At 43.6% G+C, this 132,362-nt stretch overlaps 14 protein-coding genes across 14 annotated transcripts; 7 read left to right on the forward strand and 7 right to left on the reverse strand.

The window, feature by feature from the left end:
- Window positions 1–25,310: 25,310 nt before the first annotated feature.
- Window positions 25,311–31,633, reverse strand: LOC142370703 (modulator of macroautophagy TMEM150B-like). Its single transcript, XM_075453134.1, has 5 exons — window positions 31,569–31,633; window positions 31,449–31,524; window positions 31,119–31,278; window positions 29,679–29,824; window positions 25,311–25,475 (listed from the first exon to the last, which is right to left on the reverse strand). The coding sequence occupies exons 1-5, from the start codon at window positions 31,631–31,633 to the stop codon at window positions 25,311–25,313; spliced, it is 612 nt and encodes a 203-aa protein (XP_075309249.1).
- A 774-nt stretch (window positions 31,634–32,407) lies between these two features.
- Window positions 32,408–38,159, reverse strand: adsl (adenylosuccinate lyase). Its single transcript, XM_075453244.1, has 12 exons — window positions 37,845–38,159; window positions 35,081–35,284; window positions 34,922–34,966; window positions 34,599–34,678; window positions 34,314–34,485; window positions 34,192–34,238; window positions 33,934–34,024; window positions 33,755–33,824; window positions 33,482–33,629; window positions 33,026–33,206; window positions 32,749–32,925; window positions 32,408–32,585 (listed from the first exon to the last, which is right to left on the reverse strand). Exons 1-12 carry the CDS (start codon window positions 37,986–37,988, stop codon window positions 32,499–32,501), a joined length of 1,446 nt encoding a protein of 481 aa, XP_075309359.1. The 5' UTR covers window positions 37,989–38,159; the 3' UTR covers window positions 32,408–32,498.
- Window positions 38,160–38,564: 405 nt separating this feature from the next.
- LOC142370773 (GTPase IMAP family member 8) lies at window positions 38,565–46,631 on the forward strand. The gene is made up of 6 exons (XM_075453243.1): window positions 38,565–39,424; window positions 40,314–40,869; window positions 42,655–42,752; window positions 42,902–43,033; window positions 43,163–43,753; window positions 44,746–46,631. The coding sequence occupies exons 1-6, from the start codon at window positions 39,394–39,396 to the stop codon at window positions 44,817–44,819; spliced, it is 1,482 nt and encodes a 493-aa protein (XP_075309358.1). The 5' UTR covers window positions 38,565–39,393; the 3' UTR covers window positions 44,820–46,631.
- A 1,050-nt stretch (window positions 46,632–47,681) lies between these two features.
- Window positions 47,682–50,471, reverse strand: atf4b (activating transcription factor 4b). The gene is made up of 3 exons (XM_075454273.1): window positions 50,307–50,471; window positions 49,149–49,610; window positions 47,682–49,046 (listed from the first exon to the last, which is right to left on the reverse strand). The coding sequence occupies exons 2-3, from the start codon at window positions 49,507–49,509 to the stop codon at window positions 48,055–48,057; spliced, it is 1,353 nt and encodes a 450-aa protein (XP_075310388.1). The 5' UTR covers window positions 49,510–49,610; window positions 50,307–50,471; the 3' UTR covers window positions 47,682–48,054.
- Window positions 50,472–50,616: 145 nt separating this feature from the next.
- On the reverse strand, window positions 50,617–59,373 carry LOC142371065 (uncharacterized). The gene is made up of 12 exons (XM_075453655.1): window positions 59,254–59,373; window positions 58,925–59,118; window positions 54,404–54,502; window positions 54,078–54,227; window positions 53,858–53,992; window positions 53,323–53,442; window positions 53,002–53,118; window positions 52,821–52,895; window positions 52,266–52,370; window positions 52,101–52,140; window positions 51,829–51,886; window positions 50,617–51,589 (listed from the first exon to the last, which is right to left on the reverse strand). The coding sequence occupies exons 2-12, from the start codon at window positions 58,928–58,930 to the stop codon at window positions 50,845–50,847; spliced, it is 1,650 nt and encodes a 549-aa protein (XP_075309770.1). The 5' UTR covers window positions 58,931–59,118; window positions 59,254–59,373; the 3' UTR covers window positions 50,617–50,844.
- Window positions 59,374–64,816: 5,443 nt separating this feature from the next.
- Window positions 64,817–69,189, forward strand: napsa (napsin A aspartic peptidase). Its single transcript, XM_075454885.1, has 9 exons — window positions 64,817–65,029; window positions 65,330–65,483; window positions 66,025–66,148; window positions 66,352–66,470; window positions 66,603–66,802; window positions 66,963–67,085; window positions 67,368–67,512; window positions 67,610–67,708; window positions 68,525–69,189. The coding sequence occupies exons 1-9, from the start codon at window positions 64,962–64,964 to the stop codon at window positions 68,684–68,686; spliced, it is 1,194 nt and encodes a 397-aa protein (XP_075311000.1). The 5' UTR covers window positions 64,817–64,961; the 3' UTR covers window positions 68,687–69,189.
- Window positions 69,190–70,561: 1,372 nt separating this feature from the next.
- mief1 (mitochondrial elongation factor 1) lies at window positions 70,562–73,370 on the reverse strand. Its single transcript, XM_075454884.1, has 4 exons — window positions 73,221–73,370; window positions 72,897–73,077; window positions 72,251–72,522; window positions 70,562–72,159 (listed from the first exon to the last, which is right to left on the reverse strand). The coding sequence occupies exons 1-4, from the start codon at window positions 73,368–73,370 to the stop codon at window positions 71,320–71,322; spliced, it is 1,443 nt and encodes a 480-aa protein (XP_075310999.1). The 3' UTR covers window positions 70,562–71,319.
- A 202-nt stretch (window positions 73,371–73,572) lies between these two features.
- On the reverse strand, window positions 73,573–74,802 carry LOC142372095 (mitochondrial ribosome and complex I assembly factor AltMIEF1-like). The gene is made up of 2 exons (XM_075454886.1): window positions 74,717–74,802; window positions 73,573–73,815 (listed from the first exon to the last, which is right to left on the reverse strand). Exon 2 carries the CDS (start codon window positions 73,783–73,785, stop codon window positions 73,573–73,575), a length of 213 nt encoding a protein of 70 aa, XP_075311001.1. The 5' UTR covers window positions 73,786–73,815; window positions 74,717–74,802.
- A 2,498-nt stretch (window positions 74,803–77,300) lies between these two features.
- LOC142371834 (uncharacterized) lies at window positions 77,301–80,717 on the reverse strand. The gene has a single exon (XM_075454583.1). It carries the CDS (start codon window positions 80,715–80,717, stop codon window positions 77,301–77,303), a length of 3,417 nt encoding a protein of 1,138 aa, XP_075310698.1.
- Window positions 80,718–95,320: 14,603 nt separating this feature from the next.
- Window positions 95,321–97,418, forward strand: LOC142371465 (3-mercaptopyruvate sulfurtransferase-like). The gene is made up of 2 exons (XM_075454138.1): window positions 95,321–95,909; window positions 97,123–97,418. The coding sequence occupies exons 1-2, from the start codon at window positions 95,321–95,323 to the stop codon at window positions 97,416–97,418; spliced, it is 885 nt and encodes a 294-aa protein (XP_075310253.1).
- Window positions 97,419–104,961: 7,543 nt separating this feature from the next.
- On the forward strand, window positions 104,962–110,290 carry LOC142371778 (3-mercaptopyruvate sulfurtransferase-like). The gene is made up of 2 exons (XM_075454512.1): window positions 104,962–105,571; window positions 108,884–110,290. The coding sequence occupies exons 1-2, from the start codon at window positions 104,983–104,985 to the stop codon at window positions 109,180–109,182; spliced, it is 888 nt and encodes a 295-aa protein (XP_075310627.1). The 5' UTR covers window positions 104,962–104,982; the 3' UTR covers window positions 109,183–110,290.
- A 234-nt stretch (window positions 110,291–110,524) lies between these two features.
- Window positions 110,525–114,296, forward strand: LOC142371562 (SUMO-conjugating enzyme UBC9-like). The gene is made up of 7 exons (XM_075454253.1): window positions 110,525–110,835; window positions 111,115–111,200; window positions 111,373–111,456; window positions 111,558–111,630; window positions 112,133–112,242; window positions 112,400–112,479; window positions 112,907–114,296. Exons 2-7 carry the CDS (start codon window positions 111,135–111,137, stop codon window positions 112,968–112,970), a joined length of 477 nt encoding a protein of 158 aa, XP_075310368.1. The 5' UTR covers window positions 110,525–110,835; window positions 111,115–111,134; the 3' UTR covers window positions 112,971–114,296.
- Window positions 114,297–114,879: 583 nt separating this feature from the next.
- On the forward strand, window positions 114,880–117,233 carry cimip4 (ciliary microtubule inner protein 4). The gene is made up of 4 exons (XM_075454502.1): window positions 114,880–114,963; window positions 115,036–115,165; window positions 116,665–116,775; window positions 116,898–117,233. Exons 1-4 carry the CDS (start codon window positions 114,949–114,951, stop codon window positions 116,978–116,980), a joined length of 339 nt encoding a protein of 112 aa, XP_075310617.1. The 5' UTR covers window positions 114,880–114,948; the 3' UTR covers window positions 116,981–117,233.
- A 2,434-nt stretch (window positions 117,234–119,667) lies between these two features.
- On the forward strand, window positions 119,668–127,472 carry il2rb (interleukin 2 receptor, beta). Its single transcript, XM_075454381.1, has 10 exons — window positions 119,668–119,934; window positions 120,562–120,660; window positions 120,817–120,949; window positions 121,051–121,123; window positions 121,285–121,378; window positions 121,565–121,713; window positions 122,039–122,204; window positions 122,872–122,977; window positions 123,546–123,624; window positions 124,043–127,472. Exons 2-10 carry the CDS (start codon window positions 120,582–120,584, stop codon window positions 124,805–124,807), a joined length of 1,644 nt encoding a protein of 547 aa, XP_075310496.1. The 5' UTR covers window positions 119,668–119,934; window positions 120,562–120,581; the 3' UTR covers window positions 124,808–127,472.
- The last annotated feature ends 4,890 nt before the right edge of the window (window positions 127,473–132,362 follow it).

A 132,362-nucleotide genomic window follows, 5' to 3' on the forward strand; every position in this document is an offset into this window, starting at 1 on the left:
TTTGCACGTTTGACCAAGGCCACTGCCAGTATTGTGGCTTGGGATACCAGTGCAATGCAGCGCTTAGGAAACGGCGGTGATGACGTAAGGCGAAGCCATCAAGTGTTCACGAAGACTTCAGGCCTGACTCAGTTTGTTCACAGGACGATCGTTTTTTTGGGTCTGTTAAAGAGACTACAACGTGACTACGGGGAGTAAAACCAGGCCTCGATGCCAATTATTGACACTGTACTCTTATCCCCAGACGATGTGTTACTTCTGGGTGGAATGTTTTCTTTTTTCCCTCAAAGTATGCATCCTCTTATCTCGTGTCTGCGTTGCCAACTTTATGACAGCAAATTTGAGAACATATTTTGTGTTATGCTGAGACTGTTGCTCCCAAAACACGAGTGTGTGCTGTGTTTGGTTTCTAAGGAGAAAGGAAAGAGGAGGAGGAGAGGAGGAGAAGGATGAGGAGGATGAGGAGGGGGGGGGGGGGGGGGGGGGGGGGGGGTGGGCAGGTTCTTGACTAGAGGCAGGGATTTTCCCACCGCAACCTGCATTCATATCTTACTGTGGTGGACTTTTTTCACACACACACACACACACGCGCACACCTGCAACTGTAACATCTCACCACAATCCTGCTGAGAGAAAGCCATCCATCAGTCTCTACAGCTGCGACACTTTAATATGAAACAGTCATTGAAATGCGACTGTGGAAGCACCTGCACCCATAAAGTTTGACTGTGTGCGTGCAAGACTACACAAGACTTCAGTCTCGTTCACGTGTGTGCATAGAGTTTAACTGCAACCCCCAAATTTCTAAAAAGAAACAGGACACTGTGTTAAAGTGACCATAAAAACAGAATCTTGTCAAAATCAATATCTCATTTCCAGTAGAGCATAAAAAAAAATCTGATCAAATATCAAAAGTGAGACATTTTATTCTTTCATGAAAACTATTAGCAAAAAAGCAACAAAAAGGCTGGAATAGTCAGCTAAATAGCTGAACTGGTTACAGGTGAGTAGCATGATTGGTTATTTTTTTTAAAAAGAGCACCTTAGAGAAGCAGAGTCTCTCAGTGGTAATGATGGGCAGAGGTTCAGCAATCTGCAAAAAGCTCAACAAATTGTGAAGCAATTTCAGAATAATGTTAGTTTTTCAAATCTTCCATCATTTACAGCACATAGCAACATCAAATGATTCAGAGAGTCTGTAGACATCTTTGTGCGCAAGGGACGCAGATTCAAAATCAATTCAGGAGGCCCATGATCTTCAGGCCCTCAGACCACACTGCATTAAGAACAGGGATGATTCTGTCATGGAAATCCCTGTATGTGGACACGGTTAAGGGTGTCATCCACAAAAGCAGGTTTAAGCTCTAGCAAACAAATGAACACGATCCAGAGAAACCTCGTCTTCTCCGGGCCAAAGCTCATTCAAAGTGGAGGACTGTTCTGTGTTCATATAAATGGAAACTTGAAAAGAAATCATGGGAAATCATGGATGCCATGCCCTCGAGGCTGAAGAGGAGAAGGACCAAAACGGCTTTTTATCAGCACTCAGTTAAAAAAAAAACCTGCAGCTCTGATGGTGTTGGGATGCATTGGTGCCTATGTAACTAGCAACTTGCTCATTTGGAAAGGCACCATCAATGCTGAGAGGTACGTACAGGTTTTGGAGCAACAAATACTCCTATCCAGATGATGTCTTTTTCAATGAAGGCCTTGGATATTTCAGCAAGACAATGTTAAACTAAATACTGCATCCATTACAACAGCATGGCTTTAAGGTAGAAGTGTCCAGGTGCTGGACTAGCCTATATGAAGTCCAGACCTGATGAAACACAAAATATGACAAAGAATATCCAGGAATGTTGAGCTGCAATAATTCTCTGTCACTCAGCAACGGGTCTCCTCAGAAGAGCAGACGCTACACAGCAGTGAAAGTGCCCCCTGCCCCAAACGTTTTTGAGTTGTGTTGCTGCCATCAAATTCAAGTTGAGCAATTATTTTTCATAAAATACTAACATGGCGCACTTTCAACAGTGTGAAATATTCAATCATGAGGTTTGCAAATCAATGTTTTTTTGCGATTACGTCTAAGCAGACCCCACCTCCCCCAAATATTGTCTCTCTGTTGCACACACACACACACACACACACACACACACTCACACACACACACACATGCACGCACTGAGCCTGGCACCATATTAACCATGAGCGGAGGACAGAGGAGCCTCTATGTTAAACAATTGAGTGAGAAATGACAGCACTCGCTCAAATATTTAAGCGCTTTTCAGAGGATCCAGCGAGGGTCACAGCACCCTGAACTAATCTTCTATTGAACAATGATGGCATTTGATTTCATGAGCTTCTTTTTTTTTTTCCGTGGTGTCGGCTGAAAAGCCTCAGTGGTTAATTTGACGCAGCAGTCGTACAGTTGGCATCTTCCCTGCCACTCCTCTCTGGTCAACGTCGACGGATGAAAACATGAATCCGTGTTATTTCTGTTGCTCGGGACTCATTGGTGCATTAGTGTGTTTTTAAAGTGCGCTTTTGCCTGCTGTCACATGCATCAAAGTCTAAAGGGGAGACAACTGACCCTCGATTAGTCGTGGGGATAGTATCTCCCGAGCGCGTGTCTCTGGGATAATACGGGCTCATGTTGACCAAATAGATTAATGGCAAGTCACCTGTTGGCCCCCTTGAAACTCAGATATGACCGCTGGCCCCTGCTCTCAGGTTTCCCAGTCCCAGAAGCTCAAACAGGGTGCAGCAAAATAAATAAGATAAAACAGACTTGATGCTAAGACCGAATCATTTGAAGATGTACAACTCAAAGAAGTTCTCAGAGAAAGAGAAATCAAAACATAACAGAAATACTGTGGTTTAGATCTAAGACATTATTTTACAAATACATCTAACTAGGCAGTAATGCCTCCTGGGGAGCTTTTTTTTTCTCCCTTTTTTTGCTCTGGCTTGGTTGCAGGAATCAACTGAGAGCCGCTGAGCAACGGCAGTATCTCAGCAAAGATCTGTCAGCAGCAGCTAACGAATGGGTCTGAATGGGTAAGAGGGTGACTGACAGCGGAGAATTGTTGGAATGCACTCCACCGAAACAAAGACGCAAAGAGGAGAACTTATAGAAAAGGTAGGATTGGAAGGGAAAGAAGGATAGATATTTAAAGTGGCAAGATGAATTTAAATTAGAGTCACTGACGGAGTTACTTAATGAAAGGCGTAGACAGATAATAGGAGGGCATGTTTTAGAGAGCAGAAAGAGCTCAAACCTAAAAGTATGCTTCATCTTAAAGGGGGGGGGGGGGGGACAGAGTGAGTCATTCTCTCTCCTCTAAAGGTTCAGAGTGCTTCTGGATCAGAGCCAACATCACTCCCTCTGAAGTCTGAAACCCTGGTGTTTGCAAGTGAGGCTAATATACAGAGAAAGAGATGGACTCTTTCCAGTGACATCTTCAACTCTCATGTCAGTCTACATGTTTGTGCGCAACAAGTCAGGTTCAGAGCAGTTTTTTTTTACCTCACAAAACAGTACCAACATGTTCTAAGGAGTACAGTAATCATCATTTTTGATGAAAAACTGCTATCAATTGTCCTTCAGTCATGTTAACTTGCAAATCATTATGCATTAATGCACTGTATATATACTGTATCCATCCAGGTAGCGAATTTCAGTTCCAGGATAGCTGCTTGTGGTTGCAGGAATGTTCCCCGACAGTTAGTTTTTTTGTTGTCACGTACTGTTCGCCACAAAAGTCTTTCTGGCGTAGATATCTTGAAGGTTTTTTAGTTGTACTCCCCCGAACATTCTCCAAACATCTATAACATGGGAACCTTTGAAGAACGTTTCTGTTGGGTTGTATTAAGATTGTTGTATGAAAAGTGCAATGCAACTCTGAGACGACTTGGAGTTTTAAGTTCAAGCTCGGGCATTTAGCTAATGTTCTGCCACTACGTAACCATGTGCAAATGTTCTCTGAACATTAGTTTATGGTTCTTTTCAATCGAGCCATAGGACAACCACAGGCATTCTGTGCTTCTTCAGTTATGCACTTTCCACTCAGATACAGGAGCGCCCGAATGTAGTCTCGACATGAAATATCATATCAATACGATCATTTGTTGATATTCTAATTTCCTGTACTTGTTAAGTTCAGTCATTTCAAGAAAGAGTCAGATATTTAAAATGATTTCCGATCTCCTTTGGCTGGTTTATGGGCTTATACTACTTAATCAGGAATGATTCTTTTCTGATCTTTGCCTCGATGTGTTGTTTATTCTCTTTTCTACACAGGGACAAAGCAAATCCATTCACAGTGTCAACATTTCTTTTAGAAATGTGTTTTATTTCTGTTGGATGAGCGTTCTGCTGACGATGACATTGTGTAGACACCAACAGATCGAGGGAGGAAGGACCACACCACGCTTCGGCGTGTAAACACCGTGAGGAATGCCTGGTTTTGTTCAGCTCCAGGAGGCTGTGTACAGCAGCACGCCTCTGCCAGCCTCCCCTCCCTATCCTGGTTCACAGGAGACCGAGCTGAACCGACTAATGAAAACCATAAGTCTACAGCACTCATAACTCCTGTGTGATTAATATCACTGTACGCGTGCAATGAAATATGTTGTTGCTCACATTTTTTTCTCCTTTAAGTTCGACTTACTTTTTACATTTCTTCCCACTGTGGCAGCCACTGCTTTTAACCTCAAACCTTGTGGAACGCTGGAATGAACTGTATCAGTATATTTATCCTCCATCATATGTGTGCTGGATGGAGCATCGCTCCGTCGACAGCAATGATCATGTGATCAAATGTGTGCACTACTCACGACGTTTGCTCCAGCCCAGCTTGTACCTTGTGGCACATTAAAGGGATAGTTCGCCTCTTTTGACATGAAGCTGTATGACATCCCATATTAGCAATATCATTTATGAACATTGACTTACCCCCTGCTGCATCTTGTGAGCCGAGTTCCGGCCTCGTTTTGGCGTTGACGAAGGTAGTCCGGTGGGTAAGTCAATATTCATAAATGATATCGCTAATATGGGATGTCATACAGCTTCATGTCAAAAGAGGCGAACTATCCCTTTAAAGGTGGGGTCTGAGATCTTGGAAAAACGGTTCCTGCAAGCTATATTTTTTAAAATACACAACCTTGCCTCTCCCTTCAGCCCACCCCTCGAAACCACGCCTTCAAAACACATGAACGAGTCACGAGTCTGTGAACGCGCAGGGGGGAGGGGGGAGGGGGGCTGACGGTTGATTGGCGTGTCAGAATCCAATAGAAGTAACTCTCATCATTACTTCTATTGGTCAGACATTTCCTCTTGCTACACCCTCTACAATGGACTAAAAGATTTCGTTTTTTTTCCCAAACATTCTATTTTAGTGGGTGCAATGGGGTCGTGAGGAGGTTTTCAGACAATATGATAAAAAATGCTACAGAAAACATCACAGACCCCACCTTTAACACAAAGTCAGCAATATTGAAAAAAATCTCCCATGAACCTGATAGAGGGTGTTCATAACTTATTTCAACATAGCTACCGGTGAGATATTGTCTGATATGTAACAAATGTCTGATATGTAGATGTGTTAATTATAATTGTAGAGTTTTCTGCAGCGACTGCTTGTCGTCCTTTCAGTACAGTTTTGTAAGTGAACCTACATAGTTTTATTTACTGGGAGTTCTTTTTCGCATAAAAGTTTCTATTCGCTTGAGGAGACCAGTCTCCAGAAATTGCAAATATATATGAAGCTTACAATTACAACGACAAGGAACGCCTTTTTTTTTTTCCAGCTCAGGTTGCTACGGTATATTTACATTTTCATGATACATGAAAGTAACGCCTGAGAGAAAATGATTTGCTCTTTGTCTCCCCCTACAGCCGTGAGACATAACACCGAGATCACACCTAACAAACCTCCATGTGAGCCCTGCCCATGCACAGCCACACACACGTGAAATGTTTTGTTATGCTGGAGAGGCCACAAAGACGCCATCAAAAGCCTACGAAAATGCCAAGCGACCTTAAAGCATAACGGTGTGGTTTGGAAACCAAAGTCATGAACCGCTGTATCTCAGCCACCAGGCACTGGTGCAGTTTCAGGCCTGGGAATATGCGTAACAAAAGTCAATGTACTTCAAAATGAGTCAGAAACACATAGTTCCCAAACTTCTCTTGTTTTGCTCTGATGCTCTGGTGCTGATTTCTATAACAATTGTTTTACTGAATTTCATGTAGTGTGGCTAAGGACAAGGTATGCGTAGTTATGAGTACACAGCTGTGTTAACGTAACTATCTCATTTAAAGAGGTTAAATCATTCTTAAACAGCTTTATCCTTTCCTTCAGTGTGTCATAAATCCTTTTTTTGGTTCATGTAAAAAGCCTGCAGATACATCACTATGTAGCACATTTGCATAATACCACTGCTGTAGCAGCTGTTTCTGCCTTTCCCTCCCCGTGTTTGATCCTTATCTGACCCATCGGAGCAAATAAAACATTCAAGGATGCGTCGCAAATGAAATAAAAATGAGAATCTCAACCTGTGAATGGCCATTAAAAAGGGGCTCGAAAGCAGACAGTGGAAATGAGGTGAGACTGCCAAGCGTGTGAGGAAGCGAATGGCGGGGTTTCCGTCAGAAAAATGGCGGCCGAGATTCACCGCGCTACAGAAATAGAAAAGGAAATAAAAAGGAAGAAGGGGCTGGAACACAGGTGTATTTGCAACGGTCGATCTAAAAATGTATCCATGAACTCTCTGCGTTTTTATTGCACAGAGCATGCTGAGCCTCCTCCCAGTCATTCCTGTTTACAAGGTTGCTTCCTGATGATGTTGCGAGTGTGACGTGGTCCCTCATCTGCTATTCCTTTCAGAATTCAGAACCCTTGTATGTGTGCAGTGTGGGGGGGGGACTGCATGTATTACTCATAATGTGGGGACATTACTGTTCACACAGTCACATTGTGAGGACCTTCCTCCCTTTGAGAACAAAAGGCAAGTTTCTACAATGGAAATCCTTAAATTGGCTGAAGATAAAATTTAAAGTAATGGATGACATTAAAGTAGCCTAAAGTATGAAAGTTGGAAAAATGACTTTGGTTAGAGTAGTTAAGGTGATTTATCGACCTGCAAAGGGATGAAATATGACTGTGTTTGTGTGAGTTTCTATGTTCCAGATGCACACTTATTCATCATAATGTCTCACTGAATATTCCTATCACCAACACTTGGGCCGAAATGACTTCACTTTTCTACACCTCTGGGCCAAAGCTGTCCATTGTGTGGGATATTCGTGTTCACATCCTGACACGGCGGCAGGACAGGACATTGTTTCTGAAAGGACAAAATTGAAATAGTTCATTTTGCCGTCATTATAAAGGCCCACAGGGCCATGAGAGAACACAAAGGGGGAAACGGACTCATGCAGTGAATGCCGGCAAATTCAAAGTATACTTATGAAGGAAAAAGGGAAAATAGGAGTGATGTGAGAACAGCTGTAGAGGCCTCCAGTCGAATTAAGAATTAAATAACTGAGTCATGTGTCCTTCTCTGGTTTATTTGTCCAAATGCATCAAAATGTCAAATGACATATTGATCAGCTATGTGCGTGAAACTCCGTGTTACTGGTGGAAACCATACGTTCCCCAGTGCATAATCTCACCGCAACACATTTTTGATAAGTAGAACAACTCGGCATCATTGTGACATCACAGCTAACGGTTTTGCTAAAATTAGCCTTTCAAATGAAAATAATCAGTGAAAAAAAAAAAAATCTTATAACGAACGCACATTCAGTCTCTGTAATGAGAGCAACGAGCTGGTGCGGGGTCCTGAATCGAACGTTATGCAGCGCAAACATGCTCTTCCTGCACAAAATGGAGTACAGCATCAGAAAATGACCTGACAGGGAAACACAATTTCTGCTGCAAATGAAACAGATTGGTGCACCAGTATTCAACAATGTGAGCATCCTTCGGGCGGAATATTAGTCTACTTTTTTTGCAGATTCTGATGCGTACTTGTCAGAGGAGTCATGCGTTAAGACCTCTATCATTTCCGTTTTAGAAGACTGAACCTTGGGTGCAGTCTCAAATTCTCCTCTAATTTGAGGAAATGTCCTCAAATTGCAAAAGATGTTTGGTGCGTTGATGAAGATCATCCAGGTCATGGTAATCTGAAGTAGCTGGTGGGGAGTATCAGCTCTTAAGTAGGGCTGGGCAACGATTAAAATTGAATGAAAGTGCCATAACATTTGTTGTTCAAACACACTTTTAACATCAGCATCTTTATGTAGTTTTTATGTAGTTTTTATGTAGAAGCCTCGCTCCACTGTCTGTTTCCTTGAATGACTTGCTGCTATCAGTTGTGTGTTTTGCCTTTAAGCGATATTTTAGACTGGAACTACTACGGTGATAAGACAATTCAACTTGGCAGTGTTTACAGATGACTTTGGTTCTGTCGACTCCGCCGTCTGGAAGAACTTTAAAATGAAAATGGCCGAGTAAAAGTTCCGTACCCTTCTCCATGTTTGGTGGATCCGCCGATTACTTTCTTTTCCGGTTCCGAAGGCAGACAGCAACAGACTTTTACAAAATAAAAGCCTGTGAGCAACAGACTTTTAGAATAATAAAATTAATAATAAAATGGGTGGTCCGTGGCGTAGTGGGTTGAGCAGGCGCCCCATGTACAAGAGGCTATAGTCCTCGCTGCAGCTGGCCCCGGTTTGAGTCCCGCATCGGACGGCCCTGTCCTGCGTGTTGTTCCCCCTCTCTCTGCCCCCTGCTTCCTGTCTCTCTGAACTTTCCTATCCATTAAAGGCACAAAAGCCCCAAAAAATAATAATAAATTTTATTTTTTTTTAAAAACTTGCGTCAATGAGCGATAAAATATTTATCAACGTTAAATAATTAACGAGTTAAGGCAATAATAACGAGTTAACTCACCCAGCCCTACTTTTAAACAGAGAGTCTCATTACAGTCACATGTGCCACTGAACCCCCTGACCAATGTGCATGCCGATAGAGTCATTTTCACCTATGAATTGTCTACCAGAACTGAAGAACCCTTTTAGATGAGATGGGAATCGCCTTCAAGATCCATGAAGAAGTCCAGTTGCCTTTATTCAAGTTCTTATGATGTTTCGTGTGTTTATGTTCTAAGATTCAGGCATAGATCTAGTCAGCTATGAGGCCCCGGCAGCACAAGAACCTGTGCGTGGTAATACAGCTCTGCCCATGACAATGCGTACATTTCTAACCCTAACCATGAGTTTTGAACTTGAGTCAAAGCGGAAAAGCGAGGAATCACAGGTGGAAGGGGAAGCCATTTGTGAAATGACTTTGGAAAATGTTGAGCAGGACCAGTAGAAAATCTCTTGCATAAGAGTCACCAGATTAATGTCATCCACTACCGCCTTCCTCCTTTTATTCCATAAAATCAGTAGTGTGTAACATGTGTAAAACATTTCCCAGGTGACTGACGTCACCATGCAGCAATACATGGGTAGCTGTTAAATGTAGACATCATGACATAAGCTTCATCTCAGTATGGACAGGTGGAAAAAGGGAGAAAACATAGTCACGGTGCAATCTCTGAACCATTTTTCTGAAGCTGCAGTGTTTTTTCGCTATTATAAGTTCTGCCGTGAGACAGGGTTGTGTATTTCTACATACAGAGCCGTCACACTTCTCTGACCGTCTGAGATGTCTGCTTTTTTTACCGGTGCTTTTGTTTTGTTTCGTGGACTTGACCTCGTTCATTTGTTTCGCCTGTAACGGCCCTTTTAACAATTTTTCATTAAACATAATAGCTCTGGTTTGACTATTCAGGGTCAGAGGAAACTCTTTTCATCATTCCAGCTTCTGAAAAGCTTGCACATAGGCCCACTTGCCAGTCACCATCCCAGCACTGTGTCACAAGAAGAGATGTGGAGTGGTTCATGCTAAAAATCACAGTAGAATCACAATGAAGACGAAGAAATCGTGAAAGGGTAATGTTTTATACTATGCGCTTAGATGTATCCACCCATAACCATGTATTTCTTATGCCTAACCCTAACCAGCTGCAGCTGAAAGAAAGGTTGGATGGGGTTAAAGCTTGGTTTCTGGTTCTGGTGGGACTTTTTGTGCAATATCACGCTCGTGACAGTTTTGCATAGTGCAAAATGTAAATATGTTGCGATTTGGAATGGAAAAAGTTGGCATGTAAGGATTTTGGAGCCCAGCAAGTGCAGCGATTTTCAGTGCCAGAGCCTTTAACATGAAACTGCAACATTTTGTGCTTCGGAACAACGGGAGGGATCAGACATTCCTGCATTGAGCCATCACTTTCAGTACGAGAACAATATGTGATTCAGCTTGAGTGGAAAATAAAGAAAAAAAAAATGCTTAAATTCAAAGTCAGGAGGCAGCAGGTAATTAATGCATCCCACTCCACCTTGACTCATATGTAATTTAGTAGTGCTCCTCTTTAATGCTTTGCCATGCAGCTGCTCAGTGAAAGTTTTAAGTCTTTACAGCGCCATAAATCACACACGTCAAGCTCTCCACTCAGGGCTTTGGAAGAGTGTCCACTCCTGCATTAAAGTATAATAATGCACAAACTTCCACGTGTGTTTTTACGCGACTGTCAGCAGTGCACGGACACACATGTCCCTTGCATTCTACAGCAGACGCACACATTCTGGGCTTTGTCCCTCTGTATAGCGTCTCACAACGCAGTAGGAAGTTTGAGTCGTGTACCCTGTAATCAAAATGAACAATCAGGCAGGTCCAGACGGGACAGAAGTACAGCAGAGGGAACGCTCAACAAATACCAAACTGCATCTGAAAATGCTTCATATATCCAAGTACCTGCTTATTATGTTGTACGGGTGATTATTTATCTAATTTAGATGTGAAGATGGCATGACAGTGTTGGTGCTTTCTTTCTGCTATTTGTTTTAAGCTGGACGGTTGGGAGATTTTTAGGATGATTTTCTTTTTCGGATTAAATGTGTGCAATGAAAAAAGAAAAAAAAGAATGTAAAAAAATAAACAGGTGAGTGCTTAGCGTGCTTCAGATGCTAATGCGGCCGGTACAGGAGTAATGGCACAGGTAGGTCCATAGGAAAAAAAAGGGAGGATGAAGCTAGTTAAAAAGGGCCCTAATGGTTTGACAGGGGGAGGAGAGGAAATGAGAGGAGTGGTGTTAAATGAGAGGGTGAGAGTGAGGCGTTAGCTGTTAAAGAGCTAGAGAGAGTGGAAACGGGGAAATCCAGGCTTTACCTCCCAGAAGACAGGAGGGGTGGAGGGGGTGGAGGGGGTGGGGTGGGAGGTGGAAGGCTGGCATGCAAAGCGGAGCCGCAGCTGATTCTCAACCGGTGATGAGGGTCGCTGAGGACAAAACCGCTTGGCGTCTGCTGCAGCGTTGATTTCCATTCCCTCCTACTCTAGATACAATGAAAATTGTGTCTGAAAACAATGCCATCTGCAGAGACAGAGTGGGAAGAAACTGCAGAGTGGCCCAGTTCAGCTGCCTGGCAGCCAGGGAACTGTGTCAAGGATGTGATGTCTGGGCAGCAACAACAGACCGGACCCTCTGTATGCAATGCTGTTTCTGAGGAAGGGTCAGCTGGAGAGTACATTAGTTAACTTCATTATTCCATGTTGTTTTTCTTGCTTCCTGCAATTAAAGTTCAAGTTTAAGCCATTAAAGTGAGTAATTGGCCCGGATTTTGAGCTAGTTGTAATTCAAAGAACACAAGTTAGACGTATGACAGCTAAAAAAGAAGTGATTGGAAGTGCAAGTCTGTGTAATATAGGGACATACAGTTTGAGTCCAAACATCCTGGAAATCAAAGAAATTAATAGTCATGCATGTTTCAGGACAAATGAAAAGTTGTTCAATTAGGCCTGTGAAAAAAAAAAGTACAAAAATGAAGACGATGTAGATGTTGGACATCCATCATAACACAAGCTTTGTGACAAACAACATAGAGCTTGTTAAAACACTTCCACCTGCGTGACTGACTGTGTGGATTTAGCATGCACCATACCACCAAACCTTGATATGTTTTAGAGCTATGAACAAAATGAGCTTAGGTCCAGCCCATTAATCAAATAAAGGAGGGGAATGAAAACAAACGGGGCATGTGATTACTTCAAAAGTGCATCTGTGTTCTGTGGACACCATTTAAATGTGACATTAATCTTATCAGGAGGGGAATGGGACTGGTCTTTGTTGCTGCTGATTCAAGGTCCAGGCACAGAGGAGCTGGGAAGCGTGAGAGAGAGAACTCGAAGGTGTTCATAACGGCAGCTTTCTCTTTGTCAAGTCAAGGCAATAAATATATACGTGTGTGTGTGTGTGTGTGTGTGTGTGTGTTTGAGTCAACAAAATCAAGCAGAAGTTAGTGAAAAGCTCAGAAATATCAACAATGGCAGAAGCTCCTGGCTAACGACCTTTACTTTCACCACCAGCCCCTTCCACAAAAAAAAGGAAGGAGTGAAAAACAGCATAAATCTTTGCATTTTTTTTTCTTCACTTGAATCGGCTTTGGGGCAGTAAAGGATTGATATCTGATATAGAACTTGACTTGTAGTTAAAAAGCTTGTACCGTTATCATTTTGGATGCATCTTACGCCATCGCTGCAACTTTTCTAAGTCAGTCCTACGAGGCCCAACTTATTGCGTGAAAGCCCACGTTTAGGCGGTGCTTCACCAAAGAGTTTGATTAAAAGGGACGTCTGTTTTTTTTTTCGGCAAGGCGGAACCTAAATGTGAAATGGGCTCGATTTATCATGTTTGCGCAAAAATTTGCGCTAATTGTGTAATAGAAACTGTAGACGTGTAGAGCACTCGCGGCTATTCAGAGACAACACTCTCTGGCGAAATTGCTACATCTTCAATGTTAAATTGATGATAAAACAGTTATTCACAAAACACAAGATATGCCCAATACTGCATTTACTTTCATAACTACAACATGTTGTCCTGTAGCTTAATGAATTGATTTGTTCTGAAATCGCCGCCGTTCACTGAGGAAATCATGTTATGAAGCCGCCACTAACAGCCAGGCTTCCGAGCCGGGGACGCCCGGCTTCGAGGAGGGGGCGGGAGAGTCAAGTTTTTTTCTACAATTCTAGGTCATCATTGGCTAAATCGACAAAAACTCATCACTTCCAAAGCTGCTCGGCGTCTCTGGGGGTAGATTAGACGTGGGCGTGTCAATATGAGGGGCTGTGTCGTGATGATTGGGGTTAGTGTTTGTCCATCATGAGAGATGTTGTGGCAGCCGAATTTTTAAGCGGGGAGAAGCCCGCTGGAACTTCAGTCCCAAAGCGGATACGAAAGAGACTGGTTGTCTGTGAAAGTGCTGTCGGAGTTTCACTCATTTCCCATCGTTTCCATTTCCATCCTCACACACATACACTTTTGTAAATAATACACTGTAAATAAGAAACACATCCTTGTTGTTTAGAAGTTTTCTCAATCATATTCCTGTTGTGCATTTGTTTGTTCTGTTTGCTAGTAGTTTTGTCACAATGGCGTAATATGGTTACCTGACTCCCGCCCTCTGGTATTCGCATACCATCTGGGACGAGCCCACAACCGACATGATTTCAAATGGGGCTATTTTTTCTAAAACTCGTGCATGTGATTGGATGAAGAATCTGTCCGTCATCTTGACTGACACGCCACTTCAGCCACTCCCAATGACTCAACCCGTAACGTATCTCAGAGCTTACCTGACTCCCGCCCTTTGGAGCATGAATGGGCGGCCATAACGCGGCCATAACGCCGCCCATTCATCCAAAGTCCCACCCAGCGATTAATAAATGGCTCTGATTATTTTCTAATCGGAAGAAACAGCTATGACTCCTAGGCTCCTCAGATGGTTGTGTGAGGAAAGGGAACGACCCCGCGTGTAGTTGGTGAACGCAGCCAGATGACGTGAGTCAGGTTAGTAATATGGGCTTCCCCTGTTTTAAAAGTCAGCAGCCGCCACTGGTGTAGAGATAGGTGTGTTATTGCGAGTGGCATGCAGAGCATCAACAGTAAGATCAAAATGAAGGTGTGCTGGTCCTACAGATGATTGTTAGATCGCTATTTTCTTGTTATTATGGATCTTTTTTTTTTTTGGTTAAGCCTAAAGAAGATTTGAGAGGAAACAGACAATGCTGGTAATACCTGAATCCGACTGCCCAAGGGATGGTAAAAGGCCAGGTCTGATTTAAATTAATTGACTCATGACCCGCCACTGCCAGCAAAACAACTATTGGGCAGGCAGCAATAAAAATCTGTCAAATGGAAATAATTGTTTCTAAGACATACAGAAATTAGGAACCTGTAAAAACCAGCTTATAGGGACAAGCAGCACAAGCATGTTGTTGGTAGCTGACAACTGAGGGCTGCAGGCAAAGGACATTGCTGCAATCCCCACTTACCGACAGCTAAAGTTTCTCCTTTTTTTAAGTGAAGCAGATGAGTGTCAGTCTGTTTGTAGCATCCAAGTTGCCAGCAGAGGCTTTGCCTAAAACCACAGAAGAAGAACTTCGTGAAAGGTCATAGAGGGACTTAAACTAACAAATGCCAGTCAAATCAGTGTGTTCATATATTTGATTTACAGCTAAATTAAAGGCAAACTTCCACAGGGCAGGTGCCTTGTACATTAAAAGAAACAGAAGGCCTTTTGGATACGATGGGGCAGAGCGGCACCTTCAGCCCACTCTGACGCCAAATAAACCATTTTTGACAACATTAACAACAATAAAAAAAAGTGTAGAAGCTGCGTACCCAGTGCAAGTTTCTGGTAGAGCTTTTTCATTGGATTGTATTAGATTTCACAGTTGTGCCCGACAAAGTCAGACAACAAACCTTGAACTCAGCACCGTGCAAATACCTATGAAGTGAGACCAGTGAATGTAACATTATGGTGAGTGAAAAGTTTGACAAAATGAGCATATTTTCTTTAATATGTCTGAATGAATCATTCTGAAGACATTTTTCCAACTCTGGAACTTATCTGTAGCAACATCTGTTGCTACAGATAAGTTTGTTTGCCCAGGATCAAATAACAACAATATATGGTGGAATTATATTAAAACAGAAAGGTATTCAAGTACGGCTGCATCCATTTTGTTCTTTTTTTTTTTTTTTTGTTGGTCAATTTGACTTTTTTATGATTCAGTACTGATGATCACCCTTTATGTCTGTGAGTGAGATTTTACAGATTTCTAATCTCATAAATCCATTTTATCCTCAAACCTTTGATAAAACTCTCCGCCTCGAATGAAACTCTTACACGGCGCAGAGCCCTGACAAATGCAGTTTTCAGCTGGGTTTTGGTTTTTTTCTTCCCCCAACACAGCGTTTTCTTTCCGTCTCCTGGAAATCTATATTAGTTATGGACGCAGATCCAAATTGCCCTAATGCTGAGGATCAAATGAGAAGATTCAGAACTAACAACAACAATTTTAGAAGAATACAGGTTTAGGTTTTTCGCATGATCTTGGGAATTTAAAACAAGTTCTGACTTTGTTTTTTTTCCTTTCTTTTAAAGAAATCAGCAACATGACAACATGCTCACGGTAAGTGAATCTACTTGGTATGACCCGGTTCAAGATTTAGAAGACAAACATCACTCGTGCCCGTGCTGTCGTTAAGAAGTGAACGACCAGCAGCCAGTCAGTTTCATTTACCATGAGCAACTTGTCCAAAGTGTTTTCCAAATAACTCTTTTTGCTCACAGATTCCCCTCAATCACGGTGATGTTATATGGACGTTTAAACCGGATCCCCCCCCCAACCTTCTTCCTGCACTGCACATGGCTTAAATGGCAGCAGCTCACTAACTCTCCCGTTTAATTCCACTCCTCATCCTGCCTCTCCTCAGCCTCTTCTTCCTCTTCCCTCCTCTGGGTTTGTTTGTTCTCCCTCTGCTCCCAGGTGTTTTCCTGCACCGCTCCGCGTTCCGCTGAGCAGAGGGCCGCTTAAGCTCCTCTTCCGCTCTGACTCAGGTACACTCATGCCGGTGGCTTCCCCTCGCTGCAGCACAACACGTCGATGAACTGTGACCCACTGAGGTCAGCAGACACAGCCCCGGGATAACTACACATTATCAAATATGTACACAGCCACAAACACGCACACACAAACAGGCAAGATTCCTAGTACGTCATGCGCTCGTGCACACGTACCGCCTTATTCCAGCGTTCTCATTCTTTCTCCCTCATCCAACAATAACACAACAAACCTTGCTTCCTTTGCGTGGTGAAACAATAGAAGGATAGCTTTGATGGCCAGAGACAGTTTATTGTAGATATTCCCTTATCAGTCCACATCAGCCAAAGATCCTGGCAGTATCCCACTGTAAAGAGTGGTTTCATCCCCAACCAGGGCCAGGATGTCAAGATAAACAGACATGCATCTGTTCAAAGCAATGCCGCGATTCTGAGCGTGGCATTATGTCTACTGAGAGGAATATCCACATGTGAGTCCAACATATAAAGTCATTTTACGGGTCTCTTTCTGTGTTACATGCCAACTGGCCATTTGAACGATTTAATTTTTACAGTTTAAACGTTTTATGGACATGTAGTTTCACAGTTTTTTTTATGTGTTTTCACCTATTTTATTCATGTTTACAGGAAACACACCAGGTTATGTGCATGTATATCATATCAATGGCTAACCAATCCATTTTTATATCAACAAATTTAAGATGCGGTCAGCCAAATATTTCTTTTCAGGAGTACGTGATATCCAAGTGAAATTAGTCGCATTGGCCATAATCATAACTCCAAATTAAGTTTTGTTGTCTTAAGTTTCACTGGGAAAACTGTTTTTGTTTTTTTTAAACTTGCATCTGAAACATCCGTTGGCATCCTATAAGATTCCAATAATAGTAAAACATTGTAAAATTTTACAGTAAAGTGGAAGAACCTTAGAAATAGCAGGAGATTTTTCCAGCCCGCTTAGCTCGTACAACCCTTTTGCTGAGCTATAAGCTGGAGAGCAAATGTTGTGCTGGCACGATTCAAAACCAAAGGCTGACAAATATTATTTAAGCATTATTTGACAGCATGGTAACAGTAGGACTATGCTGCTACCCAGCTAGCTATGACAGTCACTTTTTTCTTATCTATTGTATGTAGGTGTGTTGTTAGGAATCAGTGAACACCCTGCAGCCAAACAAAGAGTCAAGTTTTCACCACGTCGAATACAAATGACAATGCTGCGTTCAATGCTTTGCTCTGCGGACAAAGTGTCCAAAAAAGAAAACATGACGACTTAAACTAAATTGCATTGATATTTAAGGGGCTATGGGGCTGCACAGTGGTGTGGTGGTCGGTCAGCACCGTCGCCTCACAGCAAAAAGGTTCCTGGTCAGAACCCCGGCTGGAGCCTTTCTGTGTGGAGTTTGCATGTTCTCCCCGTGTATGCGTGGGTTCTCTTCGGGTTCCTTTCACCGCCCCAAAAAACATGCATGTTCAGTTAATTGGTGTCTCTAAAACTGACCCTAGGAGCGAGTGTGAGCGTGGATGGTTGGTTTGTGGGACGCCCTGATCTAAAACATATACTTTCCACTGACAGATCCACAATTGACTCCGGCAGGAAGCTGTTCTTCTGTATTCACGCACCCATGGAGGCATCTGAGGCAACGTGGGGTTCGGGTGTCTTGCCCGGGGACACTCCGCATGTGGTCCAGGGAAGCAGGGAATTAAACCGCCAATCATCAGCTCTTCGTCCCAAGCTACTACCTGCATGCGTATATATATCTGGGTTTCAGAAACGTGGAAATGAAAATGCCTTTTTTCTGGAAACATGTCGGATTCTCTTATTTGTTTCCCTTGCTGTCTCATTCTCTCCATGAGCATACAAACTACCATTGACTCAATGAGCCACGGGTCTTAGTGGGGTCAGAGCTGTGTTGGGATACTCGTTGCTTCTGGCAACATTTCCTGCAACCCATCCTAACAGTATATCATCCTTTTGTCCCAAAACAACCCTCTGTACCCAATGACGCACTGTGTGTGTGTGTGTGTGTGTGTGTGTGTGTGTGTGTGTGTGTATCATTGCGGAGTTCTGGCTGACAGCTGTGTATGACTTTTTCAGAATGTGACAGTGTGTACAGTGTGGGAGAAAGGAGGCGATGAGTCATAGCACACATACCACCAGGACACAACAGCTCCCCCTGTTGCCAGGGTAGGGGAAGCCCCGGAGGTGTGGGTGTATTGTCTGGAAGAACAGTGCTGCCCGTGACATCATAGGCCTTCTTTCTCCTACACCAGTCCCTGGAGGAACGCAGAGAGGAGGGGGGGGTAACAGGTGGAAGCAGCAGGGTTTTTGCTTCAGCGGTTTTAGTTTTCTTCCTCTTTCCCAGGCTTCCAGTCTTCTTCTTCTTCTACACGGCTACCAGCAGTGAGGCAAAAGCAGAGCCCGTCACTCATTCCTGAGTTGTGCTAATACTTTGCAGCTATCGTCAGCTATTAACTACCATGAATGGGCCTCACTGTTAAAAAGTCTCTTTTCCTCTGTGGCATTTAGAGAGAGTACTGACTGAGTTGTGATGCCACAGAAATAAAATCCCCACTGTTCTATTACTTCTATGTGTGTGTGTGTGGTTGCATAAATCACTTTGTGAAGACATAAACCTGTTCAGAAAATCTCATTGGAGGTGTGCTTTTTAGAGGGAAAAAAAAACAATCAAGCCCACATAATGCGGATCCTTAAAGGGATAGTTCACCTCTTTTGACATGAAGCTGTATGACATCCCATATTAGCGATATCATTTATGAACATTGACTTACCCCCCCGCTGCGTCCTGTGAGCCGAGTTTCAGCCTCGTTTTGGCGTTGACAAAAGTAGTCCGGCTAGTTGGCTAGGGTCCCGAAAATAAAGCGTTTTGCTTCTGAAAACAATATGCGTTCAAAAGAGTAATACATTTACATCACAAAATCGTCCCTCTAGAAAAAGTCAGACCTCACATCGCTTGGCGCTATTTTTGCCTCCCTTCATATCAATGCGTACAGCCACCTAGCGATAGCAGCACCTGTTACGGTGTTTACTGCTCGGAAGCAGGGGACTCCTCGGTGGGCACTTCGGTCTGCACGGTTTACACAGCCCGTAGTGTTGCGAAGGGAGAGAGAAATAGCGCCAAGCGATTGTGAGGTCTGACTTTTTCTGGAGGGACGATTTTGTGATGCAAATGTATTACTCTTTTGAACGCATATTGTTTTGAGAAGTAAGACCCTTTATTTTCGGGACCCCAGCAAACTAGCCGGACTACCTTCGTCAACTCCAAAACGAGGCTGGAACTCGGCTCACAGGACGCAGCGGGGGGTAAGTCAATGTTCATAAATGAGATTGTTATGGGATGTCATACAGCTTCATGTCAAAAGAGGCGAACTATCCCTTTTACGTGAGGAGTTAGCTTACTGTTGCGGTAATATGAATGGATGGAACGATCTCCCGACTGATGTCAGGACAGCTGAGTCGATGCCCATCTTTCGCCACAGGCTGAAAACCCATCTCTTCCCACACTACCCAGATCCGCCCTCTTAGGACATCACCTGTTTCGTCCTAGCTCCTTACGCACTTATTTGTTTCCTAAATTGTCTTTGTTTTCTAAATTGTCTTCCCATTTGTCTAGGTACTTAACTTACTGCACTTACTCTAGCACTAGTTATGCTCTTAGCTGTTTGGTTTTTGGAAGGAAATGCAAATCTTGTGACCTGAAGTTCTTTTGCCTTCCGATGTGGAGCACACTTATTGTAAGTCGCTTTGGATAAAAGCGTCTGCAAAATGATCGTAATGTAATGTAATGTAATGGATGCTGCTGATCCAATATGTTGACATTATCTTGACAATATCATTAATTGAAAGGTCCCACCGCAGCATTTCAATCCGTTTGACATCTGGACTTTGACAGGACCACTGCGAGCCCTTGATTCTTTTCTTTTTCAGACATTCTGCTGTTGATTTGCTGTCGTGTTTTGGAGGTCATTGTCCTGTGGCTGCAAAACAAGCCCAAATCATCACCTCTTCGCCAATGCACTTGACAGTTGGTGTGAGGTGTTTGTGCTGATAGGCTGTGTTTGGTTCTCACCAAATGTGGCGCCGTGCGTTATGATCAGACATCTCCACTTTTGTCACGTCCATCCAAAGAAAATTGTTCCGGAAGCATTGCGGTTTGTCAGAAGTAACTAATCTAAAGCCGTGCTGCCATGTTTCTTTTAGAGAAAAAAAAAAAAAAGCTTTCTCAAGCAACCCTCCCAAACAAGGCATATTTGTTTAGTCCTTTTTCTAATTTTACTCTGATTGACTTTTAACATGCCGACTGAGGCCTGTAGAGTCTGCCATGTAGCTCTTGGGGATTTTACAGTTTCTCTGAACATTACACAGTCTGACCTTGAAGTGAACTTGCTGGGACGTCCTCTCCTGGGAAGCTTTACAACTGTCGTGAATGTTTTCCACTTGTGAACAATCTTTCTCTCTGTAGAATGATGGCCACCAAATAGTTTGGAAGTGGCCTTCTAACCCTTTCCAGTTCGAGGGGCAGCAACAGTTGCTTCTCTGAGATCATTGCTGATGTCTTTCCTCCTTGGCATTGTGCTAACACAGCGGGACGCTCCAGACCAGCAAACTGACGAAGCTTCCGCTTTTATCGAGGTGCTCACACCTGCTGATGATCAGTTAATCGAGCGCCTTTGATCAGCAGCACCTGGCTGCTGATGACCCTCGAGATTCCCATTCCCATCTTTTTTCAACTGCAAATGGGGGAAATCTACAAACCTGTTCGTTTGGGCTTGTGTGCGTCCAGTAAGTGTGAAATGGGACACATCACTTCAAGCCTCTGTACCTTTGTAGTAGGCTGGCTTAGGTCTCTAAAACAGACACACATACTGTATACATATACACCGGACGGGACGCGCGCATCGGCATCGACTCACACATGCACATGTGCACACACGCAGCAGGGAGAGGAAACTGCAACACAATGATAAGGTCTGGGAACACAATGGGCTCAGCAGTGCACAGACAGAAGCCAGGACCAGTTTAGCTCCGAAAGGTCAACAAGCCTCTCCAGGCTTTCATTCAGTTCCTCCAGTTATTATTGTTCGACATTATAATGATTACTCTGATGGCCTTTATTTTGCAAATGCGGGAGCCATCCGGAAATACCAGCGAAATATGAAAATGCAGGCCTGAGCAGAGAGAAGGGGAAAAAGGTTACTTATTATTGAAGGTGAACTTCTTTGACATAAAAGGTTCCCACAGAACGGGCCGGCCACGGACTGAACCGGAGGCTCATCAGAGGTGTCTGGTGAGGTGCCAATTTCATAGACGTCTGCTTGAGCCCACACGACAAGACGAAACGAGTCCTGTCATGATAGCGAAGGCGCTATTTGACGAAATAGCCCGAGTCTGCAGCGCACAGCGTGTGTCACTGAATGCGTTCGCTTCAAAACGATGAGACGGACTTGCAAACAAGCAGAGAACAAATGTCAGGTTCAAATTTACTTGCAAAGGCCGTGCACATTTAACGTACAGCAAAAATAAGCCAAAATCTAATGCTTGCTTTAATGCAAGTTGTTTCATCTTGTAGTGCTTTGTAAGTCAATATCAGAAGGAGAGACCAGTCAGCGGGTGGAGTAAACTATACTTTAGGGTCTTCTTTCTGATTTCTGTGCAACAAAACCCGCGCAATCAATTATTCAGTTTACAGACTTATGGTAGGAAGAATTACGGTAGAAATATATAAAAAAAAACACTTCTAAAAGCAAACTGCATGGAGCAGTCATAATTAAATTTGAATTAAAGCTTGTTCACTATTTTTGCACTCAACTAAAGGCCTTCAACCGTTCTCGTACCTCTCAGGTTGAAAGGGGCTTAGTCGATCACGCCATTTTGTGCATGTACACTGGGACAAGAACGGTGGTCCAGTTAAAAAGCCTGTTACTGTAGCTCTACTCAACTGTGCGTGTAACGGTGGAGGGCAAACAAATGTTCTCCACGCCACATGTTGTAACACGATTGATACATCCCCGTGTTGAGAAATTGGATGTGTTCTTTTCGTGCATTTCTGCAACATTTTTTATGCTAACATACATTTTGCCCATTGTGGTCTAACAGTTCTGTTCGTGGTGCATTAGGCTTTTTTAGCTGTTGATTTGTAAACGTCTGATTCCGAATTCTTTGATGAAGCAGGAAAAGTTATCAGAGCTGTTTGGGTTCTTGTTTTTTGGGGGGGGGTTTAGGCAATTTTTCTGATTATTTTTTTAGATTTTCTTGCAAATATCTAATTCTTCAAAACTAAGATGTCTTCTGCTTCAATTGGAATTCTAGCCTGAATGCCTTTTAGAGTCTTCTGAAAAAGTTTTGAATAAGTTCTGGATTGGATTGGATCATATTCTGGACTAGTTTTATGACAGCTCTTCTCCTGCCTATAGCATTCTAAACTGATTGATGTCAAAACAGCCTTGTGGGGTCAACGAGTGCATTTCTCTGCACATGAGGCTCAAACATCTAATAGAACCACAGCTATTTTTCACGAGGTGGGGGATTTTTTTCCCATTGCAGATGAACAACAAGAGGATCCCATTAGGTATTTATCAGCCCTGATAATGGCCATCATTGTGGTCTCACTTCACAGACAATGTGCCCACGACGGGCCTTCACACTGATGCCACATTAAGACATCAGTTCTGCCCACGAGTGGCGCCGACCTCAGAGGTCTGTCTGAGCGAATGTCTGACTGATCCTCCAAGTAGGAAAGGACCCGAAGCAGGTCACAGCCCACTGCAAAATGTCAGAGCCCTTACATAATCCCTGCATGTATTTTCTATCATAAAACACCATCTATACCCTCTCCCCACTCGGAGGTCTTCCAACAAGACAAAAAGGTCAAGGCATTAGAGAGCAGAGAATGGTGCTGGAAAGCTTGGCCTGCTCCATGCAAAAGGTTAGCATGGAGAGTGGGAATTTAGACAGTGTGCGAATCAGCATTCTTACTCCCCTTTGCTTTAGACGCTGATTCATTGATTGTGTCACATTTTGCCAGTGACCTATGAGGTCTGAGACCGGCTTTGTTAAACTGGTATGTATGGTGAGCGGCCAAGTGGTCATTTGGACTAAAAGTCTTTACTTCAGTGGGCGGCTTAGCTCGCTGAGATATGAAGAAACGCATTTGTAATTGTAGTCATTTTACGTTGAATTATTCATCTTTAAAAGGTGACACTGAACCCGATCCTATAATCTTACCAATTAAGTCATAACATGCATAAAGGCCATAAAGGCCTTTTAAAAAAATATATATATATTTTTCTTTTAATTCCTGCTCCTTGCCAAATAACTCTAACCTCTGCCCAATTCCTCCGAAGCAATGCAAACCTCTGGGGGGAAACAAAGCTTGAGATGTGGTTGCCAATGTCTAAAAACAGCACGATTAAAAACAGGGAAACTTGGTGATGGCAGCCATTGCTGCTGCTGGTATGTTTCTTTTCTCACCATCTCAAAAACTATCAAAGCCATATATAGCTGTGCATCAGAGGGTTACACGTGCATACCGCCTGCATGCTGGATGAGAGTCTGTAATTGGAAAGGGTTGGTTTTGGAAGTATGAGGGAGATATGAAGATCTGTTCAAAAGCAGTAATCTCACCAAAGAGGCAGACAACTGGAGCCCAGTAAGTACTAATGACTGTTTGCTGATGTTTTAGGAAAACACTCATCTGTATTTAGATGAGACAAAGACATTCCTTTGAGTTCCTGATCTGCTCTCTGACATGAAAATATGTGGTTTTCCCAAACAACACCCACCAGTGTAATTATACTAGAGTAAAACTTAATAAAAGCAATATTGAATGAAAATGTTTGACCGAATCCTGGTTTTGTGGGTGTGGCTAAGCTTCAGCTTTCCAGGAAGGTTTTCCCAAAACTAAAACTAATGAAACTATGTCAATTCTATGAGCAAATAGTCAAAACTGCCAACAAAGCAGATTTAAATCTAAAAGCACATAAATAACATTGTTTTTCAAACTTTTCAACTCGCTGAAAGTATACAATATTAGCCTCTGAATAAAAATGGGCTAAAATGCAGGGATTTCTTAAGGGTTATTAACTAAGGATATGCAGCCCTCACTTACGCACTCAGACAGTCGCACTGCTTTCACCGAACAGCTAGAAAGATGAATGAATGGATACAGTCTGAAGAAAAGGACTGTTATGGGTTTGGACAGCTACAGTAGCATCTAAAGTAACTGGCAGCTAAGCTGAGGGTAAAAGTAAAGACGCTCAGTTGAACACAATAATGCATCAAAGCTGGGCAAATATATTACCCAATATTAGCTTAAAGTTTCTCCTTTGAATTATGTTTTTACATTTAAAACTGATCGGAAATCAGTCGGTGCTCTGAGGACCATGAATACGCCCAGAAACTACCGCATCTGCCCAGAAGAAAAGCTTATAGACTACAGTCCCATAAAGGGATGCCACTACAATGTTTCCTGCAGGTTTCTGTGGACAATAATTTATATAGCGAGTATTTTTTTTTTGGGGGGGGGGGTTATGGTTTAACCTTTGATGTTAGCCCCACACAACAGGATTAAGAATGAGCTGCTGGGTGACTTGCAGTCAGGTAAAGAGTAGTGTCTCAGCTTCTTTTTTTTTTCGTGAGTTGTTGCCCTCAGTTTCAGAGCTCCTATGTGAGATGTTACAATCTGTAAACACGTTTCTGTAAAGAAGAGGTGAGCTGTGCCCTCTCTTTTAGCACATTCAGTGACAATTAGCATGTGCGCCATGGTGTTGGGTTACCATCAATTCCGACTGGTGTAGGAGCCGAGAAATACCTGTCATTTGGCAGGTATTCTACTCGAGTGAAAAGGTGGGTGATTAGTGGGTGATTGGGAGCTATTCGACAAGAAACTTAACTTGCTTCCAATTTGTGATGCAGGCTTGGGTGTAATTTTACTTTTATTTATTGACCAGCTACAAAATAGAGGACTTTTTATGGCATGTTAGATGCCTGGTTTTTGAGCACCTGGTGCTCCATGTGGATCCCAAAGAAAATACCAATAATACGTAGAAGAACTGAGGGAAGAAGGATCCGTCTGTGTCTATGACTGGATAAATGTCCAGCGGCTCTGCATCGATGCACATGTATGTGAGTGAACGAGTGGGGAGCCACGCTTCATTGTCCATGTGGTTTTCGCTCGCTCGTTAAAAGCTTATTTCTCCTCCACCACCACCACCACCACCCCCTCCCCCCTCCTCTCCGTCTTCCCCTGCCTCTCTGTCTTGTGTGTGCAACAATAGTCTATTCTGTGCTGTCCCGTGCGACTGGAGACACACCCAAAGCCAAGGCCACGGTGCGAGGGGAGATTGTTGGCCGGTGGCCAGCTGAAAGAGACACTGGCTCAATTCTCGTCTGGGAGAGTAGATCCGCATCGAGTGGAGGGCAGCCGTGGTCTTCTCCGTTTAGCTGCAAATTGCAGTGGTCATTAACGTACTGTCATACGTGTTGCGTCAGCTGTGACGCTTGAACACCACACATTTGGAGTGATTCAAACTAATTAGCCGGTTGACGGAGCCCCTGAAAGTCCCCACCTCCTCACACCACAGCACCCAGCACGCACACATGTACATACGACAGGCCTCAGCCACATTATGCCCTGATCCCTGCCACACCACGGGCTGAATGTCATTCCATTGAACCGTTCTTCTCTATCATGACAATCTGTTCCAAAGTGCCACAACTGGAACCCCCCCCCCCCCACCCCACCCCACCCCACCCCTCCTTCACACAAGCATTCTCCTGCCTCCTCCGATAAGGCCAAACTCTCTTTATTGTCTGATAACATAAATATGACACACCAACACACAGTCTGAGGGTCCCTGTCTGCACCAGCCAGCCTAATTATATAATTATCCCTTGTCTGATTGTGCCCGTGCAGCTGAGACGAGGGAGGGCTTTTGTGTGGCCGGTGGAATGTGGTGCACTTGGCATTTTTCAGCGAAAGGGCAGTTTTCTGGAAGCCGGTGCCAAAGAGAGGAGTGGAAGGGTGAGATCACAGCTGCTGTTGCCCACTCTTCTTTTATTCCCCTCTCTGGGACTCTCTTGCCCGTCTATAGGTCTCTCTATCCGTCTCCAGATCTGGCTCTCTGACATCTGGACAATCCCATCTCTCTTCTGTGTCTGTCATCCTTGCCAAGCATTCTGCCCAACACTTAACTCCGATAGCCTTCAGCCTTGGCAGATTTTTGCGGTCTTGCAGATAGGATGGCCTTTCGAAGTGGAATGCACAGGATTTTGGGCCTCCGATGATAAGAGCTGACAGGTCACCCTGTCGCAGAGAAGCCAAGCCGCCGAGGGCTGCCGCTCTTATATCTGATAGCGCACTTGGAGGCGACCGCTCCGCCGCATGATAGGAAAGCATTGCTTTTGTTTCGGCTCGAAACTTGTTGCGGGGATAAGAAAGACTAAAGCACGAGCAGGTGTTAGGAGAGATTACAGTGCAGGCCCAGAAAGGGTGTTTGCTATTACCTCCTTCTTGAATCAAAGTCAAAAGCAACAAGGCGGGTGTCACATAAGCCGTGTTCTCCCACACTTCAATAGTGGATCCAGACCTTTTTCTGACATTTGCATCAAGGGGCCTCCCAGGCCTTTGCGCATTACAACTGGTAGATTTTATGAGTTTTAGTACTTTGTCAGAAGCCTTTTATTCTCTCTAATGAAAACAGCAGGGTTAATGGTATTTTGGCGCCAAAGCTCTCCTTCTGAATTCCTCCGTATGAGCTGCTGTATGATTCCAGAGCGTGTCGCAATTACACCACTTCTTGCAAAGAGCAGGACCGAAATGTAAAGAGTAAAAAAAAAAACAACATCCGAGGAGAACTTATGGGAAAATCCTCCATCAACAGGTATGTGCGTGTCTGCATTTTTTCAGAGTGATGTCAATTAATATTTAAAGAAAACAAAAAAAAAAGAGAGGAGTGAAAAAGTCTGTGTTGCTAATCAGCTGCAGTGAATAAGTTCCCCGGGGACAGCATTGTTAAGCTCGCCGTGCCGTCTGCAGCAGCAGAAACACGGGGAACTAACGGCACTTGAGAAATTCCCATAGACTTCCAAGCAGTCCGTCTGATCCATGTGCCCGCGCATCAAAGCCCCCCTCTGGTTATCACACAGCATGGAGTATGTGAAAGAATGCTCTCAGGACATAGCAGGACACTGGGGGCCCAGTATTCCCATCTCGAGCATGCCTTTGGTGATTTTTAATGACATAAATAAACCACAAAAAAATATAAATGAAAAGCTGATTATCATAGGATAGCACCAACAGAACCAAATAAACAGAGAGCTTGGACTGGAGAAAGAGTTTGTTCGCTGGAGCCAAGAGTGGAACCTCTGCCGTTCTCAGCGTGACTGTGAGAGCTCCATTGTTTTGCTCATCTTAAATAGCCCTGACAAATTGGGCTGAATGAAGAACTTCTGTCTAAACTAGAGGCATCTCCAAAAAACATGCTGGCACAGTACCAGGGATGCATTTTCCCATCACTGAAAGCATCCTCAGCCAGTCCTGCTCAACAGCACCCCTCCCGGCCAGGGTTTTTTTTTTTTTTTCTGAGGATCTGCAGGGCAGGTAAAGAATTTCAAACAAAGCTGGGCTGTTAGAGGGATGAGCTTCAGCCTGAAACTACAGAATAACATGTTTCATTAGTACGACACAGCTTTGGTCAGTGACTTCTGCTCATTACTTCAAAAAACAATAGAAATTGAAATGCGGCCAAATCCAACACATTTCTTTATGTATTTGTGTCATTACTTCTTTTTTTTTTTCTCAAGCAGCATTTGCAGCACACTTCCACCCTTCTTTTCTCTCCCCTTTCCTCTAAGCCACTGACAGGTGGAGACCAAGGCACAAAAAAAAAAAAAAAGACTTGAAGACCAGACTTTCCCTGGTACTCACGGTCTGTGCAATAATCACCAGTTCATTTTATCCCACAGAAAAAGGACTTTGTTACTGTGTATTAAATCCCATGTCTAAACAGGATTATGAGGGGGTTTTCCAGTTAAAAAAAAACAACAAAAAAAACAAAAACGTGAGGGACCAATTTCAAGAGCTGTTGGTGTTGTTGAGATGGCGCCACCGTGTGTTGGAATGTACTCACTGCCGTGTGGGCAAAGACAAATGAATGAACTCATAACTGTCCAGTTTTGCGGAAAACAGTAAAATAATCATCATCAATTTTAGGAATCAACAGTGTCACTCTTTTTTTTCACACACAGACGCCAACATTTCTATGCAATGAACATTTTTTTTAGATTCTGGACGTGTAGACAACACTGATGAGCAAATAACTAATGAGCCTTAGACCACTTTATTGTATTTTAAAGGGCCAACAGTTGGGCAGTGAATGAAAAAAAATAAATAAATTCTGCATCCGTGTTATGTATTTTAGCTTGTTTTAAAGATATTGCAGGATGACTTTAGCCTGGCTGACGCGTCCACAATCTCGATGAGATGGTGGTCTGGGAACTAGGTGTGCGTTTTCTCGTATTTGAGGCGTGGTTTACGAATGCCTAGAGCCGTTTATTGGGCGCTACGAATGTCTATCAAATGACGTCAGGTTCTTCCCATGCTGCTTTGCGCGCGATTCATAGCCAATTGTATCACTTATACCAGATGACGACAGAAATTCGACGAGGAAGAAGAAAAAAATGGAAAATAAAAGTAAACTTGCGCTCTAAGCTACTTAAATTTAACAAAGTAGGCCTATATGCTATATTCTACATGAATTTTTATGTTGTAGAGTTGTGAATTTATTTTAATAATGGAGAAATTGAGCAGCCTTGCTTTGTTGTCTACAGTAGTAGATCAACCCTCATCTTACTTTGAAGCTCCCAGCTCCCAGAAGTGACGTCAACGCAGCTTTAGCAGCAGAAAAGCTATCAGGCTTGTGTTGATGATAATAATAAACTCCTGGACTATGTACAAACTTCCAAATGCATCGTTTTGTGAGTACAGACCATATTTGTACAACTGTAGAAGTTTGGTGTCATGACATGTGATTCTAGTGTGGTAATTTTGGAGATACTGCCAGTGTCCGTTAGCGCTTGTACTAAGCTATTCGGGATAACTCAGTAACTCAGCTGATGTTCAGCCAATATCGGAAAAACTTCGGGTGGGCTACTTGGCTGGATGTCACGGTTCAAATGACCATAGGGTGAATCTACTCCGAAACACTTTCTAAGGCTGCATTGAACGGTAACGTTGTGTCCGCTGTCATGTTGGATTAACGCTCTACAAGCTTCGGTGTAGCGCATAGACGTCATCGTCTTGCTGCCGCCGCCGCCCCCCCCCGTTCTGTGATTGGTTCCCAAACTCTAGCAAAAATAAGGGTGGTGGTTTCCAGGCTGACTTTGCAGTGAGAATGAAATCGAGCGCAAAGCAGCATGGGAATTCCCAGGCTAGGATGACTTGTAATTTATAGGTTTTTTTCTCTAGTGATTAACAAATGAATGACCAACTAGCATAAGATATGTTAATGGTTAAAATGGTCAGATTGGTTCAAATACAGCTAATGTAATTAAAAAAAAAAAAAGATTTTAGGATATTAGGTTTTTTAACCATTCACACTTGCAAACATATGTAGTCTGTGTGTGACATTAGTTCAGCACATTTACAACAAGTCCATTCATTTCTACCGAGGCGTTCTTCAAAGCTGGCTTCTGTACAGTGAGATGGAGGCAGTCAATACGTCTGAACTCAGCCCCGAAAAGGCCAAACAGGCAGAGGAACAACATGACCAAAGCCCATTCACACACTGAAGCTGCAGAGATATTTTACTGTATTTAGAAGAACGGACACTGGAGGAGAAAAGGGGAGTCAAGGACGGAAAGGATGCACACACTGGCTTCTATCTTCACAAACTCTGAAGCATTCTAATTTTGCACTCTTACTGTTCTGGCCACTATTGATTTCAGCCATTTTGCACGCTCAACTTGTACGCCTTACAGTAAAAAGGGCGACACCCTCTAAGGTGTCTCCTTAAAGAAATTAATGGACAACTTTTGTTTCCTGGTAAATTTCAAAATAAGTTCCATGCGGTCTTTTTGTGTTGTGTTTGACGAAACTTGAGAGCCTTGCCCACATAAACTATGCAATTCAACCTGGACTGAATCTGAATGAAAATACAAAAAGAAAAGGGAAAATAAAAAGCTTTTAAAGCGTCTTTTAAGAGTCAATATCGGTTCTCAAAATTATAAGCCCCCTCAAAAAGTGTTAGCAAGTGTTAACACGATATCTATTTCTCTATTCTCAACAGTTCCGGGCCCACGTAAAAGGACTGAAGATAGGCTTGATTAATTATAAAAAGTAAAATGTCTGGAGTGCATGAAACAAGTAAGCAAAATGAAATGAGAGGCCCGAACAGTTAGCTAAAAGTAGCAGATAACTGATCTATATTGTTTTTCACCCAACAGAACTACTCCTACTGTTAGCTAGCAAAGCCAGATCCTAGCTAGCTAACTTTATTTTTCTCTTTTTAGACAGTAAATTGAAATAGCATATATCAAAACAACCAAAGATCATTTTACAGAGTTAATTTAGTTAGCTGGAAGAACCCGATAAAGGCTGCAATAATTTAAATAGTTGGCTAAAACTAATCAATAAAAGTGACATTGTATGCTAACTAGCTAACAAAGATAAATTCCTGTAAAAAAAAAAAAAGAAAAAAAAAAGGAAAAATGTTCAATGTATAACAGTAACAGGCACAAATAAATAGCAAAAGTATTTAGCGAAAATGATAACGACAATAATATTTATCGTAGTCTAGTTGAAAGTCAAAGTATTGAAGAGAGAAAACATGTTGGGAAAAACTGTTGAAACGTAGAAAGATTCACGGTGCCAAACATTAACGAGTAAAAATTCAAATAAGATGAATACATTTGGAAACTGCTGATGTGAATCAAGCAGTGCTGAGAAGACTGGAAGGGTTTCGGGCAATACGTCAGAAAACAGGTTTGGCAGTGCATTTCTTTTAAAATGTAAAAAAGTTGTTCAGTATCTAATATTCACAAGGCCGCTGGTATTTGCATCTCCGTGCATACGGACTGAGAGGATACCTGCAGTGAATAAGATGGTACAGAGGGTGCAGCAGGTCATCCATGCAGGTCCCACCCAGCATTGGTCTTGAGCCCGATAGGTTAGATACAGATGTACCCAGATTAAGTAGGCTGGGCCCAGGAATCCTGCCAGGAGGTGAACTCCCATCAAGACTGATTCCTAAAGTGGTGGAAAACGGCAAGCAGAGGGGAGATTTTAGAGGGCACAATGTGAAAACCATGGAAAGGAAAAAAATAAACAATAAACAGCATGGAAGGAACAAAGGAGTTGGAGGAAATGCTAACAATATAGTATAGAATCATGGAGCTGGACATACTGTGAGCTGTTACCTGGAAGTAACCAGTGATAGAGATTCCTATGGAGGAGAAAATTCCTGCTGGAATCAGATCACCACGAACCACAGGGCTGTGCGGCAGACATTAAGGGAGAAGCAAAAAAAAAATACTCATACAGTCCAAATACCCACAGTTCCAAAGACCGCCAGACAGATGGGGAGCAATGCCCACAGCCACATACTGCAGTACAGCTGCTGTTGGGTTCGGGCAGAGGTGAACTCTCAGGAAAAAAGAAAAAAAAAAAAAGCATCTCCCAAGATGCATTTTGGGTTAAAAAAATAATAAAAATACATGGGGAAAGACATCTTTACCTACTCTGTGCCAAGGAATTGTGGAAAGGAAAGGATCTCACTCTTCTCATCCCATCAGCACCACTCTCGCCAATGTAAGAACACAAGGACACGACATCCTCGACGCCACCGTAGTTTGTGCCGCCACCGCGGTGGCAGTAATGACTCAACTTTGTGTCACTTCATATGATGATAACAGTTCAAAAGGCGAAGTGGATGGACGGGCAAAAAATTGATCCCCAACAACTCTCAGCAAAGAATTACAACCAAGAAGAGCACTGTGCTGTGAAGTATGGTGACATGACTGGACTTTGAGCTAAAGGTTAGTTTGATCTCCAACAATTTCCTCCTAAAATCAAACAGTGGGTTTAGTCTCTCCTCCAAAGTTGAACTTTTCTTGGCTGAAAAGAAACTGTCCCATCAACCCAATTCAGTCCTTATCTGTAACCAACTGAAGGATCAATGACACATTTCAAGAAATAAGTTGCTTATTTAACAACTACTTTAAGTGTCCGATTAGCTTTTATTGATCTTGCATTCTGTAAAAGAACTTAAGGCGCATATAGCGTTTGAATTCTGGCATTTAAACACTGAGGCAAGTCATTTCAGTCTCACACAATCAAATGTAGCTGACAAAAATAAAAACACCCCGTAGAGAGAAACTGCATCGACTTTCTTTATTGAGGTATAAAGGAGCGTTCAAAGTCTTTTTCTCCTGTCCAGTGTGCAAGGCGGTGAAGTACGCATGTGTGTGTTACAGCTCGAGCTCAATCTTCACATCCATCTTGGCCTTGTAGGGCTCCAGCAGGGGGCGCACTTCTTCAGACAGGAACCTAGCAACCTGGGTGAGAGGAAGAAGACAGAGATACAAATATGTTACACAGCACAGGAGTCAGCTGGAGAATGATTAACTTGAGTTTTGCGGTCAGTACAGTGAGACGTCTCGAGTTGGCGTGCTCAGATGTGAGATCAGATCAGAGGCAGAGGCCCGTTACTGTGGTTACCTGCTGAGGAGCACGGCCAATAAAGGTCTTGGGGTCCAGCAGGGCGTCCAGCTGCCCCAGGATAGGTGCGAAGTAAGGGTCTCGCTGGACTCTTGTCAGCAGGTCGTTGTCACCGCCTTCCTGTTTGACGACAGCTCCCGCCTCCTGAGACAGAACACGGATCTTCTCGTGGCAGTCCTGACGGAGAGGTGCAGTGAGGAGGAAAAAAAAAAAACGACCAGTCATGATTATCGCATCATTTTCTCACAGAGACCCTCTCACTGAACCCTCTCCTTACCTGTCTGTTCCCTCCAGCCTTCACCATGGCCATAATGATGTTCTCTGTGGCCATGAAGGGCAGCTCGTGGCGGATGTGCCTCTCTATGACTTTTGGGTAGACGACCAGACCCTCTGTGATGTTCTGCAGAGTGCTGAGGATGATGTCTGCCGTGAGGAAGGACTCGGGCAGGGAGATCCTCCTGTGCCGTGGAAATGACAGCACAACACTCAGATTAACAGCAGATTAACCAAGTGAGCCTGGATACCCGGCACTTGCACCCTCAATGCTTCCACAGGAATTAGGAGAGTTGGTATCAGCCAGGTTCTGCTCATAAAACCCACTTGGTTAACTGATCATCGGCAAAAGTGAGCACTTCCACACAAGCAGAAGTTTTGGCAGTTTGCTGGTCTGGACAGTAGCGTATATGGCTGTATGAGTTGATACGAGTGAAAATGTGCGTGTGGGTTGGCCGACCTGTTGGCGCTGTCGTCCAGCGTCCTCTCCAGCCACTGGACTGAGGCCGTCTGCAGCGGGTCGGCCATCAGCGCCACCAGATGCCGGGCCAAGCTGCAGCAACGCTCGGCACGCATTGGGTTCCTCTTGTAGGGCATGGCACTGGAACCTGGCCGGGGGGGGGGGGGGGGGGGGGGGACGGACAGCTTCATACTGGAGCAAAACGGTTTTCACTCTCACAGCTCAGCGTGCTTTAGAATGTCAGGATGTTTTGCAGCTGGAGAGAAAACATACCGATCTGCTCTTTCTCAAAAGGCTCCTCTATTTCCTTTAGGTTGGCCAGCAGGCGGATGTCTGTACAGATCTACAGAAGAGTTGAAAGATGGTTGGTCAACAGGTTGATTCATAAAATAAATTGCTAAGATATTTGACCACCAGATGGAGACATTTATCTAAGTAAATCTCCATCTCACCTTGTGGACAGTCGCTCCCAAACTGGCCAGGCTGGACACGCAATCGACGTCCACCTTGCGGCTGTATGTCTGTCCGGTGACCAGGTAGGCTCTGGGTGAGATTGGCACGACATGAGAGGTATAGCAACAGACCTATTCTCTGTAGTCTGTTAAAGGTCTCCACCCCATAAAGACATTGCCTGACTGACATCGCCCCATTGCTTTGAGGATTGTTGTTTCAAGTTAGCATTTAGCACTAAGTTGGTCCACAGAGCTTACTTTTTGAAGCCAGCCATTTCCGTCACCATCCTGTCGAGTTCCTCCACCTGGTGGCAGAAAATAACTATTAAAATCCACCATCACACGCCGCTTTATTGGTTATTGGTGGGGTTTTTTCATACCTTGTCGTGGTCCCCCTGAAAGAGTTGCAGGAAGCTGGCTTGGGTGCCGGTGGTCCCCTTCACCCCCCGGAAGCGTAGGTCATCGCGCGCCCGCTGCAGGTTCCGCATATCCATGGCCAGATCCTGCAGCCACAGACACGCCCGCTTCCCCACAGTGGTCAGCTGGGCAGGCCTGTGCAGTCAACACGAAGGTTTGTCAGAAGAAAAAAAAACGAGAACATCGCCGCGGAGCCTCAGAAGGACCGATGAAGGCAAGAAAACGGCTGCGGCTCCTTTCAGACTTACTGGTAGTGCGTGAAGCCGAGCGTAGGGAGGTCAGCGTGTTTCTCCGCAAAGTTTGCCAGCCTGTCGATGACTCTTGCCAGCTGCAGGGGTAAAGATGGAGTTTAATTACCGACTAATGACATCACACACCGTTACAACAAATACAACCTCAACACGAAATGTTCATGGCACGTATTCTGCGTGTCGCGGGGAAACAGTGCAAAATAAACTGCTGCCATTACTTCAACATTGTTGGCTTGTTACCACGCACCTGAGGCTTGTAAAAAAAACAAAAAAACACTTCGCATTCTACTATTTTCACAAATCTAACAGCTGAGCCTCACCTTAGGCAAGAGGATGTCGAATCCATCTCGCAACATAATCAAGTCCTGAGGAAGAAAGACAAATGGATTTAAGGAGGAGCAGGCTGTTCAAAGACAAACGGCTACAGCGGGGACAGAATGAAACATGCGTGATGCAATCCAGCAAATAATCCCGCTCACCGTGTTGTCTCCAACATAACAGGAGGTGGCCCCGAGGTGAATGATGGGAGCGGCAGCGGGGCAGCAGTGGGCGAAGGTGTGCACGTGAGCCATGACATCGTGCCTGAGCTTACGCTCCTCCTCGGCCGCCATGACAAAGTCTATGTCCTCTGCGTGGCCCTCCATCTCCAGGACCTGAGCGTCCGTGATGGGCAGACCCAAAGCCTGAGGAAGAAAGCCATGAGCACAGAGACGGGGTGAGGAAGAAAACCTCGACAACCCGGCAAATTCATCAATTTACAAGACGTACTGGCTTTTTCGTGGCAGTTACTCCTACATGCTTGGAAAGGAATTACTCTGATTCCTGCTATCTGGAACTTTGCCACTAGATGTCATCACAATGTTGGTGCTGTACCTTTAATTCATTACAAATTTCAGAAGGATTTTTAATAGCTTATTTGATCAACTTAATTAGGGCTGAGCAATTTTATCGATACTGCGATATATATATATCGATATTTCGTTTCCTGATAAAGTATCGATTTTTCAAGCCGCGAGTATCGATTTTTTTTTTTTTTATTTAAAATTTTTTTTTTAAGCAAATTATTGAAAAGTCAGACATTACAATTAGTGAAAACACAGAACATTAAGGTAATGCAATACAATGCCAGGGTGTCACATTATACAAAACAGTGATAAATTAGTTCATAAAAATGTTGTATAAAGTGCGTAGCTCTCATGTTTGACCTGTTCGTTTGTTTCTGTATGTCTGGCTGTGTCGTCCTTCCGGTTCAAAGGTTGGACCACCAGTCCAATCAGCGACGATTCATGTCAAATCACACTGTCCCTTTTTTCCCCCCAGAAAATGATGTAAGTGTATTGAATCGTATCGAATCGTAGGCTGAATATCGTGTATCGTATCGTGAGATTAGTGTATCGCTACTTCCCTAAACTTAATAAATATGTAGATTTTTTTCTATTAATCTAAAAAGACAAGACCAAGATATATTTGTGTTGCTTGAGAACCCCAATGAACGACCAGCCGCTGAAGCCGTAATCTCAAAAGAAATAAAATAATCCATAGAAGAAGATTGGAATGTCCACTGGCTGGGCAAAGAGCACACAGCCTGCTGTTGGCATTAGTGACCCCCGCCTCTCTTTTTAAAACTCCCGACATGTGCTGTCCTTATGAGCGCACGTTCAGTACTTTGATTAGATTTGACTCGGAAAGTCATGTGATTTCAGAAAGGTTACGGAACTGGCTGACTGAGAAATGTTGTCCCCTCTCTCTTTGTGTCCCAAAACGGTGCACAAGCCAACGTTGTGGAACCCGGTGGCCTCAAAGGTCAAACTGTGGACAGGCCGGCTTCAAGCACGAAGATATCACAGCGCAGAAAGTGCAAATATTTCTGAGGGCAAACGTAAAGAAACTAACGCCAAGCTGGAGGCTGAGATGAGTTAAATACAGCCTCCCAGAGGGCTATCTCTAGTTACTGAGACATTCTCTGCTATTTTCAATCCCTGCTGAACGCTGGCCGTACCCTCTCTGCCCGGGAAGACTCTAGAAAAGCTAAAGTAGCCCCAAAGAGGGCACGTGCAAGCATATATGTGTGTGTGGGTGTAACAAGTCATGAGACGACCCATGTGAAAGAGAGTCTGTCACCAGTTAAACTGCCTTTTGGCCTCTTCAATAAGGCAGCTGATTGAATTAAAAGAACTGCAGAGCTCATGTTTGAGCACTGGCGATGTCCAATCAATCCTGAAAACATACGTTTACCCGCCGACACGTACGCGCTTCTTTTTGGTAAACTTTGACCTTTTAGCGTTTCAAAGCACGGGGCTCGGGGACCAGTTAACGCCAGGCACCCTGCAATGTTTCAGAGACTTCCTTCTCACGACTCCAAAAAGGGCCCCAGAGGTCATCATTACAGAATCCTGCTGAGCAGAAAAACAGCGTGGAAAGCCACACACGTGTATTTTAAATCAAAGTAAACGTGAAACGCCAGAGTTTCTGCAAAGAAGTTTCTGAGGTATCCAAACATGTTTAAACACACTGAATGTGTCATACTGGCTGTTCATTGGTGTTATTACCTTAACTTTTAAGTTACCTTAGTAGAAACAGACCATTCCCAATAGGTGCTGACCTGTTTAGTGTGGGATGGTGGAAAGATGGCAACTGATGAAAGCTTTACTATGTTTATAAGCTCAAATCTATTCAAAAAGTGGCAACAAACTTATCAACTATTTTTACAATAATAATAATAATAATAACAAATCATTTGAATGAATTGAAAATATATCCGGCTTCAAACCATCTCTACTTCCACTCTTGGCCAACAGCCCATAAGCCTAACGATTTGAACGCTAGAATCCAAATTTCACAAGTACTTTGAGTTTCGAAACTGAGGACAGGTTTGTATTTGCTCAAAGCTCATAGTCTGAAGGCAACAGGTGGGCTTCATGAGAACTTTATGGACGTGTTGCATTTGCAATAACAGCTTTATGTAGAACTCTCACGAGGTCTCCAAACGACAAAAGAATTCTGTTAGGTTTAATATTGGTCTCTGCTGTTGATACTTTCTATCATAATTATGTTCTGCTTTAGCTGCCGAGGTCCTCTGTAAAAAACTATATTTAGAGCAGGGGAACTTGATAAGGCTCCCTGAAGGTCGCAAACTTGGGTTCATAAGCCATGCAAAGCTCGACATAAACGTGCCGTCATATTCACAGAAAACATCCCAAACACCGACTCCGGCGGCTGCTGTTCCGCCGCAGTGTGTCACACCTTCTCGGCTTTCGCCAGGTAGATCCACAGCTTCCTCCAGGTTGTGAATTTCTTCCTGTCACTGAAGTTGTAGGCCATTTCCTTGCTGGCGTACCTGGACACCAGCGGTGAACGGTACTTCATGAACTCGTCGGCTGCCTCCATGTTTGCTGTGTCCGCTGATAGAGGAAAGTCTGCCCTGTATCCTTCGAAAACACGCCGACACGCGCACGCAAGCCCTCGCGCCAGGAAGCTACTTCAGCTCGTAGCGTCGCATGGACGAGGCGAAGAGGGTTTTTTTTCTCTCACGACACCCAAAGTCGGCGAACGGCTCGAGGTCTGATTGCGACACTTGCGACGACATACGGTAGCGCGGTCCAAACATCATCGTCCAAAATAGCTGCTTCATTTTAAGTCTCATCACTCCTACAAGACCTGAGCGTGTATAAACTCATAAATATTGAAAATGCGTCATAAATGTCATTGCCTTCTGAAAATAAACACAGCGTACTCTATCAGGGTCCGTGAATGTATCACGGCACATAAGCCAAGGACAGGGTTCTTTTTAAAAAAAAATGTATCATTGATTTGTTTTTTCTGCTTCACCCGATTTATTCCTCAAAACCTGCACATTAAGGTGGCAGGGCTTTGATCATTAATGACAAATAACTCCCAACAATGCTCTGCTATCCATAGTTGCTCTTATGTGTTTATGTAAGCTGTGACCTCATGCCTTGCATCAATATTTAAATGTTTTTATGAATGTTTTATTCACCCTTTCCTGCCTCACAATACGTCTGTGTCTGCAGGGATTACGTTATTGTTTTTTTGTTTTTTTTATTTATGTAATGCAGCACCTGGGGAAAAGCCATCCAGCCGTATACAGAACAGAGTGCTTCTTCTTCTACTACTTCTTTTTCTACTCCCCCTCATGTCTGTCTATCCATCCCTCTATCTATCTGTCGTGCTGACTGCAGTCTGCATACAGTGCCACACTGCTGCTGCTGCTGCTGGGTGATTGGAGTAAGTGGGAGGAACGTCTTCCTCTGTTTTGCCTCAAAACAATGACAGGACATCCTCCTGGAGCTGCTGCGGCAGGGGTGGATTTGGCTTTGAGTCTCCTGCATTGCACAATCGTTCCCCTCTCCTTGGACAGATAAAAAAAAAAGAAAAAAAGAAAAAGACAAAAGAGGGAGCACTGGAAGACGAGAAAAAGGGAGGGAAGGACGCACAAGCAGAGGAGGAAACAGAGCTGTTTGTGGGGTGAAGAGGGCGTGGGAGATAATAGATTACAGAAAAGAGCGAGAGGCTGAATGGCAGAGGAGGTATGAGAGGGGAAGGGGAGGCAGGGCCAGACATGGGGAACTGAAGATGGAGTGAGTAACACTGCAGTAGAATGAGGGTTAAAGTGAAAGAGAGAGCTGAGAAGCATTTGAGTTGGCAGCCTTTCGCACGCCGCTCAGTATCTGCCGCTTTCTGAAGAAGCCAGAAAAAGGAAGCCACCGTGGAGTCGAGAAGGAGAAGGAGGAGGGGGACTGAGAAGGAGGAAGCCAGAGGTTCTACACACAAGATGGCTGCTGTGTCCTCTGCCTCTGACACTGGTAAGTGGGGTTTAAATCTGTTGCTGAATGCTTTTGCCTCTGGCTCCCCTTCATCGCTGCTCATTTCATCACAGCGTCCAGGGCACGCTCGCAGCACTGTTTCTCATTTGGACCCCATTAAAGTGGGAAAACTGTTGCTCGAGTCATCTGTATGTGATTAGCAACACACATGGGAAGCCTCACCAGCAGTGAAGCAGCAGGGATGAAATAACCAACTTCCCCACAGCTCCGTGTATGCTCCTCATCACGTCATCGTCGCGGAGCACTCACCACTCCTCCTGCCATATGCCGAGTATCCATGTTGTGTCCTCACGCCATTTTACCAGGATGTCTATTACTCTTGTAACTCTCATATTCTATCCACATGTCTATAAGGGGTCCAACCATCCTCCTGCCCGACCTTAATTTTCCAAAGGCTGAGGATGGATGGAGACTGGGAGAGGGCGTGCTGCGAGCAGGGAACAGAGGAGGGGGGAAGGAACTAGATTAGAATAAAAGAGAAGGCGGCAAAGCAGAAGGAATATGAGGCAGCAAGGATGGGATAAGAAGAGGGCACAGCAGAGATCAGTGGGGACAGTGCAGGGATGAGAGGAGAAAATGCAAATTCATTCATCTTCATGCAACACTATCATGCTAATCTAGAGTCAGAACAAGGAATTTAAACAGTATGGACCCACTGCCCTATGTTATGTATGTACGGTCCTTTTAAATGGGCTTGTGGTTGTTTCGGAGAAGGATCCATATGCGTGCCTCACTCCTATTTTTGACTTCAGAAGAGCAACTTTTCTGAAAGCTCAGAATTCATGAGTCAGGTACACAATTTACATTGTTCAATATCGAAATCACATGTTCCATTAGAAGACCCTCTGATCTGTCTGTGTTATAATAGGAGACCCCAGGGGCCGCCACCCCCCTGAGCGCCGACTGCTGATCCTCGGGGGCCCACAGTCGGGAAAGACCTCCTCTGCTAACACCATTCTGGGACTCAAGGTCTTTGACGCTGGGACAGAGACTACACACAGCAATGTGGCCCAGACGGAGATCTACGGCCGCCGGGTCACAGTGGTCGACGCTCCGTCGTGGGCCATTCCTGCTGACCCCTCGGACGAGGAAGAAACCGATACCACCGACAATGCCGGTGCCGAGTCAGAGAGCCCGGCGCGACCACCGCCCAGCCTGGACAGCGAGGGGCCGTGCATGGGGGCCATTCTCTGCCCTCCTGGACCTCACGCTATCCTGCTCGTGGTGTCAGTCACCAAACCCTTCACTGACATTGAGAGGAGGGCCGCAGAGGACCAGTTGGGGGCGCTAGGTGGAGGCATCTGGAGGTATTCCATGGTACTCTTTACATGTGTGGACAAGCTGCCCAAAGGTGTATTTATTGAGGAGCACATAGCGAACACTGGAGAGGCCCTGCAGTGGCTGGTGGAGAGATGTGGAAGCAGGTACGATGTCTGTTGGTTTCTCTCTCCTCACTCTGTTGTGTGTGTTTGTCTCTCCAAAAAGCTCTGCTCGGAACAAAAGAACGTCAGCACCGCACAGCTGTCACTCCAAAGTCAATGTTAGCCAGGCGTGAGCGGTATGATGCCAAAAAATTACTGAATTTTTTTCGTTCGGGGGGAGATGCTGCAGCACTTTAAAAGACGACTTCAAGGGAAAGTCAGCTTTTCGTATTTCAGAACTTGTTCTCTAGTCTTGAGCGCAGGTGCATATCTGGAAAAAAGGTTTAGAAAGCCTCTTGTCGGTCTAGAAGGAGCTTTGTGGAATCTCATGCGGCCTCAGGTGATGTCATCACTGCGAATATCATTTGAGTCTGAAGACCACAAGTTCAAAAATGAAAGATAACTCGGGTGTGTAGAGTTTAATGCCTTTATTAACTGAAACCTTCAAAGTGTTTGCGATCAGGATGATTCCTTGCATCAGACTTCTAAGAGGAAGCATGATAGGAAACTGTATACATGTATCTTGTGCCTTTATTGTGTCCACTTGGCCCGTTAGTGATTGCCTCAGCTGAAAAAAGAACATCTTCTCACACTAACCGTCAAGGTCTGTTGTTCACTGCCCGCTGTGTTACAAATGACTCCCTGCAGCTGCAGCCTTGGTCTCTCACACTGCAGATTGCCTTGTTTTCTGTATGGCTGTACCTTTCTTAAAAAAAAACAACATCACAGAAGTAAAAAGGTCTGCCAAACAGAAGAATACATGCAACAAAAACAAAGGAGTCACATACACATGATAAGACTGATAAGTTGTAGGAGCAAAGTGGTGAAAACTCTGTCATCTGACGGGTTTGTTTTAAACTACCAAATCAAGCTTACAGGGAGTTTTTAGTTCCCGATTTGGTTCGACCCCTAACAGCTTTTTCAACACAATACTTACAGGATTCTGTTCATACATGCGTCACGCCCACAGGCACACAATTGTGCAACCCACAACCCGGAGGATGAGTCACATAAGTCAAAAACAATCTGTGAAACATACATTATTTGAGAGCCAGGAAAGAATAGATTTCTGCCAATTCAGATGTTTCAATTAGACACACACACACACACATAATATACATAATACAAGCATGCTAATGCCTCAGAACCCATCACCTGTGGGTACTCCAGCCACATACAGGTCACAGCACGACAGGGACACAAACTGCCGTCGAGCTTTTATACATTGCAAGCACACTGGAAAAAATGCCCCTCCAAAAGTAAGTAAAAAAACAACAGATACAAGACGTTTTTGCTTGAAATAAGCAAAACATCTGCCAATGAAACTAGTGAAAATCGGCTTGTCAAGATTTCTTGAAATAAAATGTGATATTTAGGACTTTTGAATGATCTTGAAATTATCTTAAAAACCTCTTCAAATGAAAAAAAAAGCTTGTTTCATGTGAAATATGACTCAAAACAAGATGTTTTCAAGACTTTTTACTTAACAAGATATTCAAGATGTATTGTGTTAAAACAAGTCTCCATATCTTGCTGAAATGGTACTTGTTAGGCAATTATGTCTTATATCAAGTGTAATGAGATACTCAATGAAAAAAATATATACTTAGTAAGATTTAGATTTTTTCCAGTGCAGAGAGGCAACTGGCTGGTTGTCTCGGCAACAGGAAACAGGAAACCCAAAATGCAGTTCCTGCCACGCAGGAATAATACATCTTTGTGCGCAGATATAGTGCAGTGGCTCTTTTTTTAAAGTGTGTTTTACTTTTTTTTTTTGTCTGACTGCAGGTATCATACTTTTGATAACACTAGAAAAGAGACAGAGGAAAACACGCAAGTCCCAGAACTGATGGAAAAAGTGGAGGAAATGGTCACCGACAACCAAGGTTTGGCTCAGTTTCATCTTTTGTGCATCGCATCGTATGTTCCTCATAGACCCTGTAGTTTTAAGACTTTCTACATTATTTAGCCCTTTAAAAATGTAGTGCTGTGATTAAAACAGTTGAGTGAATGAGTCATTGCTGCCTTCATGCAGGCTGGTACTTTGAGGTGAATGAGTTGATTTTATTGGAGGAAGAGCAGGCCAGGGGAGCTCTGGAAGAAGAGAGAATGAGGATGGAGGAGCATGCCAGACAGCGAGAGCAAATGATCGGAGGACCTCCGAGAGGTATGCGGGAGCTGTGCATGTTTTTGCACGACAGAATGCTGAGCAGTTAGTCTTCTTTGACATTTTTGCTTTCCTTTACACTGCTTCTCTGACCATCTGTTCCCACCACTCTTATACCTGGGTGTACAGACTTGAGGTTGCTGTTATTAGGGTGGAAGGGTGTCGGGAAGAGCTCGGTGGGGAACACCATCCTGGGCCGGCGTTGCTTTGAATCGGGCCAGGAGACGGAGATGTGCCTCAGAAGGCAAGCCCTCGTGTGCGGCCGGCGTGTCACCATCGTCGACACCCCTGGCTGGGACTGGTTCTCGGTGAGGCGAACCCCAAAGCGAATCTGGCAGGAGTCCCAGCGTGGCGCCGCCCTCCTGCGACCGGGACCCCACACCCTGCTGCTGGTCCTGCCCGTGGTCTCGTCGCTCACCGCCAGGAAGAGGCGAACGCTCCTGGCCCACATAGAGACTCTGTTTGGTGACAGTGCGTGGCTCCACACCATGGTGCTGTTCAGCTGTGGTGACTGGCTGGGACACACGCCCATTGAGGAGCACATCCTCAGAGGTGGGCGGGAACTACAAAGACTGCTTGAGTTCTGTGGGAACTATTACCACGTCCTGGACAGTAAGGTCCCTGGCAAGGACAGGAGTGTGTCGGTCCTCCTGGATAAGATAGAGGAGATGATCAGGGACAACGGCAACAAGGCCTTCCTCCCCATCCAAACAGAGTGGTGTAAGTCCCGCTCTTTAATTTTCATGCACATATTTCATGTGAGTAAAAACAGACCAGCGCAGATTTGTGAGTCACTTTAACCCTGCATTTAATAGAAAACGGTACGAATACAATACGTCAGATGTTCTGGATTCATGCATCATTCCGGCTGCTCAACAGTTCCTCTTTTGTTTTTCCTCATAATGTGCTCTGTGATTTCACTGAGTGACAGCTCAGCACATCGGACCGACCACTTTAGTACCTGGACTCTTTCTGGGACGCCATGACGGTTTGGTACGGTCTTGCGGAAATAAGCAAGACCTTCCCTGAAAGAGATTTGTGTTGTTCAGCTTCGAAGGTGCCGTGTGCACTATGGTAGCAACGGACCGTCGATGCTTGTAGCTTTTGAACTGAGCGCTGGTGGCGAAGCGAACTTTTCCCATTGAGACTTAAAGATGTGCGATCCACGTCCAACAAAAAAGAAAGATGGCGCCATTTCTGAATCTCGTTTTCTATGTGCACGGTAGAGTTTCAGCTTGCATTTTTGGATGCAGATGTTCCCATGTCGAAATCGTGGCGGCAACCGAAGGACACGGACAGAGATTCTTTCAGAAATATTGTGCACTGTAGATGGAGAAATTGCACATTGTTTTCCATTTTTAATGCTAAAAGCTTTCTGATCTCGCAGTTGCTATTAGAGTGGTGAATCCTCGTCATCTTCACTGCTGAAACACCCTCTTAGATATTTTTTTTTTTTGTATCCAGTCCTGTTTCGGGTGTTCCATCAGAATTTCTTTCCCAGCCGTCTTGGGTTTCAACATCCATTTCCTGTTTGTTTTTTCTCAATTAAGCACGGCCTTCAAATGATTTGCATATCACTGCATCATGTTTTCATTCGCATCAACGCCAGCATCCCAACGATGTCATATGTCTGACCATACCCGTAAGGCTGAAGTGTGTGTGTCCGCTGCTAAGAATTGTACGCACTGATGCAATTGTTTTCCACTCAACAGTGAGCGAGGAGAGCTCCTACTCTTCTGATAACACCGAACCGGAGGACGACTGCCGAGGATGTCAGCTCCAGTGAAACAGAGCCATTGAAGCAAAGACGCCTGGCTCTCCTCTCATCAGTGGGCCCAAACATCACCTCATTTAACTTTAATCTCGGATTGAAAGCTTAGGAGTCTGAGGGGGAAAGAAAGGTTTCGCAGCAGGAGTCTGGTGACGTGGGTCTCTTTGTTGGGAAAAAAAAAGAAAACACACAAATTTACTGTTCACTGAGCAAAGTTTAGCGTGTCCCACCGATGGAGGAAGTGCGGAATACCGCTCAGAGCAGACTGTCTACACCCAAGAGGAGGTCGCAGCGTCTTTGTAGCTCTGCGTTTGCTCTGCATTACGAGTCGCTCACCGGGTTCCATTGCTGCTCATCGTTCAGTTTAAACCACTGCGTGAAAACTAAAAACCAAAGGAAGCCACGGACAGCGAGGCAAAAGCAGCGTTCCACGGAGAGGAAACGTGCACATAGCTTCAGTTTACATTCACGACAGCAGACCCGAATTTAAACAGGAGGTGACTCTCTGATCGTTCTAACGAAATTTCTCTTCATTAAAGTTTGATTAGGGCCCACCCGGGGAGCCGGGATTGGACTGATTGTGGTACATTTACAGAAACGCTGACCAAAGCCGATCGCTAAACTGCAGACAAGAGTCACACATTAAATCAAAGTGGAGTCTTTCTGTGCGCATCTGCTTTGGAAAGTTCGAACTCTGCACTTTGGTGGTAAGTGGTTGCTTGAGTTCTTTGAACCCAGGCCAAGCGGTAACTAAGTATTTTATGTTGAGCCTTCACCCTTGAGAGGAGCCCTGGAAGAGTTGGGGAAGGCTGCACTGAAACTTCTGCTGCCTCAGATCCCTGCGGAGCAGCTCGGGCTGGCTCTGCTACAGTCATGCATCCAGCGCAAATATCGACAAGGTGGATTCAGCTACGTGCCTCAGCATCAAAGCGTGAAGAGCGGGAGCACAGCCCTGCAGCAGCGGCAGAAGCTGGACCCCCAAAAAGGCTACATCAAGCTTTTAGCATGCCACAGAAACGAGAAAACCTCATGAAACCGTTCAAGCTCACTTAGGGCCTTTCCTGCCTTCCCGCTCACTTTTTTTCTACATCCACGAGATTTCAGTTCCTGACATCAGGGGAGGGGGGGGGGGAGAAAGAAGAGAGGAAGGTGTAAATGTATACTGATGATGTCAGGGGCATGTTAAGGCATCGCATGCAGAATAAAAGAGTGCCTGCGGATTTGAAGGCAACCTCACGTCTCATACCTCCAACTAATGCTTGAAAAAAATAAAACGACAAATCAGTGAATTTCTGGCATCACATCCCCTCCACCTTGAGCTGAGGTGAACTTTAAAAAAAAAACTAAAAAAAGAAAGAGGATTCACACGAAAGGTAGAACTAGAAGCGTATGGAATTTGTGACGGATATCACTGCCATGACGATAAATTTCATTTTCTACTCACGATGCAGCCGATGACACAAAAAAACAAACAAACAAAAAAAAAAAACCCACCGCAGCTCCCTCTATGTTATCCTGACTCTGTGCTTCTAGTGACGTAGGCCACCACTGCGCTTAGTGTGACGAGCATGACTTTAAAGTTTCATACAAGAATGTTTCAAACGCCCATCCGGAGTCGGGTCCCACTCCACCTGCGAATACCTTGTATGAGCAGAGTATATTTACAGTGTCAAATATGATAAGTTGTAATCTCTTAGCGAAGCATCTTGCACTGTGTAAGTGCCACCACTTGAATGTAGCCAAAGTGACTGTGTAGTCCCTCTTGTATGGTGATTGCGTCATCAGAACTTTGTTCATCCTATGACAACAATAAAAGGTACAATTATAGTTGTGTGCTTTTGACTTTTGTCTTGTTATGTCAGTGTCGTTTATATTTGTTGCTCAGCACTTCCTCGAAGACAATAAAACCTTTTGTTCAGCTGTATTTTGTGTGGAAGAGGTGGTAGTTATGTGGTATCACCACTAGGTGGAAGTGCAGCAAGCAGAATATATAATGATGGTGTGGCAGATGTGTGTGTGTGTGTTTTAATAGATATACTGTGTGTACTTGTTATTTTGTTTGAACGAAAACGAGATGAAAGAAAAATCCACTTCTGGGTAATCTGAAGTCTTATATTGTCCTTTAAATTAAAGGCAGTTACACAGGCAGCAGCAGCATCCACAAAGTTTTTGTTTTGTTCCTTCTGGATAAAATGCTTTGCAAATTAGCTCTGCACCATTTTGACTTTTGGCATGCCTCCACAGAAGTATAGATCACCGCTGAAGGGTCTGGACAAAAGCCCAGGCCAATTACAGCTCGCCCACCAAGGACCCGACGTAAGATAAACACACATATTTTGCGTGTATTATTCCAGCTCTGCCTAGGTCAGCATCCCCTTTCTCCCCCTGTTTTCTGCTGACAAATACGTTCTCGCTTTTAGCCCCCCCACACACAGCGCGTATAACAAGGGTACTAATTCAGCACAGAAACGCAACACACTAAAAGACTTGTTTTATCGGGAACTGGTTCCCCTCGTGCCAAAATACAACATTAAATTCACATGACTGTAACTTGATTGAAAGCCCATGTGTCTGCAGACGGCTGCTGGTCAGGTGGGTTGAGTTAGCCTCTTCTCAGTTTGTTTTGAAGAGGCCCCACTTACGGCCATCAGTAGCCTCTTTGTTCAGGGTCAGATGGCTTACCACAAAAAGATAATATAATTTTGAATTGATCTACACTCATCTCAACTTCCGAGGTAACCTCAAGAATTGGTGTTCATAACCCCCCCACCCCATGTCACAACTGAGCCCTTTAATAAATGTGCAGAAACAGGTTTTGTATTTTTAACTGGTAAGAAATTTCAGCATCAGTGTAAAGAAATTCCCAAATTCGTACAATAAGGTTTCAGACTCTTTATTAGGAGACTTATTATACATGAAGTCTGGTTATTGTACATTCAAACTTTTAAAAACTTTTAACATCCAAGTATGTGAGGGCCTGATATGGCTAAAGGTACAAGTAACATCACAAGGTTGTATACACTGAATGGAAAAATACTCTTATATACTATATAATTAGCGATGTATGATCAAAGCATTACTTAGTTAATACCAGTGTTGGACACAGACAGATTTGGATTGTGTATCCAAGGCATGCTGTGTGGACAGACCACTACAGTGATGCTCATTAATAAAGAAATAACATCTGCAGAGCCCACTTCCTGTTCAACACCTTTTAATACACAGCATCAGCTACTACATGGTCCCATCATTAGGGGTCAGCACTGAGACCTTTCCTTTGCCGAGCATGGCGCACTTCCTCCATCAGCTCTTTCAGATACTCTATCTCCCTGGCCATAGATTCGGCCTTTTCGGTCAGCTCCACATTCTTCTTCTCCAGCTGCCCATACTCTATCAGAAGTGCATCTTGTTCCTCTCTCTTCTTCTGTCTGTAGCGTGTAGCAGCCGTTTTGTTCTGCTCCATCTTCTTCTGTTTCTTGTTCTTCGGTGCCTTCAATGTTACCCTCTCGGCTCCACCTGCGGCCCGGACGCCCTGTGCTTCGACAATGACAGCGCTGGGAGAGGGTGGAGTCGCTTTGTGTTTTGGCTCGGGGTACGGACGGCTTCTGGGGGACCTTTGCAGAGGGGAGGCTGCTGGGACGCAGTGAACTACCTCTGTCGTGGCAGTGATCCCCACTTCGCGTTTGGGAGCCAGCACGAGGACGATGCGAGTTGGGGAAAGGGAGAGCACAATACGCGGGACCTGAGAGACCACAGAGGTAACCACGGGCTTCACCTCACTCTCCGACACATCCACTTCACTGCCCAGGTCCAGAGTGAAGTCTGGAGAGGAAGCCGAGTCAACCACTGGGGGAGAGGGGTCTGGGGAATACGGTTCAGATTTGATTTCCAGCTCCTCTTGTGGCTCTGGGACACAAAGCGGCGAGGAAGGAACCTCTTGCCCGTCACAGGGAGAGTCAGGCTCATCCACTGTAATGACAGAGGGATCTGAACAAGCACTGGGAAGAACAGGAGATGCTGCACTTGGATAAGTAGCAGAATGAAGACTGGGGAGTACAGGAGTTTCGAGAGTTGGCAGTGTGAAGGGATCGAGCTCCATGGAGCAATCCAGGGAAGCAAGCAGTTCCTCTGGAGAGGTGGGGGACTCTTCAGCAGGACTGCAGGAGCCTATCAGAGAGTCCAGGTCAATCTCACTTAGATCCACCCTCTCTGCCATCCAGTCTAGGTCAATGAGCTCATCCTCTGTGAAGATAAAATGAGGCTACGTTAGTTTATGCTCAATCACTCCCGACACCAGTTATTTTTTTTTTTTTAGTTTTTTTGCTGTTACTTAAAGATCACTACCTTTGCTGTCATCTGAGGGCATCTGGCTTCCTCTCAGCTGACCAGGGTGGCCCAACCAAAGGAGGGGGAGAAGGTCAGACTCAGTATCAGCCTTGTCCCCGTGGAGGTGAACAGCGGGCGGAGATGGAGGAGGAGAGTAGAAGGGAGGCGGCGAGGAGGAAGAAGACAGCGATGAGGAGATGAGGGGTGACACAGGCGGTGTGCCCCCCTCCAACGAAGTTCCTCCTCCCTCCTGTTGCCCGTCTCTGTCAGGGTTAACGAACAGGGAGTCCATGACATCAGCCATGGGAGAGGAAGGCTCCCAGAGAAGGGCCTCCATGTCTTCCAGGCCAAACTGTGAGTTTGTCATCATCATGGTCATAGTGGCTGTTGTTGGTCACAATTGGGGTGTGTGAATATGGGGTAGCGACGAACTCTTTTATGCTGTCAAATGCAGCAGTGCTGAGGGTTTCCACGAAGGACCTGAAAGTTGGGAAGAAAAAAAAAGTTGTCAATACCTTGGAAATAAATAAAATTGAGGCAAAGCGTTCTTTAATTGTGATCTGGTAAAATAAATCCATTCATATTTCAGCAACACTGCCCCCATGGGTGCAATACACCTGCACCGCATCACGTGTCTCTTCCCAACTTCTAGTCTTATGACTGTGACGTCAGTCCGCTTCAAGACAAGGTTACAGGCTCCGTCATCATTCCCACAAACAACAGCTACACTTTTGTTCTCAATCCGCCCACAGAAAGACGCCATTTTGACAGAAGCAAACCATTTTCTGCCACGCTGGCACTCGAGGCCATGACATACACTATAAAAGCCACACTTATTGCAACTGAGTTTTAACGGAGTAGAACTCTGTGTTTATAATGAAACGGACACATTATGGTAGAGTTGTTAGAAAAAAAAACATCAAACTTTAGATTTCATGATTATTGTCACGTGTTGCGTCAATGTCGCCAGTAGTCCTGTAATTCCATAAATCATCCAAAATAATAATTAAGTAACGGCGTCCAAATATTTTTTAAACGCCCCTGTCAGATTTACTGAAAACTGCCCAATAAATGTTTACTTATTCAGATACAGTAAGACCAGACTCGCCGGGCGGGCGGCCACAGTAGGCCGGACGCCCGTCGCCGATAAAACTTAAGGATAAAAATAATACTTACGACATGTTTGCTAAATTAGAAGTGACTCAGTGCACTGGTTGGATGCACTGTTTTGTTGGCTGCTGCTGGGTCGCTGCACTTTTACACTGCCATTTCGGCAAATAGAGAGGTGTCCGACAATGCTGTTCCCTCGTCTGATGTTTGTTAAAAAGGAAAATGGCGGCTGTCGGAGCGCGGTGCTAATATAAAGAAAAGAGCGTAGAGGGAGTGGCCGTGTCCATCCGCTGTCCTCCACAATATCATTCCGCCACTGAGCACAACGTACTGAAAGAAGTGCCACTATACTTTTTAGTCATACGATGCTGTTTATTAATATAACATCATTTAACACGAAACATTACATCAAAATCAGATATATTTCCATTCATTTATATCTACCATAGCTACAACTAAAATTACAGTCTTAAATACTTAAGAATCATATATTTACATAAATGATTGATCAAAGACATTTAATTGTAAAAAAAAAAAATTATATCCTAAAAATCTCTATCACACTCACAGATAAAGCCACAGACACACGGGGATCTTTGTTGATTCAACATAACATTTCCCACATTTCTTTCAGATAATCCAGCTCCTCTTGCAGATTTTTGGCCAAAGTGCAAACTCTACCTGAAAACCTGCTTTTTTTTGACTTCTTTAGCTTCTGATTGTTATTTTCCGTGAAATAAGTATCCATTTCTGAGGTAAAAGTTTTAAGCAGGCTTCCAGATGTCACCCCACCTGGTTGGACAAGAGACACCCCCCTACTGATGGTTACGTTGTTGCTGAACACAGTGTGTGACAGTTTTGCCACCTTCACTGCGTCCGGGTGAGCTCCTTCCCTCTGTAGTCTGTCAATGTTGTGCCTTCGAAGCTCATTCATCACAGTGAGGATAAACTGCAGACATTGTTCCATGTCAACCACCTCTGACATGTAGTCGTTCACCAGTTTCTCAACTGTTGTCCTGTTCACAATCCTCTTGTTGGCTTTAGCAGCCTGAGCGCCAAAACCTCCGCCAGCTGCTACCATACCTGCACCAACAGCTGTGGCAATCAGAGAGACCCCCATAGTCATAGGAGCCAGTGCGATGCCCACCACTGCAGCCACCCCTCCTACAGCACCTGTGGTGCCTCCAGCAATCTCCCTGCTTTTATTGGCCTTCTTCACCTTGTCCACCGTCTGACTGATGCTATTGAACTCTTCTATGATTTTCTGCAGGCTATCTTTTCGTTTAATCATGAGAAGGTTGTAGAGACGGTGTGCTGTCTTCACATTCATGGCCCTCAGATGAAAGGATCTGCAAAAAAAAAGTGGGGATGAAAGAGATAAGGATGTAGCTCTTGAGATTGACTTTAACATACTTTGCATTCTTGAATAATCCCGCCATCAAATACTGGCTCTACATTTAGGAGCATAAGCAGATGTTCACGTCGCGATGAAGGAGTGTTGCTCTGACACTGACACAAAACGTCAGGAAGCTGAAAGGATGCTGCCAGTTCACAAAGAAAAGTTCTTGTGACAGTTTGGATTCGCTACCTGATCTCTTCCTCTACGCTGAGGCCAAACACTGGTGAATACATGACATCAGGTTCTCCTGGAATGACCAAACAGAGGTAGATTTTGCTAGGAAGATGGCAATGCTTATTGCAACAGTATTTTAATACATTTCAGTTTGGAATATTTATTTTTTTCCCAGCATTTTTGGAAATGAATGAACAAGACAGAGAAAAAAAAAGACACATCGCGGCTTGTCACTTGTTTCAGGGTAATTAAACAATTACAATCTGTATGGCAAATTTCCTACTTACTGGACACTCTTTTCAACCATCTCAGCAGCTCAGTGATGTCCTGAGGAAAACAGATGATTTTTGTTGTCAACTCAAATCAAATCAAAAAGGATTAGAACCCTTTCTTTTCTAAAATTTGACCCTTGTCTTTGAGCATGCGTGTGCATTCAGAGCACAGTATCTCACCATTCCTTCGTGTTCACTTGGAAAAACTTCCAGGTAGTAACGATACTCTGTCTCCTGGTAGGGATTAAACCCTAAGTATGCTGAAGGCTGGGGTGATAGACTGTACTGTAAGAGATGAAAGGGAAATCTTTTGATAAACAACTCAACTGATAATCAAAACGTGGATTTTTCAAGTGCTGTTCGTGATGAAAAAAAAATATATACATTTCTTTTGTGCTGTATCACTTAGCTTTTCGATAGATTAGCTTCTGGTATTGTCATTGTTGATCTTTTTCTCGTAATATCTGCAGTCTTTCATATGGGATGTCATGAGTCAAAGCTACACAGTATTCTCTCCTCACACACTGTCACATTTGGGCAGATGTGTTGTTGGACCACTGCAACTAATATAAGCCTTACCGATATATCTGCATTTCACGTTGACTAAACTTTTCTAAATGCAGGAAGCAAGATTGAGATCTTACACATTTGGATTTCCATGACAGAACAGCAGGCTGTTGCAGTTCTGCTACACATGAAAGAATGGTTCACCAGCCCTGCAGTGGCTGTCTATACCTCTGAAGATGCTGTAGAGTTGCTACGGAGGAAGGAGGGCGTCTTGAACCGAGACTGTGCAGCTGCAGCTCTGGCCTAAAAATGTAAGACATTCACGTTTGTGAGCGTTCACGCTGTTTATTGCTGACTTAACATGGACTTGAAATGCAGCCAAATGCACAACTTGTGGCTTGCACTCCACCTGTGATTGGTAAGTGAAATAGTTCAGGTGCCCTTCGGAAAGGGCCGGTGAGACAGGCCTCTGTCCCAGGGAGCTGATAGAGGAACGCCGGGATTGTTGAGGCGTCACAGTGCAGCTCTAGCAAACAGAAGATCAGTAAACTTAGAAAATTACAACTATACAGCACACAGTATCTGTTCTTTAATGAAGAAAGGGTGTGGTTTATGTATCCTAATTCTGCTAATGACGTCTCAAACCAGTCAGACGTTGCACTGTGTGAGCTGCAGGAACAGTTTGACCTTTTGATATTTTGATGGGAATAAAGAATCGTAACATATTCACCTCTCGTTGTATGCTCATTGAAGAAGGCGGTCGGTCAATATAATGAGGGGAAGCAGGAGGAGGGTTTGGTCGGGGAGGGGGAAGAGGAGGAGGTTTGTTCCTGGGATTTAGAGCCGGAGACTAGACCAGAAACAAAGTCGTGAAAAGATCAAAATGGTGGCACCCACATATTAGGCATGAAATCAAAAACTATTAACTGATGGTTGTTTGAGGAGAGTAGCTCTGCCTACAAAGATATTTTTATTTATACCGCAGCGACATAGATTACCTTGGTGGATCATTAAGTGTTATTCATTTGAATTGAATTGAACTGAATCTGCCCACTAGCTGCTTAAAAATCACCACATTGTACATAACACGTAACACGAAGCCTTCACAGAACTTCAAAAGGTGGTGTCAGTGTTTTGTGTTGTTTTCCTTAATCAAGGAGCACTGATCCTGATACTGAGCAAGGAATTGGGTGTATTCCCTAAAAAAAAAAAATTTGGGGTCATTTCAAGGACAAATCGAGCTTAACATGTTTGGAAACGTATACCTTTACAGTCGACTTGGGAGCTGGAATTGCGTTACAATTGTAGGTTGGGTTATTTCTGTTCCCCGGTGGAACAGGAGGAGGACGGAAAGGTTGAGGCCTGCTGGAGTCCAAGGACTTCCCCTTACTTTGGGAACGCTGGTAATGAAAGCACACGCAAAAAAGAAAATTTAATACACACCATAAGTAATGCTATCTGAAGTATCAAATGCGATTTGCTTACATTGAGTGTGTTGAGTGCTTTGTCTGAGGAGTTGGCAGGGTCAGTGTTCAGATATAGCGGTTTCAGTTGGGATTTGATTCTGGGTAAAGGCGTAGGCTTGGCTTTGACCTCCTCCTGCTCTTGTGATTGCCCTGCGTCTACGACAGATACCTGGGGAAAAAAAAAAAATACCATACTTTCAATGAATAATATCCAAGTCCTGAAAGTCCTTTATTTAGTTATTTATTTTTTCACAATCCCCACATTGTTCTTTAGATGTAATTATGAGTGCACGTGACACCTGCAAAAACACCAAAGATGGTTTTAAAAATATACAAATAATTTACCTCCAATGCATCCGGGTCTTCGTAGAGATTCTCTGAGATTTCATCTTGGTCCGCGATGGTTGACTTCGGCCTGAAGTATGACCTTGGGGGTTTGGGTGACTTTGGGTCGAGATAAAAAAAAAAAAGATAAGTTAACTCTTTGCCATCAGAGCTGTCAAGAAATGAGGAAGAGTCTGAGGCTTCCAGATTAGTTTCATCCAGCCTCTTCCTTGTCTCGGTCCTGGCATGAAAACTTTTACCAGAAATGCTTATTATCTGTGTCACACCTAGCCTGGGAATTCCCATGCTGCTTTGCTCTCGATTTCATTCTCACTGCAAAGTCAGCCTGGAAACCACCGCCCTTATTTTTGCCTGAGTTTGGGAACCAATCACAGAACGGGGGGGGGCGGCGGCAGCAAGACGATGACGACGTCTATGCGCAACACCGAAGCTTGTAGAGTGTTAATTCATCATGACAGCGGACACAACGTTCAATGCAGCCTTAGAAAGTGTTTCGGAGTAGATTCCACCCTAGGGTCATTTGAACCGTGACATCCAGCCAAGTAGCCCACCCGAAGTTTTTCCGATATTGGCTGAACATCAGATACAATTGGCTATGAATCGCGCGCAAAGCAGCATGGAAAATACCTGACGTCATTTGATAGACATTCGTAGCGCCCAATAAACGGCTCTAGGCATTCGTAAACCACGCCTCCAATACGAGAAAATGCACACCTAGTTTCCAGACCACCATCTCATCGAGATTGTGGACGCGTCAGCCAGGCTATGTCACACCAGGAATTGTTTTTAATTTTTTTTTTTTTATATAAAACTATTTATACATGCCCAGTATCTTATTTGTCTCCAAACATCAATGACGGTGTCATGCTAAACAAGTTTTCTCAGCAGCCGATCATTGGCAGATACCTCAGGCTTTTGTTGTAAAACTGAGCTGATTGGCCCCCATGGCCCTCACTCCCTGTGTATACAGTACTCTATATCAGGTTGAGTTGCTGGTAATCTAATTCAGCATAAATCTTTTTTAGGACTGCTGCACAGAAGATGATTGTGCTGGGTTTTTTCTGCATAGGGTTTTTTTTTTAAGCTTTGAGCTTTTAAGATACTTTTATTTATTTGGCTTATCACAGAAAAAGCAGCTTCTGCGTCAGGGTGCTTGATTGGTGACTCATCAGGACACCTTAAGTGGGTGAATCCATTCCATTGGTACCACTCTGGGTAATATCTAAGACCAAGTCCAGACATCTGGTGTAAAAATGCAAACTCTGGCTGTTCTGGTCCAAATTGACCAGATAATGATCTTTGTCATAAAGTCTTAGCCATATAAATACATTTATATATATATATATATATATATATATAAGTATATACATATATACAGAGAACATGTTTACAACCTTTAAGAAATCCCAGTTAATGACATATAATCAGGATCATGTGATCAGATTACAAAAACAAGTGACTAAAAAAAACAAGTAAGTAATCATCCCAGATTTCATTTAGGAAATTGTGTAATTTGATCACAAATAATGGAGAACCACACTGGTTTGTCGTGGTGCAGGGGAGCTAAAAACTGTCCATTTGAAAGAAAAAAACAATCGACAATTCCCTCACGTGCTTCTCGACCTTTTGCTGTGAACACAGAAAAGGCCGACAATTCAACAACATTTCAGTGAGAAAGTGACTCAAATGCAGCGCTGGGACACAAACCAACATAAGGTCTTCAGAGGTCCGTTTCACGTAGCAGGTTTAGTGAAAACTCTGAGTTGGTTAACCCTGAAATGAGGGAAACCCTGAGTTTTCCGTTTCACAAAGGGAGGTAACTTAACCCCGAGGAAGAGGGGTAACTCTAGCCTGTTTCACAAAGAGAGGTAACTTAACTTCACGGTCAGTTACCGGAGTAACAGACTCTCTGAACCTAACCTGGTCGGGACCACGTTTTATTCAAGAAACCTCGAGTTTCTTTCTGTCTCCGCCCTCTTTCAGCCACACACGCCATTTGATTTCCTCATTCATTCAGTCAGCAGAGCGAGTTCTTCCACTTCTAGAAGTCCATTAGGCACAGTAGGAGGCAACTTTTTTCACGAACATGTCCTTTTGACAACGATCCCGTGGATGAAGGTGCAGCATTATTGCGCAGAGAAATAAATATTCGTCGGAGATGGTTACAGACCGCGCATAGATTTTTGCATTTACAGACAATTATCTTTTTGAGCGGCACCATCAGAATGTGTTGGGACAAAAGAAAAAAAAGACATAAAAGACAAATAAATATTTGTATGAATAGGCTTAAAAAAGACATATATAGGCCTATTATATTTTATAAAGGCACTCGTGTCTTGGGGGTGGATTCCCTCAGCCACTGCCCTCCCGTTAGAGGTGGTGGCCACCACCCGTTTTACGGGCATCTGCCTTCTTTCTGTTGGCTCAGTAGAAGTCTGTGTTAGTTTAAATAGGCTTAATTATTTAACAGAACATGATATAGATGATGACTCTAAATTGTCCTTCGGAGTGACTGTGAGTGTGTATGGTTGTTTGTCTCGTTTGTCTCTATGTGGCCCTGTGATGGACTGGCGGCCTGTCCAGGGTGTACCCCGCCTCTTGCCCATTGACCGCTGGGATAGGCTCCAGCCCCCCCGCGACCCGACTGACGGATTCAGCGGTGTATAGATGATGGATGGATGGATGGTATAGATGAGAAGACATAGTTTATGTGTGTGAAAACAGCATTATGTTGGGAATAAAATAACTGCACAGTCAAATAGCCACTTAATATTTACTTTACAGTGTAAAACATGATCAAAATGAGGTACCTCCATGCCGAGGTCTCACCTGTTTGAACAATGTTTTTATATTTCATCTTAAACTGCCAAGAGCGCTTCTCCCCTGTGGGATTGCACCTAAATGAAATAAATGAATGGGCTACCATTCAAGCAGTTTCCCTGTAATATTATTGTGATTGCAAAGGACTACATTTAAACTTACACTTTTGCTGCTGCAACGGTGTTGCACTTATTTCTAAAAACGTATTGAAACTCGCCGTATGAGCGCATTAAGATTTCCAATTCGAGGTTGGTGAAAAACGTAGCCCCTCCTCTTCCCCGTTGCCAAGGTGACTCGTCGAATCGGGGCTCCATTGATGCTGGCTTTTTAAAGTTGTGGTGCACGCGCTAAACTCAAGGTGAACTTACTCAGAGTTGATTAACCTCACTCAAATCAGCGTTTGTGGAACCGAAAACTCAGGGTTTTCTATCTCAGAGTAGATCAACTCAGAGATCAGGAATAGACTCAGAGTTGGTTGAACCTGCTACGTGAAACGGACCCCTGATGTTTAAGCCAAGCAAGATGACTTGCTTGTTTAAGCCATTAAACATCTGTTTTTGATAGCAAACAGATTCTAATCTTCTAATCTGGCAATCATTTAATTCAGCATCTTCTCACATGTTGATGCACGAATTTAGGCCAGTTTGTTTGATTGATTGCAGTTTTTTGTTTTGTGTCAAATCTTGTAAGCTGTAGTTGTGCTCTGTGCTTATTATTACTATAAAGCACGCCTCCTTTCTGGTGATTTCATAGAACACATGTATATATATTGTAATGGATGGATTACCTTGGCACGGATTACTGAGTTGTATCTTACACTTTTAGAGCATTTCAATAAAAATCTAAACACCAGAAACCAAACAGTTCACCTGCAGACATTACTTTGGTTGTGAGAGTCCGGTGACTAACCGTAAATGCTTATACGCCGTGCCTTTAAATGGATTGAGAACATTTTGACCCCTTTTCAGATGTGAAATGATATTTGAAAAACTTAACATTGACGTTTTTACATAATCTAATACATTATGTAACAAGTGATGAATGTCAACTAATTTACATTCTGTAAAACATATCCTTCAAGGAAGAAACTTAATCCATCAACACTCACACCAACTTCGCTAACAAAGCACCTCGGTATGCAGAGAACTCAGGCTTGCATTGCAACATACAACAATTGAGTCGGCTTCTAGATTTGTAACTCGAGCTGCAACCTGCCGCCCTTACTATTATTATCAGAATCAGAATCAGAATGCCTTTATTGTCATTATACATGGTACAACGACATTTGAAGCCACCAAAAACAGTGCAAAGAGGGTTCGAATATAAAAATATCAAAAATATATAAGTAATGTAAAAAAAACGGAAGGGTGTAAGATGCACAGTTTTTTTGTTACGGTAATAAAATAAATAAAATATGATGTTAATGGTAATAGATAAATAAAGTGTTAATAGATTCAAGTATATGGATATATTGCACACAACAGTGTTTGGCCATTTGTTGCCTCCCGCAGTTTGTTTCATTGTTTCTCCTAAAATCCCTCAGAAAGGTACCACACTGCCATACTGAACATCTAAATGCCTGAATGTGACTGTGCGTTGAAACAAAGCAACTGGGACGTTTTGTCTGTCCTTCAATGCAACTTTCTAAAGCGTAGAATAAATGCAGAACAACCTACATACAAAGAAATGGTTCGTGCCTACCGTCATGCTCAGGTATTGATGCCTCTACTGTCCAGTTCTGTCTTTGATTGGGATCACAGCATAAGTAATGGGTTCACCCATGTGTTCACATTTCTGGACTCCCAGCTGCAGATACCAAGAGTGTCTACTCCTCCTCTGCTTGTAGTTTTTCCTCAATTACACAGTTACAGGAAGCCTACAGGTGTTTCATGTACCTGCCGCGTCACAACAGAGAAAGTACAGTGAAAATATGTGGGTGGATCGTACGTAAGACTTCATGACAGACATACAGATGAGTGGGAAGATGAGCACCAACACTGTCCCTCAGAAATCCACATGCAGGTTCTTACCACTGTCAGTCGGTTGGATTTTGCCTCCCTTAAAATGAATCACTTCTTCCAACTTTACCTCAGCTGGAAGCAAGAAAAACAACTAATCTTTACTGTCACGGTTCACTTTGTTAAGAGGCCCGAATACTTTCTGATAACGACGGCGCTGTGTTGGGCTTTTTGTTTGCACGTCAACTTTCATGTCAAATTCTCTGTGCTTTCTGAGTCGGGGATCTTATCTGAAATCTTGTCGAGCAGGCCAAACCTGCTGTCTATGCTGTTTGCAGTTGCTTATAAGCTCAGTGTTAAGTCAGAGGATGTTTTTAACGAGGACTGTTATTTTTGTCGGGTTGAAAACCCACGTCATACGTAAGAGCTTGAGCAAGTAAATCGACTTAAAGCTCTGATTGTAAAAGAATAGGTTGAGATTTTGAACGCACATGCCTTTTTGGTCGCAGTTGCAGATTCCCTGTGACGCGGGCAACAGTTGGGGGACGTGAACGCAAAGGCTTTTATCTCCTGCCATCATAAAGCACATCAGTTTCTCACATTTATCCATCTCGCTGCTTGAATCCTTTCTGTGTGTCTGACTACAATAATCCGTTGCAAACAGGTTATGCTAATGTCTGAATCCGTGCCTAAATGAGTCAGCGCTATTTGCATCATAAGGAGAATACACACAATTAGGGCTGGGCGAATTAACTTGTTATTATCGCGTTAACTTGTTGATCATTTAACGCCGATAAATATTTTATCGCGCATTAACGCAGGTTTTATTTATTTATTTTGAAAAATAAAATAAAAAAATTTGGGGGGGGGCTTTTGTGCCTTTAATGGATAGGAAAGTTCAGAGAGACAGGAAGCAGGGGGCAGAGAGAGGGGGAACAACATGCAGCACAGGGCCATCCGATGCGGGACTTGAACGGGGGCCAGCTGCAGCGAGGACTATAGCCTCTTGTACATGGGACACCTGCTCAACCCACTATGCCACAGACCACCCTTATTTTATTTATTATTGATTTTATCATTGTACAAGTCTGTTGCTCACAGGCTTTTCATTTTGTAAAAGTCTGTTGCTGTCTGCTGCGGAACTGGAAAAGAAAGTAATTGGTGGATCCACCAAACATGGAGAAGGGTACGGAACTTTTACTCGGCCATTTTCATTTTAAAGTTCTTCCAGACGGCACTGGTTACGCCACTGACAAACATCGACAAAAGTAAGACTCAAAGTAACTCATTCGGTCTTACAAAGTGAAGAATAGACATTTGATTTGTTGCACTCGTCTTCAGTCTCTTGCTTTTCTGCTTTATCTGCCCAACGCTGTCAACGGCCGAGAACTGAGGACGGCAAGTAAGTATGGCGCAAGTAACGTACAGTTTTTATTTGTGTTGCCCCATCTTCAGATTTCCATTGACTTACTCCAATCAGCCACATTAGGAGCATTATTTCCATTGGAATAAAGACATCATAAAGCACACAAATGATTTAACAATGAATAGACAAAATGTAACAGGAAAACAAATTAGTCTTGTGTCACAAGTGTTGCTCATTTGAGTATGGATGGCCTTAGGGAAGGAACTTTGTGTCTGGTACTTGATACTCAGACTAATTTGTAGCTCCTGTTAGAGGGCAACGGTTCTACAAAAGTGATTTGGGAAGTGCGAACAGCGTTTTTTTGTGCTTTGTTGTGCACTGGAGGTGCCTTTTATCTGCTGCTGAGCAGCCGACATACCGCACAGTGACACAATCAACCAGACTGCTTTCTATGGTTGAGTGGAAGAGAACCATCAGCAACCTTGTTAATCCTGAGTATTGTCAGGGAGTGCAGGAGATATTGGGCCTTTTTGATGGCAGCCTTGGTGTTTGCAGACCAGGAGGTGTGGACACCCATGAAACTGGAGCCACACAGTCTCTGAGAAGTTGAGAAGTTCCTTTGCTTTTGTGGTATTTAGTGTTGAGTTGTTTGCTGAACACCACTCTGTCAGTTTCATGACCTCTTCCCTATAGGCAGACTGTCCTCCACCCATATACATCCACATTGGGCATTTGTTCACATGGGCCAAAACCGCCTTCCTTTAATAATATGCGACATCTAGCGGTCATGAGAGTAACTGCAATTAATTTGTATAAAACTTGAGTCCATAATTTGTAAAGATTACACATTAGTCCAATCATTTTTTGTTTTTTGATTGTTTTCTATCCCAAATCAATTGAAGTTCTGGTGAAAACTAGTCAGAGGGATCATATTTGCCCAGTTTTAGCTTCTCTTCATTGGCGAGTCAATTTAAATTAAGTCAAATTAAAAAAAATTCTCCTAGCTTATAAAGCTCTTAATGGCTCCATTATATCTTAAAGATCTAATAGTTGGATCTTTTCCAAACAGAGCACTTCATTTTCACACTGCAGGTGTGGTTCCCTGAGCTTCTAAAAGTAGAATGGGAGGCAGAGCCTTCAGTTATCAGGTCTCTTTCTGTGGAACCAGCTGCCAGTATATGTCCGGGAAGCAGACACCCTCTCTACCTTTAAGATTAGGTTTAAAACTTTCCTTTATTATTTTTTTAAGCTTATAGTTAGGGGGTGGCTCAGGTGATCCTGAAACATCCCGTAGTTCTGCTATAAGACTAGACTGTTGGGGGACCTCCCATGACACATCTTTCCTCACTCTGCTCTATTTTACTCTCCGTGTACTTATGAAATCATTGTTTATTAACTTGTGTTTCTCTTTCTCAGCAGGTATCCCTGACCTGGTGTTACGGTGTTTGTTGTCCCCTCTTTCCTGTCCTCCAAGCCCCCAGCCTGTCGGGGCAGATGGCCGCCCTTCCTGGTTCTGGTTCTGCCGGAGGTTTTTTTTTTCTTGTCAAAAAGGGAGTTTTTTTTCTTACCACACGCTCAGGACGGGAGGCTGGATTGAAGTGAAGTTTCTGTGCGAATTATGGGATTTGGTGCTATATTAGTAAAAAATTAACTGAACTGAAAGATATTGACTGAAGGACAGACTCACCTTCTCCTGAAATTAGCACAACCACCGTATCATCCACACACTTTATGAGTGAGGGTTGGTGCACAATCACACGTGTACTTTACTGAGTAAAGTATCGGACGCAACAGGAACTGAGAATCACCTCCAGTTATTAGTCATTAGTCGGTGTAAGAAAGTCATTGTGTTAGCCTTTTGGTGCTGGCAGGACATCCTGTAGCATCCTCTGTTGTACACAGATTAGAGGTTACGTGTTAAACAGAAAATTTTATGTAACAACCGAGCCTTTGTAAAATTATAAAGAATTCGCTAAGCTTTATTTCCTCTGCCCGGAAAACCTTCTCATATACTCTGATTGGGTTTGAATACAGAGAAAATCCTAAGAATTATTTTACAGTCTGAGAAAAAAAAGGAGCTGTGGAGGACATGCAATAAACAATAAATGTAGCTTTTTGTGGGCCTTTTTAATAAGTATACAGTCAGCCAGTTAAGTAAAGAGGCTGTTAAAAGAATGTTTCCTAAAAACATTCTCTCATTTGGCATTTGAAATATTTACTCACTTCTATCAATTCAATTCAGCCTGCCCTATCATTCTTCTCACTGTCATATTGCAGCACATGACCCCTCGGTAGAAAGGCTTCTGTTCTTATGAGTTCAGAAGGTCATTGCGACCAAAGTTCATCTCGTGATCTGCTCTCTTGTTGCACTCTTATAAGTTCAGACGCTCTGTTCCTCTTTTTTCTGGTCTCTTTCGTCTGTTTTATTTTGTTTTTGTTGGGTGTCTGCTATGTTCAATTTCAGTCCATATAAGTGCCTAAAGTGGTAAGCATGGAATCATGTTCACGTTTTTAGTTGTTTTTCAGTTCCAGTGGTGGAAATTTACTCATATAATTATCCATTCATTCATTCATTCATCCATTCCAATACATTTTTGAGGTGCTTGAATTGATTCTATGTCTCTTTAAGGGATTTTACTTCCACTCAACATCATGATTTTCTTGTTTTCATTGTTATGTAAATGGGCTGAGACATCGCCTCTTTCTGGGAATATTGGCATGCCATGATCACACTGACATAGCATTTTCTATATAAGGGACTCCTATGCTATTGTGTTTGTCTGCAACCGTGACAACAGGATGGAAATTATTCCTGAATTGTTACAGTTCCAATAATGCATCTGCACATACCTGATCAACAAGTTTGTGCGCACTGACATTGGTACGGAGGATGTCTTTTCTCTGACGGAGCATTTTCTGGACACACAGTTTGGAATGGAAAAACCATCAATTCCTTCTCATGTATCTGTTTATCACAAACTTCGACTGCGTCACATTGAAAAAGCTGTGCAAAGCAGTCCTTTTCCAAAGGTTTGAGCTCCCATCCACTGGTTTTGTAAAAAAACTGAGACACTTTGCAAAAAGTACATCAACCAAATTGAGTCGATCATTAAATATGTAGATTTGTTTACTGTTAATCCTTTGCTTTTTCAAAAGGAATTGGCTGTCCTTAGATATGTGCTTTTTTTATTGTCTTTCTCACTGTCTCTAAATGAATAAGTAATGTGTTCTGACCTGGAGCATAACAGAAAATAAAGTGATGCAAAGATAGAAATAAACACTTTCACAATGTTCGAGAAAACACACACACATTTGGATGTGCTTCAAATGAAGCTGAGTTGCTTCATAAAGGGATATCTCTCCAAGGATTAGCCAGGAAACACAGCTGGTTTTACACTCCCCAATTAAAGTTATTTATTTCACTTACTGTCACCCAAAACTTGATAAACCCTCACTTGCACCTCTACAGAAGACCAAAGTGTGCGTTTTTTTTTTTTTTTGTCTTTTGTACGCTGTTAACTTTTGAACATCGAAACTAAATGGGCAGTAAGAGTGAAAATAATTTTGCTTAGGAACCTTCTTAGCTGAGTGAAATGACCCGGAAGTATCAGAGTGTAGCATATATACATGTATAAGAGCAGTTCGAATTTATTTTCAAAATACGAAGAAAAGGGGTTCCAATGCTTCCTTAATAATCTTCTTTAGCGAAGGAAACACCTGACCAATGGTCCGGGACTTTCCTTCATGACAGCAAGGAGATGATTTCGTCCCACAATCCCTTGCGGCCGCAGCATTTCCAGCGACGCTTCCATCAGTTTTCATGTGGCTAAATATGAGGACGGGAGGCTGAGCATTAGTAGCCCGTGACAACACGTTTATCTTTTTGTAAAAATCGCCGCTCCTTTTGAATTAGGAGCTTTGATATGCTACGTAATTGTCATGAAACATTGTGATAGGAATGCAATAGCCGAAGTATCTAAAGCACCTGTTGGAGAACATTTGTAGTTTCAGCGTCGCAGACAAACATCACAACTCGTTAATTATCATTTCAGCGCCGTTCTTTTCCTAAGTCCCTTCGAAAAAAAATCCTACCACCTTACTGTCATTAAGTCAAGGAAAAGAATGTTCTTTTGTTGTTGTTTTGTTCTTTTTTTAAACTATACTATAACCTCTGTCTCGACAGACCGCTTTAAAATGCAGGGCTCTTTGACCAATGACAACAGGCCTACGGATTATCTTTCAACCAATCATGGAGCTACATAGTGGGAGAGCCGAGTTAGTCCGGACATTGCCGAAGCACCTTTTAGCTTTCTGCGTCAGTTTGAATAGTGTGCTGTGGTGCGCGCCCGCTAATATCTGAAATAGTACGGAAGGCTTTTTTTTTTTTTTGCACATTTTAGCCACAAGGACAAAGATGACACGACTAAGGATGCTTTTCATCATCGGGGCGCTGCTGGTCAGTCAATGCGCCGCCGTCATAAGGTAAATAACGTCCATCAGCTGGTTTTGTCTTAACTTTGTGGGTTAAGTAATGTGTTGTTGTCTTGTCCAGTTCGTCACTGCCCTAATCAGACGCACGTGTTTCCAAGTCCTGGCATGAATGACGGTGACGCAGTTAAATTGCACAAAGTGTCGCTCATTTAAAAACGTTTGCATCTGAAAAGTGGAACAGAGTACTCAAAGTACTCCGAACCAGGAAGCTTTTTTTTTTTTTTTTTTGGTCAGGTGATGCACGCACACCGCTTTAGCTGTGGCATTTAATTTGATCATATGTCTCCCCAGAGTACCCCTTCATAAAACCAGGAGCCTGCGCCGCCTCATGAGCGACAATGGCATGTCCCTGGAGGAGCTTCGGGCTCTGGCGGAGAACGCTGGAGCGGCAGACGGCTCTCCCTCCCCCAATCTGCCCGTGGAGAGACTGACCAACTTCATGGATGTATGTGCACGCACGGGATGCGCGTTCAACAGCTCGCCCGTGTGTGTGTGTGTGTGTGTGTGTGTGTGTGTGTGTGTGTGTGCAAATTCACTTAAGGTTGCTACTGGGTGGGCCGTTTGGGTGAAGTCTTATCACCTCTCTGGCCTTTTCTGGCAGATTGGTGAAGGACTAAAAAGTCAATATTGGACTTTAGAACTCGTGAGGGCACGTGTTTACCAGTTTTTTATTTTCTTACATTAAACGACTAAACGTCTGCTGTGGAACCAGTCAACTCTGAGTCACCCTGACTTCTGAGTTTCATATTAAAAACGCTATTTTAGGTCAGTTAGCTCTATCACCAGCAGTGTTCCTGTCTCGGCCGTTACACACAAACACCAGATGCTTTACACTCAGATGTGCTGTCCTGGTGGTCTCTGAATGCCGGCACAGCTTAACGACACCCCTAATTGCACCGTGATCTGCCAGAATGCCCGTGTAACCCTGGTTAAAATGGCCATACTCTTTGAGGGTTGCTTGATACATGACCTCTGTGTTTTCTTAGGCCCAGTACTATGGGGTGATCAGTATTGGCACCCCTCCGCAGGACTTCAGCGTGCTGTTTGACACGGGCTCCTCCAACCTCTGGGTCCCCTCCATTCACTGCTCCTTCTTTGATTTGGCCTGCTGTGAGTTTTTTTTTTTTTTGGGGGGATGGGGCATAACCCGTGTGTGTGTGTAGTATTATTTTTAATGGTAACAATGTAATGTCTTTGCTTTCATTTGGCTTTCATGAAGTCACCTCATACAGAAGTTGTGATATAAGCCTCATTGTCGCTGAGTTCAAGAAATCTGCTCCCTGTAGCTTTGATCGAGGTTCTTTCCTTTTTAGGGGTTCACCATCGTTACAACTCGAAGAAGTCGAGCACTTATGTCAAGAACGGCACGGAGTTCTCCATCCGGTATGGCAGAGGCAGCTTGTCTGGCTTCATCAGTGAGGACACCGTCTCTGTGAGTTTATGACTCGCTCCAACAAAGCCTTTTGTTTCATTGCATTCCTCTGATTTGGAATCCTCATCATTTCAATACAAGAACTATTGTGCATCGGGCCAGTCTCTTCACTTCTGCCCGCTTTGCTTGCAGGTTGCAGGCCTTTCCGTGCCTGGCCAGCAGTTTGGAGAAGCAGTGAAGCAGCCCGGCATCACATTTGCCGTCGCTCGCTTCGACGGGGTCTTGGGGATGGCGTATCCCTCCATTTCTGTGGCTAATGTCACCCCCGTGTTCGACACAGCCATGGCTGCCAAGCTGCTGCCCCAGAACATCTTCTCCGTCTATATTAGCAGGTTGGTTGATGGCAAGTTTATGGAGTTCTAACCTTGCACCTCATAAACAAGCCACTCCTAGTTGTTTGACTGTAAGAGGTGTTCAGCTCTAAAGCATGAGATGAGATTTAGTTTGTTTGTATGCTAACACGGTGAGTTTTTCTGCGACCGTGTCTCTCAGAGACCCGACAGCAGCAGTGGGAGGGGAGCTGATGCTGGGCGGGACGGACCCAGAGTATTACACCGGAGACCTGCACTATGTCAATGTGACTCGAAAGGCCTACTGGCAGATCGACGTGAACAGGTGAGATGGAACAATGCGTGTTGCTACCAGGAACTGGGAAAGCGCATTTGGGGTTGACCCACTTTCGGTTCCTTTTCCGAGTGATTGGACATACTGGTGTAGCTGGAAGCATTCATGCAAAGGTCACTCCTTTTAAATTGTAGGTCTATTGACAGTAAAAGTTTGAAGATGTTTTGTCTGGAGAGTTGTACCATGATGACAAATCCCTGAGCAGGTGTTAGACTCGACGCAACGGTCTGATGCGTCTTGCTTTAACCCTGCCGGTCCTCTTCTAACCTGCAGAGTTGACGTTGGCAACCAGCTGACTCTTTGCAAAGCCGGTTGCCAGGCTATTGTTGACACGGGAACGTCCCTTATGGTTGGTCCCGTGGAGGAAATCAGAGCCCTGCAGAAGGCCATCGGAGCTCTGCCCCTGCTGATGGGAGAGGTAGAGCTGACGGTCGTTATGAAAAGCCTCACACCTTTTTTTTTTTGTTTGTTTGGTATGGAGAGATGATTTCAGCTTACTTTTTTCTTTCTTCTAGTACCTCATTGACTGCAAGAAGATTCCATCTCTTCCTGTTATCTCGTTGAACATCGGAGGGCAGATGTTTAACTTGACTGGAGAGGATTATGTCATGAAGGTATTTATTCAAACAAAATTGTCTTTTCTTTCAGGGATGTTAATGTCTTTGGAAGATAATGGTAGAATCTGATGGGCTGCTGTGTAATGCACGAGCAATGCAGAACAATTTGGTCCCAATTCTTGTCATAAATCTCAGCCAAACTGAGCTGTATTCTTGCAGTAGCTGAGAGGCCTGTCCTATGAGGCGGGATTAGAGCCGAGTGAGGCAACTTCAGGTCAACCACTTCTTACATAGGTGTATCGCCATGGGAACTTACGCTGGAAACCTAACCTCCCCCAGAGCAGTTTGGAGATGATTCGTCAACATGTGTAAAAGCAAGTTGAAATAGTTTATTTCAGTATTAAACTTGCCAAACGGCATCAAATGCTTCTATTCGTATCCACAACATCTTGTAAAATGTATAAAACCCTTTTGTGGGCAATCTTGAGCCTGCGTAACAGAACTTGACTTAGATATATTCAGCATGCCATTATACATCTTATTTATGTAGAATTATCCCTGCAGTACGTTCATTCATCGATGCTGCTCAGCAAACTCTCCGTTATTGGGTTTAGTTAAGACAAACGACCAGAAGATGCAGTAAAGAAGTCTGATGCACCTTATTGGGATTTGTAGGCAACAAATGGCACCAACTTTGTTGAAATGGATTGCTTTTATACTTTATTATGGTTTATACACTCATGTACTCCTGGATCCATATATTGAACTCTGCCATGTGTTTGAACATTAACGGCTGCTTAAAAAAAAAACCAAGTAGACCATGCAAAGCTCGATTAGCCGTAGTGAAAGCTGCTCTCCTCCCTTTTAATGCAGGAGTCTCAGCTGGGTAAGACGATCTGTCTCTCAGGCTTCATGGCCATGGATATCCCACCTCCCGCGGGGCCCCTGTGGATCCTGGGAGACGTGTTCATCGGGAAGTACTACACCGTGTTCGACAGGGCCGCCGATCGAGTGGGGTTCGCCGCTGCAAAGTAGATAACCCGAGCACAAGAGGAAGCATGTTCCGATTCTCATTTCTAATAGATCCTGAAGGTTAGCAAAGTTGATATTTGATTTTAAAAAAAAGAAAAAGAAATAAACTATCAAGAGTATTCGTATTTATCACTGAAAACCCGCCTCAAATTTCTCAACTGCTTAGATGAATAGAGCAGGAATGGACGGGGAAGGTTTCTGCCACTGATCAGAGGGACTTTACGTCCCGTTCTTTTGCACTTGTCTGTGTAGCTGTTGTAGATTTTTTTTTTTTTTTTGAGCTTTTAAGATTTCATATTTGGTTTGTCAGAATTAAACTGTGTGTTGATATGAGTGCTGTTTTTATAACTGGGAGTGGGCAGCAACTAATTATCAACTGAACCACGTATTTACTTTCTCCTCAGTGTCAGAGTGAAGTGAAATCAGGATGTCTCTCTGTACCAATGCCTGTGTGAATTTGTTACAAAAATCGGGTGGAATAAAAACTTTTACGATAGGTAAATGTTTTCACTTTGTGGGTGGATGAGTTTGTTGGATGAAAATCGGACCCATTCCTGCGTCCCTGCAGGAGGGGGGAAAAAAATGGCCGTACAGAATGTCATCTTTAACATTTAATGAAGTATACAAAGTGCTGAACTGATCGACTCCAGAGCTGAATAAAAAAATTAAAATAAATAAAGCTTGGAAGGGGGGAGGGGGGGGGTGTTGGGTCACATGGCATGCATCACATGATAGTATGCTCTCCACAAGGTAGAGGTAAAGGTCTACTTTGGGTGTTGACATTGACAGATGGGGCACAGTGTTTTTTTCTTTGCCCCCCCCCCTCTCTCATTTTAGCACAGTAATAATTTATAACACCAATTAGGTCTGCAAAGGAAGATTCTTTTCTTTGCACAGATAAAACCACAGATTCCATCAGTACACCCGGAGGGAAGCACTACATGATCTTTTTTTAATATAATATATATGCATCATTGAAAATAAATATTCAGCTCTTTTTTTATTTTGTTTACAAATATTTAATACATACAAAAATATTATTTTTTTCCCCCACCCCTTTTGTCAAGTTTCTCCATAGATGCACTCTGGGACCCCCCTCTTTTTATTCTAAGGCTAAAAGAGACGACAAAAAAGCAGCCATGAGATTACTTTGGATAACATATTGCGAAGGTGGAGACACGATAAACACCAATAGAGGATCCGAGCCCTTCTAACCTATTGTCCACGTAAATGTCACCTGCAGTGCACCGACCGCCATTTTAGTGCTACTTTGGATAATAAATTGGTCGAGCTCGTGGAATTCTAGCCTTCTTCACCATTAGAGACCTTGGCTAATATAGCAGCTGTTATATAACTGATGATGTGTGAGTGGATCCTTGTGGATCAGGAGTCCTGTAGACTATTAATATACATGATGACCCGTCATGAAAAAGCAGCTCGCGAGTCGTGAGCATCGCTGAAGGTTACGGGTTGATCTGTGCCACCTGTTGTCGGTGCGGCGCTCTCTGTCCGGCGTCGGTGACCCAGACCTGGACTCTAATCCGCCTCTGGCTACTTACACCACACAGACGGGCACTTAGGAGCGTGCACACCAACACGGAAACATCTTCGGAATATCCTGCCCTACTTTGTTCTAAATCTACAGCAGACCGCCGTACATTTTTCATAAGTTGGACACAAACCCGTGACGCTGGGCGTGCACAATACTGATTGGTTAATTGAGGTCGTCGGACCTTTGCGCCAAAGCAAGAAATGCGAGCCTGGAGAAGAAACCTCTCTTTTATAACGGCAAAACAAAGAGCAGCTCTGTATCGGACCGTCACGTGGACGCGCCGTCTGCTCTCCGCAAAAAAAAAAAAAAAAAAAAAAAAAAAAAAAAAAAAAAAAAAAAAAAAATAATGATTAGTCGAGATTCCGAACAACCGGCAACAAATCAGACATTTCCCGTTTTCCCCATATATGGTAGCATTTAATCTTTCGCATTGTATCAGATTCACGGGTTGAACTGCGTGGACACAGACATCAACACATAACTGCAGATTAACCAGGCTGGAAGTAACACATGCAAGCTGCGGACATTCAAAACACAGTTACTCCACACACACTCCGCGTGTAACATGTAAAGCATACGTCATGTATTCAGCCACTGTATTAAAGAAGACTTCCTGCTGAGCCAAGAAAGCCGAGTCCTTCGGGCGGATCAGACATTTTGTCAGCGTGTGGGTTGGTATGCACGCAGTCGACATCTCATTCTATACCTCGACACACAGCGGCGCGTCCATAAAAATCAACCAATATGGAGTTCGCACCAACTAGCTCACTTTAGACCTAATTAATACAATGGCTCTGAGGCGAGTCATCCACTCCAACAGACATCCACTTTCCTAAGACATTTCTATGTTTGATCACAACAGACACAGCTTTTGTGTTGAGAGTCCAACAGCCCCAGCGCTGAGTAGCTGTCACTGTCTCACGTTTAGTCACAGATGTTTGCACGGAGGCATTAAGAATCACGACAGTGTGTGGCATGAGACAGGACTTTTTTTTTTTTTTTTCCATGCAGGTGCTGTCTTATAGAGCCTCATTATGGCTGAAGATTAAGTGACCACAAAAACAAAGGGCTTAACGTTTGCCTGTTAGGGCTCTTGCCGCTGCACCACAGCAGTTCTCAGCAGCCCCTCTGGATCAGACAGGGCACAGTAGAGCGTGTACCCCAGCTCGTCAACCTCCTGTTCAGTCAGCTCGCAAAATAAATTAACTCTAGGGCTGAGGGCACATGGCAGCTTCCCCGCCTCCAGGTGTCCCACCAGCGCTCGTAGCAGCTGAAGGAAGCGGTCGGCCAGCGCTTCCTGGATCCAGTCCCCTTCCTTTTCACTCAGCAACAAAATGGCGTTGGTGAGCTGGCTGGCATTGAGCCGGTTCAGAGCAGGGTTGAGCTTGCACATGGCCTTCGCCACCTGCAGGCATGTGCACCGGCAGCCTCCGTCCTCCTGATCCAGCGCCCTGAGCCGCGCAGTCTCAGCCACTCGGAAGCTCTGCCGCCACAAGTTTTCATGCCGCTCCGCGGCAAGCCGATGTGGTTTGGCGATTAGCGAGATTCCATCCTCCATCACGAGCAGAGGCAAGAAGTCCACATACAGCCTTCGGTCCGTCTCGTACTGCACCTCCAAGGTCAGTGTCTCAGAGGGAACCACAGGACGAATGATGTAATCGAGGACGCTCCCTATTGCGGGCCAGTTGATGGAGCCAGCGACGAGCTTTTCAAAGACCTCGAGGACCGACTTAGGGGAGAGGTAACCACCGACCATGCAGCGGTCCCAGTAGCTGCTGTTCCGAGGAAAATATTCCAAGTTTTCCCGGCGGACAAGCCAGAAACCTGGGACATTCATGATCGTGTCCTCCCCCGGAATGGACGACCACAGGTTCTTCTCTAAGACGAGAGGCACCATCAGCTGGGCGTGGTCAGCCGTCACCACCTAGGACATGGGAAAGGGGAAATGAAGTGCAGGTTAAATGGAAATCCCAGATCAATGTAAAGATAAAAAACAAAGAAGTGCAGCTGCTTACCTGCAGGTCGTCATACAGACTTCCGCTGAGGTACATCTCTCTGAGCGGCATGTCGGGCAGTTTGGCATGAAGAAACACCCGGAGCTCAGCGCAGATGTCCAGTGCCGCCCTCCTGGCCATAGCCTGCTCCTCAGCAGGGATGTTGACATTGTTTTGGTAGAACTCCCACAGATGTTCCTGCAGAGACAGACGCATCCGGGCCCGCAGCAGGTCGGACTGAGAGGCGCCACTTCCCCCCACAGCAGAGCGGCCTACAGCTCGCCGCATACAGTCTAAGGAGACGTAGAAAAAAACAATCAAAAACTAAAAGATACATTTGTTGACAAGAGACTAGAACTCTAACACCAACCCGCATCTACTAACTTCTACTAAGCACGACATTTTAAAAATTAAGGTTCAACTAATCTATGGCCATTCCAATTATCATACTCCTAGTAAACAGCTGGATATTACAACTGCAGGGCAACAAAAGACTAACACCCACTGTAAAGAAAGAGCAACAATCCTCCAAGAAGGCCGTCTGTCAACATAACAAACAAAAAAAAGAAGACATCTGGCTCAAAGGCCAATCCAAAAAAATCTGGCTCACGTTACGTAACAGCCAAAGGTATGATGTCAACTTGAGGGCAGAGTTCTTCCCCCTCACCTGGTTCAAATGCACGCGAGGACGTGGGCAGAGACTGGAGCGACCTGCTAACCGTTGACTTCATGTCATGGTTCAGCACCCGTGGGGACGAACCCATCCAGGCAGGCTCCTCCCAGCTTCTCTTCCCCGTCTGCTCCATCTTGGTGGGGCTGGTGGGAGCACTTATGGCACGGTCGTACATCTGCACAAAACAATTAAGCGTGCGCTCTATAAGTATCAGGGTGAACAACCCAAGCAAAAGGAATTTGTTGGCCCCCCCCCCCCCCCACGTCACACATTGCCGAGGTGTAAAAAGATATGGCAGATAAAAACCGTCACACTTACTCTTTTGACAGCTAGAGTTGCAATGCCAAGCATAGCTGCTCCTCCCACGCCCAGCACAAGCTTGGCATTGGAAAGCATAAAGTCGATAGCTGTTCCAATCCCGTTGTCATCACCCTTTTTTCCTTTACGGTCTCCATTCACCCCTGCCATCGTGCCACTGATAAGAGATAAAGGCAGAGAACAAAACCCAAATTCTCAAGCACACAAATATAAAACTTTCAAAGTATGCCTCGAGTCTAAATTATTTTACCGCCAATATAAGAGCGTTGTCCTTGTTTGTAGACTCACCTGGGAGATGCACCTCCAGATGACCTCTCTAACCCACCTCCAGATGGCCTGCACTCCCGTCCACCTACATAAGTCCACCCAGTCTGCTATTGAGGAAGAACTGGCCCCTCTTCAGTGCCTCCTCCTTATCTTCAGGTACCGTCAGGGTCTGGCAGCGGCGAAACTCGCGAGCCACAGCCCGGCGATAGTAGTTGCGGTCGGTGTACTGAAGGTGACGCCCTGCACGGAGCAGCGCCCTGTACAGCTCCAGCACGGCACTGCGAGACCAGCTGCCCATTAGGGATCACACATGGAGCTACCCTAGAACCTGGAAAAGAGTTAGCAAAGTTGTTACATTTGTGCAAAAAAACAAAAATGAGCGTCTCAAAATGGAATGAGTTAACAAGATGAGACAGCATATGGAGAAATTAGGTCATCGTTACTGGATCCTTAGGAGGCGTTAGACACTGTGAGGGTAAGCTTAGACAATACAGCTGGACAGAGTTAACAGTTTGCCCTATAAAAGATTAATGCTTCTTTTTTTTCTTTTTTTTTTTTAAACTCCACTGAAATAAACAACCATTCAACAGACTGTGAAGTTAAAATAGCTGCCCACCACGCTGCCTTAATGAAATTAAGCATTAGTGACGGCAACAATAGTCATCAACAGCCTGTCTGCAGCTCTTTATATTCTACTTTTTTAAAAAGAAGTGGCCAGTTGAATTCGCACTTAGAAACTACCTCTTCACCAAAAACGCAAAACAAGTTGCCCCTTCGCCAGTTTATTCCAACTCTGCAAATGTTTAACTCCAACCCTGGTAGCAAAACATGTTTACACCCCCCCCCCCCAGGTTCAGTGCAACTCCGCAGAGGCTGCGGTGTTATCGATCGTTAGCGACCATGCAAACTTGACCAGTTGAACGTCCTACCTAATCTACCCCTTAATTTCCTTTACGTGATTTGAGATCATTTCTCCAGCCAGAGTTATAATGTTCGCAATGTGGTCTGTAACGAGTCTGTAGAAAATGGCTGGCTCAACAGAAAGTGACACACACTTCTTGCCTAGCTCGTTAGCTCAGCACGGGAACTAGCCGACAAGCCAAGCGCTGACCTTACTTTCAGACAGCCTTACGGACAAGTCCCATCCGTTCAAATGCGCACGCGACGTTGTGGGAGCAACGACACAGAAGTACACAAGTGGAAAAAAAACAACACATGGACCAACCCACGTTTTAGAAATGACACAACAGATTCTTGTCTTCAGAAGGTGGTAAGTCTCTATTCAAGCCGTGGGTCAGCGCTAACAGTGTCAACCGGAAGCAATAAGTGTGTTACCCACATACTACATCCGGGTCGTGTTTTTTTTATTTTTTCAAACAAGTTATTAACTTAAATTCAAGGCCTGTTTAATTGGTTTTGTTTGCTTCTCATGACTTGTTTGACAAATTAGAATCGCACGACAAAGTTAGGTGATTTTAGAATTAGAATTTAGATGCGGTATCCACAAATTATGCCTCACTGGCTGGTTCAGAAATTAAATTTTTTCCTCAATAATAAAAAAAGTGAATGCGGTTCCGTTGATAACTTCATGTAGGTCAGCAAATGTTTTCTATCAAAAATGATCGTTTCGAATGAACAAAATGTATTTTCGTTGGTGAACTTTTATGTGTCTAATGACAGGTTGGCTTTCTGTCTCTTTTATTTCTATTGATTGTATTCCAAAGTAAAAGTACGCGCATCTGAAATCGATAACCGTATTGTTAGAAAAGGCAATTCCTGTGAAAATGACTGAGAATGATTAAATAAATGTTAATTGAAACAAACAGAGAAATAAACAGAATATACTCTTAAACTTGTATTAGTTCATACCAAAAAATGTCAGTATCATCATTGATAATGCATTCATAGTACATTGTTTTAATATGTTTGCGTGATAATTGGCTCACTAATATTTGAACAAATGTAATCATGATCTACAGAAACTTGTCTTTCTGCCTTGTGGTCTGTGCAGTTACACACATTTAGTTGTTTGAGCCATTTACGGTTAAGCTCCATATAATACATACCAATAACAAATTTTTTAATAGTAAATTACTTGGGCAAAGAGAGTCCTAAAAATGTCACTAGCAAGTCATGAACTAATTTTTATGATTACGCTCTTTCTTGTGAAAAATGCCAAGAATTCTTCATGCATTCAGTAAATCTCAATAAATGTTTGCAGGGCATCTGATTACTTGCTTTACTGCCATTACAACAATAACACACTGCTTGACTCCCTTGTTGATATTTGTTTTTGTTTACCAGTTCATGACCACTTAAGTTATATATGTTTTGTATAACTGTGTTTTTGGAAACCTTTCTCTATCCCATGCCAATTTTTATACAGATTACAAGACATTTGATCGCTTCATAGCAATTTTATGTGTTATTTTTGGGATGACACATAAACTACCAATAATTAGTAAAAACGGATAGGAAATTCATCATGAGTTTTCCTTTTTTGTTCTGAAGTAAAAAGTTTCTACAGCTTGATATGACATGTTTTCAACAATTGCCTAAGTTTTATTAAATCTCTATTACGCCTCTCAATCTATTATAAAATACAATCTATTGTATCTTAGTTAACTGTAATCAGGCATAGCACAGACTTATCACATTATCTATCCCAAATAAGGGGTAGTAGTAGTTATTTTATCTAACTAAGCTGTTCAAGTTAGTTGGATAATGTATTGATAGGAATTGATATGTTGTGTGTGTGCAGAGAATTATTTTTGAATCAGCATGTCTAGGTCTTTGTGACTCTGGATATCTCTCACACATGTACAAAAGTGTGCACACAACTCGGTAATTTAAGAATTTTCTCTAATAGTAATCATTCTTGCACACACAGTTCTTAAATGCCATCATAGGAAATTTCTGCAAAGCAATTGAAGTCCTTATAAAAACACCAAAATGGTCATCACTTTGTTGCACCAAAAACATTTATTAAATTACATCAAATGACTCCCGACAATGTCCGACTGTTGCTAGTGCTGGTGAATCCAACCAGCAGATGTGGTGTACAAACCTAGAGGCAATTACTCTGTTCTCATTTTAAACATATCTTGAAACATCAGCTTGAAATGGATTTGAAAGCTGGTGGATGAAATCTCTTTCAAACAGTCCTCTTTTCTTCTAAATCTACTAGGAAAATGTACAAATAGCATAGTCAGCATTCCATCCAACAGCATTGGTACATGACTTGTGTAACTTTAACAACAATCGCATATAAAGAAAGACAATGGGATAAAAATAAGATGCAAATAAAATAAGAATATTATGGAGAAATAAAACAAATTTACTTGCATAGTTGATTACAATATATTTTTTAAAACAGCTATGATTATGACTTAAAAGTTTATTTTGTTTTTGATTGAACATTTAATTATGTTGCACATTACTACATGTGATAACTTTAAAGGAATTATTTCAACATTGGCAGTTTTAAGCGATTAAATTCATCAACATATAGATTCCACTTGCATTTTTCATGTATTTTCACTCTGCAATTGCATTGATAATGTAACTATACTGCAAAGAAAGAAAACTGACTGCCGCAGTTCTAAAAAAAAACTTAAACAGGCTTCAACAGACATATAGTTTCCTCTGGCTAGATGTGCATTGGTAAATATCAATAGTAACCCTAATCCTGATCCAATTAACTTTGGGTATCACTGACACATTTGCAAGGTCAGAGTCCATACTGTATACTCTTCTTTGGCCCAGTCGTTACAAATATGTCACATCTAATGGCCTGACAATTGGTGGTGGACTTCAGGGCATGTACTTAATTCCTTTCATCCTAGGTATGATATGTAGATCTCTGACATCATCATGTTGAAGGAGCCAACACAAATAGCGCTCTGTCCCCATTCCCCATCCACTGGTGAGAAGTGGCTTTACTTGGCGCATGTTAATGTACCACTTGTAGGATTCCTCTGGCACTGCATGGTGCCTGAGGGCCTCTTGTACCATCTCAGGGGTGGAATGGCGTTCACCAAGTCCCACAGTCTCACCCAACCCCAGCAAAAGGTCAGCAGCTTTGGCTTTGCACCGCCCAGTACCCTGCACATATGCCTGGTAGAAGGGGACTCCTAGATGGTCCATCTCAGTCAGCCAAACAGCACCGCCATACTTTTCTATCAACACCCGCTCTCCTTTGCGAGTTAGCTTTCTGCCAAAATGGGGCTGGCCATCTTGTACCCACTCTAAGCAATCAGGGGAAGGCATCATGGGAATGGCCTGGTCGAGGGGAATTCTTGGAAGAGGAGTTTTCCCCTCCAGTTTAGTCAGCATCTTTGTGACATGTGTAAGGGTCCCAGCAGTGCTCAGGATTATGTCTGGGTGTTTTTTCAACATGGACTTTGTGAGGTGAACCAAGTATCCCTCTGCAATGGAAATTGCGTCGTCCATGTCACCCAGCAATTCACACTCCACATGGTAGAACTGGTTCAAGTGTGTGGCATCTGGATCTTCACCTCTAAAGCTGGGAGATATGTAGTAGGTCCCCTGCAGGTTCTCCTGAAAGCGAAGGAAGTATTCAAGTACAAATTGCATAGAGTCCGCCAGGTAGACATCCTGTCCCAACAGGTCAACAGACACTGGCTCTGAATCAGATCCCAGGCCCATTGGTGAGGAAATGGTGTCAGTGGTGAGAGGAGTCAGAGCGTAAGAGTACTGGCAACAACTGTGGAAATATTCCACAGTGCTGTGGAATAGAGTGTTTTGGATCTGGAACAGGTTACGATACCACTGGCTCTTGATGGCAAGTATGGAGTGAGATTGAGGGTCCTCCCATGAATGAGGAGGTCTGCACTGGGTAATTTTTGAGTGGATGTTTTTGAGAGTTTCAGGGTCAGCAGGTGGACCATTCAGTGATGACACAAATCCAGGGTAACTTTGGAAGTATTCTGACTTGAGATCAACAGCTTTAGTGCCATCTGGTGAAGGTACGAGAGGGATCAGTTTGGCATGAGCATGATCAATCTCAAATCCCTCAAAGATCAGTGCAACACCTTGAGCTTTCAATCCCTCTTCCAGTAGTCGGGCAACTTTGTAAGTGGCTAGGATCAGGGCTATGTAGTCAGGTTCATCCAGTTTGAAGATGTCACTTGACAGTGGTTTGCGAGGCACTACAACAGTTATTCCAGGTCTGTTTGGATAAGGTGTCAGGAAGGCAACATGCTCACTGTCTTCCCACACTCTCCATTGTTGCTGCTCTCCACGTACAATACGACAGAAGAGGTTATCATTGGAAGGGTCACCAAAGTAGTCAAAGCAAAAAGGCGCATTCGGTGTTGGTAGTGCATTTCTGATCTTGGTTTGAACCTGGGCCAGTGTGTCATCATCCCAGCATGGGCCACTTTTTGAGGTGCAGTAGCCAATATTGTAGCCATGGAATTCCTCCTCACCAGCAAGGTGGGGTTCCCACTTTGGCTCTAAGCCATGAAGTGGGAGTAGTCTGATTTCTGCTGGTTGATCTGGGGCTGGATTGAAAACCAAGGCACAGCGCTGCACTCCCAATCGCTCACATAGAGAGTTTGATACAGCTTTAGCTCCTTGTAGCATAGCAATGAAATCGGGTGTGGCCAACTGAAAGATGCTGCTTGCCCCACTAAGAGCTTTTCTTGTCAGAATGGTTGACCCAGGTGTCCAGGGGTTGGGATTCAGGTAGGCAACCAGCTCATCTGTTTCCCAGATCACATGAGAGAAGCTTTTCATGGGCCTGAGAACCTCTACTCGTGAAATACCACCAGTCATTGAGGCCACAAACATCACAGCAGCATTTGTCTCAATAACAGCATCACCTTTAGTATCGACAGCAATGATTCCTGCACAGGTACCACTCAGATGTTCTGCAATCACTTCCCTGCAGGCCTGCCTCAGGCTGTAGCCTTTGTTGTGGTAAAGACTGGCTATTTTCTGTGCTACAGAGTGCCTCAGAAAAACATCTCCATCTCCAGAGCAGGAAATAGCTAACTTGTCGTCAGCATATGTTCCTGCCCCTACAACGGCTGTATCCCCCACTCGCCCTTTTAGTTTTCCAACCAACCCGCCTGTGGATGATGAAGCAGCCAGTGCATTCCAACGATCCAAAGCTACAGCTCCAACTGTCTGAGGATGATTGTTTTTTGAGGTTTTTCCCCCACTGAGTTTTTCAATTAACTCTTTCTGGCGTATATCAGTGTAGAAGTATTCTGACCCAACAGGCTTCTGTTTCTCCTCCAACCCTTGCAGAAGCTCTTCGGCTCCCTCTCCCACAATCAGTGAATGTGAGCTCTTGTCCATTACGCATCTGGCCGCCCTTATTGGGTTCTTTACAGTTTTCACACAGGCAACGGATCCAGACTTCTTTGCACTACCATCAACGATTGTTGCTTCCATTTCATTTTTACCATCTTTGTTAAATACTGAGCCTTTACCTGCGTTGAACAGGAAGCAATCCTCCAAAGCTTCCACTGATCTCTGAACTGCATCCAGACTACTGCCACCTTGTTGAAGCATTTGGGACCCTAGAGTCAATGCTGTTTGTAGAGCAAACTCAATCATCTCTGTTACTTTGCTATTCAGCAACATTTCCTCCCCAGCACCACCATGAATTACTAACATGTAGTCTGAGCTCTTGCCAGAGATAGTGTCAACTGTGCTTTTGCTTTTGTCTGGATTTCCTGGAGAGTGAATCTTCTGTTCTGGCTGACCCTGCTGGAATAGACACTCCACAGCTCCCATTTGGCTTGCAATTGCATATCTAAGAGCTAGGAGCATCACCAACTTCAAGTTCATCCTGAAGCTCTCTTTAAGTTTGTCAAGTACCAGAGCAAAGATGCCTTTTCCATTGAGCATTATGCGTACCTTGTCTCTTTTCCCAAGGTAGGTCACAGCTAGCTGGTCTTGGGCATAAACATTTCCTACTCCGCACTCCACACCTTCCACCAGATCTGAACCTGTAAGGTAAACTGATGGACATCCAAAAGGGTCAAGGAACTTCTTCAGTGGATTGTCACATGGTAAAGATCGACGCAGGGCAGCCAGGTGGGGACCAACACCATGGCCACTCTTGGTGTTTCTGATTAGGTTCTTATGCTCCAGAAATGCACCATGGAACAGCTGTAGAAGGTCAGTGGTGCACTGGATTGTGTTATCCGTACAAAAACGGGATGCCAAGACACTTACTAACTTATGAGAATGCATCGTGATCGAGTATGTAGGATCACAACGGCCATGTTTGTAGTGCCGCATGTGGGTAGGCGTGACAAGCATGTGATTGGCAGCAGATTCCCCAAGAATCTGTCTCAGGGAGAGCTGCAAAGAGAAGTTGATCCAAGCATCATACAGGCCCTTCTGCCCTCTGAGAGTAGAAAAGACGTCAGGATAGGAGGGCACATCAAGAGTGAGAACTGGATGACTTAATTTTAATTCAGGGCTCTGTTTGGGCATACTTATTCCCTGTAAGGGGAATATTAGGGCACTTGGGCAAACATAATTAACATTGTTTATTGTGATAGGCTTAGTGTCATTATGGACAAGATTTAGGTCAACAGTCTCAGATAGATGGTACACACGTTCAGTCACAAGAGCAGCCACCATCCCATCCACAGCACTGTGCTCAAACACCATCCCAGCTGTGCTGTCTTGGAACACCACCAGGTTCATTACCTGCAAAAAAATCAGAAGGACAAAAACTGTTTTTGCTTCTCAGCCCAGAGAAAGTCAGCAAGCATTGTGAACTTGGACCAACTTGAAGCAAAACAACATTTTGCGAAGTTCAAACCCTTGTATGAATTCACACAATTCTTGCTGCTAATTCTTTTTGTCAGGACAAAGTTTGTTTTGCATATGGATGTTCTCACTGACAGATATGGTGACCCCTTTATTCTCGTTTGACAAGCTAGTCCATAATACAGCTCTTGAAAAGTAACTGAAGGTCTTCCTGTTACTGGAAATCTCATGGACAGATTTGTAAAATGAGGGAAACGCATTTTTTTCTGAAATAATCAGAATGTGTTTTCATCTGCATAAACTTTTATGTGAAATATGTGATAATGAAAGTTTTGCTTGATTTTTAAAAGGAATTAGCTGCAGCAACATGTGCAGCAAATGTTGGACACACACCCTATTTAATGCACATTAAACCTGTAGAAATCATGTGTTTTTCAGTCAGTTCAGACATACCTTGTCATAGTATCTCATACATGGATTGTCTCCTCCTCCCCCCAGCCTCACTGCATTGACGATGTCAGCCAATTCAGAGGGAGCATTGCAGTCTTCCAGACAGAGTGTAAGCACGGCACTCTCCATCAGCCCCAGTGATGTCACTGCTTCTCCTCCTCGCTGTAGGATCTCCTCTCTGATGGCGGCCCAGGATTTGCGCTCCAGGGCAGAAAGGCTGCAAATGACAGAGGGATCATTCTGTTTTCCAATCTTGGGCTGCTCCATCACCTGCGCCAGCTGCTTGTAGATGTCCATAAATGACCGCGCAGAAACGGGTCCACCTGTGCTAGGACGCCACAGTATGTCAATGGGGAACACTCCACCAACACAAGTGATGATTGCATGAAGGCTATCTGGGTAGACCTGCAAATGAGAAAACTACCAGTTAGAAAATGCTAAAAATGCTTGGATGAATGTGATAGGACAGTATGCTATAAGGACCCAAAGTTAGGATTCAGCCTTTTTATAGTCAAACCTTTTTCCAAAAAGTGTAAATCTCATTACAACTTTTTTACCCATTATGTTCTGTCAGTAATCTCACCTTAATTTCATCTCGAGTCCTGCCAGGAATGCGACTGGCTGCAAATACTTCAGACTGTTGTGTGTGTTCCACTGGGACATCACCCTCCAGTAAGTGGGGCTCACTGTACAGCTTTGCCGCTGCCCAGAGTAGAGCTGCTGCCCTTCCCAGCTGGGTACACTCCTTCGCTTTAGATGGAAGAAGAACATCTGGGAGGGCTGTAGAGGTGGGTAGAGGGTCGGTACAAGACAACAAACCCCTCTTGAACTGCTGTGCCACCCAATTCTCTTGGCCTGCAGCAATGGTTGAAAATTTCTGCTGGGCTGCTTCAAGGACGTCCCTCTGCTGTTCCAGCGTACTTTTAAACTCAGGGTAAAGGTCGGGGCTTAGAGTGAGCTGCAGAACACGGCTCACTTCTTGTAAGGTCACATCCAACTCCGGAACAGGGTAGTCGAGAAGTTTCATCCTGTTAAAATGTAGGGGCTTAAAAGAGAGAAGTAGAAACGAGACAGAGAATCAGTGCTGATGCCAGGTACTTATGGGATAATTAAGAGACGTTTGATGGAGTGGACCATTAAGGGGCGGCACAGAAACTGATGTCTCATTATTGCTTTACATGATTAGGGTCATTTACCTTTTTTGGTTATTCTTATTTACATTGGCAGACAACACTGCTATCTGGAAGAATGCCATGTTTATGTAACCCTTGATTGATCAAATTAGATCAGGAAGCTTTCTGAACTGCTGATATGTCATGAGAATCTTATATTTAAAGTACATAAGATAAGTGAAGCAGGAGCACCAGTCAAAAGGGTCCATGAGCAAGATACATAACCCCACATGATGTCCAACACCTTTGAATTGGTGTATGATAACCAGTCAGTCAGAAGGAAACAGGCTAGTAGAGATGACCAGAATAGACATGTCATGTCGACTTTTCAACAAGATACATTTACCTACTTATAAAACATTGTCTTTATTCGTCATATAAAGGACATAATCTTGTCACACATTCTCTCGAACATCAATGACAAGGTATATAGACATCTGGGATTAAGAATCTTGTTCATGGAATGGTGCTGCTGCAATGTCTGACTCACATAACTGCACCTCCTCATCTGAATATTAGAAAATCAAAGTTTAAAAAGCACCAGGAAATACATGTGACTTTAGAAAATAAAAGCTCTCTGAAATCAATAAAGGTTATCAAATGTAAATACAATTTTCTGAATATTATTGTTCACAAAAGACATGTATTTATTTAACTTTCATTGATTGTAAAGTCTTTCCATACAACAGGACCCTTTAGATGATTCTCAAGTTCTATGAGAGCATGAATAGTATGAAAGACTTCCTTTTTGGCTGTGTGGGGTGGGCATGACCCCCCTCTGGCCACCCCTTAGCTCCACCCTTGTCAATGCAAACCAAAAAAAGTGTGTTCTTGGTGAACTGACAGTCCGCCCCTCTGTGGAACTTAAATATATAGATAAAAAGTATTTCTTCTTATTGTCTCTATTGCCATCTTCAGAAAAGGTCTATCTATGTGTATAATAATCATATAACATCATATATAATTTTTAACATTTAAGTATATTTATGATATATAATCTATATATATATATGCTTCAGCTTTTTATGACATTACATTTGGTTTATGACATCATATTTGTAAAACACTTACAACCGGCTGACCAACCTAAGCTGTGCTTTTTGTTCTATGACATTTAGAAAATATTAGTTACTGCACACAAGCCACCAAGCACCCTACTAAGATCCTGTAGATAACATTAGCTGAACATGCAACAGTTGTGAAACTGTTGCATGTGAAAACACGGACGTCCACACGTACACACAAACTGGCACAATTACATATATTATAGAAAGTATGACATACGTTTCCTTCACATGACGTCCAACCTTTCTCACATTAGTGGAGCCGGTAAGTAAATTAACTGATTAATGGTTAGGGGGATGCTGAGTGCAACACAGGTCTCTTTGTGTGTTAAAGTGGCGAACATGAACGGAATGCTTCCAGATTTTACTTCTGTTTGAGACAATACCCCCTGGACTGAGCAATATGCGGACCTGCGTAATGGCTGATAACTAGACCCATCTGCTCACACGTGAAAGCAGTTAGTCCCCTTTCAGAGCTTAAGCTTGGCATTTTCTTGTTGCTTGTCGTCAAGGAAACATGACATGGAAATTAGATTTCTTCTGATTTGGCCCCATCAGTTCAAATCATTCACACAATGCTGGCTGTCTGTGGTCTATCCGAATTCTGGAGTCTGTCTGATGGGTTCGGGCTCCACAAGGACACTGGTCTTGTGATTTCAATATCTCAACTTCAATTGTTGCTACAGTACTAACATGTATCACATCATCCAAACTTCATTGACACATTGCAGGGAACTTGCATAAGGATAATTCTTTAACATTCAAATCAGCTCATTTCAATTAATCAAGCCAGGCAGAATTAATTGGAGATTAAAGGCATCTTTTGTGTTTTTAAGTGGGTTCATCCAGAGTATCTTCATGTGCAGATGATTATTGTTGCTGACATTTTTAGATGAGAGTCTAATCTTTTTGTTTCACCCCGGGAATTTAGAACCTAAGCAGCATTGATTCTATCCAGAAAAAACCCATTAAAGTCATTCAGAATGAGCTTCCATTTTATACTAATAGAAATTCAACCAAAGAAACGGTCACATTGAGAAATGTTCTCATTACACATTGTTGCTGGAAAGGCTTTCTGCTGTTCAACATGTTGATATGAAGTTTCAAAGAAGTGTCAAGTGGTCTCATTTCTCCCATAAAAGACCGACACTGTGACCGCAATAATAGACAAGTTTAAGATAATTCTGAAGGCAAAAGATATATGTGCGTATAGCGTCATTTGTCACGGTACAGAAAGCTACAGAATAGAATGATATAGTTTATATACTCATCATCTCATCAGTGTGATGTGTATTCATCATTGTCAATGAAACAATTATCTCTTTCTTACGTTATTCACTTTTTCTCTTTTAAGAATATAATTGGCTTACCTCGTGGCGGAAATTTCTCCAAGATCTGGCCAGCTGGTCGGGTGGACGGACACTCAGTGGGAGGAAGGCTTGGGTGGACAGCAAAAACAAGGGTTTTTCCGTAATGAGAAAGCAGTGACTCCAATAAAGGTTTCTTGTCGCTCCTTTCTCTCCACCTCCCACAGTCTCTATCTCTCCATCAAGCTTCTAATTTTTTTTTTAATGGTCACCGTCTTGCCCTTCTCCGTTCCTTCTTATATTTATATGTTATTCTTGTTACAGAGTCCAACACTAGCATAGTGCCATCAGAAAGAAAACAAAAAAGCTGCCTCGAATCGCCTTCTGAACTTTTTTTCTGTGATAAATGAAGACAGAGACATGTATTTATATGTACGTAGACACTGTAAAACACGAAGGCCACCTTCTCTTTTCTCCTCCATTTGTCCAATTTACTCAAATTTTCTATTGACACAGCAGACGGTGTTCATGCCTTTCAGCTGGTAGCACTCTAGGAAGCACCTTGTTGGTGCTTAAACACTATTTATGTTTGTCAGACTGAGTTATCTTTGGCATATGTTGTGGATCCAACTAAAGAAATTAGAACAAATCTATATGTCCTCGTGACAGGCTGCTTGGAACTGCTAGTGCCTAAAGATACAATTCAAAATTGGTTCCTTGCTAAGTCGTCTGTTATGTGTAGATACAATTGTTTATCTCTCTAGTTATGTCGCTTTTAAGAGGCTGAATAAACAAAAAAACACATTCATCTGAGAATGATCTGATCAGCTAATGACCTCTTGAGCCCCACTGTTTGGAATGGATCTGAAAATTATGGGGAAAAGGACAGTGCATTCACATTATCAGCTAAAATAATCACACCAACAGCTGTAATGACAGGGAGGAAAACCCAAAAGTATAGTAAAGGATCTCTGAATTATAACGAACAAGACTTTTTCTCTTTTTTGTGTGAAAACCAGCGTGTTTATTTGGACTTTTTCTCTTGTTCACTGGGTTTATTCTATTTTACTGTCCTGTGAAATAAAATTCTAAAAAAATGAGATAAAACAAAATGAGGTAGAATATCACATTACTAAAATGTATCAGTGGACAACCCACTGATAGTTATTGTTGTGACAAAAAACAAATTCCCATTAACAATATTATCACGACATCTGTTGAAATCTTGACTAGAGGTGAAATTAGACTGAAAACAGGAGGCAAGGAACAGCAAAGCAATTGATCTTCAAATCGTAGTATTATCACATATATATTATCAGTGCAGTACCAACACTTCGATCTTTTAACATAACGATTATCATCGATCCGAGCGCATCGCAACAACCCCGGTTTTTCAGACATTTTTTCTGAATATTCAGAATGAATGGAACCATGTGAGCAGGTTAATATGACAGAACCTCACCTCACACCGTCTGCGCCTTCGTCCTCCTTCAGCTTTTCTGTCTCCACGTCGGCCTCTTTTCAGAAGGGATTCTCTTCAGATTCCACAGAGAGAAAAACCTTGTTTACAATTTCGGCGACACCATTCAAAATTGTTTAATATCTAGATTCGCCCAATACTTGGAGCTCTTCTCATTCCCATTCTGAATGATTGTGTTGCTCACCGAAAATAACCTAGCTTGTGAAATCAGCTGGGTAGTATGATGGAAATGTTGTGAGATCAAGTGAATTCCAGCTGGAAGGATAGCTCTCAGATAACTGGCCAAAAAAGAAGAGCAGCGGAGTACCCAAACCTAGGTTTATTTATACTCAGTTACACACATACAAACACACACCCATAGAAAGATTACGGAAAAAAAAGAATGCTGAGCAGAAACAAAAGTAGCAAAAAAAGAGGTTCCTCTGATGATGGCTGAAGGGACATGACTCATGAATCACTCCTATTAATCAGATCTAAAAATAAAGTGTGACAGGTGAATTACCACATAAACCAGACATTTTACATCCTTCATTTTTGACAAATCAGCACAGCATTTATTGTAAACGATCTTGGTTCAGGATTATCTCCAAACTGGAGACGCGAAACATCCAAAGTAGGTTATGGAATCTCTAATGGAAACGGTATCGATTTGACTTCTCTAAGTCGCACAGAAGCGATCATTTGAAAGGAGTGAAAAACAAAGAAAACCCCCCTGTCAATGCTTCGGCTTCATGCATCTGTACAAAGTAAAAATGAGAGTAAGGATGTGGTCCTTAGCAAGTCTAAGAATTAGGTGCAACTCGGAGCAACAACGACAGACAACATATTAAAGTTTTACACTGTGTATTTTACCAAAACTAAGCCAAAATCTTAAAGCAGCGTGGAAAAACTAAACCTACTCCATAGCAGAGCCGTATATAGAGACAGTTTGGCCAACTATGGGTTCGAACGTTTGAGCTATCCCGCTATGCTGATTGGTTCTGGGCTGGTCACGTGTTTCGTGGACGCCATGTTTGCTACCAATATTCATATTTCATACAGCGATCCCCACAGTGAGCTATAACAGAACACTTCGAATACATTATTAAATTATTATTAGTTGTTATGCCAATATAATGCCAAGCTGCAGTGCATATGGCTGTAGTGTAAGACCGGGTCAGGGGAAACAACTACACCCGTAGTTTCCCCCGTGACAAAAAAACGGAGGAAATGATGGGAGATTAAGGTCAGAAGGAAGAACTGGAAAGCAAAAGATTTCTCCGTGCTGTGTGAGGTAATGTAATTTTTTTCTCTGACTTTTGTTACCAATTACTTAAAAAAAATAAAGTCATAATAGCATTAATACCATGCTCTCAAAAACTCCTGACGCCGCTTTTAAAAAATGAATGAAGTTTGAAGTTAGTCAAGCCTTAATGCTAACCTTATGCTAGTTAGAAAATTAGCAGTTACTGTCATAACATCAGTAACTCGGATGCAATATAACACCTACTGTGAAAACGACGTGTGCATTTAATTTATGTTGATGTAGACAGCCACATTTCGGTAACACATAACTTTGCCTCAGTTACTAAGTTATTACTGCTATTGCGCTAATGTTATGGTCCTTTATTCCCGCGATTTACATCTTACTGAAACTCACGTCCATAGCCTCATCCTATACTGTCAATCGCGTTATCATTTTTTTATGCATTTCGCAAAAAAACTGTAACTTTGGGAAGAATTCAGAAGTTATTCATGAACATTTTGGATGTATTGAACTTGTGTGTATTTGGCCAATTTAGAAATAAGAGTTTTATTCATGCATGTGTTTGTGAAATAAGAGATGTCTGGTTAAGAATACAAGATAACTTATTGATAGCTTTTGTAAATAAATTTGCATTTTTTCTTTTATCTGGAATTCATTTACTTCCATTGAAAAGTAGCTGTCATTTTCCTTTTAGGACCACTTTGATGAAAAACAGTGTGAGAGTGGCAGAGCAGATGGCCAGAGGAGACTCAAACCGAATGCCGTCCCAACCAAGTTCATCTTCACACCACCAGAGTACCCCGAGAGACCCACCAAGCGCAGCAGGACAGAAGATGAACTGTGTCCTGGTGCACAGGAACACATACATGTTGACCATTCCTATTGTTCTATGGAAAGCCATACAAGTTCAAACAGGTAAATATATTCACAATGTTCAAAGTGAGAACTGATTGAAGTTAGTCTATTTGAAAATGAGGTATCCCCATAATATGGCTATCAAAAAATAACAAATTGATCTGTTTTTTATATTGTACTGGATGTTAGTATTTGTTTAAATTTAATCTAATGATTTATCTGCACTTTTAGGCCCAACAGCCTAATAAAAAAATATATATATTATCTTTTATATATCTATTTGTATAGGTCTGTTAGGTCTAATGACTCCCATTATTTTATATAGCACTTTGCATGCCTTATGTTTCAATGAATGTGTAAATATGTGAGAATTCTATTGCACTTGCTCCCTGCAGAACTGTTGGAAAACTGTACATAGATTTTCATTTTGAGTAAACAAGATTTTATAGACAGACATGAAGTGTGTGAACTTTGCTTAGTGTGATACAAAGTAATTAAAGGGAACTGTGAGAAACAGTGTGCTCTGTTCTTCCCACGTAGGAGAATGTGCAACCACTCAACACGTGAGGAACTAGGTGTCCCAGTGAAACATTTGTTGCATCTTGCTCACAAGATTGTTTTACGTATGCTGATTGTAACTAAGCTGTGTAATAAAAAGAACTACACGGGGAAAGTCGGATGGACTTGTTTGAGCACGGGTGAAGGAGTAAGTTCTGTCACTCCGTCCGGCTCCCCTTGCAAGTAAAAATACAATCTTGTGCACTGTGTGTTTTGTTGATCACTAGGGTTGTCTTGAGTGAACTGTGTTCCAGCTGGGTTAACTTTTAGACCCAACAAGAACAATCAAAACTTTCATAAATTTTGATACATTGGATACAACTGTGTGTTTTTGTGTTTTTTTTGGGACGGGCGTGTGTGAATAATACTAATGACCATAATGATCACAAACAGTAACACAAGTTTTATTTGTATTATTTCCATTATAATTATAATTCAATTAATAATTATTCTACATATTCTAATTCTACATATCAATAATTCCTCTGTAACGGATGGAGATGTGACTAGGCTGACTACAATGCATGTACAGTACTTTTAAGATATTCAAGGTAAGTAGGGGCTGGGATATTAAATGTGACCTGTTTTAGAGATATTGCTATGTCAAATTTGCAGTAACTACAATAGCCAACCTAATACCAAGGCATTGAAGGCATTTTTCTCAGTTTCAACATAGACGTAGTTACTACACTTTGCCTTTGTAGGACCTATCACATTTCTTCAATTGACTTTTTGAATGCACTGCCTTACTTAAGGCAACAACACGGAAGGCAACGCGAGTTAGGTCCTGTGTTAACAAGAACCTCTTTTAAGCAAACTCCTTGTATACGAACGATGTTCTTAATGTTTGAGTTCATATGTAGGGATCTTGATAATACTACAAGCGAATTTTGATGATATATCGAGCCTTATTTGTATTTTAAATTCAGCGATTCTGACATATGCGGCCCATAGGCTTACGCTGTGGAATCTTCGCCGTTGGTAGCGAACATGGCGCCCATGATTCGAGTTGGCCGAACTCTCTCTATAAACGGCTCTGCTCCATAGTAGTGCAACCCACCACAGCATTTCAATCAGGTTGAGGTCTGGACTTGGACTGGACCACTGCAACACCTTGATTCTTTCCTTTTTCACACATTCTGCTGGAGATTTGCCCCTGTGTTTGGGATCATTGTGGTTCAACCCAATTTCAGTCAAGCTTTGTCTGTTGGACAGGTGGCCTCACATTTAACCCATTTAGGCCTAAGACGCCTGGAAAAGAATGCCTGTAAAACCTATGGGCGATTTCAGAAATACCCCCTAAAACCTGAAGTGTTTCTGGAAATTCAGCAATTGTGTCAACGCCTACTTAATGATTGATTTCTCAGCCTCTGTAGCAAATAGAAACAAAATTCAAAAAGTATTTGAGAGCTTACACCTGTGGCTTTCTTTGGAAATTGAGTTTATTTACATACACCTTCACGAAAATAGAAAATGTAAAAAGTAAAGTGCAGGAACAGCACTATTTTCAATAAAAAAACAGTAATAAAATAAAATAAAATTTAATTTTATATTTAAATTATTTATTTATCTATTTATTTTATCGCCAGTAATCTCTTCGTACTGGCAGCACAAGGAGTCCCATGTCCATACACATTCCAATAAACGTTTTCATCTCGGGCACAGTTACGTGTGACCACCTTGCCATCTTTGCTCGAGCTGGAGTCTGATGTACCTGGTCACTATCTATTCGTCTCGGAAACGAGATGCGCCCAAAGCTCCTCAGTAAAAATATGATTAAATGCCTGCAACAGTGTGGCATCTGCAGGTAAATTGACTTTCACCCCTGGAGTGCGGTTGAAATCTCTCCGTCGATTACGGTGGTTTTTGTCAGTCTTCCACTCACATTCAAACCCTTCAAAATCATCCTCGTCGTTATCGTCATCCTCGAACACATGTGCTAGCCATAAATCTCTATCAATTGGGTCAGCACGTTCAGTGAGCATGCTACTGGGCTAATGAATGTGTGTGAGTGTGTGTGTGTGTGTGTGTGTGTGTGTGTGTGTGTGTGTGTGTGTGAGTCTGTGTGTGTGTGTGTGTGTGTGTGTGTGTGTGTGTGTGTGTGTGTGTGTGTGTGCGTGAGTGTGTGTGTGTGTGTGTGTGTGTGCATGAACATGCAATACACATAGATGGTCCCACATAATAACCATGCTTAAATATCAGTGTATAGTGTCACAATCCCCCCCCCCCAGCAATCAGAAGCAGGCCGAGAGGGCCCCCAGACACAGGCCACCAACAGCCCCCAAGGAGCACAGAACCCGGGAAGCCCACCATAGGGACAACCACGCATCCCCCCAGAAGACAGCAGAGGAAGCTCCCGGACAGAGCCCCCACAAGCATCGGGCAGAGCCCCCCCGGTGACCAGAGGCGGCAGCCTACCAGCCCCGCCAGGCCCCCGCCACCCAGACATGGGCCGCGCGCCGGAACCGGCCCCCGCGAGCCCGAGCGCCACCAAAACCCCCCGGCAGGGGCCCCGCCCAACACCCAAGAGGGCGCCCCAGACAGCCAACCGCAGTGGGCCAGCGCCTGCCCCAGTGCCCCTGGGCAAGCGCCTCGGGAGTCAAGACGTGCCCACAGGTGGGTGAGGCCGCAAGCAGCGGGGAGAAGCACTGCCCCCCCCCCATCAGGAACAGCACAAGCAGGCCAGAGGACAGCAGGACCCAGACCCAGACCCAGTCACCCCATAAATCATATAAGAGAAAAATAATAATAATAATAATAATAATAAAATAAATAAATAAATAAATAAATAAATAAATAAATAAATACAGGCAACAGGGGTGCGGGAAGACCCCTCCCCTCTGGCTCTTTGATATTTTCTAATAGTGAGCATTTAAAATTGAGGGGCAAGCAACCTTGTGGAACTGGGAGCGTGGCCCTCCGGGCAGCCTACATACCCAAAGAGCCCCGCCCACCAGATACCACTCAGTGCTATCGCCCCCCAAAACCTAATGTGTGTGTGTGTGTGTGTATGTCTCATGATTAGTAATGTCTAAGGTGTAATTAAAACAAGGGCGGGGGGCTGCAGAGTGCAGCAAAGGGGACCACCTACGTGGACCCATCCGCTGCCCCCCACAGAACACACCCGCCCTCAAACCCTACGTGTGTGAATGTGTGCTGTGTACAGGAGCCAGAAGGGAGAGGGGTATGGGGATCTAGAAGACCGGGGGAGAGAGGCTCCCCCGGAGAGGGCAGCCAAGGAATGGCTGCAACAGGCACCCCTGTTTCCTGGGATCTGCCACATAGCAGGAGGGCTCGATGTTCACCAGGTCCGGGGCCCGCAGCGTATTCGGGGAGCCACTTGGCAACCCGAAGGCATCCACCCGCCCCACCCCAGACGGCCCCTCCAAATAAAGAATAAAACACAACAAACAAAAACAAATAAACAACAAACAAACCACACAATCACTCCAGTCATAACAGCCCGAGACCAACCTTCACCCAGGCCCACCCAAGCCTCCCCCAACAGGGGAGAAGCACCGCCACACCCCACCCTAACAAAGAACAGCCTGCAGGCACATCAGAGACCCCAGAGCAACCAGCCCGACACCAGGACCCGCACCGACCCACCTTCACGGCAGCGTGCCCAGGGCAACCAGACCCCCCCGGGCACAGGCAGGGCACCCCCCAGGGCGCAAGGCAGCGGCCAGACACCGTGACCTTTCTAAATGTGATGAAATCCGACGTGTTCCTCTTCATTTACAGGAAGACATAATCATGGATTGTCAAAGTGAAAGCAATTACAAAAAAAAAAACAGAAGTCAAGGAATAATTGTGGTTTGCACTCCCTGTTTCTGAGAAGGTTCTTTGAATTCTTAGTTCCTCTGTGGTCAGTGTCTCAGTGAGTCACTGGCTTGAGGTGGGGTCGGGCTGTTGGACCACTAAGATTGGTGCGGTTTATTCCTTCATTCCATTGGATCTCTGCCAGTTTATGCTTTGTTTTGTAGTATTTTTACAGGGAGTCCAATAAATAAACTTTTTTTGGGGGGGCTTTTTATGCCTTTAATGACAGGACAGTTTTGGAGAGAGACAGGAAGCAAGGGGCAGAGAGAGGGGGAAGACACACAGCAAGGGGCCACTCGGTGCAGGACTCGAACCAGGGCCAGCTGCAGCGAGGACTATAGCCTCTGTACATGGGGCGGCTGCTTAACCCACTATGCCACCAACCGCCCCCAATAAATAAACTTTTACAGTTAACTATGACAGAAATGTTGCTTTGGCAACTAACTGCTGAGTAGCCTCTTGACCCGGGCCACCTAAAAGTGGAAAATAAGGCAACATCTAATCTCTATTGTAAGTTTGGAAGCTTTGTTATATAAAAGAAATCATCCTTGTGGCAGATGAGATTAAAAAAAAGAGAGTCCTGAGGTTAGGTGTTCCCTTTGAGCCCTATTGGGACCCAAAAGTCCGGAAATTTCTGTCTTTGGTTCGGTTTCAACCATCTGAGTTCCGTCTCTCACGAGCCCAACATCGCCAGCATTTCGACAGTTACAATTGCTATATAATATATAATATGAAAGCCGTTTCAACAGAAGTCAAAAGATACAGAGAGTGCATTCGTTCAAAATTAAACGAGTAAGTAATGAAAGGAATAAATGTGCCATGAAAGAAATACGTCAAAGAAATAAATGAAACAAAATGACGAAACTATGAATTTTTCAATGGCTACCTTTTTTTTTTTTTAAATTTCATGACACTTTTTAACTTATTCAAATTGATTTTTTTTCAATTTGGTTCAGGAGGCTTTTATTTTCTAACCCTACTTTCACTTCATGGCTCAGTCTCAGTCAGTGTTGTGTGCTCCTCCACCCCCCACCATCACCACCACATGAAAAAAGTGAAGAAACAGCCTTTCTTCCCCTCTATGTTCTCAACAAACTTCTGTTTATTAGCAGCCCCAGATAACGCAATGTTAAACAACAGCGAGTTTTCGCTTTGAATGCAGACTTGATGGGGAAATGTGTACTCATTCAAATGAATAATTTTCTCGAGGCTCAAAATGCCGTAATCGTGACACTAATTACTTCTCCCCTTCAGCTGATGTGATTTAAAAGTTGGAATTCTTAGTTTGTTCATTATAGCAGGGGGGAACATATCCTGATGGCTGGGAAATCAACCGTCACTGATTGGACGGGAGGCTCATCCATGCATCAATTACATGATCAAATTCATTAATTCAGTGCTGTGTCCGTGTCTGTTTTTGGTCTTCCTGTCTCTGGTACAGATTTACGTAAGTTCCCTGCTGCCATGTTTGAATATTTGAATGTAAGTAATTGAAATAAATTTTTTTTAAAAAGAGCCAAAAAAGTGGCGTTACAAAATAAAAGTGTCCTGGAATATGTCAAATTTGCATTAAACAACAAAAGGGGTCATGTAGCAACAATAAAATGCGTCATCGTGAAACAAAGGTGCCATGAAATACGTTAAAATGCCAAGTGTCACGACATGAATAAGTTACATTTATCTGTTTCACTGGCACGCTTTGAAAGAGACTGCTCACCATAAGATACAGCAGGGCACCTTGTTACCAATTATAAGTCAGATCTCTTTGGGAAGATGTGGAAATAGAAGATAACCAAACTGTCATTGAAGGAAAGATCTCATGTCATACAAGATAAAGTCTCTTCCATGAGACAAAAGGAGTGGATCATTTCCACTGCTGCCACACTGGAAAAAGAGAGGACAAGTTGGAAAGAGTAAAGTCACTTGCTTTTCAAACGTGCGTTCCCATATTTATCTCACAGAAACAGAGAAAAGTTAGAGGCTGCTGGACAAAGGCCTCAGAGCAGCCTGGGTGAGCCCACCTCTGTAACCCGATGCCATCGTTTGATCCCTCTCTGGACTACCTTAAAGTGGAGCAAATGCACCACGTGTGACTCACTGTTTGTCCACACATTTATTGTTATGGGTGCACAAACTCAAGCTCTCGTCTCTGCAAAATGGCTCGCGAGCGTGGTTAAAAGCCACCACCTGGGTCCCAGCTTGAGGATCTTGGACACTTCCTGGTACCTGCCGATGATGAAGCGGGACGCCAAGATGGAATTTGCACAATCTCACATTCCAGCAGCGTCGTTTTTTGACATCGACGAGTGCTCCGACAGGGGCTCGAAGTTCGATCACATGCTGCCATCAGAGCAGCTTTTCGCAGACTACGTCGGCAACCTGGGCATCTGCAACGACAGCCACGTGGTTGTTTACGACGCCAGCGACTATGGGATGTTTTCTTGCACGAGGGTTTGGTGGATGTTTCGACTGTTCGGCCACCCTCGCGTGTCGGTGCTCAACGGGGGGTTTAGGAACTGGGTCAGAGAGGGTCACCCGGTGACGGGTGCGCGCGCCGGGCATGAACCTGCAAAGTTCACCGCCGCTCTGCACCGTCCCTGGGTGAAGTCATTTGAGGACATCACCGATAACATTTCAACCCAGAGTCTCCAGGTGGTGGACGTGAGGCCCTACGCGAGGTTCCGAGGTGTGGAGCCTGAGCCAAGAGAAGGTGCATTTGTTGTGTTTTTTTATTTTTGTTTTTTTCTTGGGTTCCTTAAGGGTTTGTTACATAATCAGGATGCAAATGCTTGAGGTGACCACGGGTTGACACAAGTTCTTAAAGGGATTGATTTTCATTCCCAATTTCTGACATCTTTTTTATTTTTTTTATTGGCTGTATTGATATACATTTAAGTTTTACTGTTTGTACAAAATTAAGCAAAAAATGGAGAAATTTGGAGCATCAGCTGAGTGCCTACATCCATTTAAGTCTAGTCTACGACGCTGAAGTTGGCATCCAATTTGCAAATTAAAGTGATGGGCATAAATGCAAAATAAAAAGCAGTAAAATGGCCCTGTTCTGCATTTTCACAAATCAGAAAAGGGTTTCACAAATCCCAGGCAAGGTTTTAATGAATCTACAGCCTATTTAGAATAATTCTATCCAGATTTGAGCAGTGTAACTAATGTAGTTTCCATACAGGACCTGGTTTAGGGCGATCAAAATGCAGTGAAAAGACCGACTCGGATGCCAACTTCAGCGTCGTGTCTAGTCTGGTGTGGGTGTGAAGCGAGATTTAAGCCCCAACTGAATTCTCCTGGGTGTCTTAGCCCAGTTTTTAGAGCTTTGATTTTGTACACTTAAAGGGGAAGTTTAAACCTGGACCTTATTTCTGGCATAAAATACGTTCATCTGCTCACCGATAACAGTTTGGTGCAAGTCTGCGTCCTTCGGACGCAAGTTGGACTGTTTAAATCTAACAGTGCAATAGTACACGTTTATTCATTCATTCGTCTTAAAGTATTGGTGAAACAAAGACAGATAATGCCTTATTTAGAGGCTGTATAGTCTCTGCCCCGTTCACTCCCGTTATATGGCTATACGTGGATCTGGGGGTGATCTAAATAGCGTCCAAAGGTTGTCGACTTTCACCAAACTCTTATGGGTGAGTAGATGAACGTATTTCATGCCAGAAATGAGGCTTACACGAGGTTTAAAAAAAAAAAAACTAAAAAAACTTCCTCTTTAAGGTCAGACTAACATGTTTACGTGGTTAAACAGTCCGGTTGTGGTCGGACTAACAGAATAATTCACTTTTTTCTCTTGTGTATTTGGTGAGATACATTTGGGCCTGTTGGAAATTACAGGAGATTAAGAAAAACAGCTGCCAGGCCCCTTTAACAGTGATTGACATTTGCTGTGCTCCAAATGTGTGCAACAGGTGCCCAACCAGGCCATATCCCGGGCTCCAAATGCATGCCTTTCTTCAAGTTCTCGGATGATGACGGCATGATGATCTCCACCGAGCAGCACAAGCAGTTTTTTGAGAGGTCCCGAGAGGACCTGTGTAAGCCGGTCTGCGGGACTTGTGGCTCCGGAGTGACGGCCTGCCACGTGGTGCTGGCTGCTCATCTGTGCGGCGCCCCTGGAGCATCTGTGTATGACGGGTCCTGGTACGAGTGGTTCATCAAGGCTCCGCCAGAGCACGTCATCTCCGAGACTAAAAGCAAGCTTTAAAAGGGAGAAGGACATGGCACACTTTCATTCAAATGCAACAATAAAAAAGGTGAACGCCGTGCGACTGACTGACTCGTCGGATTATTGATTGGTCGTGTTTTCACTGTGATTTTTTTCTTTTCTTTAAACTCATGTGTGATTTAAGTTTTTTTTTTACAGGTCACGGTGATGTCACCTACTGATTTGTGAACTGCCATGCTGAAAGTCTGATGTTTGCTCCAACCCTGCAGCAGCACAGCTGACTGGTTTCATTCAATCAACGGAACTGTCTGCACTGAAGGTCTTAACCAGTTCAGTTGGTTGCTGCAGGGTTGGAACAAAAACCTGCAGCCACACCGGCCCTTTCAAGGATCAGTTTGAGACCACTGGGTTAAGGCGCTAGCATGGTTGACGCGTCTGTCACGGCGGTGTCGCACCGTGACGTCAAAATGACGTATCAGGCCTGGCGCTTCCCTTGAAAAGACGGCGCAGCGCGTTGTCGTGCACCAGTCGATTTTGTAACTTGGCGGCGCCACCAACGAAAAACCGGATGGACTGTTGTGAGACCGGCTCAGTGAGGAGGTGCGTTTGTGTTACGTTATTAGACTGTTCTAGTAATAACGAGGCAGAGCGTGAGGTTCTGTGTAGCTTTTACTGAAGACCACAACACATAACACAGGTGACATGTCCGTATCTCTATATCGAGCGTTCTCATTGGCTGTCACAGAACACTGGCGTTAACCCTTTGCTTACACAACATCTCCCCCTTTTAAGTAAGAACCTTTCCTGTTATTTGTAGCAGAATACAATCATCAAAAATCTACTCTTCCAAGAACATAACATACAAGTCTTCTGAACCGGTAACCTCTTCATTATCAAAACGCACACGTTGCAGTGACTGTGAACAAATCAAATCAACTTTTCTTTTGTTCTCTTACAAAGTAACATTGCAATGCAACAATCAGTAACATCATCACAAGTCCAGTCTCTTGGGTGGACGGGAGTGTCTCCCTGAGCTTGTGACACGGTGTGGTGTGGCGCCTGTGTCACCTGCAGTGTTGACAACACCACCAGAGCCTATAACAACTGGAGTGTGTGGTTGTGCATCAGATGGTGGCTGCTGGGTTGCACGCAGGTGCGTGCTGGTCCTCCTCAACAGTCCATTCTCCGTTCTGACGATGTAGGACCTTGGGTCTGCTGTCGGCTGTACAACTGTCCCGTAGGCATTCTCTGTAGTAACCCACACACTCTGGCCTGGGCGCAGGTCTGGTTTGTAGTGTGGTCTGTGGCGGTTGTTGTAGAGTCGCTCTTGTTTCCTCTTCGCTTGCATCTCCATGCTGCGGACCTGCTTGATGTTGGGCCAGCGTGGAGACAAGGCTTTAGGTACTTGAGGTAGAGTGGTTCTCAGTTGTCTCCCCATCAGGAGCTGTGCTGGAGAATAGCCATTCTCCAGTGGAGTGGATCGGTAGCTGAGCAGAGCTTTAGAAAGATCTCCACCCTCCTTCCACAAGCCCTTGACAGTAGCCACGGCTCGCTCCGCTTCTCCATTGGCTTGGGGGTACCTCGGGCTGCTTGTTATGTGATTGAATCCGTACTCACTGGCAAAGTCTCGAAAGAGATCGCAGGCATACTGTGGCCCATTGTCCGACATGAGGAATTCTGGGACCCCGTGAGTACAAAAGACATGCTTCAGAGCTGCTATGACGGTGTTGGCTGTTGCAACATTGAGGTGGGCAACTTCAATGTAACGGGAGAAGTAGTCCACAGCCACGAGGTAGGTCTTCTTGTTCCAGACGAATAAGTCTGTCCCTACGCGTTGCCATGGTCTCTCGGGTACTGGAGTTGTCAGCAGGGGTTCTCTCTCTGTTCTTCTATGCTGGGTGCAAGTGAGACACTGTCCAACTTTCTGTTTAATGTCAGCTGAGAGTCCTGGCCACCAGAGTGATTGACGGGCTCTGGCGCGGCATTTCACTATGCCTTGGTGCCCCTGATGGAGGACGTTGAGCATCTCCTCCCTCATCGAGCTGGGGATGACGATCCTTTGTCCTTTCAGGAGAAGATCTCCAGCCAGGGTCAGGTTTTGTCTTTCCTTCCAGTAAGGCCCCATTTCAGCTGGCAGGTGGACTTTGTCAGGCCACTCTGTCCGACAGTAGTGGATTAGTGTTCTGCATAGGCGGTCTCCTTTCTGCTTCTCCGCGAGCTGTTGCAGTCTAGTTTCAGTAGCAGGAAGAGACTGTATGACCGCATCCACAAAGATCTGGACATCCGCTTCTAGGTCTTTCTCAGCCTGAGTTGCTGTGTGCTCCACCGGTGCTGGTGACAACGTGTCTGCAGTTATGAGCTGTTTTCCGGGCACATGCACGATGTCGTAGGAGAATTTCAACAGTCTCAGGCGGAATCTCAGGACTCGAGGAGGAAGCGCGTCTAGCGCCTTAGTACTCAACAATGGCAACAGAGGTTTGTGATCTGTTTCGAGGGTGAACCTCATGCCCAGCAGGTATGGTTGTAGTCGTTCACATGCCCAGGTCACTGCTAGTGCCTCCTTCTCAATCTGAGCATAATGTTTCTCTGCATCAGACAGACCTCTTGAGATGTACATAACTGGCTTCCAGTCACCGCTCTCTGGCTGTTTCTGGACCATGACGGCTCCGAGACCGAAGGACGACGCGTCGGCTGACACGCGTGTCTCTGCACAGGGTGAGTACACAGCAAGGACTCTGGTCGAGCTCAGCTCTGTCTTTAGCTTCTGAAAAGCCTCTCGCTGCATTGCTCCCCAACACCATTCTGTTTTCTCAGACAGAAGATCTTTCAGAGGTCGTGTGAATAGCCGCTTTCGGACTGTAGGAACCTTTGGCAGTTCTAATAACCTTTTAATCCGCGGGGCCGTTTTCTCCCGTGTTCGGACATACAGGAACTCGGGGCTTTCTCCCTTAGTTCCTATAACTATTTAGCTCCTTCTCCGAGGTCGGGTCTTTTCATGGTTCTATAGAACGATCTGACGGAGGTGTGTGGTGTGTGGTGGTCGGTAGCTACCAGTGTTAATTTCGTTAAACGAGACGAGACTAAAAATGTTCGTTGACGAGCCTTTCCCTATGACAAAAGACGTGACGATGACGAGACTACAGTGTTCTAAAAAAACACAAACGAAAACTGTGTCATGAGATGCATTTCGTTGACGAACAATAACGAGACGAACATGCCATGCTAGAAATAAAAACTAAACAAAAAAAATCCCTTGTTTTCGTCGACCATATAATTTAGAAGATCCCCCAGAACTTTTGAAAATGATTAAATGTGTTTCAGCCAGCAGTTGACACGTCACGTTCAAATATGTTCGTATCAGAATGTGGTAAACCGAGTGAAAGTGCTTACATGCTCATCCAAGTGATGGAAACAGACGGTTGAAGCAACTAGGGTATGTCATGTGCTATTTCAGTGATGGACTCGCTTACATTTTAACATGGTGTCAGGTTTGACGACAGCACATTACGCTGTCCGGTAAAGCATCACTTGTAATAACTTGGTGGTTGAGGTTAATACATCGCCGTGTTAGTTTGCTAGCATGGTAGGCTAACACCCATGCAGGTAGCATAGGATTCTCATGCTGCGTTAGTTTGGCGTTTTTTTTTTTTCTAAATTGGGAAATATAGTGAACATAGTGGTAAATGAAGGAGTCAAGGAAAACTTCGGCAAAACATTTCCCTTCTCTCATATTGACTTTACCCCGCTTTGTTTTACATGTTATTTAAACAGTAGGATTGCTTCAACAAGTTCTGAATCTCGTCGAACATGTAACACGACTGAGCCTTCTTCCAACATGACGAGCAATGTGCTACATCGTATTTGTCTGCAAGAACGCTGCCTGCGAGACAAGTTGTTTTAAAAAATAAAGAGCTACAACGCTAACTAGAACGTTGTAGCATAATAATTAGCCTGCAACGTGACACAGAGGGTGCGCAACTCTGCGGTGACATCGCTGGGCTTTTCTAATATAAAGCGGAGCTGCACAGACACTTGCTGCGCGCGTGTGTGTGTGTTGCCGATGTAGATTGCCCTGCGATGCAAACTCAGTTACAGGCAGGGAGATGGCGAATTATGAGAATGAAGAAAGGTGTTGTGTCTTGTCTATATGAACAATCATCCACACAGCATGATTTATTTAGCACTGTATGTGTATCCTGATTTTATGTTTGTCACCATTATTAATACTTGTGAGCTATTGTATAGCGATTTGTGAAACAAGTGCAGCAAGTTTGGTAACAGCAGGGTTGGTGTTCTGGCTTCAAGTTGGAAAAAGTAATGTCCTAACTAGACAGGTTGATATCAGTTTGATTGACTTGGACTTGCATTGCGACTAAAGACTAAAACTAAAGACTAAAATGTTTTGACTAAAACTAGACTAAAATACATTTTCCCACGCCTGACTAAAACTAGACTAAAATGTTGAGGATTTTTAGTCGACTAAATCATGACTAACAAAAATGATTTGTGAAAAGACTAAAACTGACTAAGACTAAGAACGCACTTTGACACAAGACTAAGACTAAGACTAAATTAAAAAATGGGTGACAAAATTAACACTGGTAGCTACGCCCCATGTTTACTCATACACGGACACAACCGGCGGGTGTTTAATAAGTTAAACTTACACTGGTCTCATTTGTCTGCAGAGCTGCTCTCCTTTCTTCCTTCATGAAATGAAAAAGTATAGTCTCCAGACTCTCTCTGTGAGCTTTTCCAGCCTCGATATTAGACGCCTGATGTGATTGTCCATGATTAATATCACCATCATGCAGACCATAAACACAGTGGCCTCCCCACTCTCCATATTAGCTTCTTGGTGGTGTTTTTTCTACTCTCATTACTTTTACCGTTTTGTTTTGTGTTTGAATGTAGCGCTAAACGGCTAACGGCTAACACGTCACTGAAGCAGACGGCTGCGCGCGGCGCATCAGTCCCTATCAGGTCCCGACTCATGTGCGAATGCAGACTGAAACAGTTCCGCTGGGGAAGGACAGTTATCAGAACGAAATTCGAGGAGGGTAGTTCTGATAACTACTTTCTTAGAACGGTCTGTCCGAAAGCGGCTATTGATGAGAGGTGAGGGAGAAACTTACCCAAGTAGTTAGCCATGCCCATCACCCTTCTGATGTCGGCAACATTGGTTGGTTCTGGCATTTCCAGAATGGCTTTGACCTTGCTTGGGTCCGGCTTGACTCCCTCTGTCGTGATCTGATGTCCAAGGAACATCAGTTCGCCCCTGGAAAACTCACATTTCTCCTTATTGAGAGTTAGCCCCTCTTCTCTCAGTCTCCTGAGAACTTGGTGCAGCCTGGTATCGTGTTCAGCCTGATCCTGGCCAAATACCAGTATGTCATCCGCGTGGCACACTGTTCCTTCACAGCCCTCCAACATCTGTGTCATCCGCCGCTGGAAATGTTCTGGGGCTGAGGAGATCCCAAACGGCAGCCTGTTGAAGCAGTAGCGGCCGAATGGGGTTATGAAAGTGGTTAGCAGGGCGCTGTCTTCAGTCAAGGGAATTTGCCAAAACCCTGACGTGGCATCCAACTTGGTGAACACTTTCGCTCCTGAGAGCATGGCTAGTGTGTGGTCCACAGCAGGCAGAATATGTCTCTCTCGCTTGACCCATCCATTCAGGGGTGTCAAGTCCACACACAGCCTCAGCTTATCCTTTAATTTTCTTGGTACAACCACTAGGCCTGCACACCATGGGGTGGGTTGGGTGACCTTAGAAATCACACCCATTGCTTCCATGCGATCCAATTCACTCCTCACTTTTTTCTGCAATGGCAGGGGGATTCGACGTGGAGCAGACAGAGCATGTGGTGTGGCCCCTGGTTCCAGTTCAATTTTATATGGGTCTTTCAGCTTTCCCAGCCCTTTGAACACCATGGGGTAAGTTTTTGTAAAATCTTCGCCTTCCTGAACTGTGTGTACTCTTTTCACTAGAGTCAAGGCCTCAATGGCTGGAAGTCCCAGCAGTGGTCTCATCAGCTTAGCCACCACATAGACATCCTGCTCTGTTGTCTTGTTCCTTGACGCCAGTTTTCCTTTGAAGAGTCCTCGCACGTCCAGGCGCTGCCTGCCTGGACCATACAGGGGTATCTTTGGTGGCTGTAATGGCCCATGCTTCTTTTTGGAGTATTGTTGGCTTGGAATAGCTGTAACTCCAGCTCCAGTGTCTATTTTGAACTCCACTGTCTCTCCATTCAGTTTTAGACCTTCTCTCCACTCGTGTTCAACATTGTCCATGACAATTGTCACCTCTCCCAGAAAGGCAATCTCTTCTCCATGTTCTGAAGACTCTTCCGTGATGTCATTAATGCCACCGGCTGAACGACATTTGCGGGCATAATTTCCTTTTCGTTTACATTTGCGACATTCTGCTTCTTTTGCGGGGCAGTCCTTCCAGGGGTGCTTTGAAGCATGTCCACAACGTCCACATCCTGTGTCTTTTGATTTATTTTCTGCCTTGGCTTGTGAGCTCCATTTGTGTCCTTTTATGCCTCTGTGTGTGTGTCGCCTTGCACTTATTGCATCCAGGTTGTCTGCCTGTCTGTCATTTAAGCTGCCACGCAGCATTGGCTGCTGTTTCTTTATTTCTTCACTGTGGCGCACTCTTGCAACAGTTTTCTGTAATGTCAGATCAGGGTCCAACTGTAGCGACTCAGACAACTTTGTATCTCTGAGGCCAACGACAATCCTGTCTCTTATGAGCTCTTCTCTGAGATCTCCATAATTGCAGTGCTCAGCTAGTGTATGGACAGCAGTAATAAAGGCTTCGGCACTTTCACCAGGCTCCTGGTTGCGCCTGTTGAACCGTGCACGCTCAAAAATAATATTCTTCTTGCTCACACAGTGTTTCTCAAAAGCCTCTTTCACGTCCGTATAAGACTTTTTCTGATTGTCATCCAAAGGTAGGACATGTGTTGACTTGGTACTCTTGTGACTGTTTGTCTAGGCTTGACGCTATTCTGAAGCGCTCAAAACGCCTTATCCACTTTGGCCATTCATTTGCTTCATTAAAATCAAACCTGCCTGGTGGAGTCAGTTGTACACTGCTTACTGGAGCAGCTACATTCTAGAGCCTTTAAGCAGAGGCTGCTCCCCCCCAATGTCCCTGCCCCCTTACCTGTCCACCTACTGTCAAATAAAAGTCACAAGTGGCCAAAAACTTTTCTTTTGTGGGGGGGCAGAAGTAACCATATAGTACAGGCCCCTGTGGTGTCCCTGTGCTTCTGACCATTCTCTCAGACACACAATTCTCATAAGCTGCTTTAAAAAAAAAAACCTTGGTAACTTTCTCTGATTTGGGGTTTTAAATACAGCACCATACTCCACTGTCAGAGGCTTTCTTGGACAAAAAAAAAAAACCCTAACAAATCTGGCAGTCATTTCAAAAGGACATTTCTTCTGGAAGCAGTTTTTATTTATTGAAAACACAGCGTGAGACAAAGATCTCAGGATTTGTCATTCGGCTGTTTGAATGCCGTGTTTACTTTCCCTGCGCGCAGTCGACTTTGCCCTCTAGCGTTCGCCGCCGGAACTTCGTGACCTTTCAGTCATGGCTGCTCAGACCCGTGCTCTGGTCTCAGGTCAGTGGTTGGCGGACGCCATCAAAAGTAAACTTGTTGGTCCCAAGCTTCGCATTCTTGACACTTCTTGGTACCTACCGAAAACGAAGCGCGTGGCGAAAGATGAATTTGCGCTAAAGCACATACCGGGCGCGTCGTTTTTTGACTTAGACGAATGTTCCGACAAGAGCTCAGCGTTCGATCATATGCTGCCAAATGCCGGCCAGTTCGCTCGGTATGTCGGAGATCTCGGCATCGGGAATGACACACACGTGGTGGTGTATGACACCAGCGACTTTGGGTCGTACAGCGCGCCGCGCGTGTGGTGGATGTTCCGGCTGTTCGGACACAGCTTGGTCTCGCTGCTGGACGGAGGCATGAAGGACTGGCAGGCTAACGGCTCCCCGGTGACTTCAGAGCACTGCGAGCCGGAGCGCCGACAATTCCAGGCGACCGTGAATCCGTCATGGGTTAAGAGCTATGATGATGTGCTGGAGAACATCAGCAGCAAGCAGGCCCAGGTGGTGGACGCCAGGGCTGCCGGCAGGTTCAGGGGGACAGAGCCGGAGCCCAGAGACGGTGAGCAAAACCAAACTATCCCGTCACTGAAAAGAGATCTTTTCAGAATAAATGTTTTCATATGTCAATTAAACACCATTCAAAGTGCAATATTGAGCAAGAGAGTCTAGCTCGTATTTTTAAACGTTTTAAACATTACATTTTTAAACGTTACGACCACTTATTGGGTTATTCTACAGATAATCAATGGAGACTAGATGTTAAAACATTATTGGCCTACTCAAAACATGCATCATTTTACTATTTGAATTTAATTTAATTCGCAAAAACAACAGCTGTTAGTTTAGTTTGCACTACAAATTCATTTTGAAACAACAAATCTCTGTAAATACACCTTAATGTATGATGGCATAATGCTTCTGCGCTCCACCCTATTCTTTGCTTCTATACCATTATTTATCGTTGAAAATGTAACCCCCAGCACTGTTGGATGCATTTACATATTGATTTACTCAATTCTTTTATATAGGCATATCTCTGTGTTTACATGTCTAATATTATATTATATATTCTAATAACATTCTATTAATATTGTGAAGTGTAATAAGTGAATTACTGAATACCTAGTTACATGACCCAGATAGCCAATAACCTCTGTAACAGGAGAAAACAGTAGACACAAAACAAACTTTCAAATGTCTTTTTATTTTCATTTTGTAAGTGTTTTATTGCACAAGAACCTTTTTCCACAATTGATGCACAGTGTTGCACAGCTCAGACCACCGCATTGGTCTAAAGGAAAAAAATGTGTCGGCTTTTTTTGTCAGAGCATGAAAAGTCATCAAACACACAGACAAATACATTATGCTTACCTTTAAATAAAATGCCACCTTTCCTATGTGCCTCTAAAGGCTGATTCTTACTCGGCGCAACCGCGCAACTGTTCTGGCTCGAGAACCATTAATGACGTCATCGAAAGCGCCAGCCCCTTCACAGTTCCTTCAGCTCATAAGCACAGTTTGCGCCGAGAATGCGTCACATTTGCAGTTCTCTCCAGACCAGCGGGCGTCACTGTTGAGGAAACAAGCTGAAGAACCGGACGAAGAAAAGCATACGAAGAAAGCATACACAATGCCACCTGTGGTGTCACGTCAGCAGAGGCTGGCACATCTGATGCGGAATGAATTTACTCTGGGTGTAGAACTGAATGTATCTCAGAGCTGACAACTGCCGTGTTGTCCCAGTGTAACTTCATAGACGTGTCGTACAGATGTTTGTAGAGGCGCACCCTCTCGGTCACCGCGGTCTCTGCAGTGTTCATGTTTCCTTTCTCTTGGTCAGCTGTTTCCGGTTGAGCGCGCGCGAAGTCAGAAAAAAAGTGGTGTGCGCGACCTTGCGCCGCACGAGGATTTTCTAGCTTGCGAGGGGGGGCGTGGCGGAATTTTGGGTCACGTGACCGTTTGCGCCATTTGCGACCAGCTAGTAAGAGCGAGGTTGCGCCGAGTAAAGGCGGTAGCATGGTTGCCGCGTCTGTCACGGCGGTGTCGCACCGTGACGTCAAAATGACGTTTCAGGCCTGGCGCTTCCCTTGAAAAGACGGCGCAGCGCGTTGTCGTGCACCAGTCGATTTTTGTAACTTGGCGGCGCCGAGCACAACGAACCGGATGGAACGTTGTGAGACCGGCTCAGTGAGGAGGTGCGTTTGTACAGGCAGCTGTACGACACTGCAGTGAAACAGCACAGGGAGCATGTAAACTCCCAAAACTGGTGGACAGAGATTGGCAGAACTTTGGGGAAAGAGGGAGAGTTCTGTAAGAATGTGTGGAAGAAGCTACGGGACAGATACGTGAAGGCAAAGAAGAGGGCAGAGACTCTGGTGATGCCGGGGGCTTCAAACCTTCACCTCTTTTAACTGAATTAAAAAATTTAAATGATCTGAAAACTGCAGCAGTATCATTAATTACAGTATTCTTGCTCTTGACAGCGGCATTGTTTTCTTCTCCACTTTCGTGGTTGTAGAGTAGCGGTAACCTTCACCTTCACGTAGCAGCGCCACCTCTGTGACGGAGAAAATTGCAACTACTGGCGCATCGACTTGCGCCACTATATAGGGTCCTATGGCGGGCACGAACTCGTGACGTCATCAACACCGTTCGCGCGAGCAGACGCGGCAACCATGCTAGAGCCTTAAGAATCAGCCTTAAGTGGCTTTGCAACCATTTTTTTTTGGTTTAAATGTTAGGCAAAGAGGGCAGTGAAACAGGTTGCAACAAGACGTGCAGCGTTCAATTTTTGGCGTAGTGCCGGTGTTATGCCAGAGGGTAATATTGAAATATGCATCTGTAAGAGACATATGTCATAATAAGTAAAACAAAATTATATCAACAATATATGATATAACTCAGTTTTCTTGGTCTTGGAAAATGGCAAATTTAAGTGAGCACTATCGATACGATAACAACGCTAAAGACTACCCAAAAGTAAAACACCTGATTCTTTCAAATTAATATAACTTTACAGTATATAGTGTGCAACGTAACGTTCTAGTGAATAAAGACTGTTTCTGTTTCTTCATATGACGAAAAGTTGTTGTCACTCGACTTTTACTCACCTCGTCGTCTCCACATTTCAAATGGGGAACGAAAAATACTCGCTTCCGGTCCTGACAGTGCAGGTCTGCAGCCAGACCCCTCTCATATTGAGAGAGAAAAAAACTAAACCCTAGTCTCTGGTATTAACTCCCTTTTCCTTTAAATAGTTCAAATTCTTGTCAATAACCTACATATTCAAGCGTACGGAAGAACTTTTCATAGTTCATCTGATTCTTCTTTTCCATCATGTATCTGACAATTAGATTTTTTGTTTCAAGGCACGTGTCAGAAGACAGTCGACTCAAAAGCTTTCATCAACCACTGTTGGTCTTTCTGGTGTCTTTATCAGTTAACCATGCTGACGGCCTCGAGTTGAATCCAAGTGTTGCATTTCGAACCCACAGCGTGCGATTGAAGGTGAAAGCGAACCAATCGGAGAAAAACCGAGAACATTAGAAGTGGGTTCAACTACAGATTGTGATGCATTCTGAGAGACAAAATGTCAACACACACAGTGCCCTCCATAATGTTTGGGACAAAGTCACCTTTTGCTTACAGTTCCCCCTCTGCTCCTCAGTGTAAAATTCTAAAGTGCACATTCCAGACTTTATTTTAAAGTCATTTTCCCACATTTCAGTTCCACCGTGTAGAAATTGCAACACTCTTTATACACAGTCCCCCTCAGGGAGAAAGAAGTGGAATATTCTGCAAATATCGAGCCAGTGACCTGCTTCTTTATTTGTCTCCCGCCTTCTCTCCCTCCTCTGTCTCACCCTCTCAGACGTACTGCCTGGACATTTCCCCGGAGCGATCAACATGCCGTTCACGTCCTTCCTGGATGCTTCCGGAAAGCAGCACGGAACGGAGCGTCTGGCCCAGCTCTTCAGGGAGGCCGGGGTGGACCTGGAGCGGCCGCTCTGGGCCTCCTGCGGTTCTGGTGTCACGGCGTGCCAAGTGGTTCTGGCCGCTCACCGGCTCGGCCGCCCCGGGGTCAGCGTTTATGATGGTTCCTGGAGTGAATGGTTTAAAAGAGCTTCGCCAGAACACATCATTTCAGAGGGGGAGGGAAAGAAGGGGTGATCCGATGAGCAATTATCAAGCAGGGTGCAAATAAATGATATTATTCCTTTTATTCCTTTATTAGTCCCATTTCTGGGAAACTTGCAAACAAATGCAATGTTACATTTTGACTAGACTCTTTGTAGTTTTTACTAATGCTGAGGTGGTAGAACACACTATGGAAGGCTGTTCACATGAAAAGTTATTGACTAACTAGAGACTTTGACCGGGGGTGACATATTATGTTCTCTTTCTTTCCTGAAATAATGTGATTTTTTTTTTTTTTTTTTCCTTTCTTGTTACTTTGTCGAGCGCTTTGATGAATGAATGCATGAGTCACTTCTGTTGCATACATGTAGATTGTTCTGTCTGTTTCTCGTTAATAATTTGGCTTCATGGAAGCAAAAACTTTTTTGGAAATCTGTGTCTTTAAAAGGAATATTGATACAAGTCCCACATAAATATTGCCGACCTTCCTGAGACATCGCAGAATTAATAAAATGAAAAAGGTTTCATTAACGCCATATGTAGAGGTAACAAGGGGACCACTACTCTAGTTTCAGTCCAGTCCCTCTCCATGATGGAGGTTGTGTCTGCTAAATTCTTAGACTAAAGCTCATCTATTTGAGCTTTTTCTTACACCAGGATGACTATCTTTGGCAGTATTAGGAACAGTATTTAACTAACATGTATGCATAAATGCATATTGCAGAGTTGCTCAGAAAAGTGCCTTAAATCTGCACATTCATTCAAACCTGCAACAGTGTCTTTTGTTACAAGTGGCTTTATGTTGTCATCAGTGATGTGTTGAAGTGGGCCAGGTGTTATTGTGACCGCTGTTTACTGTTCTGATTATTTTTTTCATTTAAAAGAGTGCAGAGACAAGAATTAGATGAAGCTCCAACTGCAGTGCTTAGAATAGAATAATCCTCTGTAATATTAAGAACAGAGCAAACTTAGCGGGTTAATAAAGTAGGGCTTCAAAAGGATGGAGGTGCTCAGGAGCTTGGCCACAACGTGTGCAATGGTTATGTTGCTCATCACATGTCGCTTATTGTACATGATGGCATTAAATGCATTATTACACGTATTTTCTTTAAAGGATTTGATTAAAATCAAGAAATTCAAAGCTACAGAAAATTATTCTTTCCTTTTTGATCTATTAATATGTACATATTAATATATATACATATATACAGATACAATCTGATATGTGTGTGTGTGTGCGGAAAAGAAAAGGAAAAAAAAGCAACAACTTTTGACTCAAATGGCACAGCAAAGATGGCCGACCATCCGTGACGCACGTGACTGGGATGTCCCGTATACTGCCTGAAGGTCCTTGCGAAATAAACAAATTGGGGTCCTTTCTCGCAGACTGCTAGTTGTCGAAACGGTTTTCAGAGTCACATTGTTTTACATAACTCTGTTCGATTACCCCCAATTTTACCTCTACATTTAAAAGTGTGCGCTTAGGCGATAGTGTAAGAACATACGTTTCATACGGCGTGGTAGTTTATGCCCTAACTGGCGGAGTAGTTTTGTTTCTAAGCGTGGTTTTGTATTTTCAGTCGCCGTCATAGCGGAGGGAACGTTAGCATTAGCAACGCAAGCAAGCTAGCCCTGAAACCAACCTAACGCGAATTGTAATAATCAAACGAATTGGGAAAAAAAGAGGTAAACTGCCTGGACTAGATATGTTTTAACACTAGAGTGACCTAATTTCTTTGTTTTGTTGTTTCCTTGAGTGGTATTTTTTGAGTCCTGTGCCGAAGACTGCAGTGGCAAAATCAGATGTTTTTATCGTTAATACTGTCTTATTAACAAATGATACCGCTGAATGTTCGTAATTAAATCGATTAATGGCGTTATATTGGTAGAAACAACAAAGGCGACGTGTGCGGTGTTTGTACAGCTTGAATGAAATTGATTAGTTTCGGATTTGTTTTTCCACAGGGAGGCGTTGATGAGCAGTAATGTCTGGCATTGCTCTTAGCAGATTGTCTCAGGAGCGCAAAGCCTGGAGGAAAGACCACCCATTTGTAAGCAGCAGTATGCTTAACAGTACACTGCATCAACTCCTTGTCTTCTGATTCATGGATATCACTCGTATGCTATGTCCTGATAAACATGCATAGGAAACTGATGAATCCACCAAATGACCATATGGTGCCGACACAAAGCTGACTGATGACTTTTGTGTGAACTCCACAGGGTTTTGTTGCTGTTCCCACTAAGAATCCGGATGGAACTATGAATCTGATGAACTGGGAGTGTGCCATCCCGGGAAAAAAAGGAGTATGTTTAACAAACGTATAGTAATGCATTCTGTCGGGAATTTGTGTATTTTCTCTCGAGAGTTCGCTAAAGCTGTTTTCCTTCTTCCTTTCACCTGTCAGACCTTGTGGGAGGGAGGCCTCTATAAGCTCAGAATGCTGTTCAAAGATGACTACCCTTCCTCTCCACCCAAATGTGAGTGCAAGCCCTCTTCAGTCTTTTGTACGTAGTTTTATGTAGTATCAGAGGGCCCAAATGTACATTTTGAGGCAAGAAAGCTCAGCAGAAAAGTTTTTGCCCCAAAGCCTGTAGCATCGCATCACAGTTACAGTCACACTACCATTCACAGACCTGACGTCGATCCTGGCTTCCGGCATGATCTCAACACTACTTTTCAAGTTACTCACACGAGTTGATGAGCAAATGCATTATGTGATCAGTGGGGTTGGCAGACAGATGTGTGGAAAACTGCACTTTTTGAATATAGTGGAATGATGCACGTGTTGCACAGTGACGGCGCTCTCACAGATCCTCTTGTGTTTTAGAGACATTGTGTGAATCACTTAATGATGACTAGGTAATGATGGATTTTTACAATAACTACATTGCATTTTGCAACTGAAACCTTCAATTCTACAAACTCGGGTTTGTTTCCGGCCTTGACATTTTTGACTTTGCTTTGGACATTCCCACACAGGCAAGTTTGAGCCGCCCATATTCCACCCGAATGTCTACCCATCAGGCACTGTGTGTCTGTCGATCCTGGAGGAGGACAAAGATTGGAGACCGGCCATCACCATTAAACAGGTTGGACCGCTCACAGATTCCCACTTTAGCGGGCTGGTTTACTTTCTGCCATGGGGTTATCTGTCATTAGTGTTGTCTGCTGCGTGGTCACGTGTGGAATTACTGACTAAACTGCCACTCAGACTAAATGCTGTTCTGTTTCTTCATTCATTTTAAGATCCTGTTGGGTATTCAGGAGCTCCTGAACGAGCCTAACATTCAAGACCCAGCACAGGCAGAGGCTTACACGATTTACTGGTAAGTCTGCAGCAAGTCCTTCAGCTGAACCCGGAACAAAGTGTTGATGGAGAAAGTTTATTTTAGAACAGTCGAAAGTTGCTGATTTATTTGTTTTTATTCAACATGTAGAGATTGGCTGCCGCGAAGTAATGACATTTACAGGCTGCTATATTTAAATGAAGGTATCGAGTGTACGTGTCGTATCGTGTCTGCACTGAAACGGGAGTCCCTGGCTTTTTGTGTAAACCGGCCCCCCACAGACACAGTGCTCGCATAACTTTGGAAAGAAGCAGTGTAAAGAGCTCATGCGCCTTGCATGCACGTTCAGATCCACGTTAAAACTTTCACAAACGGCATTACAGTAGCGGTTTGAAATGTTCTTACCACTGTGTGTGTGTTTTTTTTTTGTTTTTTTTTTTTAATTTGTTTTTTTTATCTGTTTCAGTCAGAACAGGATGGATTATGAGAAGCGGGTACGGGCACAGGCCAAGAAGTTCGCCCCCACTTAGAGGGAAGCGCTGCCCTCTGTCCCGCCTGAGCAGCCTGAGGCCACAGTGGTACCAGACGGGAGGCAGGAAGCTACTGACGGACCACTCCAATAAGAATCCATTTTTAAGTATTATACTGTTGCACAGGTGACAAACGAGCCTGTTTTTTTTTTTTTTTTTTTTTTTTTTTTTTCTTCCTTTGATAAACTTCAACAATTCAATAAGATTAAGATTGTACCTGTCTTTTAAGGAACTTTTTATGCATCTTCAATGCATAGCTGATGATGATGATGATGCCAGAACTCTGCTGTCAGTGTGACATTTGTAACTCTTGTATATCTCCAGTTTTCCCACGAGTGCTAAGCTTGCTCGTGCCTCCATGAATACCATTAGTAACGTGTTGACAGAGCTGTACAAAGACAGACTTCATGTCCAAACCACTCTGTGTAAGGCTCGGCAGAGGAGATCTCATCCGTTGTACCCTCTTCCACTTTTTATCAATCCACCGCGGCTCAGAGGTGACACGAATAGTCCCCCCCCCCCCCGAGTGTTCCTGCGAGCTGTGAAGCTGCGGTCAGAAGCACAACGACGTTAATTCTTTATTACACACCCGCCACATCTAAGTTTTGAGAAAAGCATCCAAGGAAAATGTGTCACTCAAGAAGAAGACAATCCAGGCACCAACGTGTTGGTCACGAACCAAACTGTGGAACTTCTTTTAGTAGGAAAAGAAGCTCTGTCCTTTAAAGGAAGCAGTTAAGGGACTGAAAAAAAGGCAAGGAGGGTCACAGCTTTGCTTCCTCCAGTCGTCCTCTATTCCAATTCAAGATGCTTTGTGGAAAGATTCTTTTTGCGAATCCAGCTGAAAGTGAAACTCGGTCACAGGCTCATTCATTTATCGAGGTGTTGCCTTCTCCCAGAGACGCCGTCGCGTCACATTGTAAAAGTCAGCAAATCTGTTGTTGCGTGTTCGTTTGATTAGTCAACTCTTAACGCACGATGCTTCCAAAAAACGAACATCAAATGGTTCAAAGCCCAAAAACAAATCCAGCCAGCTGCCAGAAGCTGAAGGATCCTGATTGGAACGGCCTCTCAGCATCCCAACGACGACAGAAGAAAGTGCACTTGATAAAAGACAAAGGCCTGAGATTTTTTTTTCCCCTTTTTTTTTTTTTTTTTGCCTCGAAACGTCTGAGTGCATGTACATAATATAAATAACAGAAAACTGTGGAAGTTATGTTTTATATTGTTTTAGCCAGTTGACATTGTGTGTGATTATTATAACAAAAGGACACAATAAATGGTCTGAAATTGTGAAATAAAGTTGAATAAAAAGTTGAAAATTCAGTGACTTGCTTTTTTTGGGGGGTTGGATCAATGTATTAGTGTTTTAATCTCTTATTCAGTAGGGAGATCTTTCCTTTGTTCAGAACTATTCATGGACAAAGATGTCACGCAGGAACTTTTGAGTGTTTTAGGTCTTTAGTTTATCAAGAGGATCCACTTTTCCTTAGACATAAGAAAGTATGTGTTTAAGAGATATTAGTGTGTGCATTATCTGACTATTTCCTTTACGTTTCAGCATGTTCCAGATCTCTAAGCTGTTTTTTGGACATAAACAAAACCGATAAATGACACGTGCCAAAATTAGAATGAACCGAGGCAACGTTGCAAAGGAGAGTGGGCCAAAAGAGACTGATAACACTATACAGGAAGTCATTACTTCACTTTGTTAAACTTAGTTCTACAAGCTATTAATTCATAGGGTGAACTTTAGTTGTTGACCTGAGGTTGTATTCACCACATTTTGAGATGGATCCTTGCTTGTTGCGGTTGAATATCGCAGCTTTCTCTTGTTTGTTCTTGTCCGAGGTGACACCTGATGTCATGTTCCTGCATTCTGAAGAAATTTAACACCTTCTAACGCCTCGGGTTTTTCCTGCTCTGCTTCACCTCCCCGGTGGTTTTTCATCTCAGTTGACCTCATTTGACCAAAAAGATGCCAAAGACCAAGGTGAGAAGCCGACTCTTTTTACGCAAAGTTATATTTTCCGGCTGTCATTTGTTTTGACCCGCTGTTTTGCAGGTGAAAGCTGTTGTAATCCCAGAGGTCCCAGCCTTATTGCTGCCTAACTATGTCGATGCTGCTGGATCGACCTCGCATCACCAGAACTATCACAGCTTGAGCCACTGCCTGCGCACTAACATATTCCCAGGTCTGTTTATTACTTCACCGTCTCCGTTTCCTCTCCTGACATCTAAAGGTTTTGTTAGAGTAGCTCACTTTAAAAACAAGCCAGTCCCACAGCAGGAAAAAAAAACGTCCGGCAGATGTTTTTGTAATAGAAGCTAAAACCTGAATTAAACTGTTGTCTCCTGATCCCTTTCGTGTCAGATTAGATTATGTTTTTCACTTAAGGGATTCCGAGTAGGTCTTGGTTCAATGTTGGGCGTCTCAAAGGCTTTGGTAAGCATTTTAGTCAAATTGAACTTAAAAAAGGACGCAAAAAAACTGCAAGTCATTTCAACCCTATATGTGGTTTAGCTTTTTTTTTTCACCATGATGTGAATGGATCCCAATGCACATAGACCCTGCCCTCTTTTTTTTTTTTTTTTTTTGTTTTCAATTCAATTAATCAGACTACAGGACATTTTTAATTTGACACTGAAATATTGTTAAATTGTTAAACTATTTGCCCACACAGTTCTCCGGAGGGGTGAACCTCTCCTCAGCTCCTCCCCTCTGAAAGACAGACTAGGGACTCTTCCGTTTTCTCCCATTTCTGCCTTCTCGTCTACTCTCTCCTCTGTTTTCCCACCTGCGACGGAGGTCTGAGGAGGAGCTAAGCAAGGACGCACTGGTGCGCCGTTTAACTTTGCCAGACAGGTTGCCCCTGTCCTAATGATTTTCAAATGTTTGTCTATTCTGTTTGTCTAAAAGGCCTCTTTCAATGAACAAAGCGCAACAAGCTGTAGGGTAACTGCAGATATATGTAGGTCGGAATGACAAGTGAGTGCTGGGATGAAGTGACTCCATCCTCTGCTGCACTCACATGTTTGTGGCCATGCAGACATGACGGGAGGAGTAAATAAAGGAAGTCCAGAGTAACTTGAGCTGTATTAACCTGTTGAATTATTCATCTGTGTGTCACCGTTGCCACGTGAACTGCAACACACTCCACTAGGTGGCACACAAACTTACCCTCTCTCGCTGTGCTTGCTCGGATGACTGATGTGTGTTGTTTCCCCTCTTTTTATATTAGTTTCTTACTGAAGAATTTGTTGTTTTGGAACACTCCCTCCTCCCACTGTCCAAAAACATGCATGTTAAGTTAATTGGTGTCTCTAAAATTGTCCTTAGGAGTGAGTGTGAGCGTGTGTGGTTGATTGTCTGGTTTGTCTCTGTGTGGCCCTGTGATGGACTGGCAGCCTGTCCAGGGTGTATCCCGCCTCTCGCCCATTGACCGCTGGGATAGCCCCCCCCCCCTGCCGCCACCCGACCGACGGATTCAGCGGTTATAGAAAATGGATGGATGGATGGATGGATGGAACACTCCCGACAAGCTAACGTGGGAAATAATACACTGCCTTAGCACCAGCAAACATGTCAAGATGCTGATGCATTTTAAACGAGCTTTTTAGTTGTTGCATTTTTTATTTCTCCAAATTACTCTTTCCAACTTTTGATCCAAGCCGCTGACCTCTCTGTGTTCAGGTGCCCCTTCAACATGGAAATCCCTCACCAGCGACTCCTATATCAGCCACCCTCTGACTAACTGGCCTGCCGACCCCTATCCGTGGTACGGTCATAAAACGGATGAAGTGGGTAAGTACTTTTTCCCCCTCCTCTTTTCTGCACACATCTGCCTTCCTTGCTGCAATGTGATTGTTGTGATGCACTTTGTTTCCAATATGCGTTTAACTGACGTTGTTGTGTCTTGTCTGCAGTCCAGTGGACAGAGAGAAACATCATGAACCAGAAGCTCAATAAGTTACTGACGCACATGGAAAACAAGGGCACCGCAAAATGAGGTCCTGTTTCCTACCTTGACACCACAACACACACAGCGCCCTTATGATTCATACTTCAGATTACTGTGGACAAGCAAGCGGCGCTGCGTAACGACTGTGAACTTGTAACTACAGAAACAAGAGAAAAACTGTTTGAGATGATGTTCCTTTTAAAAGATTTTTGGCTAGACTTAAAGATGTCCTGCGATGCCTGGCTTAACCAAAAACTTTGTGTGTCCACATGTGTAGTTTGTGTTGGAAAATAAAACAGAAAATGATCAGAAGGTTTCTGAGATGCATTTATTTCGTTTTGATTAAGACCTTGTTAGATTCGGGTCACAGAGAGCACTTATCTCCCAACTCATACTGAAACTAAGGACTGGGTGCTGGAGGCAGCTGATGGGGATATTTATCACTGTATGATGTGTAAAGGTAGTACAATGGAAGTGGTTTTAACAGAAACCACTGAAACTTGCTATTTTGTCACAACTTGTCGTAGCAATCTGATCCATTCTTTACTACAGAGAAAAAGAGAGCCTGGGACCCTGTTTGAAGCTGCAGTCACTGACGTGCGCAAGCTGCCAAAATCTGGCCCAGCTCTTTGGTACAGATAGAAGCGCTTTCTTGTTTAAACATAAACTGCAAAAATGTGATTCAATTTAAACCAATTCACGCAAAACATCATGTTTCACCCCATTATTCTGAGTTCTGAATTGTTTTGTTATGCCGTATTTTCATGTCGTGGCACTATTGGTCACTCATCCCACAGATTCCCGCCTTATTAGCATAGTGTGTTTTGGCTAATGTGTGGTGCATTTTACAGGTCTGCTAGCTTCAGTTAGACTGTAGACATGATAGTGGCAAATCTTTTATGAAGTCAAAACACATTTGTCAACTACTTTTTAGTTTATAACCAGTCAAAACACTTGTCTCCATGAGCATAGTAGCTAGCTAAGATGAGCATTTAGCATGCCTGTACCTAAGTCCGAGCTCACACAAGCTGCAAACATTGCCAGCGGATTAATTTATTCAAGCTTATTTGGACTCTTCTTATAGTGCTGGCAGGCCGAGTGCCAAGTTGTATGACTTGCTCATTTAAGAAGTAACCCTCTGCATCACAGGATGTTGAGCTTAGTCACCTCAGGCGTTACTTACAGGAATTGAACACATTTTACTGTCTACATAAAACGGTGTTAAAGAGAGAGCATTCATAGAGCTTATTTTTAGCTCAAACTAATTTTGCAGACGTTTTTATACCAAAGAAAATATTAATTGTGTTGTTTCCAGGAGAAACATGTTGTTGTTGTTTTTTTTTTTTATAGCACTCTCTTGTTGTTTTCTTCTCACCTCCACCCTACAACCCCCACCCCCCCATCTTTGTGGTATTTTCATTTGAGGCTGCTTTCTGAGCACAAACATCACCGTGGTCTTCTTAGCGGCTTCCCGCCACAGGCACTGTGGACTCTGACCTTTCAGAGAGTATGTGCTCTTCCTCACTTTTTGCTCTTGCACCTCCTCTGCACAAACATAAGCTCTCCAACCCAGTCTGCCCCTTTACCACCTCGAGCTGATTTTGACACAACTTGAGGTGTTAAATTACAGCCAGTGGGCGACTGCTATCACATCACCCTTTGGCCTACTGCAGGACTGACAGTCAAACATTAAGAGTTGCATCAGATGTTCTGTTGAATGTATGAATGGTTTGTAGGCCAATACGAATCATATGGAGACATGTTACACAATGGCCCCTTGATGAACTTTAAGTCTGCTTGATATCAGATCTATCTCCAAACCTACGTTGATCTAAGAGATTATGTTTGCATCATCACGGTGCTCACATGTTGACATTTACCTTTTCTGAGTTTCCCTTGTATATATATGGATTGTCTTTGACTTCATATATGGGGGCCTTGTCATAATGAAGCAAGCATGTTGTGGTAGTTGCCAACATATTCAAGCTTAATTTAAATGGAAAGATCCTTTCCCAAAAACCCACATGAGGGTTATGAACAAGGAATAAAGCGCTGCCACTGAAAGATTTGTTCTTTTGCGTCCACAATCATGCGTGTTAGATTCTCTCTCGTGGTCACATTTGACGCGTTGGCTGTGGTCGTCAGCGATGGACATATAAATTGAGGTCCGTTGCTCCACAAATACAACATTTATGGACCACCAGGCAACAAACAAGCTGCTGTTTTGACTTTCATAGTCGCTTTCCTCTCTGTAGCACTTGTATAGATGCAACTGCAGTGGTTGTGGCTATAAGAGCAGCGGTTTGGACACACTACAGCTTTTGTGTGAGAGAGAAATATATGTCACTCAGTATAACCCCCCCCTGATTCTAAATCTGGTAGCTTTAGCCTCTTTAATCTTTTGAATCTTCTGTTTTAAAGCAGAGTTTCACCAACACAAACCACTTCATAGAACAGTGAGTTTCTCTCTCTACAAGCCACTTTACATCGCAATTGAAACAGGATGTGGTGTTGCTTTTTTTTTTCTTCTTGTTTTCAGTACAATTATTGTAGCCTTAAACTGAGCAATGGAGACCGATAGCGGCTGCTGGTGGGGAGCAGGAGGAGGCGCTCTGAGCAAGGTGCACCCCCCCACACTTCGCCTACCCGCCCCCGCCCCCGCACCCTTCCCTCCACTAACTACAACACCTCCTGTCGGTCTCCACCCTGGCCCGTCCCCTCTCACTATCACTCACCGCTGCATGAAGCTTCCTGTAAGGCCTATGCACAAGCTGTGGTTTCAAGTGGAAAATGTCACTGGGCACTTAAAAGAAAAAGAGGGGTGAGAACGAGGAGACAGAGGGATGAGTGACAGGTTGCATAAGACAGAGAGATAGTGATGTACAAGTAGTATGACAGACGGACAGAAAGGCTCAGACGTAAAGGAGATCTTCCCATCAGTCCAGAGGAGCAAGTGGGGATGTCTTTCTTCTTGATGACCACCTGCTGCAAAGACTCTTGAGGTACTTTTTTCAAGCTAATTCTGCTCACATTTAACACAACAATGAAAAGAATAATGTGTAGGTTTCTTGTAACAACTTTAAAATGCTCAAATATATGCATTAAAATAACACACTTCAGTGTCTTCTGGCTTGTAAGTGATAGTTTTTGCTCTTTTTCAAGAGAAAGCCTTTTTTTATCTCAAAAGCAAGGTTTGTCCTGTACGTGCATGAATTACTGTTCACTTTTCAAGTTAGTCTGACCCAGCCTTGACTGACTCATAATGTGCGACTTTTAACAAAAAGAAAAGTGACATCATCGTAATACATTGCCTGCTGGATCAACATTAAACTAAATCTCTGTAAGGATGGCACTTGAATTAGCCCTATGGCCAAAATAAGCTATTTGTTCATGTGTTCATGTGTTTTTATGTTCTCTGTAGGTGCTAGTGCTTTCAGTCAAGTTTCATTTGGTGACAGAAACTTTCAGCATGAGTATTTTGCTTGCTGGGGATCTAGTATTTTGATGACTGAGGCCAGCTTTTTGGTTGTCATGGTTAGGTGACAGAAATGAGTTGCGCATCTGAGGAACATTTCTGCTAAACGCGTTCATCTTGCTTTGCTCGATTCATTGACTATGTCTGCCCACAGTCACATCGCAGCCGTTGGCCATGGGGTTGCTGCGGATCCTGTACATCCTGGTGGTTCTATTTCCAGTGTATTCAGCTCACTCTCACAAAGGCTCTCCTGGTATGACCACACCAAATTATACACTTGCGCCTGTGCCTTTGTCACAGCTCACGGCAGCAGTGAAAACAGAGATCACCGTTTTGACTGAATCTGGTGTCTAATTACACAGAAATCTCGACATCATTCTTCTTGTTTGTTATGTCTCTGCCACACAAGGACTCCTCTGTACAAATGACTTTGTCAGCAGTGTCAGCTGTACATGGACCAGCTCTCGGGTGGCTGCTGGGGAGGACTGTTGGATTTTTGTTGTGAAGAGAATCTGGATTTGGAGAGAACCCAAACTAATAACGTAAGAGATTACAGATGTTGCTCGGATTGCTGTATGTTTTAAGAATAACTGCACCCTTTTTATATTTAGAAATACAAAAAAACCCAAAATGTTTTATTTAGGCGAAGCTGCAAGCTGAAACAACACAGAAACTCGTCTGCTGGCTGCAGCATCGTCTTTGAAAATGAAAATGAAGTAAGTCCACGGCATATATTTTGCACAAAGACGCATTCATCAATGTGTCATTTTCACGCTGTCGCGTGCCATTTAGAAACCTTTACTTTTTTTTTTATCCTTGTCAAATTAAGCACTCAGCTTCCCCTTTTTTTCTTTAATGATTCACCTGGTCCGCCCAGGAGTTCTCCCCTTCTGAAGTGATGCCAAACATCACCGTGAAGTGTAGCGGCACGCTGGTGGACAGACTCGACGACTTCAAGCTAAGGGACAACAGTGAGTGGCTTTGTGAAAGGTTCCCCAGAAATTTGATGCCGACTGGAAAAAAGTCATTAAAACGATTCTTACACTGTTAAAAAGTAAAAGAAGAAAAGAAAAGAACCAGTTTTGATTTTCTTTCTATTGTTGTTGGTCAGGCTGTTGGGAATTTATCTAACGCGCTTTTGTTTTGTGTGCATTCAGTCAGAATGCATCCTCCAGGTGCTCCTAATGTCAGCCGCGCAGTCGGCAGAACCTGGATTTCATGGAGTCCAGGGAGCCCTGTCTCTTCTTACTTCAAATCCAAATTTGAATTCCAAGTTCAGGTCAAAAAGAGCGACCAGTCTTGGACGGTGAGCATCTTTCCACATGCATGCCTTCAGGCTCTATAAACTCCACAACACCTTTTACCCACACTAATGTTTGTAGCATGTCGCGTGAGCACGAGAACATGTCACAGGCACAGAAAAACAAAGTGGCTTAGGTTTTATTTCCCATGTGGTCTGTGTTTGGTTTCACCCATCATTCATACAAATGCAAATTCAACAAAACCCATTTGTCTGTCACGTATACTGCAATGAACGACTAGTGTGAGATTCTGGTTGTTCGGATGCTCCAGAAATGATGAATGTTGATTTTTTTTTTTTTTTTTTTTTTTTTTTTTTCGTCCGTGACCAGGAGGCCAAGAATTTACCCTTAAGCGAGCAAGAGCTGGACATAACAGATTTGCAGCTAAAGGGCCAATGGCAGGTCAGGGTGAGAGTCCAGCCCTACAATCGGCTTAACAGCAGCTGGAGCGGCTGGAGTCTGACAACATCTTGGGTGGATCCCAGAGACGATAAAGGTAAACACAAGACATGCGTCTTCATATCAGTTGCTTTAACTGAAGACTGTCTTCAAGCACAGGTAAACATGTGAAAAACAGCACAAAAGGTTGCTTCCTTGTAGATTCTACGAGCTCAAATGAAAAAAAAGAAAAGTTTGGATGATGTGGAAGATGCCATAAAAAAAAAAAATCTATTTAAAAGGCTGCGTCAGGCAGCACTGATGCAAAAAAGTTCACTGAGACTTTACAGCGATGTGTGCTACCTTCAAGAGCCCATCTTTTCCAGGGACGCCCGAGCATTTTTCAGCAAACCACAGTCTGCACGGGTTGCGAAGGCGCGGGCCTGAGGAAAAAGAGGATATGAGTTTTGACCCGTCCCCAATAGAGACTGTGGGGAGAATGTTTTTTTTAAAGAAAAATGCAACAATGACCCCGTAACAGTTGCACACTTTAGGACAAATTTGTGGGAAGAGAGGGACCAAAGAACATCTGGATTGTCTGTCATTCGGCATCCTCAATGCCGGAACGTCTTTGAAGTGTTGTGTGAGGGAATGACAACATTTTCTGGAATGTTTTGCAGGCCTTAAATGCAAAAAAAAAAAAGGAAAAAAAAAAGGATGTTTATTGACAAATTGAATGAAGTTATCGTTATTGGTTTACATCTGCGTTTTCCTGTATGTTTCAGACAGGTGGCTGGATCTGACTTCGCTGATGGTGACGGGACTCATCATCGGCTCGTGCCTCGTCGTGTCCGTTATGTTGGCCTTTTACAAGATCTGCAAAACCAGGGAGTGAGTGCATTGTAGCATTATGTACCCCTCAGTGTGTGTGTGAGCGTGTGTTTGCATTAGGGGTGGGACGATATGCTTTGGTCACGATTCGATTTGTGTCACTATTCGTGATAATGGCAATTCTGGAACTATTGCGATTGGATATAATCAGTAATCGAAATCATTAAAAAACAAACAAGTTGAATCCTACACTTCGAGAATGAATGCCATTCCCATAAACAAGGCACATCAGTCTGTGTCAGTCAGTCCAGCAGCTGACATTTATTTCAACTGAGACAAAAAGAGGTACTTAACATGTAAAGCATTTTTTAAAGTTTACAGTTACAAAATGAATTGAAGTGTCCACACAGCACAAATGTGTGCTAGTTTTAACGTAACTTAATGTAATGAAATGATTAAGTTTTTCTGGACACAGATATGACGTAATATAATCGATTCAGGGGAGAAAAATCGATTTTTAAAATCATCCCATAAAAAAAATCGCCATATGTACATGAACCGATTTTTTTTGCCCACCCCTAGTTTGCATGCAGCATGCCTATCTAACGCCTTGCTTATTCTCCGTCAGGCTCCTCAAAGTGAAGCCAGTACCGAACCCATCCAAGTACTTCCCCACTCTCCACTCTGACCATGAAGGAAATCTAAAGGTGAAACGCAATGTTTTCAGCACACATCCAACATTGGTATTTACTTCTGAGGCTGCAGGTGTTACACCACAATCACCTCAGCGTTTATGGTGCATTCTGACTGCTCTTAGATTGTCCTTATTTGTACCGTTGCTCTATTGCGACGGATGAATATCCAGACTATATGTGTATGTATGCGGAGCTCTCTTTTAGCATTCGGGACTTTCATTGGTCAGAAAGTGTGGATTCATTTTAAATTGGAAACTGGATTGTCTATGTCAGCAGACAAACCTAGTTTTATCCCAACAGAGGACCTGTGTCACAAATACCTGGTGTGCAGTTCTGAAGGATTTTCATGTGTATGGAACAGTTGGATGTGTTAGATTTAGGGTCCAACGCAGGAACACATTTGTCTGAATGTGTCTTTCTTTCTCCGTAGAAATGGCTGAATCCCCTGTCACTTTCTGAGTCCGTCTTATCGGCCCAGACGCGTGACCAAATCTCCACAGTGGAAGTGTGTGAGGACTGGGATGGAGTCCCTTACCCCTGTCTGTCTTCCAGCTCCACCAACGCCCTCCTTCACTTCCAGAATTCCCCCTCCTCTGGCTCCAACACCAGCGGAATCACCTACAGCTCCTCTTCTCTGTCAACCTTCTCGAACATGGGCTACTTCATCTCCAGCTCGTCTGGCACCTCGGCTCGATCTAACCCCGGTCCAGCCTACTTCACCTACCAGGAGCATTTCTGCAACGTGCCCAACAGACTCAGCCTTGACCCGTCCCTGTGCGATCCACTGACCTCTTGTCCAGATTATGAGAGCCTGAAGAGGGAGCCGCAGAGCCCCGATTCTGGTTTTGGCATCGGAAAGGAAGATGACGCGAAAGATGCAATAGACATGGACGTAGAAGAGGAGGAGGTTTTGGATGAGCAGACCTCTCACCCTCTCATCCTCCCTCTACATCTTCCTTGCCACATACGGCCCCCCTCCTCTCCACCAGCTCCTCCTCATGCTCCCACTCTAACACAGATGTCCTCTGACAGCCTGCACGCAGCTGTGCCTGGGACAGCTGTGAGCGGCGGCCCGACGGCACGCCTTGTTCCCGGTGCCATGTGCAGGTCTTCCTCCATGCCCGTGGAACCCTGTGAAACGGGTTATCTGACCCTCAAAGAGCTGCAGGCAACGTTCAGTAACAAATCCATCTGAAAACTCCCAATCTGGTCAAGGTTACATCACAAGCAAACTGTCGAATTGTTAACTCTAATCCGATTGTACGAACCTCAGTTTTGTAAAAATTGGGAAATTGTAAATGAATTCCGCGTTAAATCTTTTCTTAAACAGAAACAAACCCAAAGACATTCTTTTTTAGTGTCTTCACTGACCAACAATATAAACAAAGTTCAAGTTTGACGCCAAGATGTTGGGATAGACCATCGTGTTACATCAGCCTTCCTTTTTAATTACACTTTTTAATCATTTGTGAACTTACGGTAGTGACTGCTGCAGTCTTTCAGAGGAAATCGGTAACCATTGTAGTAAATAAGAGGGGTTGGTCGCCGAGCCGATGTGGAGATGAGTGATGAAGAACTCTGCTGACACGGACTTAATCCAACATAGAAACCTTTATTGCATTCATCAGAATTTACAGAAAGGATGCATCAAGTCTGGCGAGCGTAGCTCAATTGTTCGAATGAAATCTCTCTGTCTTTCAGAGGGGTGAAACTTCTTTTTGTGGGAGATGCTCATGGTCTCTTCTTCTCCAGGCATCTAGCCAAGAGACAATCTACATGGACTTCATGCCTTTGGAATGTATTTTTCCTCCGAATCTCCTTATTTGACTATATGCTATCTCTGGTTTGGAACACATGCACTCAGTGGCCTTCATCAGTGACGTCTTTAGAGCATATGTACTCAGCGACCTTAGAGAAGGCCCCTTTCAACTGTTTTCTCTCGAGTATCAGACACCTCAGCATTCTCGCAGAATGCAAGATTTCTGCCGCGCCACAGTGTTCACTGTGATCAAATTTTCCTGTTTGTGATGCTCCATAATTTTTCAGCAGGCGACAGATCATGCCAGTCAAGCACCCACACTTTGTATCCGCTGTCACCTGCATCACATATGTGTAAGTCATCACACAAATGCTGGGCCTTTGTACTTACAGCTGATGTCAGGTATCGGTGGTCAGTTTGTCAGCTTTGGCACAAACAAAGAAGACCTCTAAAGCAGCTGAAACTTGGATTCGTCTGACGACAGAAAACATGTCCGCTGTCTTTCTGTCCGACTGAGATGAGCTTGTGTCCACAGAACTCGGCTGCATGTCTTTGCAGAGTTGTTACGTTGTTACAGTTACATTTCTAGATGCACAAGCAAGATTCTCTCCAGCCCATGTGATGATATTGATCATGGTGGCAAGGCAGTTTTTCATGCATTAGCACTTGAGGGTACCAAGGCCATGTGCAACCAACAGCGGTTTCCATCCTTAGTCTTTACAGCTGGAGATTTCCTCAGACTTCCTGGATCTTTTTTCGATATGATGTACTGTAGATGGCATCCTTGCTTCAAAAGACTAAGCCTCTGATGGATGCTCACTTTTTATACCCAATCCTGACACCCTCACCTGTCACTAATTCATCTGCTGTTTGCATCAAATACTAAAAAAATGATTTAACGCAACAGATTTAAGTTTTTATTACATTCTAGAAAATGTTCCAACTTTTTGGGGGAAACAAGGTTTGCAGATTCAAGCGTCTCTCCCACAGAATTATTTTGTGTTGTGTGTTTTTTTTTTGTTGGTTTGTTCGCTTAAACCGATTTCCTTATAGTTCGGCTTGCTGTAAAGTCACGTGGCCTTTTTTTGGTCACTTAGGCGCTGCAGGAAAAGCTGCAAACATGCAACTGACGTCTAAAAACAGCTTTTTCTGAGGTTGGCAGTCAAAAAAAATGCAAAATGCAATCTGTTGATCGAGGCTATAATTAGCATTAAAGAGAAAGTTATAGGTTTGATCTAGTAGATGTCAACAAGAGACGTCTTTGATCAGTTTGCGTTTTATAAAAGATCGAGCAGGGTAAAATTCCCCCATTTTACACTGTGTTCAGTTAATATTGTATGCAGAAAAAAACGTTAAATAGTGAGGATTGAGCATTTGCTGCTTGAGAGTTGGTCACAAGCAAAGGTGAATACCAGCATTACAGGCGTCACTGATATCATTTTATGAGGTTTGGCCTTTTTTTTTGTTTGTTTTGATCAATAACCGAATGCCACTGTCAACTAATGATGGCACTGTGTGTTAAAAAAAAAAAAAATGCTATTTTGCTGTTTGCTTTGTAGTTTGCGCTGCAAGAGCTCATTAAAGCCACTTGTTTCATTGCTTTCCAAAAACACATATTAGTCCTTCCCGCACGGGGATCTGGGAGTTTGAACGCAGTGAAACGTGTAGTTTTATAGGCTGCGATTATATAAACAGCCAGAGAGATGAAGACAATTTTGCAGTGTGTGATTTCTCAAGATATGTGTGAATCTATTTGGAAACTACTGAAATCTCTGGTGACTTTCAAGCATTAAATGAGTTCACAAATGAGAGAGGCAGCTGGTTTGCCATTTATGTCGGTTTGTTTTACTCTTGTGCCTCTGGTGATCCATCACCAGGAAACGACCTTACAACCTACACTAAAGCTGCACCTGGTGCAGCTTACTGATGGTACAGAACTGCATCTGTGCCTGCAGGCAAAGCACGCAGAATATCAGAATTCTTCTATAAATCATCGGGTCAGTGATAAATGTTGCCTATCTTGTGTCTACACAGGCAGCATGTTTCCGTTGTACTCGGTGACATCTGTATAGAGACCAAATAAAATAAAAGCTCATGTAGAAATGGGTCACCCTCTGACTTCCTGTGTTTCTGTGGAATGAGAGCTAAGCGGTGGGCATGTGCACCGACTTCAGAAAGAGTGTGGGAGACAGCCTGGGTTGCATGTGTGTAAGTACGCGTGTGTGTGTGTGCGTTTCTTTTTCTTTCATTCTGTGAGTGTGTTTATGTAGTTCTGAGTGTTTACATGTCCTGTCAGGTGGTCCTGGTGGTGTATGTACGAGTGAGCGGGTGTATTAGAGTGTGGTTTGACATTTAACTCTGACACAACCAGTCACATCCGCTCACCTCACAGAGAATTTACAATATCTAGCCATGTCAGTAAGTTTCAGTTGCACAACAGTGTGCCAAACTACACCTCAATTTGTGTCAAGCCGCTCTGACGAGTGACACGCAAAAGCAGCTATTTGGACCAAATAACTCTGCAGATAACTGTCTTGTATGTTGCAATTGAACATTTAACAGAAGAAGCATCTCGTCTTTCTGACTGCAGGTAAAACGGAGAACGATTCAGACATGTTCCCCATGAATGCAGGTTGCCTAGCCAACTTGATAAGTAATGAAAAAGAAACAACATTAAATTTCTATAGATTGGTACATTTGGGTTTGATGGAAACCACGGATTCACCTGTTTAATCAAGCCAAATGATGTACTTTAACCCCACGTTTGAGGTAGACACAAGCGCTCAATTTTTTTTCTTTTTTTTTTAAATACCACAGATTTAGGATTAATCATACATGTAAGATGTTCATGACGGTTCATTGCTCTAGGAATAAAAAAAAATCTCTCTCTATATATATGTATAGATATTTTTGTGACTATTTATATATATATATATATATATATATATATATATATATATATATATATATATATAAATATATACAAAACACAACATAACCAACAGTAAGGCTTGATGAGCTTATCTTCTTGCAGACAGAATAAAATAAACCAGAACATAATCATTCAAATTCGCAAAAAAAAGGCTGGCGGGATGAGTAAAATCATATATAGTAACAGAATGTAGCAATTTGTAATTATTCTATTCACTCTAGAACATAGAAAACATATCAAATGTTGAAAGTGAGAGATTTTACTGCTTCATAAAACAATATTAGCTCATCAAAAACAACATATTTGTATATATAGAAATGATATTATATTAATTATTATCAAATCATGATGTATAAATATATATGAATTTTTTATCTTTTTTCTGTGTTCATATCCATTTGTTAATTTTATTTGCCAGTGATCTAACATTCCCCATCAATGGAAAGAATTGTGCAACTTTTGCTCCTTGTTGCTCTCCGTTTCGCTCCTGCCCTTCATCCTTGACGTCTCCTCTTAAACTTGCCCGAGTTTGGAGTTTTACAATGAGCATTACTTTTGAAAGCTCAATCAGCCACTCCCACAGGTGAAAAACTCTCCTGTTGAACTGTTTTACTCATCACAAGATATGCAGCACAGGATCCAAAGAAAAAGGGTGGAGGGGGTCTAAATAGATGTGTGTTTCCACAAAAGAATGACAATAAAAAAACTCCCAGGAAGATACGAAAACAGAAAAGATATGGAAAAGCTCATGACTGAAGACACTTTAATGCACTGTGTACTTTCCACCACTAGGGGACATTAAAAACCTGAACACTGCTGAGGCAGTGATCTCTCCTCCTCCTCTACGCCTGCCCCTCCAAAAGAGCGAACTAAATATAAAATCTGCTGGAAAAGCTCTGGGCTTGTTTTGAGTCTAACCCGCAGAGGAATGGAAGGGTTTAAGCACAGGCTGACCGGGAGCTCTTTCTGTGGAGAGGTGCTGGGAGGTGGAGGTGGAGGAGGAGGAGGAGGAGGAGGAGGAGGAGGAGGAGGAGGAGGAGGAGGAGGAGGAGGAGGAGAAGGAGAAGAAGACAGTGCAGCAGCCACAGCCACCACAGGGGCCAAATAGTTTCTCAACAAGTCCAACTTGTCCTTAAAACACGCTGTACATTCTTGCCCATTATTGATACCTACCACAAAATTGGGTAAAATCAGGAGTCATCTTTTTCAAAATCAGCTGGTTCTGTCCAATGCATGTGCTTAAGATGAAGATGAGCCACACTTTGCTTTTCAACCCTCTCTTTTGTTTCCTTGAGCAGAGCCACAAGAATGCTTTGAGGTCGGAAACTTCCACTCACCTCTGTTTTTCACATCTGGGTGCACTTCCCTGTAATTGCACGAGTTTAAAAAACAACATGTTGCAAGTGGAGTTGGGGTAAGAAAAAAGAAATAGAAGAAATATTCACAATACCACAAAATTTTAGATGAGCAGTAGAGCACAAATATCTGATCTCCTTTCACCACAAGTCGTTTCCCTCCGGGGTTTGTGTTAGTTTTGTGAGCTTAAAGGAATAAGTGGCTACGCAGCGGTCAGCAGTCACAAGAACCAAGGTGTGCGGGAGCAAATGGTTCCCCTGCAAGGTTAGAGATCAGGAGGTAAATTCATTACACCAGACCCAAAGAGTCTGAGGGAAGTAGAAGTGAGCAGTGGGTTGCTGCGTGTGAGATGATGCTGCTGGAGTTTAGGACCACGGTGCTCAGGATCACTGACACACACAGCTGAATAACAAGCAGCATGGGCGAGTCAGTGTCTCATCCCTGCAAGGCTGCAGATGGTAAACAGCAGGTGGTTTCAGACATGACGGATGATTGTTTGCATTGGCCCGGAGAAGCAGAGGAAGTGTATGAAAGTTCAGCCCTCAAGACACACGAGCAGTGATGCTCAGAAACTGAGCTCATGTTACACTGCCCCCCCCCCAGGGGCACAAAATGGATGTACCAGTAAAAAGTTGCAGCCATTTCTGTATCTTTTAAAATGAAGAGAGAAAGTAAAGTTCTGCATTATCGATATTGTCAAATGATCAGAGTGTAAAGTGGGTGGCGCACAAAAGCATCTAATCTTCGCAGGCTGTTACATGGCAGTCTCTCAAAAGGCTTTTAAAATACAGTAAATGCATTGCACGAGCCAGCAGCACACATATTTGTGGTCCTGTTTTGGTATTCTGCCTGTAACTGAAACGGTTCAGACACAGCAAATTGTCAAGAAAACAGAATGCAGTGGTACGGAAATCGTTTCAATTCTTTCCTTTTATTGGAAATAGGACAAAGACAACATATAAGAAATCTTATAGAAATGGTACCTTGTGAAAAATAAGTTTGTTTTGATGCCAGCAACATTATGCAACAAAAAGGTTGGGACATGTTTACCTATTACAGATCCTTCCAATTTTTTCGATGTCAGTTTTATTCAAACTGACACAAGTTTATGTGCACAATAACTGAACAAACTGAGTGGGATAAAGATAACTTGCTGTAGAAACACAGTAAGGCACGATGGGTGGAATCACTAAAAAGTGAATAGTGAAATAACAAGGTGGGACGCTTTATTTGAACTGAATACCAGTAAGAAGAGGTGGCAGTTTTTATATGAACTGATCACTTGTTCCATCACCTGATCACCTCTACTTTCCCTGCATGCTTTTTTGACTTGAGTTAAGAAACTTAAGACTCTCCTGTTCAACCACTGCATTTTAATCTCACTGATCTCTTACCGCTCTTTAACGCTTTTATGTTCTTTGTAAAGCATTTGGATCACCTAGTTATTGTGCTACATAAATGAATTTGTCGTGCCTTGTCTCACTTCGTATCTGGATCTTGAAACATCAGGCAGCATCTGGTTGGGTGGCATCAGCGGGAAAGTTGCCGTCAGACCATTTAGGGGCTTACAAATAAGCAATACCAACCATGAAACCAGTGGAATGAGATGGTTGGTTGGATGGTTGCATATGTGGCTTTCACATGCGTCTATATAATTAAGCATTCATGATGCCTTCACAGTTGCTGAAGCCACACGCTGAAGGATCCCTCGACTCTTTGGAATACAGCGTCCACAATTCCCAAAAAGAAGTTGCACGATTGGTTTTGTGATTTTCATGACAGAAAAATGTCCATTGTTATTATAGTGCTGCCTGAGGACCTGAAGATTACCACCACTGAAAACTGTTTTTTTCAGCCTGGGGTTTAAGATCAGGACCCAAATGCAGAAAAAAAGAGGCAATCTGACCATTAACTAATAGGTGAAGGCTTTCAACCGAGACCAAGTCGTCAGTTTTACTTATAGGAACCTTCCTGACTGAGTGAAAAGACCCGGAAATGTCTAAGTAGCAGCCGAGATAAGAGCGGTTTGAATTCTCCAGATGCCAAGGAGAGGAGCTCCAGCGCTTTCTTAATCATCTTCTTTAGCATAAGCTACACCAGACCATCCGTTATGAAAGAAAGAAGATGACTCCCTCTCACAATTCCCCACGGAATTTTAACTATTTGACTGGACCCCAGGTTTGATAAAAGATAAATCAAGGAAGTCCAAAAAGACAAGGTCAACATAAGACAAAGAAACAAAGAACACGCTATAATACTTAATATTTCTCCATGCACTCTTCCACAGATGGACCAACCCCTCCCAATCTTTACATCTGAAAGCCTCCGGCATGCTCTTTTTATTCTCAGCCTGTCACTAACCTGACGCCAGTTAACTTCATTAGTTGTGAGATGTTCCAACAGGTCTTTTCTTTTGGCCTTTAAAACTTTTACCCGGTCTGGTTCATCCTGATAAAATCATTGCAACATCAAAATACAAATTAGCACACATTTTTTTCTTTTTAAAAACAATCAGATGTATCCTTGGCACTATTTTCAACTAAATGTAGCATTCACATGATTTGCAGCTCTGATTTCGTAGCGTTTTTCATCTATTTCACTCGTTCCTGGCTCTCACAGGTTCTTTCTTGTCTCCCCTGTAGCCACATTTCACCATCTCTATAATATCCCTCTTTCCATAAAACAACCCCACAGCAGAGGAGC

Source organism: Odontesthes bonariensis, chromosome 21 (assembly GCF_027942865.1).
Source record: "Odontesthes bonariensis isolate fOdoBon6 chromosome 21, fOdoBon6.hap1, whole genome shotgun sequence".
Taxonomy (NCBI): Eukaryota; Metazoa; Chordata; class Actinopteri; order Atheriniformes; family Atherinopsidae; genus Odontesthes; species Odontesthes bonariensis.

Bases quoted from the DNA above. Each gene is read 5' to 3' on its own strand.
- LOC142370703 (XM_075453134.1), bottom strand. From the start codon at position 31,633: ATGTGGCTGTGGGCATTGCTCCCCATCTGTCTGGCGGTCTTTGGAACT. The intron at 31,279-31,448 runs GTAACAGCTCAC...CCACCACTTTAG, and splicing joins CTATCACTGGTTACTTCCAG to GAATCAGTCTTGATGGGAGT. The intron at 29,825-31,118 runs GTATCCTCTCAG...ATATCTCTGCAG, and splicing joins TACCATCTTATTCACTGCAG to CTTCAGTGTGTGAATGGGCT.
- adsl (XM_075453244.1), bottom strand. From the start codon at position 37,988: ATGGAGGCAGCCGACGAGTTCATGAAGTACCGTTCACCGCTGGTGTCC. The intron at 35,285-37,844 runs GTGTGACACACT...TTTCTTCCTCAG, and splicing joins ACCTGGCGAAAGCCGAGAAG to GCTTTGGGTCTGCCCATCAC. The intron at 34,679-34,921 runs GTGAGGCTCAGC...TTACCCCTGCAG, and splicing joins TCGACATCCTCTTGCCTAAG to CTGGCAAGAGTCATCGACAG.
- LOC142370773 (XM_075453243.1), top strand. From the start codon at position 39,394: ATGGCTGCTGTGTCCTCTGCCTCTGACACTG. The intron at 39,425-40,313 runs GTAAGTGGGGTT...GTGTTATAATAG, and splicing joins GTCCTCTGCCTCTGACACTG to GAGACCCCAGGGGCCGCCAC. The intron at 40,870-42,654 runs GTACGATGTCTG...GTCTGACTGCAG, and splicing joins GTGGAGAGATGTGGAAGCAG to GTATCATACTTTTGATAACA.
- atf4b (XM_075454273.1), bottom strand. From the start codon at position 49,509: ATGACCATGATGATGACAAACTCACAGTTTGGCCTGGAAGACATGGAG. The intron at 49,047-49,148 runs GTAGTGATCTTT...TTATCTTCACAG, and splicing joins GCCCTCAGATGACAGCAAAG to AGGATGAGCTCATTGACCTA.
- LOC142371065 (XM_075453655.1), bottom strand. The intron at 54,228-54,403 runs GTAAATTATTTG...TTTTTTCCCCAG, and splicing joins AAGACCCGGATGCATTGGAG to GTATCTGTCGTAGACGCAGG. The intron at 53,119-53,322 runs GTGAATATGTTA...TCTGTTTGCTAG, and splicing joins CAATGAGCATACAACGAGAG to AGCTGCACTGTGACGCCTCA.
- napsa (XM_075454885.1), top strand. From the start codon at position 64,962: ATGACACGACTAAGGATGCTTTTCATCATCGGGGCGCTGCTGGTCAGT. The intron at 65,030-65,329 runs GTAAATAACGTC...ATGTCTCCCCAG, and splicing joins CAATGCGCCGCCGTCATAAG to AGTACCCCTTCATAAAACCA. The intron at 67,513-67,609 runs GTAGAGCTGACG...TCTTTCTTCTAG, and splicing joins TGCCCCTGCTGATGGGAGAG to TACCTCATTGACTGCAAGAA.
- mief1 (XM_075454884.1), bottom strand. From the start codon at position 73,370: ATGGCAGGGGTGAATGGAGACCGTAAAGGAAAAAAGGGTGATGACAAC. The intron at 72,523-72,896 runs GTGAGGGGGAAG...ACGTCTCCTTAG, and splicing joins CTCGCGTGCATTTGAACCAG to ACTGTATGCGGCGAGCTGTA. The intron at 72,160-72,250 runs GTAAGCAGCTGC...CCCATGTCCTAG, and splicing joins GTCTGTATGACGACCTGCAG to GTGGTGACGGCTGACCACGC.
- LOC142372095 (XM_075454886.1), bottom strand. From the start codon at position 73,785: ATGGGCAGCTGGTCTCGCAGTGCCGTGCTGGAGCTGTACAGGGCGCTG.
- LOC142371834 (XM_075454583.1), bottom strand. From the start codon at position 80,717: ATGCATTCTCATAAGTTAGTAAGTGTCTTGGCATCCCGTTTTTGTACG.
- LOC142371465 (XM_075454138.1), top strand. From the start codon at position 95,321: ATGGGTGCACAAACTCAAGCTCTCGTCTCTGCAAAATGGCTCGCGAGC. The intron at 95,910-97,122 runs GTGCATTTGTTG...TGTGTGCAACAG, and splicing joins GGAGCCTGAGCCAAGAGAAG to GTGCCCAACCAGGCCATATC.
- LOC142371778 (XM_075454512.1), top strand. From the start codon at position 104,983: ATGGCTGCTCAGACCCGTGCTCTGGTCTCAGGTCAGTGGTTGGCGGAC. The intron at 105,572-108,883 runs GTGAGCAAAACC...TCACCCTCTCAG, and splicing joins AGAGCCGGAGCCCAGAGACG to ACGTACTGCCTGGACATTTC.
- LOC142371562 (XM_075454253.1), top strand. From the start codon at position 111,135: ATGTCTGGCATTGCTCTTAGCAGATTGTCTCAGGAGCGCAAAGCCTGG. The intron at 111,201-111,372 runs GTAAGCAGCAGT...TGAACTCCACAG, and splicing joins GGAGGAAAGACCACCCATTT to GGTTTTGTTGCTGTTCCCAC. The intron at 112,243-112,399 runs GTTGGACCGCTC...ATTCATTTTAAG, and splicing joins CGGCCATCACCATTAAACAG to ATCCTGTTGGGTATTCAGGA.
- cimip4 (XM_075454502.1), top strand. The intron at 115,166-116,664 runs GTCTGTTTATTA...CTCTGTGTTCAG, and splicing joins GCGCACTAACATATTCCCAG to GTGCCCCTTCAACATGGAAA. The intron at 116,776-116,897 runs GTAAGTACTTTT...TCTTGTCTGCAG, and splicing joins TCATAAAACGGATGAAGTGG to TCCAGTGGACAGAGAGAAAC.
- il2rb (XM_075454381.1), top strand. From the start codon at position 120,582: ATGGGGTTGCTGCGGATCCTGTACATCCTGGTGGTTCTATTTCCAGTG. The intron at 121,124-121,284 runs GTAAGTCCACGG...TGGTCCGCCCAG, and splicing joins TCTTTGAAAATGAAAATGAA to GAGTTCTCCCCTTCTGAAGT. The intron at 122,205-122,871 runs GTAAACACAAGA...TGTATGTTTCAG, and splicing joins GGATCCCAGAGACGATAAAG to ACAGGTGGCTGGATCTGACT.